Here is a 144,179-nt window from a genome sequence, read left to right as displayed (position 1 = left end):
TTCAAACAATAATGCTATTCATGCATTATTTCATTCAACAATTCTTGTTGATGCTTACTATGTGTCAGACACTATGCAATGGTAATTTATTAGTGAACAAAACAAATAAAATTATGCCTTAGTGAAGCAAGAATCCTAGAGGAAGAAGACAAATGAGTAAGTGAAGTGTATGGTATGTCAGGTAGTGATTAGTGCCCTGGAAAAAATAAATCAGGGATGGGGTGGGAGTGGAGGTGGAGGCAGAGGGATTGCTTCATTTCTCACACAACCAATTGGGATTAGAATTGAGGAGATGGGGGCTGATGTGGGAGCTCCTGGACCTCTCGTGGTGACCAATGTAAACGTAGATTGTGGGAATAATGAAATAATACATAGCACTGATTGCAAAAAATAATGAACAAAAAGCCAATTACACCTGGTGGAAGGAATCAAAGTCACAAACAAGGACTTAAAAGATGCAGAGGTGACGATTCCCTATCTGTTCTCCATTTAACTTGCCTGTGTGGCAGATGCAGGAGGCAATGGGTGTTGGGAAAAGAAGGATTCGTGTTTCTTTATTAGGATTTTAGCTAAACATACAACATACAGAATCCGGTTCATTTCGGGTGGTCAGTAAATACCATGTTTTATCTTTGAGTCCTCATCCTAACTGATAGTGTGAACCTTTGCACTGATAATTCTGGTATTAATTTTAAAGCATTTGGCAGCTCAGCAGGTCTCCATGGGGTGGCGCTAGAGAGTCGAGTGCTATACAGTATTTAAATAGTATGAGCTGTAAACTTGTTTATTGTTACATTGTCTATTTCATGAATGGCTTCCCTTTCTACTCAGTTTTATCATCGCTAATCAGTGGGGTAGTCTGCTGGGTGTTGGTGTCTAAACTGAAATTAAAATCTGTTTGTTCAGGATGGTTTCACGGAAGCTTAGTACAGCAAGAGAAGAGTGATTTATGCAAGGGTTTATCTTTCAGCACATTTGTTTTCAGAACGCACCCAGTTTGATTATACAGAGTGTGTTAGCTTTTGTCCTTGAGTTGGGTAACTCTAGATTTGATCCCAAGTGTTAAAATGCAAAGAGAAGATATCCTCCTGTTTAATGTGTTTGTTAACAACGTGAAGAAAAATGACGTCAGTTCACTTTTCTGCAAAATATGGCTGGGTTGATCCGAATCACCTACATTAATTTACTTTTATTTTGTTACAGAAAGTTTTTCTTCTGTTATAAGATGGACATATTTATTACAGAAAATCTGAAAAATTCAGAGACGTGCAAAGGAAACGTATTAATTTTCTATTGATGCATGACAAATTACCACAGGCTTAGTAGCTTCAAGCAACATACATTTATTATCTCACAGTTCCTGTGAGTCAGGAGTCTGGGCACAGCTAAGCTGGGTTCCCTGCTCAGAGGCTGCATGCATGGTTTCGGTCAGGGCTGTTGTCTCATCTGAGGCTCGGGGTGCATTTCCATGCTCAAGTGGTTGTTGGCAGAATTCATTTCCTGCAGCTATAGATCTCATGGTGGCTTGCTTCTTCAAGTATATATGTTCTGACAAAAGGGAAAAGAGCTGCTTTATTCTGAAGTTTTTCTGTACAGGTCCCTGAGAGGCCCAAAGAAGATTCTCAATGGTATTTTATATGGCGGTTGCTCTCTGGGTACGTATTTATGAATTACTTTCTTTCCTTTTTATATTACTAGTGTTTTTAGTTCATATTTTTAGCATCACGGTTCCTTGGATTCAGTCTATTTAGCATTTCCAGGTTGGATAGAACTGGGATGTTATTTGGGCTTTATCTGCAAATATAGCATGATCAGCTCTTTATTTCAGGGCAAAACCTAATCTGCTTAAATAACTAAAAATTCATATTTTAACTGATCTTTTTTTATTGAGGTATAATTGACATATAACATTATATTAGTTTCAGGTGTACAACATAGTGATTCAATATTTGAATATATTGCAAACTGATGAGCACAATAAATGGATCTCTTAATTGATCTGTTTTGTACTCATGAAAAGTTCATGACACAATGTGAATAGATAGTCTGGTGGGGATGCAGAAAGCAAGGAGATAGGAGCAAAGAATTTTTTGGTTTCATAAGATGTGAGTCTAGGCAATTCATTACAAGAATTTGTATGAGATTTTTAAATTCTATTGATATGATCTCATGTTTGAGTGTGGAGATAACACTAACATTTATTTATTCAGTCCTCATGTATTTATTGAGTGCCTAGAATGTGTCAGCACACAGGACAGTGAGAAAGACACCAGGTGTGGCTGGAAGACACTAAGCAAGGAGGCATTTAACTTAAGGATACTTGATTATTTGATTAAACATAATAAAATAAGAATTTAGTGATGGTTTTATGAACATAAAATTTTATGTTTGTTTTAAGTGCTTTTACTAAAGCATCAGCCAAAAATATGTCAGATTTTTATGAGACCAGAGAAATTCATTACTCTGGTCTGGGCTCTTATACAGTTGTACAATACCTAACTTCATTTAAATTTTCTGCTTTATCTTTTTCTTTCCTCTACATTCCAAAACCACGCACACACGTGTGTGCACACAGATTTTATTATCGAACCCTCCCCATGCATTTTCCTCCTCTCTATTGAGGTAAAAGTATTCTATTCACCCTAGTTCGAGCTGTATATTAAACAAACATTTCCCTACCTTCCTTTGTATCCCTGCTTATGCCTTATGTCTATTCAGGAAGTTTTCATGATGTATTATCAACAGTTTTGAGTTTATTCAGCTTACTTTAACTTCAGTCGACATGATATTCTCATTGTATTCTTGAAATTATAAATATTTATTTTATATTCATATTTTTCTACCTTCTGTACTGAATCATAAATCTTTAAGAGGTCCGATCTTTACCTCAGACAAGAAATACACAGTGATATAACCTTTCATACCTTCGGGTAGTGTATTACAAAGTACCAAAATGAGCTGTATTATTTTATTTAGGGGTCTCTCATTTACAAGGAACAGACTCACTAAGCTGTCCTGTGTGAGCACATAATCAGGGATTTCATGGAAATCTGAGAAGAGGAGCTAAAGTGTAGCTGGGAACTGGTGTGTCTTGTGTGTTGCTCTCTCTCTGCCTGTTTCTCTCTGAGTCTTTCTGTCTTGCAACTTTCTGCTTCTCTTTGCATGCATGTTGTCATTTATTATCTTCTCTGTGTCTGTACACTAAACTGCCTTTATGTGAAATCAAGTTCTGCAGCAAAGCCACATGGCCTGGGTTTCAGTCTTGCTCTCCCTCTTCCTAGCTGTGGGAAAAGTTTCTTCGATCCTTTGTGTCTCAATATTCTCATCAGTAATGTGGTGGGGAGAGTCATTAATAAGAGTCATTACTTCCTAGGGTAAATAAATTAAGAAAGTGAAACACCATAGTAACTACCATATAAATGGTGGCTTTTATTATTTGATTTTCGTTTCCTTATAACTTCACTTGCCTATGGATCAAGATGGTTGTCCTGATACTTTCTACAAATACCTCTGACCCTGCTGCTACCTCATTCTCAAGAGAAGAATCTCTTTGGCTCAGTTCTTCTTTTTGAGCTAGGCCACATTGGTATCGGTTCTCAGCAGACCAATGGATTGGCTGCCTCATAGGCAAGTGCTTTGCTCTAGTCCAATCCCATGGATAGGGGTAGGAGGTGGAATCCTATGTGCACAATATGGCTGCTGTCTCTCACCAGGTAGAGAGCTGGGTATAACGGCCTCCTGGTAGAGGGCTCAGGTATAAGTCAGTCAGTTCCCAGTTTCCAGCAGAAGAGAGGGTAGGCAACAGACACCATAAAACATGCATTGGCCAAAGATGTAAGTGAATATATTTATAGAAACATTGATTGGATTTTTAACAAATTTTTATAAATTGAATCATGATTTTCATTGATTTTATGACCTCCAAGATATAATTCATGAACTTCTTCTTACTGTTACTAACATGGACCCTTTAAATCTGGTAAAGACATGACACCACAGTGTTATGAAAAGAGCACAAAATTTGGAGTCAGGTGATCTGGATGAGTTCTGGGTTCCTGCCCTCAATTAATCCTGGGCAATGCATGATATCTCTCAGAGCCTCACTTTCTTCTTCTGCAGTCAGGACCAAAAAATTCATCTCACAGAATGCAAAATATCACATTATTATAGATATACTACTTAACAAGGAGTAGCTTCCCTAGGTAGTGTCTTCACTGAGAAATTCAGCATTACAACTCAGAAATATAGAGGATGTCATGATCACAATAGATAAAAAGTCTTTTTAATGTCTGTATTTGCCAGATTCAAAAGGCTAGCAGCACAGAGAAAAAACACATCAATGGTAGAGTGAAGATAACAATGAAGTATAAGTGATGTTGAAGAACAGCAGCTCAATACTAAGCTGGAAATAATAAAACTCCAGCAGTTTCCTTAGATCAAGGACTTGAGCCTCATAAAAGAGAAAAGGAAACAATTTTGAAAATGGGAATATGTTGGGCTCAGATATAACAGGGCTCACTCTTAATAATTTCGTTTTAAAAAATTGCAAAGTTAACTTACTTCCTAATGTTCATATTGCATTTTAGTAGCTCAAGCATGGTTACACATAGGATTCTGATGGAAGGCCCGTTTGTACTAACTGGTTGAGTGTCTAAAGAGTGAGATTTGAGGGGTCCATAAAGCCCCCTTCCCAAAATACTCTTCCAATAGACTGCTCAGTTCTGTGTTACTGATTCTCCTTAAGAGGACACATTTTAGCTAGGCTAAGAAGTTGTGCTTTGTGGAAGATGTTATTACCCGATAGATAATGCCAATCGTATTTATTTCACAAATATTCCTGAGGGAATGAGATATATTTCTAGAACAGATTTACTTTGAGCCAGACTGGCTGCATTTGGATGCCAGCTCCACAATTTACTACCTGTGTAACTCATATTCCTCTTTTAAATGGGGATAATAAGGGTACCTCATAGTCATGTACTTCATAGGGTTGAATGAGCTAATATATATAAAAACTGTATAAGTATCAACTCCTCTTACGTTAATGAGATGAGAGGAAAAGTCTAGAGGATGGAATCATATCTTAGTGAGGTGTGTGTGTGTAGGGGGCAGCAAAGGTGCATCATAAGAACAATAGGGCTGAAAACAGTAGGAGTGCTAGAAAATAATATGAAGAGCTCACCCAGAAGGGTAGTGGGTGTAAATTATCGATTTTCTTTTTTTCACTGTTTTGCAGAGAGTCATTCAGCCACTGATTAAAGCACCTTTACCACTGTGGCTGCCAGAGAAAGATTAGTGTAAGCCTTCTCTCTCATCTTACGGTCCACTAACCCTGTTATGTGTCAGTGGGAGAGTTTTCTTGTTCCCTAGTCAGTTATATTTTTTCCCTTCGGTTCCATTAATTTAAAAACACTTTTTGTACTATGCAATAGTAGTATAAAAGTTGTTCAGGGGCGAGCCTGGTGGCACAATGGTTAAGTTCGTACATTGTGCTTCAGCGGCCTGAGGTTTGCCAGTTTAGATCCCGGGTGCAGACCCATGCACCACTTATCAAGCCATGCTGTGGCAGGCACCCCACATATAAAATAGAGGAAGATGGGCATGGATGTTGGCTCAGGGCCAATCTTCTTCAGCAAAAAGAGGAGGATTGGTGGCAGATGTTAGTTCAGGGCTAATCTTTCTCAAAAAAAAAAAAAAGGAAAAGTTGTTCAATGTCTATCTTATGTCTGTGTAAGAAAATTTGGTGACTGTGAAAATTTCTCAGAGAAATAGTGCTAGAAGTAAAGATGCTTTATTCTGGGAATGTTAACATTACTGCTCAACTTGTATGTTGACTTAAGTGGAATGTTAAATGTCTGAAACTGATGACCTGAGAACTGATTTCCCACAGACTTATCCTCATTTCTACTGCTTTGTATATTGATAACCTCTGTGACCACTTAGCAGAAGTACTTTTTTCCTGATGTTACTTTTGCAAAGATGATGGCACAGTGAATTACTTAGAATTGAGTTTGGTTGTGACAGTCGATAAAACTCAAATGACAGCACTTCAATCAAGAAAGTTCATTTCTTTCTCCCGTTGATTCCTGGATGTAGGCATTCCATGGCTCTAATAGCAGAGAACTCTGCTTCCTGTAGTGCTCAAGGACCTAGTTTTCTATCTTGTTGCTCTTCCACCCACGGTCTCCATTTCTCAGTTCAAGCCAGTATGTCCCCATCCAGACATTGGGAATCAAGAAAGGGAGAAGGGTGTGTTCCTACCATTTAAGGACATCGCCTGGTGCTTCACAAAACACTCTGCTGATATCCCGCTGGCCAGAACTCACTCTCAGGGCTACGCCCATCTGTAAGGCTGAGAGCTCTACTCTTTATTCTATACAGCCATGTGCCCTGGAAGAAGGGAGACCAGCTTTCTTGGGACAATGGCAGCCTTTCCATGCTGGGTCTAGAGTAACTATGAGTCACCCTGTAAAAGAAGATACAATGCAAAACACACTTAAACGTTTATCTAAGTATTTCAGAGCCATCTCCAATTGTTCAGTTTTTAAAAATGTACTATTTAATTAATTATCACAAAAGAAGCTCATTTATTTCAATCAGTGAGTTAGAAGTTCAAAACAAGATGATGTAATTTTAGTGATCTGCTTGGCTTCCTAAAGCCACATTTGATAAATTCCCAAAGTGGATTCTTCACAGGGTTAGGTGCATGACTGAGTGGAGGGTTAATTCCATTCTGAGCTGGAAGATATTTGGGGAAGTCTAGGTCTGTGGTTTGGAGGCTCAGTATCAAGTCACAAGCTGTGGATTTCCTTACTTGATTCTAAACATTGACTGCTTTTTTTTAAGCAAATCCTTGCCTTGAACTTCATTAAATGACTCCTATAGGACCAACGTTCTCATCATTCCTCTGGGGGACATGTTTCCTAAGCCCTTCTCCAAGGTCCTGTCAGCATCTGTCCCTGATGTCAACCACATACAGCTTCATGTTAACTGGAGTCTCTGATACTGTGTCCCTGGTGCTGAGAAACCCATTTGCTACCTGCTGCTGAACCATTATGCCACTCTGGGCTTCTGGGCACTGTCTGGAGCTTTCTGGACTGCTTGTCCTACTGGTGTGTCTTTATCCTCTGGGTTTCTACTTCTCTATTCCAGCGCGTTCCAGAAAGCCTATGTCTTCATCTGCCTAACAATCCAGATGAAAAGCAAGAGGTTCCATGACTCATTCTAAGTTGTATTTGCATGGCGTAAAACAAAGAAACACAACCTATGTACTTATATACTTGTCATTGTAGAGACACAGTCCAAGGTGGAATAGTTGGCATTGGGAGAACACTCCTTATGGTAGCTTCAGCTACCAATTAAATTTGGAGCTGTAGATGCACAGTGTAAAAGGATTCCCCACAGGAACAACCATGCATACTGTCAGAATTCATCATCATGTAAATTAAAATCAGGTACACTTGAGATTATTGGTGATCCAGTCCAGGATGGGAAGCATCACTTCCTGCAGCAAGCCAAAAATGCCTTCTTGGCTTGAAAATTGCTTATAGAAAGAATCCTCAAACTTGCTCTTTACAAATATTCAAAAGAAAATGTACTCCTTTCTTTCAGAAAAGAAACTATCAGAGCATAGTGGGTAGGAGCTTGGGCTTTGGGTTCAGGCAGATTGCAGGGAATCCTGACTCACTTATCAACTATGTTACTTTGGGAGAGCTGCATAATCTCCTTAAACCTCCGTTTCCTGATGTAATTTACGTACAGCACTGTATAAGTTTAAGGTATACAGCACAATGATTTGACTGACATATGTCATGAAATGATTACCATAATAAGTTTAGTTAACATCCAACATCTCGTATAGATACAAGGAAAAGAAAAAGAAAAAAATATTTTTTTCGTTGTGATGAGAACTCAGGATCTTTTCTCTTAACAACTTTCAAGTATACCATACAGCAGTGTTAACTATAGTCATCACGTTGTACATGACATCCCCGCTACTTACTTGTCTTATAACTGGATGTTTGTACTTTTCGACCACCTTCCTCCAATTCCCTCATCCTCCTACCCCTCTGGTAACCACAAATCTGTTCTCTTGGAAAAATCATAACTCTTAGCATGTTCTGCCATTATACTATGTTAAACTCCATTACTGTGGTGTTTATATTCTAGTTTTATGAGTGGTGAGAAATTAAGGGAATATGCCAGGTTCAATAAGGAAACCAAAAGGGAGGTGTTCTGGAATTTTTGCATAATTATTACTCCACCTAAATCCCAGTTCTAATCTCCAAAATCACACTTTAAGGCTGTTGTGATTGCTTTGATTTCTGGTGCAACTGGCTATTACTATACCTGTTTCAAGCTGGTGAAACCTGAAAATGTCTTGCTTCATATGACAAAGCAGAGACATGCAGTTCTCACCTGGTATTTCAAACAGGTATCAGGTTTAGCTTTGCCATGCACAGAGCAGTACATGGATCAGTAAATTGGCAACATCCGGGAGTCTGTTGGAAATGCAGAATCTTGGGCCCCACCTCAAACCGGCTGAATCAGAATCTGCTTTATGACAAGATCCCCAGAGAGCCATTGAGGGGAAGAATATTTGACATCATGTATTACGTTTACATTTTAGAAATAGTTATGCCAGAGTGATAGTCCTCACTATCTGTTTCAACTAATTTGTTAAAAATTGTGCGTTCCCTAATTCTGTCTTCTCTTCCATTCATTAGTCATGACCTTTGGTCTTGGCTTTAGTGAGAAAGTAAGATCACTGTTTAAATTACTGTACCCCATATTTTGCTCCTTATCTTGGCTTGAGCTGGTGTAGTGATAAAACCCACAAACTTTGGGTTGACAGACAGAGATTAAGTTCCATCTCTGCCATTTACCACTGTGAAAACCGAAGTAAATCAGTTTTCTCATCTATAAGATGGGCTAATATTAATGATTCTTTTCCCGTTTAATCTTTCAATGACTCCCACAGATTTTAGGGTCAGATACAAGGCTCTGTGTGGTCAGTCCGTTTCCTAGGGAACCCTGAGTGGCTAGCTGAGACTAGCCTGTTAGCCAGAATATTTAGAATTTATGCAGTTTAAACTCTCCTGTTTATTTCTGTTTTCAAGATGAGTACAAATTTTCCATTCCCTGAACCCTACTTAGATTCGTTCAGCCAAGACTGAGTGCCCTCCATGTACTCAGCGCTGTCCAAGTGATAAGGACACAACACTGAACAAGGCAAAGAAAGCTGCTGCCCTCATGGAGCTTACATTCCAGTAATCACTGTACGCTCTGTAAATGTGTTTGCAATATTTTATTACAACATTGTTTCCCTTTCTGTTTTAGACAAATTCTACAGAACATGGCTCGCTGCATTTCTGTAACTTTTATTTGAGCATCACAAACAAAAATATGAAGGTGAAAAGACAAAAAAGTGTTGCCATTATTATTTTAATTCTAATAACTCATAAGATTTATGAGAGTTATTAAGTTTTCAAACTCAGGAATCAATGAAACACAAGTGCAATGTTACTTTTTCAGAGTCATTCTATTACTATACGGAAAAATTTAGAGGCCCCAGACACCATTTCACTTGTAAACTGCCAGATTTTAGGGACCCAGAAAAGACTAAGGACTAAATTTGTACTCATTCAGCCCTGCAAATAAATACCAAATGTACACCAGCACTCAAAATATGGATATTTTGTTTTCACAAAGACAATTCAAATAAATAAAGTTGGCACTTATCACTTTTTTTCTATTCTAATAATGACTGCCTCTTAAAAAACTATAACACTCAAACACGTACACACACATTACATGTACACATTTTAAAATGAGGTATTACCTCCCCAAATACTTTGAGTAAATTTACTGGGACCTAGTAGGGTTTTTTTCCCTCTAAGTAAGAATAATCCCTAGGTTTTGTTTGGTTGGATGAGGCCAGTTACAAGTTCAATTTCAAATGTTATCAATAGCATCTCAATATAAAACTAATTCTAAAATTATTTTATATGTAAAACATGATTAAGAATAATCACTGGGGTATCACTTAGAAGATGAAACTTCCTTCACCTGAAATTTTGCTCCATTTAAAGATGGAAATGGACGGTAGACAGGAGGGTTAAAGACTGAGAACTCCCAAAAGGGCTTAGTGACACTTATCGTCAACAACGAAATCGCAGAGATATTTTCTTTATGGGAAGATGGCGATGAAGTGTGTACACTAAATTGTAATACTTCTTTTTCTTCTATTTCTGAAAGCCATGACCTTCCTATTGGTATACTTAAAAAGGAAGCTGAAGTCAAAAATGGGCTGTTGCCTCCTTTTCTTAATAACAGTGAAAAATGTGCTCCTACATTTAATTGGGAAAGTAATTTCCTAAAAAGAATTTGAATAAGCCTTGAATAATAGGCTTATGTAACCCAAGCCCTTCTCATACCTGATTTACTGCCTCACTATTTTTTTCTGCCTTCATTGGAGATAAATGTTCTGTGTACAGATTTGTTCCTCAAAAGTAGGATTGAAATATTGTGAAATAAAATCCAAACTGGTATATTTTGAAACCAGGCTACCATTTAAAAGCATTTTTCCCCCTAAGGTAACAGAAGAATGCATTCATAAAATGAAAAAAAAAAAAAAAACAGTGTTCTTTTAACAGCTTAATACTTTAGACTTCATCATTTTTCTTACTTTGTTTCCCTCTAGTACCCCAAACTGAAAAGTCCATGGGTATTTTATGTGGAGACATGTCCAACTCAAGTTCATTAGAAAGGAATTGGGAAGATTCATTCTTACGGTCCCTTTTAGAATCTGGGCACTATTGCCCCTTTTAGGACGATGTGTGGGCCAGAGTCCTGAATCCCCTCTCCCTTTCTAACCCACCAGCACCGCTGAACACTGCTTTTCCTGGTAACACTCAGATTTCCAGGGACCAAGCACGTGATCATATTTGCTTCCATATCTTCTACCTGTTCCTGGTATTTTGTCTGAATGTAATAATGCTATAAATTATAATGATATGCAGGTATTAGGCTCAAGTTGGAAGAATTTTAGCCTAAAAATTGTTATAGGCTTAATACAAACACAATCAAATATTCACTGTATTATAACACATAGTAATTTTTTTAAAGGGGGAATTAGAGTAATATTTGAATTTCAGATGTCAGGCACTCCATTTTTGACCCAGGGATACCATCCTTGTCATATTTCTGGTCATCCCTGAGCATCTGAGGCAATAGATGTCTGTCTTTCCCCCAGTCTTAAAATAGAGAACAATGATCCTGGCGTGCTACCATAGTAAGAGTTATTCCTTTGGGGCAGAATTACTACCTTGTTGATATTCTAAATGAGGAAGAATATGCTTGGCGGTAGCTCTGGGCTGGTGCTCTGGAACTGTGATTCAGAGCCATTTAAAATCATTTTGACAGAAGGCAGGGTGCATATGGCCAAATGATATTTTTATAGCTTTTCTCGGATTTGATGATCTCACAACTGAGATTGGACAACTTCCCACAATAACAGGTCTATTAATCAGAAAATCTAGGTGTGACAACCAGTCAGGGACGCTTTTGTCCTCTTCTCAAAGAAGGTGCCAGAAAGGCCAGCAGGGAAACACATAGATGCACTGGGAACTCGTCAAACCCTGACCTTTTGTGTTCTCAAATACATGGCCAGCCATTTCAACTTCACACTCTTGCCTGTTCTCCATCAGATGATAATCAGACGGCACAATAAAACAGCTTCACTCGGATTTCAGCCAATCAGTTCCCTACTATGTTTTTAAAGCTCAAGACAGAACAATTGTGCTGCTGACATCTTGGGTGTTTAGAATTAGAACAGGGAAGGTTGAGATGAAGTAAATCTGGATGAGAAGTTTTCTTTGGCATTAAAGACACTTGGCAATAATCTTCAAAGGAGTTTGTGTGTTTATCTTTTTTGGCACGGCTTTTGTTTTACTCATTCTGGAGCCCCACCTTTAATTTTGGGTAATATTTTTGCCAACATCCCTGGCAACCGTGCTGAGGCTACTCACAGTGCCACTATCTGGTCAGTTTAGGGAAAAAAAATCAGGTAATTTGAATTTTTGGCATCAATTAGAAAAATAATAATCCAGATCATTACTTTGAAGTTCAGAATGTTGGTTGTTATGTTGAGACAACCATAAAGCAATCCAAACACTCCAAAATTTTGGTTACTCATTTATATAGAACTCAGTGAAGTGGGACTTTAAAAATAAAATATCAATGAACATTTTCTTTAACTTAAAAAAAGTGTGTTTCAGTTCACTTACCCCTTACCACCAGCTTCACCTTTAAGAGAAATAATGAGTACTAAAGGCAATAGTTTAGGGTATTCAGCTATCACTTGACTATAGACCCAAGATTTAGGATAGAAGTATTTGAGAAGAGTTAATTTTTCACATAAAAATATAGTGGTCAAGTGTGTGGGTTGTGAAAGTACACAACCTTGAGGCTGAAAACATGCTCCACCACTTGCTAGCTGGGAGCTCTCTGAGGCTAAAGACTCCATGAAATTAAGAGTCTTTTCTTTCCTTTATGCCGTTCTGCCTTTCGTGTCTAGCAAATTGCCTGACGCGTAGTAAAAGCTCAAGTATGTTTGATGACTACATGAGTGTTGTTTATCTTTTTCTGTGCATGAAAATTCCTGTTGAGTTAGTGTTTTCATATGAAAAGATTGCTCTTTTCTCTGCTCTTTTCTGAAGATCTGTTGGGTTCTGCAGAGCACTGCGTGCTTGAAAAGATGAAACATCACTCAGAAATCTGACATCCCTTGCTTCCTGTTTCCTATTATGTTGCTCATTGTTGAGCATGCCAATGAAATTGTTTCTGAGCCTACTTCCTTATTGATTGGGTAAACGAGGTCAGAGATATATCTAATATTAAATGTTTTGTAACATTTAATAAATGAAGGAACTCTCAGCATTCAGAGCCTATATAGGGAAGTCATTGAAGCTAAGGAAAAATGATTGCTATTTTGCTGTTACAACCTTCAGTTGTATACTATCTTCTATATTCTATGACCTGTAATCATCAGTGAATTTTGTCAGCACCAGAATTAAACTTGAGTCTTATAACCAAATAAGATTTTGAGAGTTGGTTCTCAAGGTCTTTCCATAATTGCGAGGTAGTTCTGTGGAAAGTCAAATACACGTATCTGGAACACTTCAAATGGCTGCCTATCAACTCATTTAACTTCACCAGCCTTACATGAGCAATTACTATGGGACAGGCCCTGAGCCAGGAGTTGGAGCACTCCAAAGCCAACACAGATATTTCATATCTAAAAATCGTAGGCTATAGTTTAGAATAGTGACATGAATATAAACAAAATATGATATGATACAGGTAATAACCGAATATGTACAAAATAATGGCCAACTTCACAACAGGAAGGTATTCAGAGACTGATAATTTAATTGCCTACCCGATATTAATTCTTCCCCTCTTTCATATAAAAGAACTTCAATTCTATAACAGGTGGCAAAATGCCTAGATAAAAACTCCATTCTCTATCCTCCCTTGCAGCTGTATGTGGCCATGGGACTAAGTTTTGGCTCACGAGATGCAAGTGGGATGTTTGGGGATTGGACTTCTGGGAAGTCTCTTTAGCATGGGAACAAATGGCTGGGGCTTACTAGATGGAATGTGGACGTGGTGGCTGGAGCTCCAGAGGGAATACTGGAGGATGATGTGACCTTGAGGATGGAAGCCATATATGAAGGATGGCGAGGAAAGAAGACAGGAGGAGGCTGGTCACTGATGACACAGCAGAACCCTAAACTGTCTCTCCATTAATTTTGAGGTAGAAATGCATTTTTGTCTTGTTTAAGCCACTGTTATTTTCACTCTGTTACTAGAATCTGAATGCAATTTCAGTTGATGTAAAGTGTGTAGGGTTTTTTTTGAGAGGAAGGTATTGGAGAAAGTAATGTAGAGAAAGGAATGCCTTGGCAGATTATTCTGAAGGATGTATAGGAGTTTCCCATGTGACGGGAGATAAGGAATCCAGTGGAAGAACATTCATTTTCACCACATACTTCATTAGATCCTGTTTTCTTTGGTTTGGAAATAATTTCAAATTTACAAAAAAGTTTTGAGAACAAGAATACTACAAAGAACACCTCTTATTCCCTCCACTCAGGTTCATCTATTCTGAACATTTTACTCTATTTGTTTGTACAGACATCTCCCCCATCTATGGTTTCACTTTCCAAAGTTTCAGTTACTCGCTCATCAACTGGGATTGGAAAATGATGTCAGGTTATGGATGCCTATGTCATTCACCTCACGGCATCTCATCATGTAAGCGCTGTATCATCTCACATCATCACAAGAAGAAGGGTGAGTACAGTACAACAACATATTTTGAAATAGAGAGAGACCACTTTCACATAACTATTATTACGGTATATTGCTATAATTGTTCTATTTTATTATTAGTTACTGTTGTTAATCTTTTACTGTGCCTAATTTATAAATTAAACTTTATCATTGGTATCTATGTATAGGGAAAAAACATAGTATATATAGGACTCAATACTATCTATGGTTTCAGGCATCCACTGGGGGTCTTGGAACATATCCCCTGCAGAAAAGGGGGCACTACTGTATTTACTGTCTTGCTTTTTTATGTATTTTACATTATATTACCAATATTAAATTATATACATCATGATCCTTTACCCCAGTATCACTTTGCTCCTAAATATTTTGCTGTATATTTCCTAAGATAAAGGATATTCTCTTTCATAACCACAGTTCACTCATCAACTTCAGTAAATTTAGCATTGATACAATAGTTTTATCCAAGCAATTGTCCTTGTTCAGTTGCCCCAACAATGTTCTCTATAGAATTTCCTCTCCCAATTTAGGATCCAATCTAGGGTCAGATATTACATTTAATTGTCTTGTATTTTTAACCTGGAACGTATTAATACAAGTTGTGTTTTTTCCTTTAATCTGGAACATTTCCACAGCCATTCCTTGTCTTTTGTGCCAATGACACTTTTGAAGACTATAATCTTCCTCTTTTTTTTAATATTCTTCATTGATGTGGTGTTTCCTCATGACTAGAGTGAGGTTATATATTCTCAACCAAAGACTTCATAGGTGAAATTGTGTCCTTCTCAAGATGTCCCATCTGGGGGCACACAGCGGGCATCTGCTCTTCACTGGTGACATTAATATTAATCATCCAGGGAAGGTGTTGCCTAGGATCTCCTCTGTATCATTACTTTTCTTCACTTGAAACTAATTAGCAGTTTGCATTGAGGCACTTTAAGTCCATTTCAAGTTTCTGGTTTTCAGCAAACCTTCTCTCTAGATTGATCACCCATTAATGATTCTTGCCTGATCTAGTCTTTCCTATGGTGCTGCAAAATGATGATTCAACTCCAGTGCCCCCTCCACGTTAACCAGTCAGCACTCAGTGTTTGGCCTGAAAAGCACGAGACCTCCTTTCTCTCTCATTTATTTATTTATCTATCTTTTATCAGTAGATAAACTCATTAGCTCATTTTTCAGTGGTTTGTAGTTCATTACTACTTAGTATGTTGGTGCTCAAATTAACCCCAATCTGATTTGGCAATTGAAGGCCTATTCAATTTGCTTCCTTGTCCTTGTTGCAAGCCCCGATCACTTTTTTTTTTAAAACACTTCTTCACTTTCAGACATAACAATACATTCCTGAGTCATCTTGTATTATAAAGAATCTAGCTCCTCGTGGGTGATTAGTGAATATTATAGTGTATCTTTGGATCCTCAGCCTACTTGATGTTGCAAATCTTTGTGCACATAAATTTGATATTAATTTCAAAGTATTTAGCTCAGCATATCTCCATGAAGTAAAGCCTTGGTTCCTTTTAGTTGAAATGGTATTAGAGGCCAAATTTTGGGATTAGGTATGCTTATGGTTACTGAGGTGTCTTTGCTTCTTGGCCCTTTCAGTACACAAAGCTGGGAAGTATATACATATACACTTACACATATGTACACACATATATACAAACATATAGATGTATATGCGTATACAGGTGCACAAGCACACGCACATACACATCCCAACGTATTTAAAAAAATTAAGAGTTGGGGCCAGTCTGGTGGCGTAGTGGTTAAGTTCGCATGTTCTGCTTCGGCGCCCCTGGGGTTCACTGGTTTGGATCCCAAGTGCAGACCTACACACTGCTTGTCAAGCCATGCTGTGGAAGGAGTCCCACATATAAAGTAGAGGAAGATGGGTACGGATGTTAGCTCAGGGCCAGTCTTCCTCAGCAAAAAGAGGAGGATTGGTGGCAGATGTTAGCTCGGGGCTAATCTTCCTCAAAAAAATAAAAAAAAAAATTGAGTCTACATCAACACTTCCAATTCCAATCCATTTTCATGAGGTTCTTTTTTGCCATTCACTGTTGTGTGTTTGTATGTCCCTTCTTTCTTAGTGAGAACTCTGGCTCTGAACAACATAAACACATTTACTCACTGCTCAATCCTATAAAATATCTCAGTTGTTTCAGAGTCACTGCACTCATACCACTATAATAAGCAAATCTACTAAAAAGAATTTAGAACTTGTTTTCAAATTCTCTGCCCCCACTTTCTACCCCATATATATTGTTTTAATGAGAGAACAAATTTCAAAGTCACCAATGTGGGACTTCCATCTACTATTGGCCTAAGGCTACAGATTTAACATGGGAATAGTCTTTACTCCAAACCTCAGTGTTTCCTGTACTTGGCACATTTATAGTGAGTGTAGATCCTCAATGACTGATTTGTGTGTGTGTGTGTGTGTGTGATAATTACTGGTAAAGCACTAAAAGTATTTCTTTTAAAATTAACTGTTTTCTTTATACTTTTCTCTTTTTCACCACTTTCTAAAGTACAATAGCAAGTTGCACCTTAAATGCATACTGCTGAGTGAAAGAAGCCCATTTGAAAGGTTACATACTATGATTCCAACTACATGTAATTCTGGAAGAAGCATAATTATACAGACAGTAAAAAGATCAGGGGTTGCCAGGGTTTGGTGGGGAGAGGGAGGGGGATTAGGTGGAGCACAGGGGATTTTTAGGGCTGTGAAACTCTTCTTTCTGATGCGTAGTGGTGAATACATGACATTACGCATTTGTTAAAATCCATAGAATGGTACAATACAAAGAATGTATGCTAATGTAAACTATGGACTTTAGTTAACAGTAATCTATAAATATCGGCTCATCAGCTGTAACAAATGTACCACACTAACGTAAGAGGTTAATAATAGAGGAAACCAGGGGTGTGGGATGGGCAAGAGGACATACGGGAAGTCTGTACTTTGTCTAATTTTTCTGTAAACCTGAAACTGCTCTAAAAATAAAGTCTACTAATTAAAAAAAATAGCGTTTTCAAATGTAGAAAATCTGAATGAGAGAAACAGAGAGCCTGTATACTATTATGAGCTTTTAAAACACACCCAGCAGGGCTGGCCTGGTGGTATAATGGTTAAGTCCCTGTACTCCGCTTCAGCGGCCCTGGGGTTCATGGGTTTGGATCCCGGGTGCAGACATACATACTGTTCATCAAGCCATGCTGTGGTGGTGTCCCACGTACAAAATAGAGGAAGATTGGCATGGATGTTAGCTCATGAACAATCTACCCCACCCAAACAATGCAAAACAAAAACAAACAAACAAAAGATAAAACACACCCAGCATAGTCATTAATTCATTTATCATCTAAGAAGCTGACCTAAATATTGGCAAAGGTTTTTTGTTGTTGCTTCTGATTGATTGTTTTTCTGTTTTTTAGGAGTTATAGTAAATTTGGAGATTTTTAAAGGTAGAAACAATTATATTTTATTTGGCTTTCAATGAATGATCTTTAAGCTGTCTTTAAAATAAACTCTCATAGATCTGCTAAGGCAGATCCTACAGGAATTATCTAGTTTCCTTCTGCATTGTACACCCCCTGACAGTTACAATGCTGAGATTTTTCTGGACTGTTCTCAGTGGCCAACCCACTGAATCTGAGTTCAGACTAGCAAACTCCTAAACTGTGCTTTCATGGTGGTGTCTGCTGTTCTTCAGCCTCCTGGTTCTTTACCTGTGGAGTAGCAGCGATGCTCCTGGGCCTGACTCCTGGGAAGACACACAGTCTTATTAGTGTTCCACAGCCATGGAAAACACTGCTCAGGGATCAAACTTGTGTCGCTCTGACAGTGATCTCAATCACCTGCATTAAATCAAAGTCCATTTGCTCTAAGATGCTGAGCAAAATTCTTGTGCCAGTTACTTCTTACTTAGGGAGTGTCTTCTCTCATTCTGAGCACAGCTATATAGCTGTGCTCTGGGACTGTACGTCCTTGTTGCTTAGCTGCCTCAGTGTTCTGCTCTGTTAGTTTCTCTTGGCTTTGAAGGGAATTGAGTAGCAGCCTGGAGCGTGCTGGCTTTGACGGGAAGTGTGGGTTTTCAGGTTGGTTCCAACGTCTCGCAGTTAGTCATGTGATTCATGTCATTTCCCTGGTAACCATTTCTAGTGACAGCAGCATAACCTTTTCATGCCGGCCATTTTGTAGATTTCATAAACATATAAGAATATTATTTAGCTATTAATAATGGCAGACATGTGGGCTGTTATTAATATAATTAATGCTAATATGCCTAATATGCAGTCATCACCAAAAAGGAGCAAAACACAGGATTGACGCACACATTCACACATCATGTGAAATTTAATTTTGTAATCATAAGATCAGAAGGGAATTTGGTGGGAGAGTTTAGAATCTAATAATGTTTATCAGTTTCCTTTTTTCTGTAATGATGCAAAGTAGCTACACATAAATCATTCTGCAGAAGGTGCTAGTGTGCTTCAGGCTTTGCTGTACTCATGTAAAGCTGGAAATATGAGGAGGAGTGACCGTTAGAAATTCTGGCTTGGAGACTGTATTGGTTAGCTAGGGCTGCCATAACAAAGTACCATGAATTAGATGGCTTAATACATACAACTCTGTTATATGTCAAAGTTAAATATTTGTGTGGGTTTCCTCCCACAGTGTTGGTCCAATTAATTAACTTATCTCTCCTTATACAGCACTGTACTGATTATTATAGCTTTATTTCAAGTTCTTATACCTGGTGAGATAAGTTCTACACCCCACCACTGCCTTCTTATTCAGAGAGTTCTTAGATATTGTTTCTTGTCTATGTAAGTTTTAGAATCAGCTCATTGACTTCCATGAAGAGCTCTGTTGATGTCTGGATTGGAATTGCATTAAGTCTGTAGAATATTTGGGGAAAATTACTGTCTTTATAATATTAAATCTTCCTATCTAAGAACACAAGATCTGTTTCCATTTTATTTAGGTATTATTTAATGTCCTTCTGGAAAGTTTCATAATTTTCTGCATGTCACAATTTTGTAGGCATAGCTAATGAGTGCATCTTCCATTTTAATCTATAGGTTTTTGTGAGATGCCTTTTTTAAGCTCTTATAGATATTAAAACTAAATACTGAAATAAATGAATTTAGAACCATACATTCAAATTATATGCTAATTAATTGAAAAGAATTAATTATAAACTAATACATTTCAGAAAAAAGTTTGTATGCTATTTATAAAATAAAATAATTAAAGTAGTATTTATGTTATTCTTTTTTATTTCTATGATGTATATTATGCTTTATAAGGAATATGTGTCAAATTTCTGTTAAGGAAACAGAAAATCTGGGAGGATGAAGGTTAAACCATGGTGCTGATGGCTTTCAGGAAGTCAGAACTTGGAGGAATTACAGGAAATGGCTGGCCATGATTCAGATACCTGTTCACTACTGAAATGAAATAAATCATAGGAGAAATATCAGAAGCTTCTTGAAACATCTTAAATCTACTGTCTGCCAAAGCACACAACATGCCTACCAATGGCACAGGAACAATATTATGATTTCTGCTTCTCTCCCACCTTCCAAAGCTCACATGAGTATCTGTCACAGGCAGAAGACAACGTGAAACCCTGCTGGCAGGGATTCTAAGAAATGTAGTTTCTAGTCTTTTAGCCCTTATGAATAAAAGATCTTGGAAGATGAATAGTTCTGGGCTACCTATGGGTAATCTACACAACACAAAATACACAAAAGTACAAAAAAGAAGTCCATATACTATATAGGTGGTATGTGCTCAAAATGTTTTTATGCTGGTAAGGATGTGCAATCAAATGTTTTTGGATAGTACTTCTCTAGTGCCCAGCAACCCTAGGGAGTCTCTCATTCTCTTATCCCGCACTTACTCTCTCTCTAGTTCACAATCCTTCTCCCTACCATCTTTCTTTTTGATCTCCTCCTTCCTCACCATCCAATAGACTTTTAGGACAAATTAATTTCCTTCTCTTCCATCTTGTGCAGGTCCTATGGTGTGTAGTTGTTCTTCAGCTATGGGTACTTTCCTCCTAAAGATTGACCTTGGAAATACAAGCAGTAGAAGATATAGTTGAGTGGGCAATGCTTTAATGCTCTAATAGAGGTTGGGGAGAGGAAAAGGCTATAAACTACTATTCACTAACTATTTTTGCTCCAGCAGACATGAACAGAAATGATTTAGACAGTGCAGGTTCCTGTCCCTGAAGTAACTCAAGTATAGTCCCACAGAGTTGAAACCATCCCACAGACATTTTGTATGAATTCTTTCTCCCAGCATCCTTCTTGTCTTTTAGTTTGCCTTTCTGGGCTCCAGGAACTGGCCTATTATTTCATCCACCCCTACCCATGGACAAGTCAGAGAGTCTTCCTTATTGCAAAAAACAAAATAATGACAACAAAAACCCCTTCAGTGCTCCACCCACTTAATGCTGGCATTCATGAGGGTCATGCCTGGTTCATAAATGAGTCACAGGGCCGTGACAATTGACTCCCATTGAGAATCCACAGGAGGCTCAGCCCTTAGCCCAGGGTGACAGCTTAGCTCACCTCTGCAGTCTCCCTGATTCTCTCACTCAGCATAAGACTCCTCCCCTCCAGTAGAGAAGTAATTTTACCCATTTGCAGGCCACGAGGCACCTTTGTCACCCAATATTGTATTCTGTCCAAACTAAACAGAAGCACACATCAAAAATAAACAGATAATGACCTCAGGTTGGGTCTAGTAGGAATCCTTGAGATAAAAAGATGGGGGCTGGAACCAAATTACTCTTACCCCTTTGACTTTTCCCATGACTGACGTAGCCTGTGGAAAAAAGATTATAGTTCAAAAGACATTGGTATCTCTCTGCATAGTTTTCCAGGATTGAAAAAGGACCCTGGGGAGGGCCTGTTCTATGTCTGAGGGCTATCATCGCTCCTGGGATATAGGAGGTACCAGAGTCATCCTTACTGGGTTCCCAGAATGCACCATGAATCTCAGGAGCTGTTTCATTGGTTTTCTATGGAGGGAAGGACCAGAAGAAAAGAGAGAAGTAGAAATGGTATTTATGCAAAGTATACTATATTGTTTCCATCCTTTACTTGGTTCAGTACAAGTAACATTTGCCAGGGTGTTTTGTTTTCTTATGATTTAAAAAAAATTTTTTTAAAGATATGAGCGGAGGAGGGGCACAGGTATTTTTAAGGTGATAGTAGATTTCTGAATAAAGACAATTTAGTAGTGATTTCTTCTAGAGAGGCTGTAGATAATCCTATGCCGCTGGCTGAGGAACTTGTTCTTTATGCCACACCTCATGAGGAAGACACAGCTGCCAAATTCCTCTGCACAATCCCGAAAGAATGTCTGTGCTTTTGAGAGTGTATTTGCTCAGGCCTTGTCAGATTTGGCTGTGAAGGGTGGGTCAGCCCACAGGGCGGGCTGCATACCTTCCCTGGGAGACCCAGGAAGCTGCCCAGCCACTCACAGGGCAGTGGGAACTTCAGGTGCAACATTACAATTCTTGTCCTGTGGTTAGGCCTTTGCCTGGAGGTATCTGAAGTGCTTCAGTGAGATCCTCTCCATGGAAATTTGTTGTTTTTTTTAAATAACTTTATCTACCTTCAGTAAATGGCATCAATAACATGATTTTTAACATTTCTTAACTTGCCTTGGCTATCTTGGCAAATCACACAGCTAGGTGAAATGTTGGCTTTCTTTCCTTCTAATCATTGCAGTCAGCTCAGGAAGCCCCTGGAAGAGCTCCCCACTCTTTCTGCCATGGGCTCTGCTGAGTGAGTGAAAGGGAAAGTAAGGTGTTTAATGCTGCTGTTTTACAGTGTGACCCATTGCTTCAGTATCCCAGTCTTGTCCTACCTTACTGGGGACTCCTATGGGCTACCTTACCCAATTTGACTCCAGATTTTTTTTTTCTTACTGTTGCAGAAATAAAGATTTGGATGAAAGAGTAATGGACAATAGATCTTATCAAGTAGCTTCATTAGAAATCCACTAGGAATTACTCTTGCTGCAAGACAGAACTTTGCTCTCATTTAACTGTTTCAGTTGAACCTATCTATTTTAACAGAGCAAAATGGGGCTTGGTTGGGAAAGGGAAGACAGAGAGGGAATACATGATTATAGGTTTCAGTAATCTGAGGATAATGCATTTTATATATGCCCTTTTCTAGAATCTGAGATGAAAATAAAAGTATGAAGACCACATAACTTCTCCTTTAGCAAATGGACAAGAAACAGTGGCTTGCATTCATGGATAGGATATGTGAAGAATAATATTTGATTCTGTAACGTGAGCACATCAACTTATAAAACATTTTTTCAGCTCGTAGCTTTCCATTTGATGTGATGTGATGACTTTTTCTTTTAACAGTGGACCTTTAAGCGTGACACTTGCCAAACATTCATGAGGGAGTATATTTGTTCAGAAAAGAAGCGTGCATTGAATGTCTCTTTATTCCTTCCTACATTTTCTACACCTACTTGTTCAACAGGGCTTATGAAAAAACAAAGTAGGTGAAGAGAGTGGATGAGAATATAGTTGAATGTCAGGGGTACTGAAAAGGTCTGATTTTCTAAAAGAATCACATATTTTAGCTGTAAAATGAAAGAGAATTCCAGTCCAGTTTTTCTGGGGAACTTTCTTGGACTCTAGTGGCTGTGACACTGGAATGAACCACAGATCTTCCCCAGGTGTCCTACAGAGTGGGAGGGACACTTATGTGGGTCTTCTCGGGTTGGTGTTGTGCAAGCAAAGATCAAACACTTAAATTTCTCAGCCTTTCTACATGGGGTTGGCCATGGGTGTGTGAAGTCAGGGTCTACTCCCTGTTTCTGTGTTTCAGAATTATAGTTAGACTGGATTGACAAGTCAGGTTACGTGAGTGCTTCGGAGGGGGAAAAAATCCTAACCATGACAGCTTAGGTCAGATGTGACACTGGGAAGTCTAGTGTTGGCTGCCAAGGACAGAAAATACATGCACTAAAGTGAAAAGGCTTCTTTTCAAGAGGATCATGGAATAGTGTGCAGAGGAAAGTGGAATGGTGGGTGTGTTGCAGCAGGAGCAGCAGAAGTTGCAACAGCAAGTAGCAGAGGGTTAAAAACTCTGGCTCTTCCCTGTTCCATGTTCCTGCTGTGAAACTCTAGGCATGTTGCTTAACCTCTCTGAATCTCAGTTTCTTCATCTGTGAAATGAAGATGATAATAGCACTGTACAAAGTTGTTGTGAAGATGAAATCAGATAAGATGTAAGTGCTGTGAAGGTTACCTGACATAGTAAGTGGTCAAGAAATGTTCCATAATTTTGAATGGCCTCTGCTCTCACTTCCATACTAATGAAGTTGTTGAATCTTTGGCTAGTCATCTGATCATTCAGAACCTCAGTATTCTCGTCTTGAAAACGAGATTTTTGACTAAGTGTTTATGATCTTTTTTCTCATTTATCATTCCCCCTCCACAGGGAGAGGAGGAAATGAAAGACATGTTTTTCCAGTAGAGTTGGTTAGCATGAACCAGAAGTTCACCCAGTGCTGCCAGCGCCAGCTGCTGCAGACCGTGCTGCCCATGCTCATTCCTTTATCACATTGTCTACAGCTGCTTTCTGCTACAATGGCCGAGTTGAGTTTTTGGATATGGTTCACAAAGCCTAACATAAAATATTTGCTATCTGGCCCTTTAAGAAAAAGATTGCTGACCTCTGGCCATAGAAAAAGAGCAAAAAAGGGGGTTGATTCTGAGTTGCGTCAGTTATTGTTAACAATGAAAGCTGTCATAACATTTTTATTCTGTTCAATGCTTTCATATCAACCTTTGTCTCTATCTGTGCTCAAAGCCAAGCAGTGTCACATTTTACTTGCTAATGCAGGATTTGTGAACAAGGATCTTGATGGTTTCTTGGAAATTTCTCCTGATTGAGAGGAAATGTTCCATGTGAAGCACTTTTTAAAAATAATTGTCATATTTTGAACAGACGATGACTTTGGAATTATAGGTCGGTATTGTACCTTTTATGTATAAAAATGAATATATATATATAATCAAGTCTTTACATCCTTTTCTCTCTTGCCTTGGGAAGTTGATTGGTCTGTTAGTTTAACGTTTCCTCACCTTCTTTCCATCAGGTATTAGTAGAAGTGATAAAAGTCAAGAGTTGTTTTCATAGAAGGCATCTGAAGGTATAAACATATGTAATTGTTCTTCCTGAAATAACTAAATATTAAGTAGAGAAAATGGAAAATAAAAAGCAAGCCAACAGTAAAAAAATTAAAAACATATAAAAAATTTTAAAAGAGCATGAGTTACATGAAATAAAAAAGCAAATTACCTCAAAGTATTCTCAATGACCTTAAGGCTTCTATCTCTCTCATACACACCCCCACACACCCACCCACACACCCCCACACACACATTCCCAAATTATTGAGGCCAACTGTTTTTAATAACTTTAAAAGACTTAGGAGAGGAATGGGATGTTGGAGGGGGATTTGTTGCAAAATCAAATAATAAAGTGCACCAATTCCAAAATATTTGAGAATCACTGTTTTCTATGAAAGTCATTAAAATTATCGTCAATTTTGTTTCAGTAAATGATAATCCATTAGTTTTACAATAATGTTTGGAAATTAAATTTTTTTTTTTAGAATTCTCTGCTCTCTTCTGCAGGATTTATCCTCTGATAATACAAAGTAAAGGAAATGGGAGATAATTTGAAGATGAATTGTGAGGAGAAACATGAGGAGGAAGAGGGTGGAGGAATGAAGTAGTGGGCAGAGGAAGTGAGTGGGAGAGACTGAAGGTAAGGTAAGTGGGGGCTTTTCAGATACTGTGTGTGAGGAGGGAGCAAGAACACAATTTTGCGAAACCCAGGTGGTTTGAGAGATTCAGTCAATCAGAACGTCTAAGGAGTAAAGGAAAACAGCAACAGAAACATAAGTATGAATGGGGAGGATGGTTTGAACCACATTTCTCTAGTTCAGTCTCTTGAAGGCTGAGATACTGAGAAGGAAGATGCATGAAAAGAAAGGGTGATTTCATTTTCTTGTCAGATAACTTCTGTTCCATTTTTCCATGTGCCACATGGTGATGCAAATGTATTCAGTTAAGAAACAATTACTGAGAATTGGATAGGTCAGGCCCAGTGTAGACACTAAGGACTCAAGGATAAATAAGCTTGGGCTCCAGCCCTCAAGATGCTTACGTTCTGATGGGGAAGAAAAATGCAGGTAAAACTATCGATGTGTGTGTGTGTGTAGATATATATAAATCTAATATATATGTTCTATATATGTATAAATATATGAGATATATACATATAAATACATGTGGAAATATAAATATATGGGGGAATATATGTAGAGGTATGCATGTGTGTGCGTGCTTGCATAGGTAATATATACAGCTTAGGTATGTTTTCCCCAAAATTCAGCTGGGAACAGTTTTCCCATGATCTTTGCAGTCAATACTCAAGCATCCAGTGATCATTTGAAAACATGACGAAGTTAATATTTTTGTATCACTCATGAATGGAACATAGGGAATGACTGTTTATAAAAATTGCATGTTTTTCTAGCATTTTGCAAGATTTTGAAATGTAAAATTTTAGATGTAATCCTGAAGAGGTTACTTATTTTTAATAGGATAGATTTTTTTGTATTTATTTACTAAATCAAATAATTGCATGCATTTTGAATTTTTGTTTACTTAATGAAATGTTTAGTTTTTACATTGTAAAAGCAGATGAATTGCTGAGAAATTGTAAAAATATTCTAGGTGCAATAGACTTAATAATGTTCCCCCAAAGACGTCCACATCCCAATCCCCCGAACCTGTGAATATGTTACCTGGCATGGGAAAAAGGAGCTTGCAGATATTACTAAATTAGGGATCTTGAGATGAGGAGATTACCCTGGATTATCTGAATGGGCCCAACATAATCACAAGTGTCCTTATGAGAGGAAGACAGAAGAATCAGAGTCAGAAATAGGAGATGTAATGCTGGAGCAAGAGGTTAGAAAGATGCAAGGACAGAGTCATGGACCAAGGGATGCAGGCAGCCTCCTGAATCTGAAAAAGGCGGAAATAGATTCTTCCCTCTGAACCTCCAAAAGGAACCAACTCTGCCAACACATTGACTCTAGCCCTATAAAACTGACTTATATTTCTCATCACATGGCTATTGGCTGCTGCATTGGACAGCACAGTGCTATGAATGTAAGGTGTTTGAATTTTATGGGACATGGGGAATTTATAATGAGTTTGAAGCTGGGGAGTGACATGATTGCATCTGTTTTGTAAAAATAATGTTAGGGAGTGATGTGTCTACTAGGGAGAAAGCTATAACTTATGTGTGCTATGCCTGTAGCCCACCTTTGAGCAGTTGCAAGGCTTAGGGGAACCGTGCTTTGAACTAGGCAGTGCTGTTGCCTTGGTCACAGCTGATTTAGATAGGGTAGGTGTCTGGGCAAAACTGTCCTCTAGGGCTTACCAGAAGCCCAGGAGATGGCCTGGTGCAAGACCCCTACCTATAGGAACCCAGAATGGGATGGGAACTGACCAACTCAAACAGATCTCGCTCGGAGAATTTAAACTGTACATGTAGAGTCTGTGATAAATTGGTAACCTAGTCAAAAGAAGAAGCAGGAAGAGAATCAGAGGTTGGGGCACTGAGTCATGGTAGGGAGACTCATAGATTTGCTATTGGGTGCCCAGAGTTTCTCAGGACAACTAGTGTTTATGCAAAGTAACTAGAAGGAAATATTATTTAATTTCTAAGAAAGGCTGCTGACACTGTATCCTGTCTTCCTTATAGCCCCCTGAATTTTTAAACTAAACTTCTGTGCTGTGAAGGTTAATTTCAGGCCTGGAATTAGCCTGAATTATTCTACTAAAATAAGAAATGAGCATGCACGACATTGATGTGAAACATACTGATTCATAGCATATCTTTGTAACCATGCACCCTAAGAGTTTCAGCATGGTTTGTACCAGCTAGTCAGCATTGTTTATTAACAACAGTGAGATTGATGATTTATACCTGGTGACCTGGTCACATAGCAGGAATATGTTTATGTGACCGGCTGGATATAGGAAATTCCAGCTGAGACTCCATTTGGGTGATCCATTCACAAGTCAGGAGTTCTTATCTGGGAGAGAAAGTGGATGCTGCAAAGACCCTTCCAGAGGGAGACAACTGGAGCTCACAGGTGGCTTCTCTGATGCCTTACTGTCAGACAGCTTTTAGCTATGATGCTTATCTTTACTTTCATGTGGTTGCTACATTGCATCTTTTTCCTGTAATAAACTATAGATTTCTAAGTTTCATCATTTTGGGTACTGTGGCTCTTCCCTGTTTAACTGCCACTGTTAGTGCACTCCCCTTGCCTGAAGTTTCCAGAGCTTATCTCTGACCTTTGCAACCTGAAAAAAACCTAACTGACCCTTCAGGCGACAGATTTGGACAGGGAAGAGGAGAGTTAGCAGGTAATTGAAGTAGTGTTCGCTCAGGATTATGAGGTCCCAACCAAAGCAGGAGCGGTGAGAGTCAAGTAGAAGGGGAAGGTTAGACTGAATTAGGAGATAGAATTGGCAGGGATGGGTGAGTGAAAATTTAATTGGATGTGGATATGGAAAGAGTGAGGGAGGAGACAATGACAACAGAGGTTTCACCCTTGGGCAATAAGTTCAGCTGTGATAACTATTATTTGAACGATCTCTATAAAATGTAGAGAAATCTTGTTTTAAGAGAACAGAGTGTTACAGGTGAGTCAAAGAGCTACTAGTATAGTCCTTAGTTTATCCTACTATAGTCTATAGTTCAGCCAAGGATAGAAAAATCTGATAAGAAAATCAGGTTTAAAAAACAGATAGAACAGATTTTTGGCAAACATTGGCTATCCTTTGTGTATGCACATATTGTTTGTGATCATTAGTCCTTCATTCAATCAACAATTACTGAGTGCTACTATGAGTCAAGAACATGCTACATGTTTAGCACATTGTCCTAATTACATCGTCTTAATAAAGGCAAATGTAAAGGCCTGGTCTCTGATCTCAAGGGGTTTATGATATAATACCATGAAATATTTGGCAATGGATAGACTGGTGTAAAGTGGAAGAAATGACTATGAATTGAAGAAATCAGAAATGATGATCATGAAATTATGAAATAATCTGGGTTTAAAAGTAAGACTTATAAAAGTTGATTTGCCATTCTAAGTTTTTCAGTGGAAGAAAGAGCAATTCTTCCTTCCACTCCCTATGGAATTGTTTATTTCAGCCTGGGGCCAGGAGGATGGCACTACATTTGCAGTGCAGCTCGTGTTTGTCTACAGAAGACTATCAGACTAGGAAAATATGGACATATAACACTCTGAGAAACTGGTAATGATGGGCTGCAAAAATGCTTGTTTTAGTAGTTCTGGGAATAAGGAAGAAAGCAGCAAAACTTTCAAGTAGGGTTTCTCAACTTTGGCACCATTGAGGAGAGTTTGGCTGCAAGTCCTGCTTAACCAATTATATCTCTGCTGCTACATCTCTCACTAATTGGATCAGCTATGCCTCAGATTGCCAAACCGTGAACTACATTCATAAGCAGAAATCTGGAAGACATTAAGAAGAAGATCTACGAAGGCAGAGTGGATGGATGACTCTTCTCCTTCTTGATCATCTAATCATTATCCAGTTAAACTTCAAAACTCAGTGTCAACATCATTTCCCAGGTCCAGGTAGAATTCTTCAGTCTCTTCATTAGGTGATGCCCATAATGTTGCTCTGTATTACTTGATCCTGGTGTATTATAGCTTTTTAATTCAATGTCTGTCTCCCAAAACACAGTGAACTCCTAGAGAGCAAGCACTGGGTCTCATTAATTTTCCTGTTCCTTGGAACTGAAACAGTACTAAAAGCATATTAGGTTCTTAATAGTTTTTAAATAAACAAATGATTAAAGAAGACAAATAAGGATAAGAGGAATAAATTGGTAAATTCATTACAGAGGACAATTTGTTAATATTTATCTACCAAAGTTAAAATGTATAAATCCTTGGATCCAGCAATTACATCTCCAAGAATTTATCTTACAGACATATACACACACATGTGCCAAATATTTAGGTACACTGTTATTCACTTCAGCATTGTTTGTTAGGAGAAGCTTAGAAATAAAAAAATGTCTGTTAACAGCGGATTGAAGAAAGAGATTACAGGATATCCATACGATGGAAAGCCAGTCAGCTATGAAAAACACCGTGTGGAAAGATCTTCACAATATAAAGTTAAAACAAAAAAGTGAGATTCAGAACAGTGTAATATGCACACATTTGTGTTAAAAAAAGGAGGAAATATCTATATCTTACATTTGTTTGTGTAAGTATATATATATGAATATATACATATATATGAATGTCTCTGGAAGGACCCAGAAGAAACTAACTGCCATTTTTTGGAGATTGCCATTTGAAGAGAGGGAAAGACTTTTCACTATATTCCTTTGCATACTTTTAATTTCTGAAAAATATAAATATATGACTGGTTCAAAATATTGTGTAAATATTTTTTTTGAAAAAGAAAATTGCATATGGATTGGTTATAGCAAATTTATCCTTAATTGCCAAAACTTATTAGCAACCAAGATGTCCTTCATTAGGTGAATGGACAAATAAACCATGGTACATCCAGAAAATGGAATATTGTTCAGTGCTAAAAAGAAATGAGCTGCCAAGTGATGAAAGACATGGAGGAAACTTAAGTGCACATTCCTAAGTGAAAGGAGCCAATCTGGACAAACTGTAGAGTGTAGTATTCCAACTATATGACATTTTGAAAAAGGCAAAACTGTGGAGACAGTAAAAAGGTCAGTGGTTGCCAGGGATTAACAGGGTGGGAGGGATGACTAGGCAGAGCACAGATTTCTGGGGCAGTGAAACTATTCCATATGATCCTATAATGGTAGATACATGTCATTATTCATTCATCAAAACTCATAGAATGTACAACACCAAGAGTAATGTCCTATTGTAAGTTATGGACTTTGAGTGATAATGATGTATCAATGTAGGTTCACCGATTGTAACAAATGTGCCACTCTGGTGGGAGATGTTGATAATAGGGGAGCTATGTATGTATGGGGAGGGGGTGGGGATTATGGGATTCCTCTATACCTTCTTCTCAATTTTGCTGTGAACCAAAAACTGCTGTAAAAATAGTCTCTTTAGAAGGAAAAAAGAAAAGAAAAGAAAACTAGTGAGTTAGAGTTGCAATATCATTAAAAGATTCTAGATTCTGAAGCCACTCCTGGCCATTCTCTGGTCTGACATTGTGATCTAGCATATGTGGGCTGTGGTATATTGTTTTTGATGCTATGCGTGATGTAATTTCAGGCATACATGCATATAACATACATTTCCTGGTAACAACCATTGCACTTTTCTGTCACTATTAATTGGGGCTCAGGCCTGCCATAAGTTTAACTCACCTTGTAGTCCAGCCACAGGCTCTCAGTTAAAGTGCCCAGGCTTCTTTCTGGCACTTATGAGAGACAGTGGATCTTCATAGCAAGAATGTGGGCTCTACAGTCAGCCTGTCTAGATTGGAATTCTGGACTCATCTAATTCCTAGCTGTTTGTTCTTAGGCTTTTGTTTTCTCCTCTCTATCATGACAGAACAACAGTGCCTGTAGCATAGGGTTTTTGTGAGGATCAGATGAAATAATATATGTAAAGCACTTAGCAGTGATTGGTACGTACTTTATTATTGTAGCTATTATTGTTATTTTTATCATCATCATTATAATCATCATCAACCATGCCTAATCTCTGCTGGCTGCTTTGGGCAAGGGTAGTCGCCTATTTAGAGCATGAAGACATGTCAGAAAGCCGCAGGAACTCAGGGCTGAGTTCTCCTGGTTCCTCCTGATGTTATCTAAAGAGCAAAGGTTTTGAGTCCTGGTTAAAAAAACCTGATATCTTCATTGTGACCTGTCCAGTTGGCAAAGAGATAGATCTCGTTGGTCTCACTGCCCCAGAAAGACATGGGCATAAGGGTTAGTGATTGGCCCATAGTGAATAGCAGGTCTGTACAGAAAATGGAACCCGGGCTCCTGTGGGCTCTGTGTTGTGCTCTCCGTTGGTCTGCATCATGTTGGTGCCATCAAAGTGTACTAAGCAATGCACCAGCTTCTGCTGCATGGGTGGTTATTCCTTAACGCTGACATCTGTCTACTCCCAGCCAAGGAGGAATTGGTTCTGTAATTATCACCCTAATGATATTTCTTTTGTTTTAAAATATACCTAACATTTATTTTCTCCATCTGGAAGAAAAATGGGGAAACTTCTATTTTTCAAAGCCTCTAAATCTTGGTGTAATAGATTAGGGAGCTTTGAGATGCTGGTTTGTCCTTTTTGTGTTTTTTGGCATGTTCAGCATCAAGTTTGGCATCTCTCTGGGGCGAGGAGGTGTCCTAGTCCATTTGTGTTGCTATAACAAAATACCACAGACTGGCCAGCTTATAAACAACCAAATTTTAATTCTCATAGCCCTGGAGGCTGGGAAGTCCAAGATCAGGTGTTAGCATGGTTGGGTGAGGGCCCTCTTCATGTTGCATCTTAGTCTGGGCCCTCTTGCTGTGTCCTCACGTGGTGGAAGAGGCTAGAAAGCTCTGTAGGGTCTCTTTTATAAGAACACTTATATGACCTAGGGTTCCACCCTCATGACCTAATCACTTCCCAGAGGCCCCACCACCCAATACCATCATCTTTGGGGGTTAGGAGTTCAACATATGAATTTTGAGGGGATACATTCAGACCACAGCAGGAGGTAACAATCATTTAATAACAATTATTAAATTAATGTGTGAAAAGTGATTAGAACAAAACCTGGCACATTAAAAGTGTTATATAAGTTTTGCTATTTTCATTATTATGTCATAATAAGTGCTCATTTTGCCTGATTGTTTCACTGGATACAACAGAGAAGAAGCACTGTCTTCTTTTAGGAGACAAGTCAGCAAACACTCCCCCAGCTGAGACCTGTGGCAGACACTGCTAAGTAATCACGGCCCTCCCCTGTGTAAGTCCAAAGTTGCCTTACAAACCTCATCACATCCCTCCAGGCAGCCAGCACCAAGCAACTGGCATGGGCACCTGCGATAAAACATTTGCTGTCCCAGCCTAGGAGCTTGTGTTCTAAAGAGACCTCAAGAACTCCGACACTCCCCTAGAAATAGGTGTGGTGAAGTCAAGTTATTCTAAACATACTCAAGGCTTCCCAGTTCAAGGCCTAAATGAAGTTATTTGGCCACCTCCACACCTGTGCACATTCTTGATCTGACCTCTTCAAATTTTGAGGTTCTTAACTTTTGACAGTCTTTTTGCTGAATGTCTGTTCAGCGATGAGGAGGTCTGAATTTTGCCCAAGCGTTTAGACTTAGCTCTTTTTTGAATCAAAGATTTGGTTCTAAATGAAAGGACACTGGTGTGACTTGGTTTGGGGTCCTCGTATGTGAAATAAGAGAAACTCTCAATTACATGCACAAATAATTGCTTGTAAGCTCAAAAGCCTTGAATCTACCTTGGGTAGTATTTTATTTCATTATAAGGTAAAAATTTATTTTTCTGATTCTGTATTTTATGAAGGACAAAAATGTACATTTAAACATTCTGTAAAGTTACTACTTGTCCCTACAAACTGGCTCTTAAATTGTTAGCCCTTCATTTGGCTAAATGAATACTGAGTGATGCTGAATATAACTTCTATTTTGCTGAATATAAACTGTTTATGATGCTGAACATAACTTCTGATTTACTTTTTGAATTGAGCCAAGTCATATCTTGGTTTTTCACGTTTCTCATCTGTAGTATTAATATCCAGCCTTAATCCAATCAACATTTATGGGCATCAGAGAAATTTAAAATATATTTCTAAGATATTTTGCATATATAAAACGTCATAAAAGGGCTATACAGACATGTCTATATGATTTACTTTTAAAGAACATTTTCCGTTTTAGATTTTCAAATTACTCAGCTCAGATATGGGCGCATTAAGGAAGTGATGTCCTCGTTCATAATGATTGTGTACTGCAATTGCCTATGCCTTCCAAGCTGAACATTTCTATTTCTGGTTATAGTCCCCTCCATAGGCATAGCTCAGCTGGACTGTAGTTTTCAGGAGCTGTCTTGAAACTGGGGGGATTTAGTTAATTGTTGGTGTGGCAGATGAATAAATGCGACCCAGGAAATTCTAATGACCCGGCTTCTCTCAGCAATGTTCCAAATTTGCTAAGCTTTTTTAAAGCCTCCTGGCCATTATGGAAGGTGCATTCCAGAACCTGTAATAGGAGCCCCCAGCTAGGTGGCTCTTCTGCATTATTCCTTCCTCTCACCAGAAGCAGGTGTTGTCTCTGATGTCTACTGCCCTCCTCAGATGTGAGAGAAGTTTCAACCATCCTTCTCACATTTTTATATATGGTGAAATTATATGAGGATCCGAATTCCTACATTTCAGAATGTGGTTTTCCTCTGACAGTTTTACAAAATATTCTGTGTGTAGAATTTGTGTAACAAATTCCTTACATATTTCCTGATCCCAGGATTCCAAAAGATTTTTCTCTCCTAAGGGATCTTGGTTCCTCTGAGCAGTGTACTTCCTCTGTGTGTATCTGTGCCCCAGCCTTCCAGGTACTATGGGCAGATGGAGATTCCTCCTGCCATGAGTTTTTTGTTTTTTAAAGGAGAATCCAAAATAGGCTGGGTACTATGCCAACTTGTCAGTGATATAGTTGTACATATTGTTGATATCAGCTAAAAGGGTGATAAGAGAAGCACATTTTTTTTTTTGGCATAACAAGGCCATAAATTATTTGAAGAATTCACCAAAGACAGTAGGTCCATGAGTGAGCCTGTTTTAATTGAATTGGTATTTACACAAGGTGACACCCTCTTTCACACCACCCACCTCCTCCCTGGGTGACTCAGCCACTGCGGGAGAAACCTCTGAACTGTTCATTAACGCAGTCAGGTAGGGGTGGAAACCACATGCAGTAAACTCCAGGTACACATTTGTTTCAGCTGGATCCACGTCGGATCAGTGCAGGCTGTTTAGACAAAAAGTCCTGGTTTTCTGCTCAAGAGAGGTAAGTTTAATTATATTTGCAAACATAAATACATCTGCTTTACTTGTATAACTTTCCCTGTTTTCTTCGCAAATGATTAAAATTAGAACTGACTGTATTAACTTTGTCTTTTTTCCAGTTAAATTTTCACAGCTTCCAACGGGCTGTTCTGCTTGTCAACAGCTCTGCTTTTCCTTGTTGTGATTTCAGATTGCATGGCTTTTAACTTCTTGGCAATTTTACGAATTTACAGGCATCATAGAAATAAAAGCCTATTTGAGTTCCGTGTGGGAGCTGTCAGCTAGTGAATCCTGTCACATATAACGATAGTCAGTTCTTTAAGTCAAGGGACTGGCACTTGCTGGTCTATTTTTTCAAGTGACTATGAAAACATTTTTTAAAAGGACCTCCCTGTTTTCACAGATGATGCTTTTAGTGAAATGTGAACTCTATTGTTTTATGGATAAGTCTTATTGTTTTTTCTTGACTGCTAAAAACATTACAAGTCACTGAGCTGTGAGAGAGATGCCAAAACCATACCCTCTCCACCCTATCTTCCCCAAATAAGAAAATCACATTTTTTTTTTTTGCATGAATGTACTAAGGAATAAAGCAGGGTGGGCTTAAACGGGGGCGTGTGTTTTCCCACAGGGATCTGTGTGCATTTGGCCAACTTTTCTGTGTTATATTCTGAGTTCTAACCTAAGAATTAATTAAGGGATATGGGGACAATTTTCAACCTCCATTCGTATCCTAGTCCTGAAAAACCAGTTTTGGAAGCCCTTTGATAAGAATGGAAAAGTTATTTTAACCAGGATTTCCTTTATAATTAATAGCTAAGCTGACTTGTCTGACTCCTGCTTTTTTTAACCACCATTTCCATCTATGATACAGAGCTGTGGGAATCCAACGTAGGGGGCGCTCAGTTTGCAGCTAGCAGCTCTGTCTTCCAGAGGGGCGTTCCCCACAGCACACTCGGCTCTGCCTTTAGTTCTAGAGTTTTTGTTGCTTCCCATTGCTGACTAGGTCATGTGCCATCTCAGGGGTTTGGAGTTCGATTCCCAAGGGTTTACTAAAGAATTTTATAACTTGGCTTTCAAACATGTAGAGTAATCAGTAAGCTAAAGTATAGCATTTGTGAATTATAATTTTACTTTTAATGAAATATGATCAAATTTAAAACTGGCTTTCACTTCCACAGTTTATAATGCAGATATGGTCTTTCTGATATTTGCTGTACTCCAGTGTTTCAAGTACTGAAAAAAATCAATCTGAGAAAACTGAGATATGACATCATCAAAAATTTTAGTAAGACATTTAGTTGATTCTAAATGTCAGGATAGACAGAGAATGCAGATAAACAGGCCAGGATTTTAATTAAAATTTTAGCGTCTTGTTAATCGTAGGTCCAATTGACACAGATTTTCACTTGGAATGGAGCATAGGCTTATTTAGTCTAACTTATGAATTCTCTGGATGAGGACAACAGAAGTATAAATTCTACGTAACTTTGCCAGGATCCTAGTAACAGTAATGGAATGAGAAGCCAGATCACCTGAATTTTCTCAATGATTTTTCAAATTTTTCCACGTAAAATATGGAATAGTAATAAATGAGCTTCCTTCTGGCTTTATAAAAGGACTACAGTGGTATGTAAATGAGAATTTCCTTATCCAGTAGTACCTGAAACTGTTGTTATAGTGTGTATGGTATGACTATAACATAATGGGATACGTTTTTAATTTGTGGTTTGTGGAGTCAGTCTTGTTTTTTATTATATTCATGGGGGTTTAATCTCAGGAGCCGTCAGCCTCTCTGTGGGAAGGTGGTGTGGTATGTGTGTGTAGGTTGTGGTACACCCAATCCCCCAGTGAGGCACACCCCTCACCTCACTATCATTCCACAGGTGCTGCTTATCTGGCTGTCTTCTCTAACCACTGGAATTTTGACTGAAATACCTGAGAGATTCATTTTCCTGAGGACTTTGTAAACAAAACAAAGAGGATATGTTTTGAATGACTGAACTCAAACTGTGGAATGAACCGCATATAATTCACTAAGCAGTCAACTTATGCAAACATGATTTAACTGATAGTTTCCCGTATGATTTGGGCATTAACTCGAAGCATTCTTCAAGAGGGAAGTGATAAAGTCCTTGGCCAGCAGCTGCCCAGGGGAAATCTTTGCTGGTCCCACACAGCTTGTCTACTGACATAATTCTGCTTCTAGGCCATTTATTGAAACTTTTCCCCTTTCTCTTGCTGAGAACTTTGAGATAAGGGTTTTATGTATTAATTGATGTGAACCTGTCTGCAGTTGCTCAAAGTTCACTTTTTAATCAAAAGTTTTTATGAAATATCTTTAATTATGTCCAGTTTACTGTTGTGAAAACCCATTTAATTTTAGAATTTTGGAAAGTCCCTTCCTCAAATGGATGCTTTGTCACATGACAGCTACAGTTATTAGATTTGCATTTTATGTTAGTTGCTAAACTTTTTTACTGATGTGAAACATGCTTTTATTGTGATTATTAATTGAAAGAACGAATTTTATAGATATCCATTAATGACAGCCATTTCACTTCTAGACATGAGAGCCACTAGTCCTGAATACTCATTGTAATTGTATACTTGAGAGCGCTAAGCATCTAAATAATTTATTCTTTATCTCTAAATCTAAGTTTCCCTGCCCTAAAATGTGACTGAGTTTCCATTGAACTTCCTGGGAGAAAATAGTGAACTATAGACCATACTTTTCAAACTAGGATACATCCATCTCGGGGAACTGTGGCAGTATTGCAAAGAATGCACAGAAACCACAGGATAAGCATGGGCCATAGGCATCGGGAGCCAACTTTAGTTAAGGGGTTTTGGAGAAAACTGCTCCTACAAGCCTTCTCTCTCCTCACTCCTTTCCAGTGTCTTCTCTTCTGTCATTAGGTAAAAGTTTGAAAGGAATTCATATTGAAAAAAGTGCAGGGCGGGAATCCAGATAAACTTGGATTTAATCATGACTCCACTATGACCAAGGGTAACATATGATCATGCTTATCTCACAGCACCAATGGATAAAGGGAAAATTTAGGATTCTTACTGAATTTTATCTATTTTACGTATTCTATATAATGTATATATATTATATATAGTGTATATAATATATAAAGTATTATATAATATACATATCATATGACATAATGTGACGTATATTATATGACTATTTCACCATAACACAAAGGGATATAAAATATCAAGAAAAAACTCTCTGCAAGAAAAATGTAGGACCTGGATAAAAAAAATCACAAAAGTTTACTGTAAGGCATAAAGACTTTCTTGAGTAAAAGCTTCTTTGAGTATTTTTCCTGGATGGACAATTGAGTATCATAAATGTCAGCTCTTCCCAAACCTTTTTATAGGATTCATGTAATTCCAATAAAAATTTCCAATAGAACATTTATTTTGGAACCTGAGAAAATAATTTTTAAAGTTTATCTGAAAGAAGTGAATGAGTGAGAATAGCTGGTAGAATTCTACAAAGCAAATTAATGAGGCATGCTTGCACTAGATATAAAATATATTATAAAAAGACAATAATCAAAATAGTTTGTTTCTACTGTAAGAAACTAAACACAGATTTCTGGAATAAAACAAACAGCCATGAGGCATGTTCTAAAATATGGAAGAATTTAATATGTGACAAAGGAAGAATCATATATCAATGGGAGAGGTATTCATTTCACCATTAGCAAAATAAATCCATATGGATTTGAGTTTCCTTGTAACAAGAAAATATTTTTTAAAAATTAGAAAGATAAGCTTAAATATTTAATCTCATTGTTCAACAAATATTTCTCTAGAACTAATTATGCATTAGATACTGTAATAAGCTCTGGAAATACAGGTCTGGAGAAGACAGTCTTAGTTACAGCCCCCAAGATTTATAATGCATGTGTGTGTGTGTCTGTGTGTGTGTGTTGGGGATGGGGGAAGAATACTCAGCCACACAAATGGGCAATCCGTATAGTAAGTGTTGTTATGGAGAGGTACTTTTTGCTATTTGAGCACTCAGTAGGACCCTAAACTTAGCCTGGGTAGGTAGGGATGCGGGCAGGTTAGGATAGTGTCACTGAATGCTTCTGAGAGGATATATAATGTGTGACATGAAGGATGAATAGAAGTTTTTCCTGAAAAGAGAACAAAGGGTAAGGAGAGCTCAAAAAGGAGAATGTTTTAGGCACAGGGCGTAGAGTGAGCAACAAGCTAAAGGTGATAAAAAGGATGAAACGCTCGAGGAACTGGAGTGACTCATTGTAACTGCAGCTAGAGTTGAATGAGGAATGGAGAGTGGGGATAAATGAGGCTGGAGAGTATAGACTTGTCAGCCTTGTTAAAATCTGGATTTCATCCTGACAGAAATGGAGCATCATTGAAGAGTGTTACGCGAGGAGTGTCTTCTTTGGCACCAGTAAGAATGGATTAGAAGAGAGTAAATCTAGAGACTGGGACTATAGCTAGGAAACCATTAAGATGCTAAGGAGATTATGATAACTTGAATAGGTAGCTTGAGTACAGAAAGAAATACAATCAAGAGATATGTAGGAGTAGAATCGTAGGACTTGGCAATTGCTTGGATTTTAAGTCAGAAAGAAGTTTCATGGATGGTCTACAGAGATTTTTAAAGAGTGGAAGGATTCATAACAAGAAAGGAGAATACAAAATTAAAAGCCGCCAATCAAAAAAAAAATCGGAATTGGGAGCTAAATGAAAAACTCAGAAAGTAAAGATGAATGTTTCTGATATGTAAAGAAAGTAAGAAAGCAATAATAAATCTATAATAATAGTCAATGGAGAAGTCACAAAGTAAATAAAATGACCAGTAAAATGATGAAAATATGCAGTTGAAGCAAAATGACTCTGCTTTCTCGTATTAAATTATTAAAGAGATTAAGAAATGATCATTTTAAGTGCTGGCAGATGTATAGACACTCATATGCTGCTGGTAGATTTAAACTGGTATAAACTGGTATAAAGTTTATGAAAAGAAATTTGACAATAGGGATCAATAACATTTTAGAAGTTATACCCCTTGGTAAGTAATTTCACTTCTAGGGATCCATCCAAAGGAAATAATTGGAGATGTGGTCAAAGATTTTGTGTATGGTTCTGTTGGAAACATCAGAGGAATTACATTATATTGATAAATAGACCCATAAGATGATATATTTTGTATCTGCAGCAGAAAGAATTATTTAATTATTTTTCAAATGCCAGTAAAAAAATATGTATCAGTAGGTCTATTGGCAAAGAATAATCCTGGAGGAAAATAACAATGATTGATGAAAGTTATCTGATTATTTTCTTCTTTATGCTTTCTTCTATTTTCTATAATGAGCACGTATTACCAATATAACGAGAAAGATTATACTATGTAAAATTGGAATCAAGAATGACTACGTGACAGAAGTGTTGTGAATATGAAATATGATAAAGTATTTAAGGTAACTAATAGCGTTTTGCCTCATAGTCTGTAGTCAAGATTTGAGTTTTCACTCATTTAACAAATATTTTCAGCTTGAACTGGAAATACCCTATGAGGGGCTCAGGTGATACATAATTTTTATTAAATAACATTTTTATTAATGAACATTAGACCATTGTCTTTTTAAAATGAAATAGATAATTGTCCCAGAGAGTAAGACTCTTCATGCTGAAACTTGATGTTATCATTCTGCAGAAAAGATAGGTTGTGGAAATGAGTGGGTGAAGGTCTTATATTAAAAACAAGAACCAACAGTGAGAAAATTTTATGGTTGGTGGTTCCTCAGACTCAGAAAATTGGTAGCATATAGACCTCTGGCTAGCTAAAAGATTTCATTTGTGCTACATTCTGAACTGTTTCGCCATCAGTAAGCAAGTTTCCCAATGCTAAGCACAGACTGTGAGGCCATGAGACTAAAGAACTAGCCAATTTCTAAGCATTGCAGCAGGCTAAATGAGTCTTTACCAGTTTGATAGTTACTGGATTTCCTTCTACATTGCATATTCAGGCTAAACACAGTCCATTAATTTAAATGGACTTGTTAATATTTAAACTTCATGAAGCCCTATTTGTTTTCTCCTTATGTAATATTTCATGTTCTCTTAGGTGATAATTAGTTGTTTGATGGGTTGTTTTATTTATCTCCCAGGAGGTAATACTTCTGTTCATTGGTTTGTAATTATTGGGCTCCTCTTCTTCTACTGAAAATGGTTTTACAGCATTTGTTCTTTTCCACTTCTTAGGTGGTTTTCCCTGTTACCAGTCATTTCTGTTAACAAATACTGGTGAATCTGGCATTATTAGTGGGCCGTGAAACTCTCAGGAATTTTTCATACACCAAGGTAATACCACCAGAGTTTGTGCATATGCCATTTTCTAGGTAATTTTGCTGTATTTCTTTCCTTATTCTATGTTGGCTTTTTAATACTTTCCATCACTATAGAGATTTCCTCTAGGCAGCTACTTACATTTGGTCTTTTCCATAAAGATATCAATTTACATAAGTATATTAGAAGCTTCATAAATTAATTGGAAGATCTGGGAGCAGGTAAAATATCCAATTATCACTCTGTGCTGGTCTCATGATCCTTTGGTAAAATGATCAAAGAAAGTCTGCTCCAAGTCTTGCTCTTGGTTGAGGTCCATTTTGAATCTCTACGCGAAGGGAATATCATTCTTCTCACCCTTTCTTTTCGGTCTAGTAACTTTCCACCTGTTGGCCTTTTTTCGTTTCCTGGGTTTCTGGGACAGGAACTGTGGTGTCAGGATAATTTGGGTTGGAATCCCAACTGTGTGCTAGCTATGTAACCACAGGCAAACTACTCATCCTAATGCCTCTGTCTGTCCAGAAAGAACTAGTTTCACCCACTGTCCGCATTTCCAACTCCTGCCCTTCCTGCAAAACGACTCTGACTTCATTGAAATCATTCACCATAAAGTTTCACTTAGGTGTAGAATGAGGATGATAATAGTGTCAACCTTAAAGCATTATGCGGGTTTTAAATGAGATACAACATATAAAATCTAAGCCCAATATAGCTATAACTATCACGAGATCCAAGATATCAGCAGTCAGAACTGAATTCTTTGTTGTTTTTTCTCTTTTCGTGTCTCATCCTCTATTTTGTTAATCTATTTTCTGCTCCTCCTCTTTTTCTTTTATGTTTTATTTCTCCTGTTCTCTTTCCTGTATGCACCACCCCATTCCAGTTTCTTTGCTCACACTATCTTTCTTAAGAGAAAATTAGCAGAGAGTGGTAAAGATATTATTAGGTAAGTCAAGAGGCATTTTGTCCTGGGGTGGGAAGGGATGAGTGAGATCTGCAAAGTCTTTTTGTCAAGAGGACCCATAAGATGAAGAAGAAGATTGTGGTTTAGTTGGGAGGCGGCCCAGGGAATTCCTGGAGTTGGGAGAGGACAGCTGGGGCTGGCACTGGGCAAGGGGAGCAGTGGATCGATTACCTAATGGACCCTAACGCTCCCATGGAAGTGCTATTATTTAAAAATAGAGGACACTGAAGGATATTGAGAAAAACCATGTGAAGATGGAGAGAAGCTGAAAAGACAAATTTAAAAAATAGAGGATGCTTGATAGTTTCAAATGTATCCAAAGAGAACTAATAAAGTTGATTGGTTTTGTGATTCAGAATTTAAGTAGAGTGGTTTTATCTAAAATCTAAAGACAGACAGATATCTTTGGGTGGAAGCTATAGGTAGTGAGTAAAAACCAGCTCCTTCTGGTGTTTGGCTGCAAAGAGGAAATGAAAGATGGACCAGAAGTTGAAAAGTCTTTTTTCCACTACCCTTACTGACTTTGATATCATGATTTCACATCAGAGTTTTTCACCTATGCATTCAATGTTTTAAAGGGAAACATTTTTCTAGTTCCAAGCACAATAAAGACAGGCAACTTTTACATATAATGTTCCACACTTAAAATACAATTGCTGGTGTCGGCTATTGTTAGGCATGTGTACAGGTAATAGCTTTTTATAGGGGCCAAGATTAGAGTTTCATCTTTCTTGTGAGAATTTAAAAAGTTAATTAGAATGAAACTGAAAGATGGCACTTAGAAAGTTCAGTTGGCTAAATTGAGGCTACTAAGGTGTCACTATTTGGGTGTTGAGTAGATCTGAAACTCAGGATAACCTCAGTCTCTGAAATAAGTAATTTCTTTGAAGAATGACATAAATAAAAGATTTTGCTGCATATATTTTTTGACACTACAAATTTGAGAGGTTGATAATCTCTAATCCACTCTAAAAAAGGATATTTTTAAAAAGGGTATTATTCACAGAGACATATGTTATTGATCTATTTTTAATAACAGTACAAGAAATATCCACGTATAAAAAGTTTTCTTTACATTCTGGGCAAGATGGAAAGAGGTCCATTGCAGTGAAATTTCTGTGGCATTAGAGGTTGATGAGATAGGGGCTTCACCTTAGAGATTTTAAATTGGAGCTTCTAGAAATGCTTCCGGGGCCACCAAATGGGCCGACAAGATGGTTAGGGTGACACGGCCAATGGGTCCTAAGGGAAAAAACATGTGCAGACAGAGCTGAGAGAGTTTGTGTTGGAGAGTAAGGAAAAACATGTAGATTTGATGAGAAAAAATTTATTTTCCCACAATATTAGCCATTTTAATTAAAAACAAACTCCTACATACTTATTAAACCATTATCACTTGACAGTAGAGTACATTATCTTTTCCCTTCTCATTTACCTTGTGTCAATGGACCACAAGGGGCTAGGAAAGAGTATAAAACATTATCAAACTATCTAGTAGGGAGATAGAAACAGGGAAGTAGTCTGGTCAGGATTAGTGCCAGGCCACTCGTGACTTCAGTGTAGCCCCAGGAGGGGCGAGGCTCAAGGCTGAGCCATCCAGGGATGTTGGAGTAGCCATTCATTACTGCTGCTCCTCCCAGCTACTCTGCTATTATTTTCCATCTTTTGGGACTCCAGGGCATTTCCCTGAGTGTTGGTGTTGGCTATATCACATGGTACTTTGAGTGAAATATAGCGTCATGTAGTGGAAAGAGCCCTGGCATTGTGGTGATATAGACCTAATTACAGTTCCTGGTTCTGACACTTACTGAGTGATGTTGGGGAGGTTATTTAACTCCTCTGAGTTATGTGTTCCTGTAATTAGGGATAATAGTTCTCACCTGAAAAGATTAAATAAGATAATGTGCATAAATCACGTGGCTCATAGTGGGGACTCAACAAGTAATCCTTTTTGCTAGGAACATTGAACACATATATCACTGGAAATAATATTTTATTTTTATTCATTCACTTATTTATTTTTGAGGAAGATTGGCCCTGAGCTAACATCCATGCTCATCTTCCTCTACTTTATATATGAGATGCCTACTACAGTGTGGCTTGATAAGCAGTGCGTAGGTCCATGCCCGGGATTCAAACTGGTGAACCCTGGGCCACCGAAGCAGAGCACGCGAACTTAACTGCTATGCCACTGGGCCAGCCCCAGAAATAATGTTTTATTTAAACATTACGATAATGTTTTATTAATAGAAGAGTCACTAATATCTTATATTTTCTAGACCACCATGGGATTTTAGACCTTCTATTTGTTCCACAATGGCCTTGTAACAGGTGGGAAAAGCATTAAACTTGAGAAACAAAAATATGGTAAAGCAATCTCCTGAACAAACTAGGAGGTTTATTTTTCTCTTGCAAAGAGAAGTCCAGAGATAGATAATCCAGGACTATTGTGGCAGCTGTACGATACTGTCCAGGAACTAGGCTCCTTCTTACTTCCTGCTCTGCCATTCTCAGTGTGTGCCTTTAGTCCTTGTGGTTTGTCCGTGGTTCCAAGACAGCTGCTCCTACCTTCTGCATGGCATCTTAGTTTCAGAGAAGGGGAAGGGTGAAGTGTAGAAGGCCAAGTTCTTCCAGCTGACTTTCACATAAGAGCCAACAAGGTAAAACTGGGATGTCCAAGAGAAAGCGAGTGGGTTCCTTGGAAGCTATTCCTAGAAAGTATCCCAGAGGCTCTGGGGTGGAGTCACTGAGGTGTTTATAGGATACCAGAGGCTAGTCATTGGCAGGGAGAAAGAGTTAAGGGCTGTGAGCTTGTTTAGATGTCTTATCTCATTTGACTCCATTTAACTAGGCCTTCTGGAGAATGCCTTGCTACCAAAGGCATGAAAATATCAGACCTCTAGCAGGAGATTGGATCTGGTTAGAGCCAGTCCTGAATATAAGGTAAAGAAGAGATACCTGCTTTTCTCTATCCAACTCTCTGCAGGAAGTGCTGACCATCTGGCAGTCCCTGACACAGAGGAAAAAGTGACGAGCCTCAAGCTAGAAAGCTTCAGGGTCAGTCCCAGCTTTGCCACTCATTAGCTACTGGAGCCGAGTCTCTGCAAAGAAGGGGTTATATATATAACTCTTAAAACGTTGTTGTGGAAACCAAATGAGATAAATTATAAATTACTATAAAATCAGCTAAAGTGTTATTATTAAACTTTTCTCCTTGCCCAGCAGAACCTAGAGGGGCAGCAGAAGCCTGGCTTGGGAGGAGAATTGAGGTGGGATATGTGTAGCAGACCAAGGAGAATCTAAAAGACAACAGCCATATGGAATCGTACATACGTTGTCTTTTTGTCTGGCTTTTTTCATTTAGCATGTTTCAAACTTCATCCATATTGTAGCACTTATCAGTACTTTATTCCTTTTTATTGCTGAGTCATATTTCACTGTATGAATGTACCACACGTTATGTATCCATTCATTTGTTGATGGACATTTGAGTTTTTTCTATTTTTTGGCTGTTATGAATAATGTTGCTATAACTCTTGTTTGTGGACATATATTTATAACTAAGGGAATATAAGGGACGACCGAGAGAAGTCTGCTCTGTGAGGGTTTGTCTGCTGCAATGATTCCTTGAGAGGCTGCCATGCTTCTCTTGCTGTCAGGCACTGGAAGCAGAACTCAGGCGACTTCCAAAGAGTGAGATATCAAGAGTCAGGTAACCCCTGCTGTCTCCCTCCCCTCTCTCACTCTAGTGCCAGGGCTCTGGTCTAGTCTTGCAAATCACCCATGGTGAGCATTATCGTTGGCTGCTAAGGAAGGAGTTGGCTTGGTTTAGAAGCCAAATTCTGCCTCTACACCTTGGGCATAGTCTCCCTGAGCTTCCGTTGTCTTATCTGGGAGATGGAGGTAACAATAGCTACCTTGCAGATTTTATTTAAGGATGAGAGACAGTGCTTGTGAGGTACCCTCTTCAGAACAGGTGCTCAACTAACAGATATTAATGCTATTGGCAATTGCCCCATGCAGTAGGATAACTGAAAACATAATGGGCGGAGGTCAGAGATAGTGTGGCACGAAGCTCTTTGAATGACTTAGCTATTTTGGGAATGATTAAATCACTTTTTCCATAAGTTCTCTGTTAGTTTGCTAGGGCTGCCATAATAAAATACTACAGACTGGTTGACTTAAACAATAAAATTTATTGTCTCACAGTTCTGGAGGCTAGAAGTCCAAGATCAAGGTGTCAGTAAGCTTGATTTTTTCCGAGACCTCGCTCCTTGACTTGCAGATGGCTGCCTTCTCTCTGTGTCCTCACATGGACTTTTCTCTGTGCACCCACATCCCTAGTGTCTCTTTGTGTGTGCAAATTTTTCCTCTTATAAAGTCACCAGCAGATGGGATTAGGGCCCACCCTAACAGACTTGTTTCAACTTGCCCTCTTTAAAGGCTCTGTCTGCAAATATAGTCACATCCTGAGGTATCGGGGGTTAGGGCTTCAACATATGAATTTTGGAGGGACACAATTCAGCCCATAACAAGCACCTAGGGAGTGCCTGCTCTGCCCCAGATGCTGAAAATATATAAGGGAAAGACTCAGGCCTAGCCCACAGGACACTCTCAGCCTTTTAGGAGAGAGAGACAAATATACAAGATAATTGTAAAATGCCTTCTCTCTGTTTACCCTGCCCCTTGTCTCACGATCAAATGTGCAATGTCTACAAACGCATCATCAGATATACTCAGCATTTTGATCACCTCAGAATCCCAGCTCAATCAGCTGCGAACTCTCCAGGTCTTTACTAGCTCAGGGAAAGAATTTATCAGAGCCCATTTAGAAACAGGAAATAGATTAGCCAAGAACCCAGAGAAGAGGGGCCAGACTGAGAAGAAGTGTACAAGTAGTTGAGATTGACGATTGTCTTTACATGTCTCTTTTCCTCCCCTTTCAGCCAAAGTTTAAGCAATCCCCCAGCATAGCCAGCCAGGGGCTGCCCCACACTCCCTGTGTGCCCAGTGGCCCAAATTCAAGGCTGTTCCATCCCCTCCCCACCCCCAACCATACCTCCCCTATGTCTTTGCTCTGCTTTCCAAGGCATGAAGTTAAGAATTATTGAGCACCTACTGTGTGTTGGGCAATAATTAGACACTTTATATATGTCATCTAATTTGATCCTCAAAACAGCCATATTTCATCTCATTTTACAGATGAGGGAGATGGCCTATAACACACTCAAGGTGACACGTCAGTAAATAGCACCCTTTAGATGCAGATCTTTCTAACTTCACTAACCCTTCAGACTCTCAGCTATCAGTGGAGTGCACAGCTGCTGGTCTCTGTGAAGGTAATGCTGCGACTGATTACAGCGGTCGGCAGTCTTAGGTTGCGTTCCCTTGAAGCAGTGTCTGAGAGGAATTGGGGCATCTGTGACTTACTGAGGGTGTGCTCTCTGGGGAAAGGAGAAAAGGAAGCAGGAAGGGGTGGCAAGGGAAGGAGCTGAGCAGGATCTGCTTTCTGCTGGTCTAGCTTCAGTCTGATCCCACAGTGAGCTCTGAAGCACAAATCACCTGCAGAATTGCTCTACTTTGAGGCAAGAGACTCATCTGTCTATTCCAGATCAGGCAGTCACTGGATGCAGGTTGTAGTGCGTGGGGAGCATGTGTAGAGAGGCAGCCCCACCAGCTGAGGGCCAATCTCCGGGGGAGGTCCAGCTTGAGCCTGCAGCCCTGAAGCATGAGCACGAGTCTGGAAAACGGTCTGGGCACCAACAGCTTCCCCTTCTCACCAACTTTAGGGGAATTGACATGCTAAAAGGTGCCCCCAGGGAAAACAATGCCTTCATCCAAAGGAATGGATCTTCACCACTTCAGGTCCTATGGTGGGTGAGTTATTGTAGGAGATAGTTTTGCATGAGAGGGCTGGAGATGAGGGCTTTCAGAACCCCCAAGTTATACGTATAAACAGCTGTCTGATAATACTGCTGTAAGTCCGAATAGCATTGATAGCTTACAGTGATTTTTTGCATACATTATTTATTTGATCATCACAACAACCTTATAAAATAGATGGCAGGTTTCATTAGCCCATTTTACAGGGAGATTAAGTGGTTCAATTGTAGAACGTGGATGCGATAGAGCTGAGCCTAGCACTTGCTTCTGACTTGAGATCTAATTTCCATCTAACATTCCATACACTGTCTGGTTGTGTATGGGCTCTGCAAAAAAACGTGATACCCCACCTAGCGTGACCAGCCATCCTGTTTGCCCGGGACTTCCCTGGTTTTAAAACTGGAAGGCTCACATTCAGGGAAACCCAGGGCCAACTGATTTATTTGTTAAGCAGAAAAGACAGTGCCTGGGGTCCACAATACCTTTAGGGGTCTACAAAAGGGTTCCAATTTCAATTCCTTCTAACAGCAGAAGAAAAAATGAATATTATAATAATAATGAATATATAGTAATAGAGCCAGGCTGGATTATTATTCATCTTTATACTAACACAGTCATAAAATATAATTTTTAAGTGTGTGTATGTGTGTGTGAGAAAGAAGGCCATGAAAGCAAAGGTACCTAGGATTCACAGTCAAAATGCAGCTCTGGAAACCCAGTCAGTCCCGGGCAAACTGGGACTGTGGCTCCCCTCAACTCCCTAACAGTCTAATCGTAGCAGTTGGTCATAGCGAAGAAACTTTGGGCTTTCCCATGCAGTGGTTGCCTAAAATCACCCGTGTTTCCCCAGATCTGTGATTTCCTTGCCTCTGGCTACTTCCCTTCTGATCACACATCAGTTGCCTGGGTTCACTCTGGCTTCCCTAGGGAAGGGCTGACGAGATTCCCAGGGCACCCTGCATACTGTGCAGTCAGCTCCATGTCTCTGTCTCCCTACTGACCTGACCAGACACTTGCCTTACTCATCTTTTCCCCCCCAGTTCCTGGATCAGTGCCAGACACTCAATACTTATTTATTTTAAACTTTGTTTTTTAAAGATTGGCATTTAAGCTAACATCTGTTGCCATTCTTTTCTTCTTCTTCTTCTTCTTCTTCTTCTTCTTCTCCTCCTCCTCCTCCCCCACCCCTTTCTCCTCCTCCTCCCCCTCCTCCTCCTCTTCCTCCTCCCCCCTCAGTATGGCTTGATGAGCCGTGATAGGTCAGTGCCCAGGATCCAAACGAGTGGAACCCTGAGCCGCCAAAGTGGAGCATGTGAACTTAACTACTTGGCCACGGGGCTGGCCCCTGCTTACTTATTGATTGAATAAATGAATTAATTGATGACCTGATTCAGCTAATTGCTTGTTATATAACATTAGGGACACTAAACACTCTTGGTGTTCTTCATCTATAACATAAATTCTTTGGGATAGATGGACTCTAAGATTCCTAGGGGACACTTTATGTCGTGTATTCATTATACCAGATCATGTGACTTTGTCAATGTCATTGAAGAATGTGTCTTGTCAGCAAAGAAAGAGTCACTTGTAGATTCTTAGAGTCATTGTTGTGTTTTCCCCACCCCTATTTTTTTTTTAGATCCTTACCGGAAGGCAGCATGTCCAATTTTACCTTGAGAAAAACATCTCCTACAGGAAATGGTAATGTAGATGATGTTTCTCTTACTCAGAAAACTTAAAAATCCAGGAAAAACAACTCAAAGGTCCTAGTTCTTTTGTCTTGGGTTTTTTTTTTTTTTTTTTGCTGAGGAAGATTTGTCCTGAGCTAGCACCTGTGCCAATCTTCCTCTACTTTTTAGTATGTCAGCATGGCCGCTAACAGAGTGGTGTAAGTTGGCTCCCAGGAACCCAATCCAGGAAGCCAAAGCAAAGCATGCTGAACTTAATCACTAGGCAACCGGGGCTGGCCCCCTAATTCTTTTATATAGATATTGAAAGCTTAGAAGCAACAGTCTAATTTAATTAGCATTGCTTAAGTTAGGCTTAAGAAAAAAAAAAAGTGCCACAGTTTTAACTCATGTAATTGCAATTTAAATATATTATTTTAATCAATAAAAATGCCCTTTCTTACCTGTGACCTTCTATGCTGCTTGCTCTCATGAGATCAAAGAATTAGTTATTTGTAGTGAAATGCACCAGGACTTATTGACTGTTATTTACCAGGTACAACAAACAGTCCTGTGTGTACTTCTGAGGTGTGTTTCTTTTTGAGTAAAATGACCAACCCTAGTACTCAGCCATAAAAAAAGACAAAATCATCCCATTTGCAACAACATGGAAGGACCTAGAGGGAATTATGCTAAGCGAAATAAGCCAGACTGAGAAAGACAAACACCAGATGATTTCACTCATATGTGGAATATGAACAAACACATGGACAAAGAAAACAGTTCAGTGGTTACCAGGGGAAGGGGGTGGGCACAGGGGAGTGAAGTGAGGGGGAGCACTTATGTGGTGACAGTCAAGAAATAATGTACAACTGAAATCTCACATCGGTGTAAACTATTAGGAACTCAATAAAAAAAAAATCAAGTTTGTAAAAAAAAGAAGAAAAATGACCAACCCACTAAACCCTGGCTTGGTTTATCCCAGGCCTGTGGGTCTACATTCCCAGGTGCCAGATGGGACCTCATGAGCTGCACTGGCAGTTTCAGTTGGCACCTGAGCAGTTTTATATGTTATCTTTGATGATGGGGTGTGGGATTTCTTCTTTCTTGCTGGTATGTCCTACTTTGAAACAGTACTGGACTTGCCAGCCTAGAAGATTGATGCTGGCCCATCAGATGTGCGTCTCGAGATTTCCAGGTTAACAAACCCACACTCAACTCCAGGCAATTACATCTCCCAGGTTTTCATTTTTCTGTTGATAGATATGAAGAGTACCACTCAGGGGACCACACTGAGGCAGCAGGGCTTTCTTGAGATGAACAAAAGAAGGACTTTCTTACAGGATAACAGCTGGATAAAGAAACGTCCTGAAGAAGAAAGGTAAGAGGGTATGGAGAGGGGGGAAGGTGGATGAGCAGAGAGAGCCATTCTCTGTTTTGGAAGCTAATGGCCATCTGAAAAGCACATACTCTCCTTCTAAAACACTTTGTTGCATGGCCTAATTTTTGGGAAAATTTAGCAAGCATAAATTTGTTATATCATATTTTCAAGAATAGCTACCAGTTTTAATATTCACATAGCTAAGAGAATGTGAGTCATTAGTGAGAGAAAGCAGGGTTTCATTGTTATAACTGGAATAGACATTTGTGCCTACTTGAGAAACTGAAAAGAAAACATGGCTTTCCAGTTTCCGAAAAGCTAATATTTAATCCATGGTAGGGAGAGTCCTGGGGCATGTTGATGATGTCAGTTGAAACAAACGCATAGTAGTATTACTCCAAATTTACAAATTTAATAATCATTTATCTAAAATTTCTTTCTTTTTTTTTAAAGATTGGCACCTGAGTTAACATCTGTTGCCAATCTTCTTTTTTTTTTCCTTCTTCTCCCCAAGGTCCCCCAGTACATAGTTGTAGATTCTAGTTTTGTGAGTGCCTCTGGTTGTGCTGTGTGGGACACTGCCTCAGCATGGTCTGATGAGTGGTGCCATGTCCACACCCAGGATCCAAACTGGTGAAACCCTGGGCCGCTGAAGTGGAGCATGCAAACGTAACCATTCAGCCACAGGGCGGCCCCAATCTAAAGTTTCTTTATGCTCAAGTGAAGTAGATAAATTCTCAGCTCATTTAAGTCCTGACTGGGCCATATACCTCTAGGTATTGGAAAGGTGGTGGTAGATTTGTAAGGGAAAATATTAACCACCAAGAAGGTTTTGTCTGCTTTGAGCTGTGCTTCTGTTAGGTATATGTTTAAAGATCTGAAAACTATGACCATAGGCACATTGCCTCATTGCCAACATAGATTTACAATTGACACTTGTCCAGCCTAGATATATTTATCATAAATTATATATATATATATATACAAATATGTATACTTTTTTGATTCCTCTTATGTGTCAGGCTTGATACTGGGTACTTTACATATAAAGCATTATTAAATCTCACAACAATCACACAAGGTAGGTATTATATCACAATTTTACAGAAGAGGAATCTGAGGCTCAGAGAAGTTAGTAACTTGTCCAGTGGCACGCAGCTATTAAGTGGTGGAGTTGAGATTTTTAACATGACCCATTGCCTTTCCGTTATACCGCTAGTTCTCAATCAGGGGCAGTTTTATCCCCAGGGGACATTTGACAAGGTCGGGAGACATTTTTACTTGTCAAAATTGGGGATTACTCCTGATATCTAATGGGTGGAGGTCTGGGATGCTGCTAAGCAGCCTACAATGCACAGGACACTCCTCAAAACAAAAATTTATCAAACCCATGTCAACAGTGCTGAGGTTGAAAAGCCCTGCATTACAGAATACTTACTGTAAACCTTTTGCTAAACTGTCCATATGTGCTTATTTGAGGAGCCATACTTGTAACTGTTAAATAAAAATGTCTATTAACTTCTGGTATTAAATATTATTATTTTGAGGAACTATAGGGGCTTTTGGAGACTCATACTAAGTTTTAGAGTTAACATTCTTGGACAGCAATCATTTCCTTCGATGAAGCAAATTTACTTCTTCAACTGTTGAAGCCTAATGAAGCATTTCTATTTTCCCATAGTGGTAGAGTGATGCCAAATGTAGATCATAAATTTTGGGTTGCAAACATTTGCACAGATGGGTAAAGATAGAGATGTCTAAGACAAATTACAGTTGGTAGGAATGATGGTTTTATGCCAGGCATGCCTCCTTAAAAAGGCCCAGGGAAGCCAGCTTGGCTGGCATGGCAGCTGCTGAATGAAAGGGAAATTGGCTCTGATGCTTCTCTCACTCCCACTGGCCCAGTTCTGGGCTATGTGTTATACTTCTCCTTCAGGTAAAAACACGTCTGGTGTTTGCTACTCTCTGACAAGCTCAGGGAGGGGATAACAAGAGGGATGAAAAGGTTCTCTTGGGGTCCTTGAGGGTGTATATTTGCTGGAATTGTTTCAGTTTCACTGTTCAACTTTCTTTTTAATTATCTACTATAGTTCTTTTATAGCTTTATTATAAATGGTTCCAGAGTGTTGAGTAATGTTAGTGGAGCAGAACCAGGAGAAATGTGGTATATCAGGTTTGGTTAGGTTGATATGAAAAAGGTTCAGATACTGCATTGGCTCAAGGCCAAAGGCTCTACTACAAGCTTTGACATTTCCTAAAATTGCCTGTACTTTCAGGTCTGCTATAGGTCTGCTTATATATAAGTAAGAAAGACATAGCTTTGGGACTTTATGTAGGAAGGTCTGTTGCAGGGTGGACCAAGAGGAAAAGCAGAGGTTTGGAATAAAAAGATTGAGTCCTAGATCCACCTCTGTCACTTGCTAACCTTTTGGCCTTGGGAAAGCCACAAAATCCATGATCAATGTCCTCATCTGTGAACTGGATATGAGGGTGTCTTCCCTGCTTAATTTACAGGATTATTTTAAAGACCAAACAGAGCAAACTATGTGTTCTCACGGTTCAAAAATGGCTAAATTTCCCTTCAAATGATAAACATCCTTAACCACAAATATTGGTGCTTATTTTCCTACTTTTAGTCAAGGACACTATCAAGTCTATCAAAAGAAAATTTCCAGACATAATAGGCATAATTAAATTTAAAACTTCTTGGTAGAAAGCTTTTGCCTTCCTATAGAAAAGGACTCCTCTAGTACATATAAAGTAGATGACCACATGTTCTCATATTTTGGTAAAAACAAAGAAACAAACAAAACAAGAAACACTCATTCCATTGTTGAATCACATGGAAATCTCGTGGGATAAGTTAGAATAATGGTCATTTGTACTGACAAACTTATTTCTTTTCACCATGATGTTTCATGTGCTGACTGGTTAAAATAAATACGTAGTTGTGTTTTCATGCCTGAAGTAAAATGAATTAACCTTGCCAAAACTTGTGAGCTCTTTCCTGTCTCCTTTATTTAGTGCCTACTAAATACTGTGGTAACTTTTCACATGACTTAATTTTGTTCTTTCTCTGTAGAGATGAAAATCATGGCAGGGTGGTGCTCACCCGACATAATTCCCATGATGCCTTGGACAGGTGAGTGTTTCAGACAAGTTACATCATTAGCAGAAACACAAAGACGGTAGTTTTGAGAGAAGACTTGTTTAAGACACGCTGAATATTTGTGGCTAGCCTCAGGCTTTCCCTGATGTTCTGAGCACGTGAAGGAGAATCTGTGATATCATCAGGGGTTTCTACAGGGTAAACTCTGCTTCTCCAGCTCCGTGCTTCCAGAACTACAGCCTGGAGGTGTCGAAGAACCAATCCTCCGCCTGCCCCACTGCGGGGGCCCTCCTGATGGGAAAGGGAAAGGGCTCCCACAGAAACATCACCAGATGAAAGATCTCTGAACCTTAGGGAAAGGAGACCTAAAATACAGACAGAGCTCCAAGTTCACTTGCTGTATTGGACAGTACACTTCTTTTAGAAACTCTTAGGCTTGTGGAAAAACACTAAATGATACTCAGTGGCAATTAGACTGGCAAATACAAATTAGTAGGAAAAATCAGACAAAACTAGTAATCACAATGATGTAAATAATCTAAGATTGATCAAGTAAATAAATAATATTCTTATTAAAACACATTTACACACAAACACAAACAAACAACCACACCCATCAGAAGAAACTAATTCTTTATCAGATACAATTTTATCTGCTCTAGTAGGCTCTGTGTCACCAAAAGGTACTTGGTAAAGGAGTGTGATTGTCTTTCTTTGTGTGGACTTTAAAAAGTTAAGTAGACACCTTGAATATGACTACTTTAGAAACTTTTATGTATGAATTTCTCTAAGCCCTCTTTTACCCTTGTGCATAATTTTGACTTGTTCTAAGGGTCCTGAGCTTATAGCCCTCTGCACAAAGAATCTGATTGGTTTTCTGGTTTCCAGCCTTACTCCATTTGATTGACTGTTCTGTGATTCAACAGATTCTACCTGTGTCCTCTCCATGATTTTCATGATTTTGAAGATTACAGCCTTGTTCTCAGTTGGGCTTCATCTCACCAAACAAAGGGAGCCTGATCTTTGAGTTCAGCCACCAGTGGACATGGCCCCCTCCATTTTATTTGCATTTCTCTGGAACTATTAATGAAAGGAACATACTGGTTTTGAAGTGTAACTGGGAAAACTAAGCTTTATGTTCTTAGTATGTTTTAGGACAACAGAAGCTTAATGCCTTGTGTGCTTATTTGGTATTTTAAGCTGTATCGGTTTTCTGAACCCTTCCTGTTGGTGGATAGCATTTTAGCTAAAGTAGCACATTGAGGTTTTACCTTCAGTAACAAAAATCTGTAAGCCTGAGACATTTTCACCTTGACCTATAACTAGTGTCTCAAACTACATCTTCCTAAAAAGGTAGTGTAGATTATTTTTCTCCTTGCATGTGTTCAAATGGATGCCCACTTGGCACTTTCCTGCCCTTGTGCAGAAGCTGTTTGGTGCTTCACTCAACACTGCTTTAGAGCACCTACTTCATGCTGACATTGTGCCAGGTGCTGGGAGTACAAAGATGCATGACACTACCATGACTTTAAGGAGCTCTCACATTCGTGGAAAGAGATGGGTCCATAAACTAAAACACTAACATTTGCTATGGAAAGTGCTACTGTAGAAGTGTGTGACAGTGCTGTTGGAATAGAGAGACTAACTCTGCCTGAATAAATCAGACCTCACCAAGGAAGTGGTCTTTGGGGTTGCTGCTGCTGCTTGAAGGGTGAGGAGGAAAAGTTTACAAGTAAGAAAGGGTGGCTGGTGGGCATGGAGCAGGGAAAAAAATGCTTCCTGTAGAAGTGACAATGTGTGCAAAGAGCTCTGCATAGGCAGAGACTGAAAATAAAGGAAAAGGAAGATAAACAATATATTCTCATCACCTTAGATAACAGCTTCGTATTATGCACAAACTAAGAAATTTTGCTGTGTACTTCCTCTGCCAGATCATTAAAACATGTCAAATAAGGCTGATAGCACAAATGCCTGCAGGGATGCCTACTGTGAGCCAGACACTGGCCTAAGGACTGGGAACAAAACAAAGTCCCTGCTTTCATAGAACTTGCATCCTAGTTGAAGGTGGGTGGTGAGGACGACTGAAAATAAATAAACACAATGTACTATGTCGTGTTGCCACAAGTGCTAGGAAGACGAAAGCCAACTAATGAGACATAAAGTGATGGTGTCTGTGAAGGGGCTGTTTTATGGAAGGGGGTCAGATGGCCCCACCTATTTGCATTCACCCATTACACACGATGCTGAACCATACCATGATTTCACTCCGGGTTTCCTTAAAAAATTGGGTAATTGCATTAGGCATTTTTCTTTACTTTTTTTCTTGCCTTTATGGACATTATTCCCTCTACTTCTATTTGAAAATGTTCACATCTGTTTATCCTCTAAGACGCAGCTCAAACTGTACCTCATCCATAAAGCCTTCTGATTCCTACCTCTGGAAATAAAGTTTCTCAACTTGGAACTTCCTTGCACTTCACCTGAGCCTCTTTTACAACACTGACCATTTTCTACCTTTGGATGTACGTATCCAATTTGTCCCTCTAGCTCTGTGTGTGTAGTGTCCACAGTTATTTCATTCTTGACTTCCTCATAGTCATCGCACAGTGCGTTATATATTGTTTACCTCCAAATATTTACTTAATAAAAATTTACTACATCAAGTTAAAAATTAAATCTTATATATACTGTTTTAGTAGTTTTACTGATTCAATACCTTTGATCTGTCAGCTTCAAATGAAGCTTTGAAATGCAAACACAATAAACCATGGTATAATTTCTCAAAGAGCTTGTTTTCCCTCTACCATGGGCTCATATAAGGCATTAAACAGGATTTTGTTTTTTGCTGATTTATGTCTGATCAAGATATTTCCACTGCTTTGATGAACATGATTCCTATTATTGAAGCTTCTTTCCTCTCTTTCCTTGTTTTCTTGTCTTCTTCCTGTCCCCTTTTTTCTGTGTATCTGTTTTCCTCTACTCTCTCTGCCTCTGTCTCTCCTCTTCCTCCTTCTCTCTATCTCCTCTCTCTTCTCCTTTTCTTCCCACATCTATCCTTTCTCTCTCCTCCCACTTTCTTCTTTTCATTTCTTTCCAGCGTTTCCTGTTTCTCTCTTTTCCTCTTTCTTCCCTCTCCTTCCCTTCCTATTGCCAGCAAATTCGCTTCTTTCAACCCTGTCCACGGTGCTGAAGTTTAAATATAGCAATTTGTTTTTTAGCCTGTTATACTGGCTTATGGTGCTGCTGAAACTCTGCAAACAAGACATAGCTGATTATAAGGGATTGAGTACCTATTATGTAAAAATCAACAACATTGACAAGAGTACATATTAGTTATTAACCATTTTGCATGTTGTGTTATATTGTTTTATATGTCCTTATCCCCAGTTTGAATGTGTTACATTGTAGTTAGAAATAATCAGACCTAGAGAAGAACTCCTTTATTAGCATGGGGAATTGGGTTTGCCATAATTTATTCTATTCAAGTCAAAACGTTGGAAGTTTGGATACCCAAAATCTGTCTTTTCTTGATAATATGTACATTTCCTACCTGAATAGGTCAAAATTTTACTAAATACATGATAGGCATTATAAACTATTTTTTTTTTTGAAATTTATTTGATCTTTTCGTAATTTTTTTTTTTTTTTTTTTTGCTACAGGAAAACAAATGAGAGAGATGAGCCAAAAGCCACAATTAGTCGGTACAGATCTGATGACACTTTGGACAGGTAAGGTGTTTTTGAACCTTGTAAGCGGAATGTGAAACATGTTAAATCCTATTTCTTATAAAGCATGAAGTATTTAAACGTTTACCAAAGTAAGCTTTGAACCATTGATATCCCCAGAGACAGAAGGGCTATAAGGACTGAATTATCTTTTTCTTCACAACTCATAAAATCTTTTTTTCTAAAAGATTTTTCTAAAATCCTGCTAATAGTCAATTGATATAAAAATTCCAAAGAAATTGCATTGAGTATAGGTAGAGTGGGCACTACGTGGCATCTGTTCAATTCAAAATAGAGAAAATATTTATTTTTGTGAATATGAGTAGTCAGTCCTTGTTCTAACTTTTGGTCCTTCTATCCTGATGGTGGAGAAACAGCAGTTCCTGTACAACTACTTTCTGGAGAGACTGTAAATTTTAACAATACAATAGGTTTGATCTATTCTAGGATAAAGACATTACCTCTTTACCTTGGAAAGTGAAACTGCTCTTTTGGCACTGGAGTCACCATATGGCTCATAGAATGAATCTATTAAGTGTGCCTGCTGTTAGTTCTCTCTTGCTCAAAGGGAAAGGGCTCATCTGTATAGAGAAAAGTAGCAATGTCTATTCAGGTTGATGTGTACATGCCACAAATCACATTTTTATTTTATATTTGGTAGAGATGCTTAGTAAGCATAAGAAAAGAGCAAAGTTAACATTTTTAATTGGAGTCTCTACATAATAGACACCCGAGGCCATTGAGACTTGAGGTCACTCCCTGTAGCCAAAGACGTGCTGCTAGTGTAGACAAAAATGTCCTCTGCCGCATTTTAAGCAGATACGCTGAAACTTATGGTATCTAACAGATTCTATATTCAGACTATGCCAGTGTTAATTAATATAGCAAATGTGTATCCTTCTGTACTCTTCATAGGTTTTTTTAAGTCAGTCTCCCTAATAGAGGACTGGTATCCCTAAGGGGCTGGCCTCACTCTTGTAGTTAAAGCCTTGACAAAAATGAGTTTGTAGAAGTATGTGTGCAAGATCTTGTCTCCACAGCAGCGTGTGGAGAGATGAGTCAGAGGACCTCTGTTCATTCACCCTGGCCTTGCAGACTGTCCTATTGCATCGTTAACTGAATAAGAAAACGCTATTTCTAAGAATGAATTTGATATTGAGATAATTAGGCCTCAAGAAACGATATAATATTTGGGAGACTTAAGCTTTTGTGGGCTGAGTGCCTGAAAGTTTCTCTCAGGTCGGTCAAGACAGAACCTTGGAACATTAGCAGTGGACCAGACCAGACCAGACGGTACAGGCAAACTAGTTGAGTCGTTCTCAGCCTGGTCTGCAAATTAGAACCACAGACTGAACTTTAAAATTCTACTGGCAATTTGACCCTACCACCTCTCACCCTGCTCACGGATTCTGATTTAATTAGTCTGAGGTGAGACTCAGGCATGTTTAAACCTTAGGAAGTGATTCTAATGTGAAGCCAAAATTCAGAACCACAAATCTAGCCCGACCCCTTCATTTTTATACACTAGGAAATGAGGACAGAGATTACATGCTTTAATTACATGGAGGTTTAAGGCATGTTTGGAAGAAGTATCCTGGTCAGCTCATTCCCCTGGCAGTCCTGTCTCCCAACAGTAAGCTACATCTCTGTAAGAGTGGAAATAGATGTGAGGGAGAGAACACAGGGGTCAGTGAAGAAAGGCAAGTTCTGTTAGCAGGAGTCAGACTTCTATAACGTAGGCCACTCCAAATGCGAGATGTGAAATAATTTTAGGAGGAAGATGATTAAATACATCTGTTGTGTGCATTTCAGTAATACTGTGTTTATTTTAAATGAATATGAGAAAAGTACTGAGTTTACATTTAAAGAGTTCCCTTTTAAAATATACACATGTAGGTAAAAATATGAGATGTTTTACAGGGACGTCAGTAAATAATAGTGTGTGCAGTATGCATTATGTCCTGAATCCTGAGGGTAGTTTAATTACTAAGTTGGAAAACCGAGGTTAGGGAGACCTCTAGTGTTCTGTGGTGGAAGTGTAACTTTTCCTTGGGGGCTTTCGATCATATTGCTGCTTATATTGTTGGAGTATTTCCTGTCTCCAAGACTGACTCATAGTAAAACAATCTATTTTATATCAGAAGTTGGCAGAAACTTAATTTCCAAGAGAAGTACAAACTTAATTTCCCTAATAAGAAATTGCAATATACTTTGGAATGGTGATTTAGAATTTTCTCCGTTGTTGTTCATAGACTGATACCCCTAGTGGCATGGGAGAGAAAGAATAATAACTGAAGGAAGACACATTGACCTAACATATGAGTCTTGGAACAATCACCCCACAGAATCAGGCGTATGACATTGGGCCCTACTGAAAAGATTTTAGAGAGAGGCTACTTCCTAGCTGTGTGGCCAAGAGAAAGTCACCCACCTTCTCTGAGACTTCATTTTTTCATCTATAAAATGAAATAATTACACCTACTCTGTAGGTGTGATTCCTCTGAAGAGTAGAGGAAAATGTATAAAATGAGTGGCAAAGAGTAGTGGGTATCTATTTTTATTATTACGTGCAGTCAGTATTGCCCATAAAGATTTACACTGTAGAATTTAACTTCATTCGATTTTAACATCTGACTCACCTTTATTTATACTTTGAGAAGGTTTGATATTAAAGTTCTGTTTGCTTTAGCCACATTGTTGTTTTCACTGTACCAGAGCAGCAATTTCCCAAGATTATTTTTATCTTGAATGAGGGTCTCACAGAGAGCTATAGAGTCTAAGTAGAGTTCCCAAGGAACATGTAAGATTTAAGACTTAGGGTTTCCTGACATCCTACTGATGGTATTCACGGTGTTTTGCTGCAAAGCCCTTTGAATGTAAACATCTCAGAGGCTCAGTAGCAGGGGAGATGTTCATAGTCTTTGGCCTGATGACCACCTTAGATGTGAGTTTTTATACGTGGATTCTAGGATTCTGTACAAGTCACTTCCTGTACTGTGAACAGTCTCTTGAGGTTATGGGGCTTGTAGGATTCCAGCCTTCCTTCCTTTTTGCATTCAAGAGTTATCAGTTTGTGGCAGTATGTACCATAAACAGAAAGTGTGTTTGGGGTTGACTCATAGAATTTTAATATATTAGAGTTTAAATATTTACCCAATATTTAATTTTGGAGTTAAATATTTATGCAGTATTTTATTTTATTTTACTTTACTTTATTAATTTTTTTTTAAGATTGGCACCTGAGCTAACATCTATTGCCAATCTTCTTTTTTTTCTTCTTCTTCTTCTTCTTCTCCCCAAAGCCCCCCAATACATAGTTGTATATTCTAGTTGTGAGTGCCTCTGTTGTGCTATGTGGGACGCTGCCTCAGCATGGCCTGATGAGTGGTGCCATGTCTACGCCCCGGATCCAAACTGGTGAAAACCTGGACCAGCCAAAAGGAAAACACGAACTTAACCACAGCCACGGCTCTGGCCCTTGAGCCAGTATTTTAGTTACACATGTCAAAATAACATCTAGGGATTGAAATTATTTTAAAGCTAAGAAAATTAAGTCATATTTTTCCCTACATGATTTTTTTTTTTTTAGTAAGGAAGATTGGCCCCAAGCTAACATCTGTTGCCAATCTTCCTCTTTTGGCTTGAGGAAGATTGTTGCTGAGCTAACATCCATGCCAGTCTTCCTCTATTTTGTATGTGGGATGCTGCCACAGCATGGCCTAATGAACGGTATGTAGGTCCACACCTGGGATCTGAACCCTCGAACCCCAGGCTGCTGAAGTGGAGTGTGTGATCTTAACCGCTAAACCACTGGGCCAGCCCCCGACTTTTATTTTGTAGAGTGAAGCAAAGTTAGTGTCCATCTTCCCAGGAATAGTTTATATAAAGCCCTGTACTAAAGTTGATGGTGAAAGTGAATATTTAGAGAAAGTTATAGTAGACCCATAGTATGGGATCAAGAGAAGATTCTTTCTGACTCTTTTTTTTCCTGAGCCTAATTTTGCTGCATCCTAGTTTTGTGCAAGCCTGCTGAATGCTCCAGAAGACAGTTCCACATTACAAGAAAAACCTTCCTATCTGGTGAGAGGGAGAAAAGGGAAGGAGTAGGGGCTATAGTCATGAGATCCCACCATTAGCATGCAGACTAGAGGATTCCTGAGTTTCTTTCCTGACCCAAAGAACAGACAAGTATACCTTTTCCAGACCTACCCTCCTTGAGGAGACTCCAGATTAGCGAGATTAAAACTTCTGATGGCCAGTAGGGCCTATTAACTAAATGTGTTAGTCAAAGTAAACTAATTTGCCATGGTAGAATAGCTCTTTTAACAAGTTCTCTCTCTTGCCCCTAAATCTCTGTGGTTTAGCACAACAGAAGATTACTGCTTGCTCTCATCAGAGTCCATTGTGATTGGCTGGAAGAGGTGGAGGGATCTCTCTCCATGAAGTGACTCAGGGACCTAAGTTCTTTCCATGTTTTAATGCTTCCATCGTCAACCCATGGGTACCAAAGCCATGGTGGAAGGGGAAGAAAGAGCATGGAGGATCATGCAAAAGGTTTTATGATGGGTCTGGAAGTGGCAAACAATATTTCTGGCCACATTCTTCAGTCTAGAACTCAATCACGTGGTCCCAACTTAATTTCAATGAAGATTGGGAAATGTGGTCTTCCTGTGTGCTCAGAAGGAAAATAAAATGAGTGTGGCAAACATAAACATTAAAAAAAATCCTTATGTCTTCCATTGATGCCTTTTACTGACATAGGAGTTACTGTCATTGAGTAGATATTAAACAATATATTCATTATTAAACAATAATGAATATAAAATAGTTAATGAGTTAAATGCTCGATGAGTCAGAAAGGCAAGTGAGGCAAGTAGAAAAGCATAAACTTTAAAAATTCCAAACTGTATCAAAATAGCCTCATAAATAGATTTTGTCATAAGCAGCTTTTTTTTTTAAAGATTTTATTTTTTTCCTTTTTCTCCCCAAAGCACCCTGGTACATAGTTGTATATTCTTAGTTGTGGGTCCTTCTAGTTGTGGCATGTGGGACACCGCCTCAGCATGGCTCGATGAGCAGTGCCATGTCCGCGCCCAGGATTTGAACTGACAAAACACTGGGCCGCCTGCAGTGGAGCGTGCGAACTTAACCACTCGGCCATGGGGTTGGCCCCATAAGCAGCTTTTTTTAAGTGTAAAATTAGAAAATTTTAAATCTAACACCTGAAAAAGTTCCCTTGATTAGAGAGAGATTGTGTTGTGAAGTTGTTCTAGCATAAAAGAGGTCTGAAAGGAGTTTAATAATCCAAATGTTCATCCAGACTTTTGTCTTGTTTCTTTATAAAGGATCTCAGACAGAAATGATGCCGCTAAAACCTGTAAGGCCAATACCTTGGATAACCGACTAACCGATAGGTACCAGTATCTACTGACTTTGGGAAAGGCTCAAGTATAATATTTCTCTAAGCATTACTTATTTACTTACAGTTCTTCAGTCCTACTTAATATCTTTCTGTAAATTCTTATCCTCTATTTTTTAATACAAGAGTTCTGGAGTAAAAAAGTACTCCTGCTGGTGGTTAGAGAAAAATAAAATCTTGTTGCCTGGGTTAAAAACCAAGAGAGCTCATTGCCTCAGGCCGTCATTGCTACCAGATTTATGCTTCTGTTTAAGTTATCCTGGTGGCAAGATTATGAAATACATAGAATTGCCAATTTTATACTCTCATTGCTAAAGAAAATTACTGAACCCAACAAATAAAAACTTTGGGCTTAAATGATATTGAATTTTCTGAAGGAAAAAAGTTTCCTTTGGAATCTAGTATAAGAGATATAAAGATTATGAAATTACCTTATCAAATTTATTCAAATACTGAGACTTTCTTACTCTCAAATAATGTTTAAATTTTAATAATAATAACTCTAAATCCAGGAACAATTACAAATCAATGCAAGTATAAATTCTTTCTTGCTGCTCAAACTGTTGCATTTTTTTTTTCCTTACCAGAAACATGTCCACGTTTAGATCACCAGAAGCAACAAAGACGTAAGTACTTTTCTAACTGAAGCTACGTTTTAAGAATAAAGTGTAACTCTTGCATGTGTTTAAGAAAAACTAAGGTACGCTGCCCTCAGGCCAAAGTTTCATTATAGTATAGCCACTCCCTTTCACTTAGGCAGATTTGAGAGGTAGAAATACCAAAACGGTCCTCACAGCTTCAGATATTTACCATCTGGACTTGAAAACAAAGAGTTTGTCGACCTTTCCTCTAACCAAACACCAAAGCTTAACTCTTCTTTTTGCTTTTCTTCCTTTTTTTAAAATCTAGATTCTTTATTTTTTCCCCCACAGGACCTTTTTAATTTTCCCTATTCCTATGGCAGCTAACTCTTTCTTCCCCCGTTGCACTTGCCTCTCAAAACACCCATCACGTCTACAACTCAATTGAGCCGTGAAATCATGGGTTTGCTAACAACCTAGTTCAATAAAACAGATTTCTCCTGGAATGTACTCCTGGCGCTTATAAACAGCCCAAACTTGGTAGATTTTTGAAAACTTAATTAGTTTTAAAATTTGTATTACAAATAAAGTAATTTTCACCATGGACCACACTTCTCAGCAGTTGAAACAGGCCTGGGCCACTTCCATTTTTTTGAGGGTCTGTGTATATCAATACATGCTAAATAGAGATTTTAAATGGTATATTTTTAAGTGTTTTCTTAAACAAGTTAATTCTTTTAATGCAAAAAAAATTGCTATATAATTCTGTTGGTCACAATATAATTACAGGATTAAAATACATATATATATAAGTATATACATATGTATACAAATCCATAGCACACCTGAATTGATTGGTCTGGATTTCAGACACACAATTAACATCATATGATGAATGCTTTCTTCATTCAATTCCTTCTGTTTTAGTTACTTAGATGAGAGCCTGACACTGTATAAAATGGGTCAAGTAGGGAGGAAATTTTTCTTTTTGTTCTTCGTTCTGCAAGTGAAACATTGTGTGGTGGATAGAGCACAGGTGGGATATAAGTAGATGATAAGACCTTTCAAAGGTAAGGTAGAATAAAAAAGTTTCAGGAATGTGATGATTTGCTGTTCTTGTCATTAAACAGGCAACCTGGAGGTTTGTTCAGTGCAAACGCCACCAGCACCCCCGCTTCCACCTCTGCTGCTGCTCCTGTAAAGAAAAAGAGGTACCACAGGCTCCTTGTGTCTGCCTCTTGCTAATATTCTGTAAGGGGCTGTTCTTTAATTTCTGAACCAAATCATCCTCCAAGGCCCCCGGGCAGCATTCGAAAGTTGCTCTGCCCTTCCTCCTTGCTCCTTCCTCCACTTCCCAGGGGTTCAGTCCTACTAGATTTTGTTGTCCTCAAACTTCAGTCCTTCTTTCTGCTGATCTCATTTTCAAATATGTGATCTTTTCTTCATTTCCTTCAGAGTGTTGAATATCTAGATAATGCTTTTGGTGGTAGAGCTCAAATACTGAAGGGTGAGCTACTTCAGGTAACACCTTTTAATAGAGTCCTACCAAAGGGGATGTGTTACCCTGAAATATTGACTGCAGTGTGACTATATGTTGCCATGCCCATGAATCCAGCCCACATCGTGGCCGCGTCCTCTGCTCGGTAGACTGGGCCGACCCTCCTTCCAAGTAGAGTTAAAGGCCCTATCTGGAGACATGGATCTGTGTTTGCGTGATTATTGCCACCTCCTTGGACTTCCCTGTGTGGCCTCCAACATTTTTCCTGTGCTGAGTTCCATTTATCTAGTAGGAGGAGAAGCTAGTCCTGTGGTGGCAGGATATTCTTCATGACACAGAATGTGATGGTGGAGGTGATTTCTGCCTGTTGAAGAGAACACAGTGCTAGCGATTCATGATGCTAATGGAAAACAAGCATTCATGAACCTCAGTGCTTTTTAAGTTTTCTTCTTTTCTTTTCTTTTTTCTTAAAGATTGGCACCTGGGCTAACAATTGTTGCCAATCTTCCCCTTTTTTCCCCCAAAGATTGGCACCTGGGCTAACAACTGTTGCCAATCTTTTTTTTTTTTCTGCCTTATCTCCCCAAACCCCCTGTACATGATTGTACACGATTGTATATCTTAGTTGCACGTCCTTCTAGTTGTGGGATGTGGGACGCCACCTCAACGTGGCCTGACGAGCGATGCCATGTCTGCGCCCAGGATCCGAACCCTGGGCTGCCGCAGCGGAGCGCGCGAACTTAACCACTCGGCCACGGAGCCAGCCCCAGTTTTCTTATTTTCTTTGCTTTCACCTAGGATTATGCCTGGTATAGGGTAGGTGCTCAATGTTTGTAGATGGACTGGCTGACTGCCATGACGCTTCCATAGCCATCCTGGAGAGAAGCAACCGATTCTATTTTTCCTGTAGTTGGAATTCTGTTTGTATCTGCAGAGTCTCAGAAATGTGGTCACCTTTCTCTTAGACTCAAATTTCACATCCCCCTGACACTTTGCCTGTTAGAAACAGATTCCTAAGGTTGGAAGGGAAATTTAAGGTCAGTTAGTTCAACCTTCTACCCACTGCAAGAATCTTTCTTTTGACCAGTTAGGCATAATTGAGGACCACTTTAGCCAGCAATGAGACTCTCCCTTTTGTGACATAACTTTGACTAGCTCTCGTGGAGAGCACCTACTACTTATACTGAGTTGAAGTCTGCTGTGATCTACTCTCATCTCATCTTGGTTCAGTCCTGTGGTGCCTCAGAGAATACCTGCTTCAAGAATTTACAGCGAGCTCTCCTATCCTGCTTATCCCAGCTTTTCCTTCTCTCAGCTACGTCACTCTCCTCTGAACACCTTCATTTTTGGTCCATATCTTAGTCTTTTTGAAAGAGCCCTTAGTTATCTCTACCAATTAAAATTATGCTCTAGTAATAAGAAAACATCTTTCTAATCGGATGTATATATATTTGTGTATATACATATACATATATACATAATTGAAGTTAGAATTACTGTTTCCAATTTTCTTACTTGTCAGAGTTGTCTATCACAGTTTTGTTTGTTTGTTTGTTGTTTTATTGTGTGTGAGGAAGATTGGCCCTGAGTTAACGTCTGTTGCCAATCTTCCTCTTTTTGCTTGAAGAAGATTGTTGCTGAGCTAACATCTATTACAGTTTTTTTTAAAGCTGTATTTTGAACAGAGCATAAGACTATTGTTATTTTTATCATGAAATATTTCAGATATGTAGAAAAATAGAGAGAAAAAGAGGTATGTTGATGATAAACACCCATGAACCTAGTATTTACATTTCACAGATGTTATTATTTTCCAGATTTCCCTCAGATTTCTTTTAAAAGAAAAGTCTACATTGTTTAGTGTCAAAAGAAATGGGAAAAGGAATTTACTCAGAGGAGCGGATAGCTGGGATTGTAGGGCAGTTACTTCCTATAGCATTTGTGAAATAGTTTTCATTTTACTTCCAGGGCCTTGTAGAAAAGTCGTCTCATTGCTTTTTTAACTGTCAAATTATTTTCAGCTTTTCCTGCCTGGCATGTGGGTGGGACCAGGCCTTTCAACCACCATGTTTATAACTAATGTCATTTCTTAACAGACAGTCCTGGTTTCCACCGCCCCCTCCGGGTTATAATGCCACCCCAAGCACAGGAGCAAGCAGAAGGTAAGGGAAAGGTGTCAGATGTAATTGCTATGTAACTTGATGGAGGAATGTGTAGGATATTGACACGTATAATTGTGGATGCTTTGCAATAAATTGGAGGCAATTTTGTGAACTCTGAGCACTGAATAAGACAGTGCCCAGTGGGAGCGAGGTCAGGGTATGAGTGCCCCTGGCAGGAACCCTGATAAGCTGCGAGGAGTAAGTACGTAGCTGTTTTAGTTTGCCAGGGTTGCCGTAACAAAGTACCAAACACTGGGTGGCTTGACGGAAATGTATTGTCTCACAGATGCAGAGGCTAGAAGTCCAAGGTCAAGGTGTTGGCAGAGTTGGTTCCTTCTGAGGGCTGTGAGAGGGAATCTGTTCCACGCTCCCTTCTAACTTATGGTGGTTTCCTGGCAATCTTTGGCATTCGCTAGTTTGCATAAGCACCATCCCGATCTCTGCCTTCATCTTTAGATGACGTTCTCCCTGCGTGCATGTCTGTGTCCAAATTTCCCCTTCTTGTAAGGGCACCAGTCATACTGGATTGGGGCCTATCCTGCTCCAGTAGGACCTCATCCTAACTTCACTAATTACATCTGCAATGATCCTGTTTCCGAAGAGGCTCACATTCTGAAGCACTGTGAGTTAGGACTTCAACATATGAATTTGAGGGGAACATAATTCAATGCTTGAGTGGCAGAGAAGAGAACGGAGTCCACCAGCAGGTGGGGCTCCAACATGAGCTCCTGGTGCACAGCTGCTTCCGGGCTGTGATGAGCCCAGAGGAGTGCATGGGGTTGCTGTGGCAAGTTTCTTGAAAACGTTGAGTGATAGATGGGTGGTTTTTACTTTTAGTTTTTTGTTTAGAGCAATAATTATAACTAAAATTATAGACCATATGGGGAGGACACCTTGTTCTACCATTTCCATGCTAGGAATGTCAACAACAATTTAATATAATAAATGTTTAATAAGTGATTACTGTGTGCCAGATATTTTTCTAGGATCTTGAGATATGTCAGTAAACAAAACGTGGAGCCTTACTCCAGCCTTCAAGGAAGCAGACACAAGTGTCGAACTCCTATAATCTATGTCGAAGAAAAATAGGTCTCTGATTGCGTTTTGCTTTAGGGTATCCAAAATTGTTTTCAGGTCACCAATCTCTAGAGTATCTTCACCAAATATTTCCAGGTTTCAATGGTACTTATTTTCCAAATTCAACAATTGGAAAAAAGAGTTTTTAAATGTTGTGCTTGTTTAATACTATATTGTTTTAATTTCCTAAAATTTTCACCTGCTATGCAGGCTTTTATATCTCTGTGATTTCCAACTAATGGAAATATTTGAAACTAAATATCTTCTATTATAACTTAGGTTTGGTCTATAAGGATGTAAATAAACTTTAGTTGACCAATAGACACAAAGAGCTCAAGTTGCTTTTTTCTGTTGTTGTATCTGTATATATATATATATATTATTTATATGTTATACATTATTTTATATAGATACACAATTATTGAACATGTTGAACAATCACTACTTGAAATTACATACACCTTCTGTTAAAATGATTTTTTCTTTTAAACCTGCTCATTTATAGGTGACTTCCAATCATATGAACTGCCAAGTATGGATTATATTTCTAGTTTAAAACCTTATTTCCCCTCAGACTGTGTTTAGATATTTCTCTATGAGTGATAACTTTCATAGAGCTACCTAAATGGGAGAATATTAACTAGGAGTTTTGCTAGATACTATTGTTTCCTGAGTATTGTAAGATCCATCCAATTCTGTCTTGACAGACAATAACTGGTACTTAGAAATATTTATTACTTATTTCTAAAATAACTTCTTATTTTTGTCTTCTATTCATTATTCCAATATTGATATAAATTATCATTATAATAAGCAACTGGTTATATCACTGTGTAAAAATATGGAAGGATTATTCATGAGTTACCAGCTCATGCTTTCAATGCCTACTGAGCTTGTGGCTCTCTGTTTGCATAGAACTGACAGTGCTTGGCTAGATGCCCTTACAATTTATGCATTGCTGGATGTGATTTACATGGAGGATAAAATGAGTTCCAATGCTCCTATTTCTGATTCCTGGATCAGATCCACAGCACTGGAACTAAGGAAAAGAGAAGATTATTGGACTAGGTTGATCAATTTAGATATCCATTCCTTTCTCAGAGTCACAGATTATTAATATAATGGCTACACTGAAAGACTTCTCTTTGAGGATCAGAGCTAATGTCATGCCAAGTTTTCAGGGGAAGGAGAGAATAATAACGATGTAGCAATGCCTTTGATTTCTGAAGTGCTTTTCTTCAGCAGAACTCAAAGTACAACTTCTGTTTCTCACCTTTAATGCCAGTGCATTCCTAGGGCTGAGAAATAGTCTTTTTAGTAAAAACTGGAAAATAGAAGCAATTATTAAATGATGAAAGGAAGCAAAGCCTTCAAAAAGAGATCTTTGTCCCCAGAAGACCACAAAGAAAATGAAAATAGGTCAAAAATAGATAAAAATGAGGGACTGTGATTTTAATACTAGCTAATGGCTCCATGTTAGCCTTATTTCCCTTCATCCTACACTCATACACTGTGTCCTTGCCCCTCTTCTCTCCCCTCCTATCCTGCAAAAGAATTTCCCCTTAATATGGACTCTCTCATTCTCTTTTCTGTTCTTAATTTTGTGAACTTTCATTTTTTCCATCACCTAGTCTTTCCTGGAGATGTCATTTCTCCCACATACCCGCGTCTGTGCAGCACATTTGAAAAGACCATCAGGCTTCCCAGTCATTACAGGAATGAGTCCTTTTCCTGAACCTTTCTTCCCTTTTCCCCCCTCTGTAGCCTTTGACACTATGGATCACCCTGACCCTCAGTTGTTCCTTTCTTGACTTATACAGTGTGGAAGAATCAAACTTAGTTGTGTTTGGATTGAAAATTTGTGTTTGCGTTAAAGTCTATTAGAGACATGAGGTAAACTGCACCGAAAGGGTCTCAAGCTTTTTTATCAACAGAAGAACCCATGACGTCACATCTTTATCTATATTTATGTGTATAACTATGACTATATGTCTGTCTATGTCTGTATTTATTTCTATATCTATAACTATAGATGGAATTCTCTGCATGTAGTTCTCTCTATATAATTAACATAAGCCTGGTGAATTTAATTAGAGCGTAAATGAGAAAATTTACTTTTCTAAAATAGCCATATTTTATAGCTAAAGAAAAAAGCATTTTCTTAAAACAAGTATCATTTTATGTACGATACAAATTAGTCTTGCATGAGAGGGTTAAGACCTGGGTAATCAAACAAAATTTTGGGATTAAGAGTTGAATATCTTTGAAAGTCTCTTACTCCCTTTTTGATAAAACCAGATTAAAGAGAAAAGCTGTAATTCATGATAGCAAGACAACATGTAAAGTTTTGAACTTAAATAAAACCTTTTCTAGCTGATTTCTAAGGTTGCTTTTTAGTCATTGGGATGTAACCTTTCTCTGACCTCCTCTTCCTTCTCTTCCTGAGCAGGGAAACAACCACATAGTGTTTTGAATGACCAACCTGTTGCAGCAAAATTATTTCCTCTGAAATATTCTTGTCAAATGCTATCAGGACCTATAATTTCTTTCCATTTTAATCAAGATTGAATCAAAATTTTAGCTTTATAATTGCTGTTGCTCGTTGCATTCATCTGACTCTCCTCCTACCTCTCTGATCAAACCCGCACCTCACGGGTTTTACCCCTTCTCCATGATCAAATGCCTTTCATCTGAAAAAATAGCCTCCTAAAAATGAACAGCCTAATATTAAAAATCCATTCAACCGGCACCCTATCTCTCCACCACAGCCAAAGTTCTCAGAAGACTTGATACTTTCCATCTCCATTTTTTCTGGCTCCTACCACCATTAGTTCATGGAAACAGCTCTCCCCAGATCATTAACGTTGCTGATAAATTCTTGTTGACACATCAGTCCCAGTAATCACTTGACCTTTCAAAAGGCACCACTGGCTATTCACATCTGTATGAAATCTTCTCTCTTGTTGCCTTTTGAGAACCCCTTGCCCCCATCAACACACTCTCCTGGATTTTCTTTTGTTTCTTCAGCCGTTCTTTCTCAGTCTCTTTTGCTACCTTATCGACTTCTACCAATCCGTTAAATGTGGCTGTGCCTAAAAACTCAAAGTCCCTCTTCTCTTCTTATTTTGTTCTCTGTCCTTTGACAGCATTATCCATGTGTAGGGCTTCAGTGGCCATTTGCATACTCGCGACTCCTTCATTTTTTGTCTACTCTAGACTCTTCTCTGAATTACCTTTGGAGAGCCAACTGCCTATTTGATACCTCCACTTAAATGTCTCAAAAACACTGCAAACTCAGCATGTTCAAAATGAGATTCATAGTTCTCCACGCTAACCTGGGCTTCTATCTCAGTTAATAATACTATTCTCTAGCCAGTCAACACCCCCAAAAACTTGAAGTTATATTTTACACCTTTTTCTCCGTAACCACTATTATCCAATCCATTTGTCAATGCTGTCAATTTACTTCCTAAATAACTCTTGATCCATAAACCTCTCTCTATTTCTGTCATCATAAATCCCCTGGGCTACCATGGTAGCTGCCTAAGTATTCTCTCTTCATTCACCCTGATTACCTCCCCCATCTCATTTCTTTACAGTTGCCAGAGTGATATTTATAAAAGGATGATTGGAACTTATTGCCCTCCTGAATAAAGATTACCACTTTTAGTTGTTCTTAAAGACCCAAATCCTTAGCGTTGACTGCCTGTCCTTACCTTCTTTCCATCCCTCATAACTCTGCTTTGCACTCTGTTCCAGTCACTTAATTTGTTTTAAATGCACTATACTCCCACCTTCCCCAGACCCTCGTATAAGCTTCCCTCTGCCTGCAATGCTGTCTTCTTCCCCACCTAAGACACTTATGTTCTTGTGGTCATGTTTTGACCTGATTTCTTTTCAAAATATCACTTCTGACTTATCTCTGTCTGTTTTCTTTGCTCTACACTAAGCCAGGCATAGAAGAGGACAGCTTCTTTTCCTTGACTTGTCCAAATGGCATTTGCATAAAGTTTTAATAAAGAGGTGGGATGGTCAAGTGGTAGCAATGCATCACAGAAGCCCAGACCAAACTACGTAAGCTGTAATACTAGCAATTTCTGTTTGTGAATTCTTTGGCCACCCCTGTTATTGGTCCTTTCTCGTTGGCTGACATTTCTCTACAGGCCTGACCCTGTTGCTATTTTGCTCAGCAGCCCCTCACTCCTTCTTTCTTCCATCTCTATTTTTCTCTTTTCCCTCTCTCTCTCTGTCCTTCCTCCCCCTCCACACACAATTCCTATTAATTACTTATGTTGGGTAGTTAAGTTCTCTCCTTGCTGTGCCAAGATATCCTCAGAGAATCTCATCCTTACAACCAAACCTGATGATATATTCACTCTTTGGGAGGCACTCTATGCTACCTTTTAAAATAGAATTATTTTCTGATGTCACAATAATATAAACATCTAGTAATCCACGCTTGAAAAACCAAAACTGTCATCAACCTCTCTGCCTACCTTATCCTCTTATTCAATCGGTCCTTGTAGCAAGTTTGAGGGATTGGGTGCTGATCAAGGAAAGAGGTCTGACCATGGAGTGCCAGTAGCACACTACAAGCTTTATGTGGATGGTGCCTTGATAGGTTTGCCCAGAGAGGGGGTCACTCACAGCATGAGACCTTCCAAAGGCAACCATACAGGGGCTACCCCCCAGAAGGAGCGGAGGGCAAGGGAACTCCTGAGGGAGGGAGGGAATAGAGAGGGGGCTTACATGTCTAGGTGAGGCCCCTCAGCAGCATGGTGGGCAATTCCTGGGTCAGAGAACTCCAAAGAGCAGCAGCAGCTTCAGGTCTTTCATAGCTCCAAAAGTTGGATAACATGGATGCACAAGTAACCAGAACACAAGATCTACTGTGGGATCATGAGATAAGCATCAGAATTTTGGGGGATCTCTGATGCAGTAGGGAGAACACCTAATGGGAGATTCAGGGAAAAGGTCCTGAAAGACATGTTGGGGGTGTAGAGTAGAGGAATTACACAATGCTAGGTTTTCAAGCCCAGGGTGATTTGAAGCATAGTGATGTCACCAATCAAAGTAGGAAGAAATAGGCGCAGAATGGGGAGTATACAGTTGAGCTTATGAACCTGAGTATGCATTGATTTGAGCAGGTAGAGTCTGGGATACTGAAAGGATATATTTGTGGAGGTAATTGCCAAGCAATGAGAAATGGGGAAGGTGCTCGGATAAGAGAACCAGATTTGAGAATAAGCCCAGAGATTTTAAATGTGGTATCTTCAGAGTGAAGTTACCTATGGAGAAAATATTAAACGAGAAGAGAATCAAAGTTGAACATCAGGGGATGTGTGTCTACACATCAGGTGGTAAAAGAGGAACTAGAAAATGAGACCCTAATTAGTGTAATTACATGATAAAGATGAGGTGTAATGGGAGGTAGGTGGGGTGGAGACAGAGAGGGTAGATGCATCCTACCATCCCAAACCAACCCATCCTTCAGTCTTATATGTATTTTACTTCCTCCAAACAGCTTTCTCAGCCCAAGGGATTGTTTTTGTCACCTGAACTCAGAAAGCTTATTGTCTGCAATCCTCACTTGACAATTAATTCTGCATTATCTTGAAACATTCTTACTTTTGGGGTATACTCATCAACTAGATGGCATCATTTCACAATGAATCTTTGAATCATCAATAAATTTATCCATACTAATTTGTCAATAAGTACATATTGATTGATTAATTTTAATATTTCTTAGTATCTACAAGATACGGAATTTTCCTCAATCCATTATTGTATTTGTCACTTGTAGTTAGGCATTATTCTATGTGCTTATGTTTTGATGACTGTTTAAACATCTCCTGCTCTGTTTTCTTCCCCTCTGTCTGTCTCTGTCTTTCTCTCTTTCCAAAGCAATTGTTGAGCTCAGACTGTGTGCTAGGAAAGCACTTTGCTGGAAGCCAGGAATACAGACATGTGTTAGACTCAGCCCCTATTCCAAGAAATGCAAAGTCTGTCAAGGAGTCAGTTTGAGCCAGGAATGCTAAACGTGAAGGCTGGCCCCAACTGGGAGCAGGTCTTTGGGGATATGATAAACACAAAGGTGGAGATGGCCACAAAATGAATGGAAGCATGGAGAGGGAAGCAATAGTAGTACAGAAGTACTGAGAAGTACAGTAGGGTCAAAAGATGCTTGAGGTGAACTTTAAAGAATGAGCACGAGTAAGCCAGGTGCAGAGGTGAGGTGGGGATGGAGCCATTCCAAGTAGAAAGGAGAAGAGGAGTAAAGGTTTTAATGCCAGAGAGCATGCTGTATGGATGTGTGTGTTTGCACACAAACATGTGCATGCATGTGTCTGTATGTGTACAGCTATGGGGTTTCTATCCAAGAGGCACTCTCTGCATTCATCCTTTATTACTTATGTTCAGTGGTAGCAGAAAATCCAGTAATTACAAATTAGATGTCATATGGAAAAAATGTCTTTCAGTGTAAGACATTATGGGTATATATCCATTCACAATTTATGATAAGCTTAGATAATTTTTCAGAATATGATGTTTCTGTTTTAAGAGTAAATACTTTGCTGTTATGTAATTTGAGCTCTGACTATGTGCTAGAGATTATAAAATATTTTTTAAAAATACAAGTGTCATCAATATAGAAAATTTTAGGTCAGAGCCAGTGAGAGTTTTTCCTTTCCTACTTCTTTCATTTTAAGATTTATCAGAAAGCATGACGCAAAGCAATCTGTCAGCAATCACTGGTGTATGTCTTCATTCGTCAAGTTATTAAACTTTTTCTCATCTTTGAGTCCTTCAAAAGAGTAATAACACTTACTAGTCTTGGGCCAATGGAATGGATGTTAGGTGCCATTCATGAGAAATGTTCAGTTGCATCATAGTGAAGTTTGAACAGCATTTCTAGGAAGTTGATAATGAAATTGCTTCTGATTTCAGAACCCACCATTAAACCTTGGTCTTCTGTTTATGGTAAATTCAAGTGCTTCTGACTATGTATTTAGGTGACTTAGAGATTCAGTAGTCCAGTGGCATGTAAAGCTCATTTAAGAAACCCACTGAAGCTGAATTAAGGTGGCTGCTTAACAGGCAATATTATGTTACCCATTATAGTGATTCAGGATCAACAATGAAGACACCACCAGTACCACAAACAACAAAGAAACAATGTCTTTTTTTCTGGAGTCGTTTCCAAAGACAGAGAAGAAAATAATGTCTGATAAAATTAAAATAATGGGAACACACCTGGGGAATTACCATATACTTAAATGCTTGCTACGTACTTTCATAATTTCTCATCCATATTTGTTTCAACCTCTTCTCCTTCAGTGGTTTCCACTTCCAGTTAGCTGATTGGTAGAGTTGAAGGAGGAAAAAGAAATCCTGATTGAGAAGTCAGTTGCCATGGCAACCGTGCACTACTGTTATATTTTTCTTTCTGTGACTATAAATGGTAAAATGTAACCTTTCTAATTATGCTGCAACATTTTTAACTCTATTTGTACCAAACCTTCTAGAAAGTTTGCTGTCATGCTAAATTAAATCAATGTGTTTCATTTTTATCTCAACAAAAATCTTCTTTATATTAACTAGAATCTGTTTTGTAAAAATTAAAATTCTAAGACTCTCAGTAAAATGTCAAAGTACAATGATTTTCAAATCTTATCTGAATGCTTAGAATATCCATTCTAAACATTTAAAATAATTAAAATATTAACCTGAGTTAAGCTTTATTATTTTGAAACAGTCTTGTTTGAATAGATTGAGGAGAAAGCTATCTCAGCATATGGAAATGAAGCGCTTAACGTTTAGCAATGAGTTGCTTTTCCTCAGTCCTGTGAGGACGAACATAGACAGTCTCTGATCTCCCAACACTAGTTTTAAGTAACTCATACATTCAAACAACAACCCCCCCCCAAAAAAAGTCCATGCTTCCCCCAATCCAGATTCCACGCCCCTCCCTCCTTTGAGCCCCTGTTGCTTCTGCCCCTGCCAGGGGAGCCCCTTGAGCAAGTACGACAATGCAGCAGAGCATCTCCAGGTCCAGAAGCAGGGGCGAGGAAGAAGCTGTGAGAATCAGGATGCCTGGGGGCAGGGGCTCTGCCAAAACATCACCCTCCAAGCTACAGCTCCCTGTGCCCCAACCATAAAGAGCAAACAATTTGATTTTTAAAAACATTTATTACACCCTTTAGTAGCATTGCCTAAAGGTCTATCAACTAGAGATTGTAAATCTCACCTCAATTAAAAGCATGAAAACTCCGAGAGATTAAAGGGGCTGTCTCTGGCTACTCAAATCATAGTGTCAATTATGTAAATCAGGTTTCTTTCCTGCTAAAACTAGGTAGAATTGGAGCACACTCAGGGAATGGTGGTTTGGATTTTGTAGAGAAGAGATGGCTTTATAGCAAGAAGACTCTGGCAGGCAGGGAGGCCTGAGTGTGGTGTAGTGTGAGTGACAGGAGCATACTCTGACATAGGGACTGTGCTTGTAAGAGTCTGGGGGAAGGCAGTGAAAAACAGGAGGTGGGGGGTGCACAGACCACCATTTTACTTAGGACTGTTTTCATACTTGGGGACACTTCTTTGTCCTCTGATCTCCCTCTCTTAGATGTATACAGCATGTTATATAAGTGGAATCACAAAGTATATATAGCCTTTTGAATCTGGCTTCTTCCACTCAGCATAATGCATGTGAGATTCATCCACCGTGTTACAAGTATCAGTGGTTCATCCCTTTTCATTGCTGAGTACTATTCCATTGCATGGAGGTACACCCTTCATTTATCCATTCACCAGTTGAAGGGCATTTGGCTTGCTTCCAAAGGTGCTTTAAATGGTCACACACAAGTTTTTGTGTGAACATTTCATGTGAACATTTTTCTTCATGTTATCCTTTCTTTGAATAAATGCCTACAAGTGGGATTGCTAAGACATATGATAAGCAGATGTTTAACTTTATAAGAAACTGCCAAACAGTTTTTAAAGTGGCTGTACCATTTTGCATTCCCACCAGCAATGTGTGAGAAGTAAAAAAGTTGCTTTGTTTCCTTAACATCAGTTAGTGTTGTCAGTTTTTTAAAAAAGCATTTTAGACATTCTAATAAGTATGTAGTGTGTCTCATAGTGGTTTTAATTTGCATTTCCCCAAAGACTGATGATGTTGAGCATTTTTTCATATGCTTATTTGTTATCTGTACATCTTCTTTGGTAAAATATCTGTTCAAATCATTTGCCTACTTTTTCAATTGGCGGTTTACTTATTGTTCAGTTTTGAGAGTGTTAAAAAGTACATTCTGCTTACAAGTCCTTTGTCAGGTATGTAATTTGCAAATACTTTTTTCTTAGTGTGTGACTTGTATTTTCATTTTCTTAACAATGTAGTTTTCAGAGCAAAAGTTTTTTTAATTTAATGAAGTCCAATTTATCAAGTTTTTAAAAAATGAATTGTGCTCCACGTGTGATATCTAAGAACTCTTTGCCTAACCTATGGTCACAAAGATTTTTCTTCTATGTGTTCTTCTAAAAGTTTTATAGCTGTATCTTTTACATATAGGTCTATGATCCATCTTGAGTGGACTCCTTTTTAATGCTGAAAATTTCCAGTTTCACTTGATAATAATTGGACTATTCTTACTACATCTTTGTAAAAACATCTGAAAACCAAAAACTGCCACGAATTCAGCAATACTTAAAAATTTGCGTCTATTTGTGGCTATCGACCAGCTAAAGTTTATATATGTTCGCGTGACCCAGGGCAAATTGCTCAACTTTTTTGAAACACAGTGAAAAAAATAATATACTTCCACAGGATAGATATATGGGGGAATAAAATAACGTATGTGAGAACTTGGCAAAGTTGGCATGTTACTGGAACTCAAAAATATAAGTTGCATCTCCTTTGCCATTGTTAGAATGAAAGTTCTATTTGTGGGATACAAAAGCTAGGCACAAGGGAAAGGAAAAACAAAACTCACAAATGTTAAGAGTCAATATTCTTGTTTCAACCTAGACCTGTGCTGCAGTAATAGAATGTTCTTCACAAAGTCAGTCTTGAGCAGAAGTCACAGAGCCAAGCATGTTACCCAAAAGAGTCATAATGGAAAGAAGTGATCTTTGCAGCAGCACATGAAAATGAAGTAATATATATAGCTTTACAGTGCCATTTCTGTTAGCTCTGGCCTTTGGGCTACTATCTACAAGTTTTCACATATTTCTTGTGAAAGCTGCCTTTTTATCTTGCAAGTTATTCTTTTCAATTATAGCCATTAATGTGGTGGCATCAATCTTGCAGAGGTCTTACGGGTTTGAAGGAAAGACAGGGTAGAGCCAGGGTCAACTTGTCCAAGCTTAAACATTACATCTTATCATAGTATTCAAACAGGTTCATTGCACATGAATGTCTCTTGTTCCCTTCTCTTCAAAACATTCCAGACCACAGCTTCCTGCTTTGCTCTTGCATTTTAATCCCCCCGCTTGGCATCATATCAAGCTCCTGGCATGGCATGAATGACTTCTCTCATTGCCCTTGAGGGCTCGGATTCTGTCATCTGTGGCTGTCATTGCAGAGATGCAAATGAAAGCTCCTTTGAGGTGAATTGAAGTCAGTGTGGCCTCTCCTGGCCCCACCCAGCAGGGAGATAAATGCATCACCCTCAGAAAGAACTGTGCTCCTCTGCTTTTCTTGACCTTCACAACTGCACACCCACTTTCCTTTCCTGGCTGCTCCCCCCAAACTGTCTCCCCATTGTGTACCCAGATCTACCTCTCTACCTGGCTCTGCCTCCCAGACACACCCAATCAATATCTACCCGCCTCTTTGAGGCCTTAGCCATTCTAAACTGGAAGAAATTTAGCTTTTCATCACGGTGATTCTGGCATAAGCAGAGTTGGGTACCATCTTATTTCTTCTTTTTGTAATCCTCCTTTCCATCTTGTTACATCTCTCCCGCCTGTTCTCAGATATCCAGTACCCTGTGCAGACTCATTATTACCTAGGACCAACTACCTTCTTACCCTTTTCCTCTACCCCTGAAAAAAAAGCATATCATCAGCTAATCCACACAGACATGCTCGAGATACATTATCACTTGAGTGTTATCACATTATCCTCCACACAGGGATATTTTTTGAAAAGAGAAGATGACGGTAATACAAATAAAATAACATCTAATTGTAAAACCTAACACTGAGCCAGAAGAAGGAGACTTTTTTCATGTAAATTGTTTTTTTCAGGCATATCATGTAACACAATAATTCATCTGTGCACCCGGTACTTATTAGGTGTTTAGTAGTGGAATCAACAATGGACTTCTCCTATGGGACAGCTGAAGTTGAACAAATGTTAAAAGTTTCAGGCCCCTCTTCAGTATCCATTTCCCTCCTCACCAAATAGAAATTCAGTCAATCACTCCCTCTTTCAACACTTCCTTATTGGGCACCAACATCATACACAATCCTAGCACTTAGGGTATAACTATCCTTTTATGAGCTTTCAGTCCAGTGTGGAGACAGAAAATTATGGGTAATCTAAAACAATGTGATACTTGCTGTATAGATGGTTTCCTACAGGGAGATATAGGGATGTATCCAGCATAGCTTTGGATACCACTAGAGACAGTAATGCCTAATCCAAAGTCTAAAGGGTGAAGAGGAGGTATCCAGGTGTAAGGGAGTAAGAGGCATGCCAGAGAGGGCAGAGAATATGGTGGTGGGGGCCGGTTAGGAAGTGTAACTTTGTTAGCTTCAGTACAGCTGCGGTATTGTGTTCGTGTCGGGTAAAAACAACAACAACCACAGCACTAGATATTTATTGAGCACTTACAAGGAGCCAGTCAGGGCTCTAATGCTTTGCATGCCCTTCTGCTGGCTGCACTGCCACCATCAACACAAGACCCAGGAGACCCACCATGCTCTGTGCTCTACTGCTCTACTGCCCATCATGCGGAGATTTCCTACTGCACTCTGCCGAGAAAGCTTCAGGACTAATTCCATCATGTCCTCCATCCCTGTTGCCATGGATCCCCAATGGAACCCCAGTCAGGTCATTTCCTATTACCTGGAGCATCTCCGTAGAGTTCTGTGCATCACTGAACCTGACCCAACCTGATGGCATCCTAACCTCTCAAACCCTTGCACAGTGCCTCCCTGGATGTGTCATCCATTACCATCAAAACTTGCTACCCTTCAGCCTTGCCTCTACATGATCTCTCACTTCTTTGTTGAGTTCTCCCAGAGGACACTGCTGCCACAGACTCCCTCTCAGTGAGGGCTGTTTTTCTCCTAACTCCACATATCACGGGGTCTGGAGGAAGTGGGGGAGGGCCCTGTTTGTTCTTCCTTGCCACTTCCTCTCAATTTTAATTCCTTCCCCCATTAAACTCCCCATCTTCTCTGAACCCATCCCATCATGAACATCTCTTCCTCACTGGAGTCATCTGAAGGTCTCTGAGTCACTCACTCTCACTCTTTGAAGACTGGCACCGGGCGCATTGTCTCTCACAAAGCCTCCTCCTGTCATAGAGCTTGGTGATTTCCAAATCTGTGTAGAGCATCCTTCCCTGCACTGGCCTCTCACTTCCTTGACATCCTCTCCAATGATCTTGTCCTTCACCCAACCTCAGCCATCCATAGATCTTGCCGTTGTAAGTAACCACGCATGCTACAAAGTTTCAGTTGTGAAGCTTTCTTTCCCTGGCTTCCACTTTCAATCTGTCCAGCTCACTCCCTCCAGTCATCTGATTCCAGAAATTCTTCAGTCCAACACAACTACCAATACATTGATTCTACCACAGTCCCTCTCCCCTCGTATCTCACTTCCCTCCAAGTCCATCTCAGATTCCACAGTCCCTCATTGTAATCACTACCTTGCGTACCTCTTCCCCTCCCTTGCCATCTTTCTTTTTGTTGCACTCACTTGGCAGAATTATAAACTTAGTTAAATCCAACTCTGTCTATTCTGTTCCTGCCCATGAAGGAGCTGAATATGGTAAGAGAAAACAGTGCCAACTAGCCTGATTTTGATTCCGTGACCACTAACCTTAACTAGTCATTGGTGTTGCCCAAGAATCCCTTGAAAGGCATCATAGCATGAGGAGGACTTATGGAAACAGATTTCGTAGTTCCGATTCCTCACTCTGCTCTTATCAGCTGTATCATCATGGCATATTTATTTTTACTTGCTGTGCCTCGGTCTTTTCATCTGTAAAAAAAATAAGAAGCATAATACTTATTTCTGGGATTGCAATGAAGATTAAATGACTTAATATATGTAAAGTGCTTAGAGAAGTTTCTGGCACATAATAATTCCATATAACGGTGTGTTATTTTTATTAGCATCATATTATATTTCCTGAATCCATTTACTCCTCTCCTAGAAACCATTTCACACATTCTCTCTCTCGCTTCTCTTCTCCTTCAACTCCTGTTCCCCGTCCTCACTTTGAATTAGTGATCTTGATTCCTATTTTACTGAGAAAATAGAAACAAACAAAAGAGAACTTTTTCCATTCCAAATCAACTAACGTACCTCAGCTGTACCCATTTAGTCTCCTTCTCTCCTGCTACTATGGATGCGCTGTTTGTGTCTCCATCTAGGACCAACCACCCCACATGTGCCCTAGTTCCCATCAGTTCTCAAGGACATCTGTCTAACAATTTTCTACTCACTCTCCTGCACCATCAAATTTTGCCTCTTCACTGGATCATTCCTGTCATAATAACTATATTGTGTAGTAACCTTTCTTGACCCACCAGCCTTCAGATGGCTACTCATTTCTCTCCTCCCTCTTCACTGCAAAATTCTTCAAAAGAAGTATCGACATGAATGCCTCTACTTCCTGTTTTCTCTTGAATCTCCTCCTACAATGTTTTTCACCACTGCTCCATCAAAGCTGCTCTTACCAGGGTTACCAATGACCACTATATTGCCCAAATCATGCTAACTTCCCAATCCTTGTTTTATTGATCTGTCAGTAGCATTTGGCATGGCCAATTACTCCTTTCTTGAAAGACTTTCCTCATTTGGCTTCCAGGATACCACACCCTCATATTTCTCTTCTTTTCTCTTTGGCCACTTCTCCTCAGACTCTTCTGCTGTTTTCTAATCCTATTCTTAACATCAAAATATCTCAGGACCCAGGGTTCAACCACTGGCCCTCTTTTCATCTTTACTTACACTTACTCCCTTGGTGATCTCGTCCAGTTTCAGCTATTAAACACCATGTCTAAGTTGACAATATTTATGTTTGTATGCTCTTCCTCCAGTATCCTCACGGCTCATTTTATCACTTCCTTCAGGTCTTGGCTCAAATTTCACCTCACAGAGAGGCCTTCCCAGGCCATTTTATATAAAATAGTGTCCTTACCCTCATCACTCTATATCCTTTTACTCTGTTTTCTTAGCACTTTTCTCCATTTGTCATATGTTAATTTGTGTACTGAAAGCCTTTTGAGAACAGGGAAATTATCCACATTGTAAAATGCCTTGTACATAGAAAGCTACCCAAAAACATTTGCTAAATAAAAGCATGACCTATTCAATTATACACCAATAAAAACAAATAAAAAAATAAAAATAAAGTACACAACGCTGGTCAAAGTAAATAAATAAATAAAAGCATGATCTCATTTAGTCCTGACAACACCCTGACAATCTTATTAGAAGGGTTATTACAGATGACAAAATGGAATCAGGTTAACCCAGTGCCACACAGCTGGCAATTCAGGCAGCCTGACTCCAGAGCCCATGTGCTCACCTTCCATGCTGCAGAAGCCACAGGGGTACACAGAGTCTAGGTCACATGGGTACTTTTACTAGGTATGGAATTTATCTTGAGGATAAAAGGGAGCACCTGGGGTGGTAATGGTGGTGGTGGGGGGGGGGGGTGGGCGGGCAGTGACATGCCCTGGGTGACTCCATCCAAAATATGCACATAATTGTCTGTCTTCAGTTCCTTGGTCATCCAGTCATGCCAGCTCAGAGGCTACCTTGGCGCTTCATTGGAAAGTTTAGGCTGGCAGTATATATATGCTTTGCTAGCCTCAAACTGGCCTGTGCTGACAATATTGAAGTCAGATTTAGTTAAGAACTTCAAATCAACTTTACCTGGAGGTCTGTGGAATTGAAACTCTTTCTTGCTGTTTCCGTAGCAGCCTGATAGTTGACATAATTCCTAAAGAAGCTTATATGTTAATGCCCAAGAACCACTTACTGTGTGCATGTGCTGCTGACCCAAAATGCCACTACTGGAGTGAGATAGTCTAGCAAAATATTAAGCTGTTTAAAGAACACGTTATGTTTCAAACTACAGTTAAAGGGAATAGGGTTTACGAAAATCTGATTAAATGAACTTTTAAAATATCTGCAAACTAAATATTTGACTTATTAAAGTTCAGTGCTCCATAGATTCTGACCTTTCATGTACTCCATGCATGGAGATTGTAAGATGGAGGAGATATTTCCACGTAGGCAATAAATGCATCAGGTTAATAGTTGCTAAAATTTACCATGCTCCCATGGTGAAATGAACTTCTGTTTTCTGCTTTAAAGGGAATCAGCTATTCACCCTCCAATACCTCCAAAGCCCAGTTCTCCAGTTTCATCTCCTAACCAGCTGAAAGGAGGTAATAGGTAAGACCTAGCACTCCAGAACTTTGTGTCAAAATGAAGAAGTTCAAGGGAAATGAAAGCAAATGATTTGTGAGCTGTTTTGTGCAAAGAATGGTATGTTTTGTGTGCACATTCACTGAAGAGGCACTTGTAAACCTTTTCTAACTCTATTTGCCAATGCAAACGCGTATTTATGTTTGCCTTTGAACACTTATGGCCATTACACCTTCAAGATAGAAACTGAGCAACATTCATGTCCAGGAAGTGTTCATACTCGGGTTCCTCTAATTTATGTATTAGGAACCAATACGTAAGGAAACTCCCTCTCTGTATGTAAATATGCCAATATATATGTATATATGTATTCGACATATATTGTATATAATATAAACCCTGTGTGTGTGTGTATAGTTTGCCATTAAGAGATACATTTTCTGATAAAATATGTTCTTGAAACTTTAGGTTACTGCTTGAACCGTCCCTCATGTTAGAAATACCTTTGGGTAGTTCTTGAGTCTTGTTTTAGCTAAGGAGTTTGTAATTTATTTCAAAACTACCACAAATTTTGAAAAATGTTCTAATTAACTTGTATCTGGATCAAGAAAAAATGACAGACTTGCTTTTCCACTTTGAATCTCTGACACTCCATAATTAATCCTCAGAAACAAACTCAGAGACGTGAAAATCTTCCCATGCATTCCTGTTAAACTGTTTAATAATCTTGAACCATTTTTCAAGACATGCATTGTACATTTCCATTATGATTGCGAGATTTAAAAAATGGTATCTCAATGAAGACTGAATACATTAGATCCACTTTATGGCCTAGCTTTGATTCTTTTGTATTTTCGTTTTTCATGTTGATTTTTTGACAAAATGTGAGGCAATTCTAGAATTATTCTTCAGTAAGAGGATAACTTCAGCTAGAATATGCCAGTTGGGTGGCAAGCCCGTGTAGCATTAGGTGTTCAGCCCATTGAGTTAAAAACTCAGGTCTGAATTCCTATTCAGTGAAACTTCACAGGATCTTGGAAATTTTGTCCTTAGGATGAGAGGTTAAATTTTTCTTAATGAGTCAAGAAAATACTTTTTCATTGAATTAATAAAAAATATGGACCAGATTTATAACTTTTTATTTGTACGATGGTTATAATTATAGTCTTAAGAATAACTTCTCAAGCTTTGTATTTTATTTTGCCTTTTACTCTTGTTGCATTACACAATTAAATCTTAATTTGAATAGGATTTTTTTTTTAGGGAGCTAAGATAAATTGGCTTTAGTACCACCTGAATTCTAACCTAAAATCAGCAGCTCTAAAGCAATGAGCTTGTGCAGTTTCGAAAGAGGCTAAATTTCATGGGAAATGGTCTAATCCATCTTTACTACTCTGATTTCTTTCTTCCACCAATGATCTTAAAAATAAAATTAGGACAACTTGCATGTTTTAAACCCTGATTACTTTAATCACAGCAAGATGATTTTAATGAAAGAATATGAAAGGGAAGTGTTTCCTATGTAATTAACACATGTCCTCAGGAGTACAAAAAAATAGTTGAATACAGCTTCTTGAGAAAAAGCAAGAATGTATAAAGTAGGTCAATAAGATACTTAGAAAAAGAGAAGAGAAAAGCCTTATATCATAAATTGTGACAGAAGCTAACATTGTAAAATTTAATACTGTCAACTCAATGTTTTCCTTCTCAAAGTGATGGGTGTACTAGAAATATGAAAATATTTCCCATCTTATCTGAGCAAATATACTTCTTGATAGTATTCAAATGGAATGGTTTTAAGAAAAAAATCATTCCCCTGACATCTAATAATAAAAAATGATTCTTAGTATTTTAAAATACTATATCATGATCTAATAGAGATAAGTATGAATATGCTTTATTGATGATTGGAAACTAAAATAGAATAAACACGAACATATTTGGAATAGATATATCTAGATATATCCAGCACTTAAAAATATATTAAAATATGGGCCAGCCCAGTGGAATAGTGTTTAAGTTTACGTGCTCCTCTTTGGTGGCCCGGGGTTCACAGGTTCGGATCCCGAGCATGGACCTCGCACTGCTCATCAGCCATGCTGTGGTGGCATCCCATATAAAGCAGAGGACGATGGGCACAGATGTTAGTTCAGTAACCATCTTCCTCAAGCAAAAAGAGGAGGATTGGCGGCAGATGTTAGCTCAGGACCAATCTTCCTTACTCACATACTATATGTATATAATATACATAAAATATATGTATATATATAAAAAGAGGCTAAATTGCAAAGTTGGTATATTGAACTCTAGAATTTCAAATAGAAGATAGTTGAGTTCTAGTGAGCCGAAAGACCTAAGGTAAGTTTATCTCAAGTAGTGCTTATGAACTGATCTTTTTTGAACATGAATGTTTTCCTATAAATTTAAATTTAACAGAGAAGTGTTTTCTTTCCTAACAGATGTTATCTTTAACTTTAAAAATATAGGCAGATATGTCCACCTAAACCAGGTGTTTATATGGAAACCAACAGATCTGCTGAAAGCAATATAAGGTACAATGATCCATATCTATATAACTGTAGAAATGATAAAGCATCCTTTATTAGAACACTTAAAAATACCAAACAATAAGAAAATAGAAAAAATCAGTTTTCCAACTGACTTAAATATAGTGAATAATGAATATTTTTATATGTAGCTAAGAATTTTATTCCTTTTATTTCTGTTCTAAGCTTTACATTAAGAAGACTACCAAAATTGTCTGAACACGACAGCAGAATAAGATCAAACTCCTTAAGACAGGAAAATACCTCTTTATCCCCAGCACTTGTCCCAAGGTCTATGATCTAGTTGGTGTTGATGTATGCATAAATGAATAGGTGGAAATATAGTCATTTGATTGAACTTGTTCGAGAAAAGCTTTGCCTGGAATCGGCTATATGATAAGGTCACATCCAGCCCCAACAGCATTATCAGGAAGAGGCTTATAAGTTGTACTGATGCCTCTGGGTAAGGTTTCCCCATGACAGTCCTGATTTATGCCTGTTGTCTTGCACATCCCATCTAGTTTAGTATTTGCTTTAGATATATCTTGTTTTTATTTTGGGGGGAAAACGCTATTTTTGAAATTAGTTTTTGAACAATGATATTTTATAGGTGTACCAATATGATAAACCAATTTTTTATTATGATAAAAAACACGTAACATTAAATTTACCATCTTAACCATTATTATAAGCCAATTTTTCAGTCAAAACCATTTTTGACTGAAAACGTTTTTCAAAATTCAAAACTTACGTATTTTTCATTCTTTTCTTCTCTCGTTTCCCTTGACTCTCTGAAGAGTCCCAGTTTGAAACAGATGTCACATGGATACCTTACCTTTGGGGAGAATCATGGTTCTCTTGTACCTGGTAACTTAAAGTGTGGCTCTATGTCAGCTTTCCCAAACTGTGTCCCATGTGGCACAAGATGTCAATGCATGTTCTGTGAAAGAAGGGCTAATGGCTCAACACATTAGGAAACACAATTAATGGAGTCCTCTGCCACAGAACTTCTCAGAACTTTCAGTGTGCTCATATATATTCTGAATCTCCAAAAGTCAGTTACATTTTCTAAATTTTCTTGACTACAAAATTCTTCATGGAACCCTATTAACCTTCTATGAGACATTGTTTGTGAAACATAGGTCTTCATTACAGGGGCACCTATAAGGATTTTCACAATTACTCCTTTTCATGATCTAGGGAGACCAGGATGGAGTCAAGCCCTCTATGTGTCAGATGTTTCCACCTTTCCTATAGTTTAAAACTTACTGTCTTTCCCTTTGGAAGCCTAAGACAACAGATATTTTCACTTCAGGCGAGGGACTAATTAATCGTCTGGATATGTTGCTTAGTGCTCCTTGGCTCTGGTAGAAAAACTTCTGAACATACTTCCATGTGTACTTGTGCAGTTAACTATTTTCTTTTCTGTATCCTATTTTAAGTACAGAACCTGGGAGCAGCCAACACAAATCTTTAGAAGAAACTGTAGTTATTTCAGTGAACACTAGATGGCAGAGCCAACGTCCAGGTGGAATAACTGTGTGTGTGTGTGTGTGTGTCTGTGCGTGTTCTGGTATGATAGAACTATTTTGTTATTCAGTTAAACTTAGTAATTCCTGAACAACACATGGACTTTCACTTTCTTCACTGAAGACAGATGAGAAGTTTTAGCTACTTCAAAGATAGCTCTACTGTCACTGACTTGGATTTATTTTTCATTGAAGGAGTCAGGATCTTGAGAACACTGTCAAAGTGGCCACTTCACTTCAGAAAACTGACAAGGGGTAAGATCCAAAGCTTTTGAGCTTGTTTTTTTCTTCTCTGTATATTTCAAAAATGCTTACCTAGTACTTTTGAAAGTTCCAGGTATGAGCTGTATATTATACATAATTTAAGAGAAGAAAGAATCGGTGTCTCTAGATATGTGTCCCTGAAACTTGAGTGATCCTGACATTTATGGATACTCTGTTTCCTCTGCTTCCCCTTCTGGTGATTGTACTCATCCCAGTTGCCTCAGCTCTCTGTGGTTTTGATCTTGTTCCAAATCCCCAGTCCTGTATTTATGTTGCTGGCTCAGATCTGTACCTCTCAGTCTCCCCAGCACCTCAATTTAGAATGTCCTAAGCCATATTCAACTTCATTCTCAAATATGCTGTTTCTTGACTTCTCTTTGTTCTTTCATTCAGGTAAGCTCATCTTTCTAGACTCAGTCTTGATTCTTCCATGTCTTATCTCCTCTATGTAGATCAGGAATGTATAGATTAAATGTCTAAAATACCCCTTATGCCCACATGGCCTCACCCTGGTTCAAAGTCTCGTTGACTCCACCATCAGTTATTAGAGTAGCCGTGGCTGTCCACATCTACTTACAGTTCTTCAGTCTCTCCTCCCACTAAACCCATCACTGCCAGAGTTTTCTTCCTAAGACTCTGCTTGAGCAATCACTCCACTGGCTCCCCTTTGCCCATTCAATTACTTATAACTTCATTCAAGGCTACCTGGCTCCAAATTAACCTTCCAGAGTTATCTCTGACTTCACCCTTACATTTACCCTACATGCAATACCAAATTAAACCACTTCCTTTCTACAGTTTCCAGATACTCTGCCTTTGTTTATGCCACTGAACGCACATGGCAGACTTTTCCATCCTCAAAGCTACCATATCAATCCATCCAAGTCTGACCCACTTTTCAAGATCCAGATCAAATACCACCTCCTCTGTGAAGTCTTCCCTGAATGATCCAGTGAGATGTGACTTCTGCTTCTCTTAGTTATTAGAGTCCCACTATTCATGTTTTATAACAACTGATTATATTTGGTGTTTTTTCATGGTTTTTATGTAAATGTCTCATCTTCTCTATCATCTGTTTAATCTCTTAGAGTAGATATTTTGTCTTATTCACTGTATATCATTTGCAGAATCTGACATGATGCTTTGTGCAAAGTAGATGTTTATATAATGGCTAATGGTAAAATAGTGATGAGCAGTGAGAAACCATTGAGTAGAAAAATTCCATAGTTTAAATCGCATACCTACAAAAATGTCCTTGCCTAATGAAATTTAGCAATGCTAACAGTGTTGTTAGGGGTCGTGGTCTCAGTCAAAAGAACTGAAGAGAAGAAACAGAAATAACACTTAGCTTTTCTGTGCAAATTCATAAACAAAATAGGAGCTCTGAATCTAGACAAGGACTCTAGAAAGTATCCTGAGTGTGTCTTTTCCATTTCTCCTCTTGCCTAAGTGCCTAGATCTCTAATTTTATTTCTTTATTTTCGTCTCAGGTGATAGTTTGTTTTTAATAGAGATTGGATAGTTTTTTGGTGAGTGATCAGCGTGTTTGAGGGAGAGATAGCTGAGTGATGCTGAAGGGAAATTACGGTTTGGCATTAATCGAACAAAAACATTGAGAACCGTAGTTAGTTTAACTGTCCTGTCCTCTCTCCCTAGTCACATGCACGAATTCCACAGCCAGATACTTTCTTCACAGGGAGAAGTTGCCGCTTTGACAGGGGCCAGGGGGAAAGTCTGTTACATCAACGCAGCCAAGTATTGTTACTGTGGGCCGTCCGTAGGGACTAGAAATAGCTTTATTTATCTGAGCTGCTTTTTGTGATATTCCTTTGTGCGATAGACTTATTCCTATCTGATTAACAGCATTTAATTTATTGCAAGTGCAGTGGTGAAACTTAATATCCAAAGCTTTCATCAGTGTAAGGTCATTTTAAAAGCTCAGCTGCTTGGTTCAGAATGCAATCTCCATTTTATTTAATTTACTGCAGAGTGTCTTCCCATGATTTGGGCTAATTTTCTTGTGATAAACATGAGCAACCCCAACTCCTGATAATTTCATCATTGTGACTCACACCAGTCAGGAAGATCCGGGGCTAAAATTTACAGGAGTCTTAGGTTTGCTTTTTCCCCTGGGGACAGGGACAAATTGGAAGCCTCAGTGTTGGAAGGTAGAGTTTCAAGCAAGAAACAACAGTGGGACATTGTGTCAGGGGACCAGGCCGCATTTGTCCCATACAAGGATAGAATGTTGATCATTTTCTTTCTCAGGGTCAACAGCTTGTGTATTTCAGAATTTATTCTCAACCTTCAATCCTACCATTGAATGTGTAATATCACTTGAAAGAGTTCATCTGTGTGATGGCTGTTAATTTAAGGTGTCTTTAGGATCTGTAAGAAGACTGCCCCAGCAGCTATTCTGGCAATATTTTGTGCCAGGCATCTTCAAAGCACATAAGTAACTCAGCAACTATACATCTTTAAAGCTGAGCCAAAGTCTCAGTCTCTCTAAGTGCAGTTTAACAAATTAGATATTGCAAGCATTTATTAAATGAAAAATTTTGTATTGACTGAAAACTGTTTATGATAATGGGCAAAACTAATTGAGAGCTTATGAATTGCCAAGCATTATGCTAAGTGCTTTATATTCATTAGATTATTGATTCTTTTCCTAGGAGGGTACAATTAGTATTCTTATTTTACGGATGAAAATATTGAGGCAGCAAGAGGTTAGGTAACTCACCTAGAGTCACCAACTAATAAGTGGTGAATCTGGATTGGAATCCAGGTATCCCTCACTTGGGGTCCTGAATGTGTAGCTACTGAGTTTAACACCAGCGATGAATCAAGAAGAAAGAGAAACACTGAGAAAGTGTGGGAAACGTGATTCTAGAGCAAGAAGGGAGAACCAAGATTTGTGAACTGAAAAACTGGATGAGGGAGGCTAGAGAAATGGGAGACAAATGGGTGGACAGAAGAGGAGAGGACGTGCTATGAGGAGTGAACAGGAACAAGAAACCCACAGAGGCTGCCTTCATAGGGCAGGGAGCAGAGCTCATTGGTTCTAAGGGATATTCTGGAACGAGGGGTTTAGCTTAAACAGGTTGCTCCTGAAGAAGCAGCCAGAAAGTTGCGGTTCTCAAATATGGAAACAAGATAGCAAATTTAGCTGATTTGGAATGAGGTAGGAGGAAAATTCAAGAAAGAAGCCAGACTTCCTGATGAACAAGTGTTTTCCAATAGCTACTTTATGCAAGTACATTATGCAAAGATAGAATCTATAATTAGTCAATGTACCCATATTTGTTGATTCCATTAAAAACGTGTATTAAGCATCTACTGTGTGAAAGACACTGTACTGAAGACTGAAGAGGATACAATGTAAAATACGGCTCTAAATTTTAAGTGGTGGGGGGACGGCGGGCAAGGGCATTGACATGAGACAATTGTACAATTGTTGGATTGCAGAGTATAGTAATGTAAGTGCCATAAAGGAGAGGAAAAAACCCCCAAAATGCTGCAAGGGTTCCAAAAATATAAGGGACTCTATTCAGTCTGAGGACTGGGAAAGATTTCTTGGACAGGGAGGTGTGTGAGGAGAACCTTGAGAGAGAGACAGGGTTATTGAAATGAAAAGGTGGGACACGGGTTGTATTTCACAGAACATGGAAATAGTTGTTTTAAGGTGAATCTTTCCTTTGAGCCTGAGCAGATTTTTACTGATGTAGGATTTTTTTTCTCTTCCCAAAGTGAAGAACTGGATAATCTCATCCAAATGAGCAAAAGTTTGAATAGGTAAGATTTTAAAACATCTGTTTTTGCTTCAGTACTCACTTGCGTATTGTGTCTTCTTATGTCTCTTCAGCATTATGTGAAGACCCACATACTGGGCTCGTTAAAGGTAGCCTACAAATCTTGAATAAAAAGCTTGTAGAAATCATCATCATTTCATCGTGATTATGAATGGTTATTACAATCTAAAGATACTAATATTAAAATGTTTTTAATTTTCATACTCCATTTGTTTAGTAAGGCGGTTATATAAGTAAACACATTTCTCTTCCTGAAATATTAATATATTAGTATGTAAATAGAGTTTGGTTTGGTCACTGAATGCTTTTAGTTTTAACATTACAAAAACCACTTTTTATCTTAGTTAACATTCTCTGCTAATTTTGAATCGTTTATAATTACATATTTTAAAAGTTATGATAATTGAGGTTTGTGTTAGAGGTGTGTGCAATTTTCATCATCTCTCTGTCAGCTTGCACACTAACATACTCAATGGGCAGGGAACAAAGAGGAGAAACAAAGCAAATGCCAAACTAGTTAATTAGTTTGAGGGTGAAAAGTTGTGGTTTTCCTACCTCATTCTGACAATAATGATCTGTATGACTGACTATCAACGATTCGCGTAAATGGGCTGCTTTTTAGTTTCCTCATTTATAAACAGAGGAGGCATTACATCAGGAACCAGAGACTTCATGGCCTCTTGTGGCTAGGCAGGTGTAAATGAGCAAATGGGGCTGACTGTGTGAAGCACAGGGCGAATCCCCTGTCCACAGTGCCCAGCTGTTTCTCAGCTCCCACTGATGGTTGACGTGTGAGAATTTGAACCCAACGTTGCGGGACATTTTCAGCAGATCCTAAAAATTCCAGTTTCTATGTGTCGTGGCCAGCTTTGTAAATATTGGCTCACAATAAAAACAAAAACACTCCATGAACCCAAACAACACATCTGTGGACCTCTTACAGATTATGGATCCCCAGTTTGTATCTTTCCTTTATTTTCTCTAAGGTCCACTGCAATTTAAATTTTGAGTCTATGAAAATACCTGTTTAGAATAAAGCAATTTCAAGAATTGTGGCTCATCTTTCCCAACCAGCTTCTATTTCGTGTCTTAGATGTAAACTGCTCTATGCTTCCATAGAGTTAAGTATCTGTTGTTACCGCTGACAAGGCTTTTTGTTCAATATATTTAAAGAAACCAAGGTCTTGATGGTCTCTTCAGAACAAATCTTAAGGCAGAGCAAACAGAGAAAAGGTAAGTGCATCTGTCTCTAACCTGAAAATATTAGCTCCCAGATTGCTTGTTTGATTCTTTCAGACATTAGCTGGAACGGAGTTGTATCCTCTGGCATGAGAATGTACTGGCAGATGGGGTAGCACTCTCAGTATTGTACCTTTAGTTCAGATATAATTGCCCAGAAAGATTTCTGCTCTTCTATTCGATAAGTAAATGAGCAATTCATGAGGAATGTTTACTGTATCTGACCTTTTAAGATACCACACAATTTAATTTCAACATTCAGTCTTTTATTTGAATTTCCTTGTGTTTTACAGGGCCAAAAGCCTTGAAAATCTCATCTTTGTGAATACCCGGACAGACGAAAATGGCAAAGGGTAAGATTTGATTAAAACTCTTACAGGCCTCTTTTGAGTCCTACACTGTATACCATTTCCTGTGGGAGACCTCCTGCTCAGGACAAAGGTCAGATAGACTGGTGGAAAGGGCCCCCCCGTCAAGGACTGGAGATGAGTCGCTGTCTTGGTGCTGGCTCTGCCACCAACATCAATCTGGGTGACCCTGGACAAGTTGCTTAACCTCTGGAGACCTTTGTTTCCTCATTTCATAAAATGGAGGCCATGAACTAGATGATCTCCAAGTTCCCTTTTATATCTAAAAATGAAAGAAATCAAACTTGGTATTATGAGTAGTGGACAACAGGCTGCTTTATGAACTAAATATATTTACTATAAGACATTTTGATGCTGGGAGCATAGCCCCTCACCACTGAAGTCTTTATAATGTACTAAGATACTTTGCCGTTGGAATCTTGATTGAATCACTTCATATGTGTATTTCAGATATATCTGTAAATATCTCAAGGTCAAGAGCCATGCTTTTATTTATTTTGTATCACAAAAAGAGTTAATGAGTGATCAGTAACTAAATTGAAAGCATCTAAGAGTTTAACTTATAGTTCTGGACTGATACTGATATACTAGAAAATGAGTTGCATTACTCATATTATTTTTTGTCTTGAAAGAAACCAAAGCCTTGACAGTTTCATTAAAGAAAATCCCAGAACAGTCGAGAATGACAAAGGGTAAGCATTTATAAGATCTCTATTGTGTTTTCTCTAGATTCACTGTCTACCTTGTATTTCTTAGTCATTAAATTTGCTTTCCTAATGCAATAATTATTTCTATAGTCTTGGTTATCTTTAAAAACCATTTTTCTGTGCTGGTCTGTGCACAGAATGGTATTCTGGTTTTTCAAGTCTGTCTTGGCAGATACATTCTCAACCCTCTCTGAGGTAGAACATTTAACAAAGTCTATATAATGAAAAGTGTTGGCAATAACAATCCCACAGACGTTGAATGCTTATTAACAACACATTACTATAATGAAAATGTGCAAGCATTATTATGGGTGAATTTTTTTCAAATGGAGAACAGATGAAGTGGGAAAGCAGTCAATTCTCTGTAAGTGGTTATATGAGTTTTACAGGAAAAGATGAGATTTCAGATATTTAGGAAATGAAGTTTGGAAAGTTCCACAAAAGTGGTGGAAAATAGGAAAAGTAGGACGAGCATCACAAGTAAATCGAGAAGTGATTTGTGACCTGGGATAACTTGATAGCTACCAGGCTTTGATGCAGGAATGACTGATCTCATTGGTGTAGTAGGGAGAGTCCATAGTTCCTTTTCCTTCTTTCCTCCCTTCCTCCCTTCCTTCTTTCTTATACTGAAAGAAACTAAAATATCAATAGTCTTATCACAGTGAAATTGGAGACAGATAAAAACGGCAAAGGGGAACCCTTGGACAGTGGGGAATTTAGAGGAATTAGCTTCCATGTTCCCTAAAACTTTTAAGCTATTCCTGTGTGAAAGTTTTATTGGTTGTGGCCAATTTATATAAAGTCCTGGAGCCATCAGAGTTATTTCCACTTTTCCAAGGTTACTTCAGAACCTTGAACCTTTTGTTAAAAATGACTTGTCTAAATCTTCAAAGTGTTTAGAAAATGTTGATCATCTGATTTTTACCCCTGATGTGAATGATTTTCATGTTTAAAGAAGACAATATCTCAACAAATGGATTAAAGTTAATTTCCTACCCACCCACCCTCAAAGGACAAAGAAAGCAAAAGCTGAGACTAGGAGGAACTTTTACTTTTAAATTGATTGCATCATTACTGAGTAATAGTTGGTAGCTTACTGTTAGGATAGTTAGCATTTCTCTTCAGCATTTTGCGCAAGAAGAGCCACTTGACTTAAATATTTCTAAGGACTTCTGATGTTTTAGATACTGACAACATCTTACTCCTGTTGTGAGAAATCTGCTGTTGTCATAGAAATTGAATCGTTCTCTCTCTTTTTCTCTCTGTTGCTCTGCCCTCCCTCACTTTCCCCCAACGTTATAAAGAAATCAAGGCCTTGGAAGTCTTATTAAAGTTAATCAAAGGACTGACAAAAGTGAGAAAGGGTAAGTAAAGCTCCTACCTTGATGGGGCTCTTTTTTTCAGGTTAGCTTTTTACATCTCATTAGAAATAGGAGTGTTGTGCTTTCCTCTGTCACAGATGAACTGTTGCACTTTTGGCCTATCAGAGATAATAGGCAAAGGGACACAATGAATCCTGGTCCCATAGGACCACATGTCTGAGTTGCATTGAAGTAAGTGCAGGAAAACCTGCTAGATAATCTCTTATTCTATGTTTTCTTAAGTAATTTTAAAAATGAGCCAAATCTTATATTTAAGTTCAGAAATAAAAAGGACAAAATTGCAAAGTGAGAGATACATTGGGAAGATTTCCTAAACTGATTTAAAATAAGTACTACTGTAGAAATTAATAAAGATAAGCTAAGGATAATTACATCAAAGGTTTTTCTGGTCATTTGGGCTTGGGAACATCTGACACCCTTTCAAGGACATTCTTGTTTATACAGATGTCAGAGAAAATTGAAAGTAACCTAACTGACATAAGGTTCTCATGTTTTTTCCAAAGAACCCAAGGTCTCAAAACGATTATCAAAGCAAACGCCAGGACAGATAAAACTAGCAGAGGGTGAGAACTGCTTTGATGTTTCTGAAACTCGGTTATTTTCTCCCAGATTAATTGTGTGAGCTTCTCAGTGATATTGAGGGGGTTACATCTTTGAGTTTGCCTTCTCTCTTCTGTGTCTGATCCCTATTGCCCTGATTTTCACTTTGCAGAGTCTACAGTACATTCTATCTAAATTTACATTTATTTATTAGCCCAATAAAATCCTAGAGATTAAACTATGTTATTAATAGGCAATTTTTATAACAAAATGAATTTAATATAAGCATAGTAATTTTCTTCAAAAGCTTGAATTAATCATCAATAATATGGAATGTGTATATATGTATAATATGATGGGAATACTTTGAAACTGATCTAAACTTTTTTTTAAACCAGTGAAGACCTTGATAATATTATCAAAGTGAATCCCAAAGGAAATGAAAATATGCCTGGGTAAGACTCAGTGTCTTTAAATCTGATTTCTGTACGTGACAAATAAGAAGATAAAATGATTTGGCATTTTAACTTCATAACCATATTTTATTAGCATGGAATTGGACAATAATGATGGGCCACATGACCTTCCCTTCTTGCTTCCAGTAAAATCATTTGTTTTAAGAATTATCCCAAGATTTAATAGTGAGTTGTCTTTTCTCCCAGATTTTGGGCTTTGGTTTGTTTTTAGAGATGAGTTACTGAATTGAATTTCTTTGTGTCTAAAGAAAGCATAATCTTGACAACATTTTCAAAGTGGATCTCCAAAATGACAAAGATAGCCAGGTGGGGCTTGACTAAAACTCTGGTAAACCAATTCTCTAAAGATGGTGGTCTCAGAAGGTAGCCCAGAGGAGGGGCTGTGCAGGTACACACACTGGGAGTGAGGACATTCCACCACTTTCTGTCCTCTTGAGAGCTCTGTTGACATGGCAGCATGTTGACATGACATCATACCCAATCATGATACTTCTGTCATCCTCTACTGCCCCTTCCGGATTCAGGTGCTGCCCCTTTTGTATTAGTCAATGCATTTTAATGGGGGTGAAATGTGTCTCCCTGAGAAGTGAGTCATTAATTTTCCTATTATTAACATTATTATTACTATTATTTAAAAACAAAATAGGCAATTATATCTGATTTTTTGAGTAGAAATTTATGTTCTCTTTGAAGCCAGTATGGAATTTTAACTAACTTATATAACTTTACTGCCACCCATTTTGGGGTATTCTAGCAAGACGTATTTGAGGGCAAAGTAGATTTGGTTAAGTAACAAGTTTCACATATACTTACACATTTTGAGAACAAAACAAAAAATTATATGTTTCTTATTAACAAATAAAAACTTAAATGGTCTTCAGCTCAAGGTGTAAGAGAAAAATTTTCATTTAGATCTCTAAAAGTTACATTGACAGAGATCGTGAACTTGAATATTTACCACTTAATTTTTCCAACCATTGTTCACCTGATTAGTATTTTACTTTAATGACATTCATTAAAACTCATTTTTATATTCAAAGAAAACAAGACCTCAATGGACTTATTAAAGTGAATTCCGAAACAAATAAAAATATCAAGAGGTGAGACATTTAAAGTTTTTTCTTTTCCTTTGGCATTGTATGAGCACTTTGGAATTCTGACTGCTTATATACAGAAGAATAAATTGAAATTCAAACCAAAACTGAGCTTTCTTTTCCCCAAACACATGTTATTAAGCAATTTTATGCAAATGATACACAGAAGTGATCTGTTGCATTTTATTCTTGGATGAAGTTTGCCATCAGGTAGATTTGAGAAATTAAATGGGAATTTGACCCACCTTCTCTACTGAGCTACGTAATTTCTTTCTTTGTATGTATGTATGTGTGTATGGTATAAACTCTAGTCCAGGGGCGGAAGACCAGTGTCTCAGGTCAAGTGGTCAGGCAGGCGAAGTCCCTTCTTACTTAGCCTTTTTGTTCTATCTAGGCCTTCCACTAATTGGATGGGGCCCACCCATGTTAGGGAGGGCTATCTGCTTTGCTCAGCCTACCAATTCCAATGTTAATCTCATCCAGAAACACTGTCATAGATACACGCAGAATGTTTGGCCAAATATCTGGGCACTCAGTTAAGTTGACACAAGAAATTAACCATCATAATGTGTGTATATATGTGTATGTGTGTATGTATAAGTAGCATGTGTGTATAAGTGTATGTGTGTGTATAAACAGTGTATAAGTGTATGTATGTGGATGTGTAAATAGTATTGTGGATGTGTGTGGGTGTGTGGATGTGTGAACTGTGTGTGCACATGTATAGTGTATTTGTATGTAGTGTGGTGTGTGTTTAAAGATGAAGAGCTTAACAAAGTGCACTTTGTTAAAAGAGTTCTTCTATGAATTAGCAAGTAAATCTGGAAAGCTTATGTCCTCTTGCTTTTAATTTTTAAAAAAACAGATGGAATATATTTGAAACTGAGCTTGTTGGCATGTTGCTGAAAACAGTGTATCAAATAATTCCATGTGGTTTCCTTTGAACTCCTTTCCATTCAGTTACCTCAGTACATGATATTATTAGTTGATTCTAAAGTGTGTCACCGATGCCTGCAGGCCACTCAGCAGAGCAAGGGCTCGGCTAGATGAAAAGCTGGTGTTCACACTGTCAGGATGCCCTGTTCCCAGCAGTGTGGCATGGTTGAAGGCACAGCGACCCAATAAGTTAGAGACTTGTACAGTTTTGCAACCAACAGACTGAGAAGAAAGCATTAATTTCCTGGCTACCTGGGTGGTTTGAGGAGGTAACCTGAGGTAGTGAATATGAGCAACAAAGGAGTCTAGAACACCTGGGTTCACATTCCGGCTGTGTCACCAGCTGGCTGTGCCTGCATGTCTCAGTTTACTCGTCTACAAAATAGGGGTCAGAAGACTATCATGGCTGGCACGGAATAGATACAAGTAGTTCTTAGCAATAATAAAGATTCACATGAATTATGTTTTCTTAGTGATTTAGATACTGTTCAAATACTTAATTTTCTTTGACTCTCCAAGAAAAATCCATGTTTTTCTTTCCAATTTTTATTAAAGAGAATATTTCAAATCATAACCTATTGTTTTTCATATGTTGGTGTGTGTGTGTGCATGCCTATGTATGTACAAGTGTTTGTATGCATTTATGTGTGTATGCTTGTGTGTGCATGAGTGTATATGTGTGCCTATGCGTGTATGTGAGTGCATATGTATATGGGTGTGTGCATGTCTGTGCAAATGTATGTGTGTGATCGCATACATATGCATATTTGCTTGTGTGTGCATAAATATATGTGTTAGTGGATCTGTGTGCTTTTGTATGTATATGAGTATATATATGCGTGGGTGTGTATGTGTGTGCACCTGTGTGTAGGTGTGTAGGAGCATTGCAGTGCATGTGTGTTTGTTTGTGTGTCTATTCATATGTGTGTGCTTCCTGGGAGGTTTTAGGGACAGTAGTTGTCATTTTCTTTTACTACACCTAATTAAATTCTGTAGATATTTTAAAAGTAAAATAAAATTGGGCCAGCCCCAGTGGCCTAGTGGTTAAGTTCAGCAGGCTCCACTTTGGTGGCCTGAGTTCAGTTCCTGGGTGCAGACCTGCACCACTAGTCTCTTCCCAGGCGCTGACCTACATTGCTTGTCTCTCGGTGGCCATGCTGTGGTGACAGCTCACATACAAAAAGAGGAAGATTAGCAATAGATGTTAGCTCAGGGTAAATCTTTCTCAGCAAAAAAAAAAAAAGAAAAAAGAAAAAAAGTAAAATAAGATCATGCTCCCTCCCTTACTAAAAACTTTCAATATTCTCCCATTTCAGGTAGAATAAAAATCTAACCCTTAGCGATGGCCTTTTACTTGTTCAATATAGTCTAGCCAAATTACTCTTTTTTCTATCCCAGGTTCATTCTTGCCTCAAGACTTCTGTATATACTGTTCCCACTTTGGGAATGCTCTGCCCGCATATTGTCACCTTCTTAAAGAGACCGCTTCTGATCACTGAATATAATTAAGTTGCCACCTCCTCCTCCAACCCCAGCACCGCGGGCACCAGGCACCCTTTTTTATTTTCTTTATAACATATATTGTTATCTGGAATTGTGGCACTCATTTGTATGTTTGATTGTATGTTGCCTGGCTCTCCCCAAGTTAGAATGGAAGCATCATGAGGGCTAAGCCTGTGTCTATATTGTTCACAGCCATCCCAGCACTTGGGGACAATAGTAGACGTTGTATAGCTATTTGTGGGTTGAGAGAACGCATAACTATTGAAGATGTATGCACTATGAGGCATTGCCTCACACAGTTTAACTCAAAATATTATTTTACATTACTACATTAATTAGCATCCTCTTCTTCATTGACTTTATGAACTTTGACATTTAAGTAACCTTAGACTGATATGTGTTTTATTTAATATGTTTAAAGAGATCAAGGTCTCTATAATATAATCAAAGCAAACTCCACAACCAACACAAATATTACAAGGGGGGGAGTTACAAGGCATACTCCTGTGTTATTTATTTATTTTTTTTTTTGAGTACTCAAATCTGGAAATAGAATCCTGGAAGGTTTTTTTCCCAGTCACTGGCGTTCAAATCTCACATACTTCATTGAGGCAAAAATCAACAAAGGGCAAAAAAAAAAAATCAACAAGGAATATTCTGGAGTAGAGTGGTTGTTTCTGTTGGGTTGTTTCATTATTTGCATAAAAAAGATCCAAATTTTTTATTGCTGCTTTTAGCTTAGGTATACAATTCTTAGACATCTGGATACAAGTAAAAACTTGAGTCAACATCTGGTTGCTTCCAAATATCTGTATCTTTGATGTTGTATAGATGCAACCTCAGAGATTTTGTGATACACTCTTACTCGGGCCAGAAGGCATGGAGAAATAGGGTACATAAGTACCTTCTGTGGATGTTCTTTATCCACATGGGATCCTTTGTAGATCAGAGGAGCATTGCCTGGCACTGCATTTGTGGAAAGTACATGTAGATGCGATAAGAAAAGCAAATTTTCATTAAGATCAGAAGCAGATATACTCTAGGGTAACAATAAAATACTGATGTGTTTTCAGTTACTACTTGGAGTTTTATATTACAGTAAATACATCTTACATTTCAGAACTCTTGTAGGTTTTAATCTTCCTATTGTTTGTTGTCAACACAACTAGTCAGGATTTGTAGTTTTAACACACAGTTATAAGTAATAGAAGCAGATCATGGACTTTAACAAAATGGTGTATTTATCTTATTCCAGTGTTGTGAATAGAAAAGCTGCTAACGAATGGCAATTTTACAAAATACAGATTCTCCAAAGTCCAAAAGTCCCACCATGTGTTGGAAGTTGATATGTAGAGGGCATGCCTTCTGGAATGTTCCATGAGATGCGACTATAGACTACTAAAAAATGTTTAGTGTACCTGGCAAAGGCTAAGAGCGTAGCATTAAATGAATCAAAATAAAGATAGAATGCTAGTGCAGTATTTGCTAGAGGCCTAATGGCTGCAAGATTAAAATATTGTCTCACTGAGTCTCAGTGAGTGTCAGAGATGTATAAATCCCTACATACTTCTGCATAGTCACTTTTAACATCTTCAAGTCTTTGGCATGATCTGTGAGTGTTTTATACTGTTTTCGAATTTCAGTGAATAGTTTTATCCACTTGGTCCTAATCTGTCATTAACCTCTTCATTTCTTCTCTGTTTTAAAGGGGCCAGAGCCTTGACAATCTCATCCAAGTGACCCCTGAAGTAAACAGAAGCACCCCAGGGTAAGGATTATGTCTTATCTTTCTTCCTTCCCTGTCTGCATCAATTTGTGGAACTCATCAGAGAAGCTGTGTTGAAAAATCTTTGGATTGGAATCAGAAAGTCTGACCTCCATTAATTACCAGCTGGATGCCTTTGAGCAAGTCCCTTGAACGCTCTGAGCTCAGACATCTTTAGTTCTCAAACGAGATCATAATGTCTGTTCCATCTTTGTCACTTGATTGTTGTAAGAATCAAGTGAAATAATAGACATAAAACCCCTTTAAAGCAAAAAGGCACTACAAACAGAAATTATTAACAAAATATAGTTTAGTTACAGTGGCAGCATTAGATGGAATATTTAGAGAGGCCAGGTGAGAGTTTTTGGCAAGTCATTATGTAGTCCCTGAATTGATTTTTTTTTTAACTCAATCTTGCCCTAACTTCGTTTTGAGGGTAAAATGGGAAACTGAGCCAGAATATCAATGATTTGTATGTAGGTCAAAATTTTTACTTTTTCAAATGAAGGGCATAGACTGGTGTTTATTTTTCTCAAAACTTAATAGTAAAATTCATCTTGAGCACATATATCCTTTCAATTAAAATACTTAATTGATTTAATTCCATTTTTACTTATCATTTTTTTTTTTGTTTAAAGTTCCAAAGACCTTGATAACCTCATCAAAGTGGATCCAAGAATGGGAAAAAGTGTGCAAGGGTAAGATTTAATACGCTCCTTTTATTTTTTTCACACTAACCAATGCTTACAAACATAATTAAATTATCATTTCAGCAGACTGACACTGAAGTCAATAATAGTTCAAGAAAAGCCATGCAACCCTCATGACCTCACATCTGGAATGTTAAAGATTTTGGTCAACTGATTTCTAATGTAAGGGAGGTACCCTTTGATTCATTAGATGCACAGTTGTTTTCCCAGGATGGACAGGACACTTTTATTTGTTGATTTGTTTATTTTTCTTAAGTAGAAGGTGGCACAGGCAAGGGGAAAGAACGGAGCTCATAGCCTGGCTCTGCCCCTCACTGACTGTGCGAAATGGGACTGGTCACTTCCCCTGTTTGGACTTCAGTTTTCTCATCCTCAACGTGAGGAAACCGGACCAAGTACGCTCTAGTCACTTCCAACGCTAATTCAGTTACTAAGTTCCAGTAAGATGGGTTGGTGTCATGGAAAAGCACATGCGGTTTATCTAACATGAAGTTAGATTATTTACCTTTAAATTCCAGCCCTGCCGCTACTACCTACGTGTGAAAAACTTAATCTTTATGTGTCTCAACTTTTCCCTTTGTGAAATTGGAATGATAATGCTTCCTATGGCAAAGGATTGATGGGAGGACTGACTTATATAAATCATGTAAATCACTTAGGACAATGCCCAGCATGTCATGAATTGTCTAAAACCATTAGTTATTGTTTATTATTTCTATGCAGTTATAGTTAGGTCCAAAAGTATATATTCATAGTCAGCACTGAAAAACTGTTGAGGTGATCTCTGTTTTAATAAATATTTTATAATAAAGTATTTTATAAGAAAAAATGTTTCTCAGCTTTAACAAATATTTGCAATCACATGATGTAAATTGACCACGGATCTGATCATTTGTTCCATGTTTTATAGGGCCCAAAGTCTTGACAGCCTCATCAAAGTGGCTCCTGAAACAAACAGAACTAACCAAGGGTGAGGTTTATGGAACTCTTCTCGCTCTCCTTTTTTTTCTATTCAACTTGAAAATATGATAGAATTTGTTGTCACACCATAGAGACAGCCAGTAATGGACCCAAAATCAACAGCTTTCTGTCAGAAACCTGGTGTTCAAGTCCTTGCTCCAGGCTCCCTAGCTGTGAGCTTTAGTGGAGGGGAGAGAATTCCTTAAAATATCTCATATCAATGTAAGATTTATGTCCCACACTTGGGATTTCCTCAAAATGAATTGGGATTCCCCATGAGATGAAACAACATCCCAAAACAATTTCTTAGAGCTAAGCAGTCTAAAGGAAGATCTTCATGTGAACAAAAATTCTCCCTTCTTCCTCCATCATTCATTCCCTCTCCTCTTTCTGTCTGCCACCCAAACACTTCCTAAAGTTGGGAGATCGTTTTCAAAAATTATACTCAGTTCATTGAAATAAAGAAGAATACAAAGAAGGACGTTTTTCTTTTATATAGAGAGAATTTTCTCTAAGGTACATCATGTTGTGTAATCTAAGAGACATGACAAAACTGTGGAGCTATAAACATACATTGTTACACTAGTTGGAACATAAGTTAAATATAAAAGATACCAAAGTATGTATCTTCTTTCTGACAGATTTCCTATCTTACTTTGCATATAGGAATACTCTCTATTTTTACTATCATTTAAAGTTTAATAGACTACATAAGGGGTCAGCATAGATAGTAGATATTTGAGGTTTGGGGGGCCAAAACAGTCTCCGTTTTAACTAGTCAACTAACAGCCACAGACGATACATTGTAAATGAATAGGCATGGCTGTGTGCCAATAAAACTTTATTTACAAATCCAGACTGCAGGCTGGATTTAGCTTGAGAACCGCAGATTGCTCACCCCTGGACTAGATAGTATTTCATGTGGGTAGGGCAGGAGGATCAACTCTGAATGTATTTGGGGCAGCTGCCAGAACACAGCCTGCTGCCCATCCTCCTCTCCCTTACTTATATCGTTTTATTTATTTTATGGTTAGATAAAAAATTCCATCATTCTTTTACCTGAATATTTAGTGCTAAATTGTCCTTAGATTTTGATCACTAAATGAGAATATAATGTTATTATTATTTTCTGAGGGTCAGGTACTGAATCCAGAGACCGTATAATACCTTATATTACAGATTAAGATTCAGAGAAAGATAGATGTCCCTTGTTCGTCTTCCAAGATAACTTAGTATCTAAAGGTGAAGATGGCCTTAATCATATGACCTTTACTGCACAGTCTTTGGGCCTCTATTTTAGTACCCGCATGCTACCATGTATTGCATTTGGTCATGTATCATTTCTTCCACTTGGTAGTAAAATTTCTGAGTTCAGAGATCACTTACTAACTGTAATTTTAGACGAATCACTTAATCCCCTTTAAGCCTCAGCTTCTTTATCTGTAAAGTGGGGATTGTAAGAGTTAATTTCTTCATGAGTTCCTAGAAAAATTAGATGAGATCAAGCTTGTAAAGCACTGAATGCTCAAGTACTTATTAGACATTGTCTATTGGTATTATTATTAGTTACTATTTTTTCTTCATTGTTGGGTCCCATAGCACCACTCAATGCTTAATTCAGAGAAGATAGCAAAGAAATTATCCTATTAGGTTGAACCTTACAAAATTATTGACTGTCAACCATGTTTGACTCTATAAAATGACAATTTCATGTAGTTCAACATAGTAGAATGCAGTAATTTACATGCAAGGATATGTGCATGGTAAAATTAGTTTATAGGTTAATCCTAAAGATTAGTTAAGTGATATAAGCCTTTCTGGTCCTTTTTTCTTTGGGATATATAACATATCATCCAATAATAAGGTATATCAGATTAAGCCTCTTGTTCAGGCCTTTTGGTGTTACAGTTGGTATAAGAGTCCAGTGTGATAATAGAAAGGCCTTTTTAGAGCTATGACTGCCTATTTGAGCATTTGGAGTAAAAACAAGGTGTGTAATCTGAAGTCTTACTTGTTCTGATTTAGCATTGCATGAAGTACGATTCTAAAGTGATTTGATTAATATCTTGGAATAGCCTCAATATTACATATTCACATTATGTCTATTACCTGCATACCTTAGAATCAGGACGTAACTCTTTTTTTTGTTACGTCCTAGGTTTTGTTTTGAAGGGAAGCAAGGAGCACATGGAAATGATGAACAGTTTTACATTTTTCTGTTATTCATTACAACCTTCAAAAGTATTCCAAATATTAATCCTACTGCAAAATATAATATGGAAAATTAGGAGTTTAAGAGTAATTTAAATTTGAGGTTGTCTTGAAAGGAATATGACTAAAACTAAATTAAATTCTCATATATACATAGTTGTGTAAGAAATGGATTGATAGTAGCCAACTGCTTTTACATAGAGCTAAAAAGGGAATTCAAGTAATGATGAAGTTTTAAATTAGCAACAGTCACTAAATTCAATATTAAAGTTGAAAAAATGTGTAAATTATTATTTATTTTAGTTGATTTTACCAGCTATTGAAACTTACAATATATTTTTAGGAACAAAGACCTGGACAATCTTATCAAAGTGATTCCCTCAGCAAACAAAAGGTAAGCTTATCAAGACTGTTGAAGACTCCTGAGCAAGTCTCCAAATTATGCCAAAAAATAAGATTAATTGTATATTTTAGGACATTTTGAAAGGAGACATAAAAAAATGAGAACATATTAATTTGTTGATGTTTAATAATCTCGGATAGATTCTTCTTTTATTATAGCTTCAATTTATTTCATTATAATATTGTTTAAAATTATAATATTGAAACTAATTTTGTTTAATTACTACTTGAAAAATTCATTTTGATGCAATCACATAACTAGATTATTACTGTAAATGTATAGTTAACAAATTGTAAGTTCATAAAACTGAATAAACCAAAGAATATTGGCTTTCTACTCTTTCACAAACCCAAGGATTAATTTTTAAATGACTCTTGAGAAGGTGACACAGCATTCATATACTTGATTAGAATATTTTTTCATGACATTAAATATACTTCTGTTTTCTTGAGAAGTTAAGACCCATTATACCCTGGAACAAAATTTAGGAAAGCATGACAATGGGGCTAGCCCTGTGGCACAGTGGTTAAATTGCACACTCTGCCTCAGCGGCCTGGAGTTCATGGGTTCAGATCCCAGGTGCAGACCTATGCACCGCTTATCAAGCCATGCTGTGGCAGTGACCCACCTACAAAATAGAGGAAGATTGGCACAGGTGTTAGCTCAGGGACAATCTTCCTCAAGAAAAAGAAGAAGATTGGCAACAGAGATGTTAGCTTAGGACCAATCATCCTCACCAAAAAAAAAAAAGAAAGCATGACAGAGTAACTCTACGCTACCTCTCAGAATTATTGTGATGATAACATTGGTGAAAGCATTATCCAGATGGAAGGAATTATTGTGAACATATTGGAAGGAAGGATGTCAGCAGGAGGAAGCATGAGGTTTGGGGTCCAGCTGCTATGGTTTCAATCCTGGTTCACCCTCAGCCACTTCTTAGGTACTTGGGCCCAAGGAGTACCTTAACTTATATGAAGCTCAATTTCTTTATTTATAAAGGCAGGACGATCATATCTACCTCAGTAGATTGTTTTGAGAATTTTTAAAAACTTCATAAAGTAGAAACTCAGTTAACATTAGTTTTTAGCTGGGATCGCATTGAATGATTCACAACTGTCAAAAGAAAACATACTGATCATAAAATTTGCTGATTTCCAACTGAATGTGACCTTTTATTTTATTTTGTTTTAGTAGTGAACAAGGTCTTGATGAACGTATTAATGTAAGCTCCAAAGCTGCCAAAAACATGACTGGGTAAGAGAAGGATGTTGTTTATTTGTTTTGTTTTGTTTCTCCTTAACTAAACACAATATGAATATAAATCACTTATAATCATTCTGTGGGCAAATTGAATATAAGTCTTGAAAAGCATCACAATTTTTGTATGTCCCTGGAAACAGATATTTAACCATTTGTTGCTAGCAAGAAAGAGGGGCAGCTGGAAAATATGTGATGGTGGCTTCACTTCTTTCAGCCTCAAGGAAAGCAGTTAGAAGGAGGGACTAGGGCACAGCACAGCTAGTCTATGCGCTGTTTGTTTTATAGGACTGATGTTAATGCCTTTGTCTGAAACTGATTAAAATTTATTAATGATAGTTAATTAGAAAAAAAGACCAGACGCTTCATTAGATTCATCACCAGCAATATCATTCACCTCGTTTTCAAAGAGTGTTTTCTGTTAGTCAGTGGAAATGTCATGAAGGTCATTGCTTCTTAGATGGTTTGCTGCTCCCAGCAAAGTTATGGACCTAAAATTTGATAATACTTTAAGTAGTGTCTGTAAGATGATGAAATTCACTTTTTGTCTCTGGTTATATGAATATTTTTATATCATTATACACTACTAATAAATATATCTTAAAAATGTTTTCATGATTTTCCTTTTTGAATTTAGTTGGTACATATAAAAATTGCAAAATTTTAGAGCTAGAGGGAGGGAACCTCAGAGAACTCATAGCCCCATTAGTTTGAACAATTTTGAAAACCACTGTTTCAGCCAAACCTATTCAATTTACAGAAGAGGAAATGAAGAATCAGAAAAGTTAAGTGATTTGACCAGGGTCACAGAGAAAACTAGTGGAAGACTGATAGTAGTTCTGTGATCTGTTAGGCAGTGAATAATTACTGAGCACCTACTGGGTTTGAAGCTTACAACTAGGTATCATTAGTTGCACATTAGGTATAATTACAGGCTGTGAACGCCAAAAAGAGAATTCAGTAGACATAGTCAATCTTATTAACAGCAGGCAATTATCATAGATTAAAGCTAATTACGTACCAGGGGCACAGAGATGTTACTCCAGGACAATAATAGGTTGTCAATTTAATATATTACATTTTTGGAATATTCATGTACTACTTGCTGAATATAAAATGCATTGTCGGTGCATTGCATTTAAAAAGAAAAAGAAACATTGAATAGATAACTTAATAAACATGACAGGCAGTCAAATTCACATTCATCCTTTCCCAGGAGTAGAAGATGTTAGAGAGGACAGAGCCTTGGAGATGATCCAATCCAATCTCTTCATTTCACAGATGAGAATACTGAGGCCAGGGGCAAAAATCTCAGAGTCTTATGTGAGTTCTTCTAACTCCCAGCCCACCTCTTGGTCTTTAAACCACAGTACACAGACTTTGATCTTAAAATAAATGAGTTAATTAAGCACCTCAGGAAATAGCAGAGGCTATAAAGCTAGGATTGTTGCTCCTGTCATGGGACAGCCAGGAGGTGTCCTTTGAAAGATTACTTCATAGATGACAACGGCACAAATGTGCAAATGACTACAAAGCTCTTTACAGCTTTTAAAGTACATGGAAGTAATCACAGCTAAATATTCTGTTGTATCCCTTTACTACATCCTTAAAGCAAAATAAGTAAAAGCAGTAACTAGAGTAGGAAAAATGTTACGTTTTTCCAGGTTAAATTTAGACATAAGATTCTTGTGTTTGCAGGGATCTAGGCCCTGAAAAAAATATCTATAAATTTGTTGCTTTCACTTCATTGAGATAAATTGCATGATGCTATCAATCAAGGCAATTCAGGACTGTTACTGAGATCCTTGTTTTATTGACACACGATATTGTCTTTTAGGTGTAGGGTAGAACACAGCATACATTCCTATGTTTTCTAGTCAGTGTTTCTCAAACTGTGGGTTGCAACTCATTCAAGGGTCTTGTGACTAATTTAGTGAGTGGCAATCAGCATTTTTTCCCAATTAAATTGAACTAAATCGAGTAGAAAATATGAGAGTTCTTATGTAGTAAGAGTGTTAGTTCACAAAATGTATATTGTATTGTGTGTGTGTATGTCTGAAAAGAGAGTATTGGACTGTGATGTAAAATGTATTTCTTAATGGACTTTATGAAACAGTAGTTTGAATGTCACTGTTCCAGGTTGTTGAATGAATCAAATTCTCTGTGCTCAGCAGAACAGTGAAAATGGAAGTTCTCACGTTTGCGTTTGCACTTTCTGTGCAGCTTACTCTTAATTATGCTGGTACATGAATATTAAACATAGTTACACTAAAAAATATTGTGATTAATTTTACGTGAAAAGGTTGTGGCCTTTGAACATATTATCTCCTCTACAAAGTTTTATTCTTGTATTTTTTTTGCGATATGTGAAATTAACCTCATTTTAAAGATTGTTGTGTTCCAGGCACAGTTCAGTTTTATAACAGGTTTTGCAATCAATTTATGAAAGGAAATTATATTTTAAATAGTTCTCATTTGTTAATCATTCCTTTAATAGTATTTGTAGACATCAGTTGATTATCTTTAGTTGAGAATATTATTTTGAAGGTAATTCAAAACAGTGAAAATTCAGTTAGGGGTTGTCTGTCTACCATGGAAACCTGAGAACAATGAGGACCAGACCAAACTGAGTGGAACCATGAGCTGGGAAGCGCATTCTACAGAAAGATTTAAGACTGGGGAAGGGAAATGCAGACCTTTCTCAGACCTATTTGACGGTTAACCTGTAAGTGGTTCCCCTTCAGTTCTTAACCTTGCATCAGTCTTTTTGATGAGTGAAATGTATTTCATTTTTGTGTAAGGAAAAAGGACTCTTACTTAGGGGGAAAGGAGTGCAGGGATATTGCTGTCCAAGATGGTACTGGAAGCGGATGTCATCAGTCCTGTGATTTCTTGCCATGGCAGGCTATTGTATTTCTTTGAATAACTATTAAAAAGGGATTTAGAGGAACACTTTGAAAAATCACTACTTTCCAACCCTCAAAACAAGGTATTATGCTGAGACAGTGAATGACAACAAACCACGTGGGAGGAAATACTGTTCTGTGACTGAGAAAAGAAACTGGTAGGACTTCAAATAGAAAGTGGATAGTTTTCAGAGTATGTAATTTGACCATGAACAACTGATTTTAATTTGTCTTTTTAGTCATTGTAGAGAAAAGAAAGGTTACAATTTTGATGGATTGCTGGAACTCTCTTTGCCAAGCCTTATGTTAAGTACAATCCCAATTTTAGAGCTTATTAGTGTTTCAAAAAATATCTTTAGTTCGTGAATGTGATTTTAAAAATAACAAGGACATTAAAATCAGTTTATATATTTGTAATGTGAAAACATTCGAGAGTGAAAAGTGGTTAATCACCGGATGTTTGCCATGAACACTTAGGGAGCATGCTCTCGTGGGTGTGCTCTGGCAATAAAGTATGTAAAGTAAGAGTAGTTTATTTTCTGACCCAGCAAAATTCATCCTACCCTAGATTGGTTAAAAAATTTATTTCAAGGCTGTCCTATGCTAAACCAGTATGTCTCATTCTAAATGATAAGATGGCTAATCCTTTCTTCCTATTTCCAACCAATTTACCCTCATATTATCTCTAACCCAAGCTGCTTTAATGTTTTTCCACTTAAAGAAATCAAGATCTTGATAAACTCATCAAAGTGAATCCTGAAACTCTCACCAACAATCGAAGGTAATAGAACTATATTCATTTTTGTACTTTGGTCAGGAAGAATATTTTGTTTTATTATTATTTCAAGAAGATTTATGACCTTAATGATCTTACCAAAAGAACTTTATAATTATCAGGCTTTCTTTTTTTTTTTCTATTTAAAGAAACGAGGATTTTGATAACCTCATCAAAGTGAATCCTGCAGTAATCAGAAGCAATCAGAGGTAATCAAATAAAAGCAATCATTTCACACTTTCATCTGTCTGTTGCCCCTGCATGGAGTGGATTTAAAGTGTTGTTTTATTTGCACAGATACAGAGAATAGATTGGTTACCAGAGGGGAACCAGGGAGGGAGGAGGGTAAAAGGGGTGATAAGGCACCGTGTATGGTGATGGATAGTAATTAGTCTTTGGGTGGTGAACATGATGTAGTCTACACAGAAATCGACACATAATGATGTACACCTGAAATTTATATAATGTTATAAACCAATGTTACCTCAGTAAAATAAAATAAAATGTTGTTTTATTGACCTAGCACAACCAAAAAACCTATCACTAATCTGAACATCTTTTTTTCTGTTTTGAATAGCCAAGACTTGGACAATCTTATTAAAGTGAAACCTTCAGCTCTCAGAAACATGGAGCGGTAAGTGACTTTGTCTAACTATCTTGACAGGTTCTCAACATTCTAGGTTAAGAATTTTCTCTTTTTCTCTCTCTCTCTTCTAAAGAAGGCTTCTCTTTTTCTTTAGTGTTCCAATAAGGACACATTGATAACCCATGTGTCTCCTGTCAGCAAGGAAACCTTGCATTCTTTTGGAATCAATTGCACTATTTTGCACTCAATTCTGTGCTTTTTATTTGCACTAAGACAACTTAGTATTTGTTGTTTATAGGAAATGAAGTGTCAGGACTGAAATGGAAAATGAATGAAATTAAATAAGAAGAAAAAGTATTTTGGAGAAGCTGAACCTAACTGGTGGTTTATATGGATGCCTACAGAGCATCGGAAAGGGTATTCAGGGTCTTCAGAATTACGGAACCACAGCTAGTGCGAGCTCGCAAAATATTACAGCAGATTTTAACCTTGAACTTCCATTTTGAGTTCTGCAAATATCTTATAATTCACTGTCTTTATGTCATATCTTTCACCAAAAGGGCTTTATTAATAGATAATAGATAACACACTAGAGTGTATTGTATTAAATGTCCAAATACTTCTGCTGGCTTGAAATGTTATCATAATAATCATATAGCTGGGAATCACAGTCTCAATGTTCTGGATGAAGAAAGCAAATTAACATATGGAAAAGTGTTTTGAACTCGCTGGGAGAAAGAGGACAGTGTAATGTACTCATTGACCAAGCTCTTATGTCTCCTAGTTTGTTTTCTACATTAGTGCTTTATTTTGCTTTTTCTTTTTTGTACGTTTTTATCACTGGGGTGTTGGCGTCTCTGAAGCGAGAAGGTACAAAGGTAACTGAAGAGCAATTGCTACTTAGAGAGTAGCATTTATTGAGCACTGATGGTGTGACTGGCAATTTATATACATTTAATCCTCACAGCAATCCCATGACAAACATGTCATACACCCTATTTTACAGAAGAGAAAACTATAGCTCAAAGACATGAAATAACCTTCTCAAGAAAGAAAATACATCCTGGATCTAAACTCAAGTCCTTCTGATGTCATTACCTCGAGTAAAAACAAAAGTTCTGTGAAAAACAAAAGCTCAGACTCTCCTCTTCTTTCCATCCTTCATACTCCCTGCAGTCGCTTCCCTTCCAATGCCCCTCCCGCCCGGGAGTGAAAGGACTACAATTAGATACATTTATTCTAGAAAAGTATTGTTAAAATGGCAGGGAGGAGACAAAGTACTTGTCTCACAGAGGTTTTCCCATAGCTGAAATAACAGCAGATTTTGGGTGTCAACCCTGCCGCTGATAATTGTATGGAAATATCTTTGCTAAGTAGAACCACTTCTTCACAGTGGTATTGGTTGGGGTAGATTTTTCTTTTTGTTAGTAACAGTTTCAGGAGGTTCCCAACCATGCTGGAAGAGGTTAGGTTTAATAACCACATGTGGAATAACTCACGGTATCTTCTACTGTAGCCAGTTCGTCGCTCGGTGGCCGAGTCCACAAAATGCACTTCCCTCCCTCTCTCACTTTGCCCTTCTTACTTTCTCCTCCGTCCCTCCCTCCCTCCCTCTGGGAAACGTGTTATGTTGACAGACAATGGTAACTTTCTCATAAGAGTTTTGCCTCATTAGAAGAGGTTAATTTTATAAAAAGGTAGTTTGTATTTCAGCAACCCCTAATAAAATATCTATAAAAAGGAGAGATTTCCTTTATATAGATGGATTACTATAAAAAGGAAATTTAAAAATATTGACCAAGATGTTGCTTTCGGATGGCAGCTTGATCCACAGATCTAACCTAAGCAACGTCTGACTATTCTTTAGTAGTTACACCAGATTTGATCATAATCAGCCAGAATGTTCAAGAATTATCACAGAACAGACAAACAGGAAAGCTGCCTATTTGAAAAAAAGTGACTTCATTCAATTGGTTCAGTCACATGTATCTATAGTGTGTCTATGCTGCCCACTTGATTCTAACGGGTAGAGAGAGGGGGCATTTTAAAGTGCCTCCACCTAGGAATGCCAGCCACAATACACTTTTATATCCAATTCAGTGTGACATGAGCACTGATTATTTAATAGTGTAACAGCAGTGAATCAGAGTTCTTTTTATCTGACTTTGCTGACATTTCCAGCAGCTGTCTATTTAATTCACAGTTAGGGGCAGAATAAACTCCAGTCATTGATCAGAATGTAAGCAGGTGTCCCTGAGCTCCTTCTAGGAACACAATAACCTGAATGAATGCAGATGTGCACAGAATTTTCATTTATTCAGGGAGAAACTGCATGACTTCTGGTGATGACAGTTTCACATTTTGGTGAACAGACATTAAAGAGAGATATTCACTTATCTGCAGCCTATAAACTGCTGCCCCCAAATGAAGATTGAAAAGCATCTAGTGACACTTGGGCTTTTACAGTTAGAAAAAGCATCCTTCATCTGAAGTAGAAAAAAAAAATTCTAAACTATTTGTAGTATTATCCTTCCATCTTTTTAAGGGCTTCCTATTTGCTAACACACATACCTTCAAGTTTTTAGTGTTCCAATAAGAGAAGAGTTCCTTTCCATCTTCCTATTGCATATTTCTCATATTTTTCCTTGAGACAGAAATCTGGGAAGGGGTAACCTTGACTCTTTCCATTGCTTCAATTCTGGTGATCAATAGGTCACTTTGGATGCTTCTAATTATCTCAGGAACTGAGACACTTCAACATCCCCGCCACTACTGTCTAGATTATTGTGCAGTCCCCTAATTTGTCCCTCTGCTGCCAGTCTTTCTTTTGCCCTTCTATTTGCCATATTGTAGAGTGATCTTCCTAAAACACAAATCTGATCACCTCATTCTTCTGATGAAATCCTTCAGTAGCTTCCCACTGCCATTGGATAGGTGCTGTACTCCTTAACCTGGTTTCCAAAGCCCACCAATCCTGCCTCCAGAGACCTTTCTACTCCCCTCCCCTATTACCCTCCACCTCCAAGCAATCCCTACTCTCACACACACCCTGACTCTCACACTCCTCATTCCTCCTTCATCGCTGTTGCATAGATAACTTCTACTTATCCTTTAGATGTCAGCTTAAATGTCTCTCTCTCAGGCTCTGGGAAGCCCCATTGGCCCATTACATCTGCATCAGATGCTTCTTCTAGATGTGATCAAGCTCTCTGTCTTCCCCATCCCATGGCATTCGTCTCTTAGAGAGAATTATTATTTAATCATCTCTCTCTGACTATAGGATTTTTAATGGCAAGGATTGGGTTTGTCTTGTTCATTTCTATCTACAGGGCATAGCACAATGCCTGGCATACACTAGGTGCCTAACAAATATTCTGTGAATTAAAGGTTAAATCTCAAACTAATTGAGGCCCTGTGATCATCCACTAGGTAAAGCCTATTTCTTTTCAACTCTAATATTCCGAGCCCCCATGAGTGAAACCAGACTAAAGGAATCTGATATAAGACTGATCTCCTTGCTTAAGCAAATGGCTATCTCTTGCCCATGACATAATCTCAATGAACCCTGGTGAATTAGAGCCACTGAAATTCTTGGTCGCATCTTAAAATACCTAACGTGTCCAGTTTCTCTATAGACCTGTTAATTTCTTTAATTTAAAATCTATAAGACTCCCTCATTGAAATGAATTATGAAAATATATAAAGCTGGGCCCATTTTGCCATGTCAATGGCATTGTTGGAGAATTATACTGGTTATCTCACTGTATTCTACACTCCTTTCAGAGAGACAAATATTCCTTTTGAACTAAAGTTTAGTGCCTAGGATTTAGTTCTTGGCATAAAAGAAGTACCATAGTAAATTTTTTATATGGAGGCTCTTAATTTTGCAAATGTGTTTGATACTCTACAAAAGCAATTTAAGTAAGCTATATAGCGAGAAACATATTGCAGCTCTTAATAAATACCTCTCACACTCTCATAAGAGAGGAAGAGCAGTTGGGAGTGAGCTGATAAGCTCATGAAGAGCTTATCCTAGGAAAAGTTGTATAAGAAACATGATAATAACTTGGTCCCCAGAATCTGTATTTTTTTCTTAATCTGCCCTGTAAGGGACTGTCGTATTCCTTAGTGGGGCAGTGAAAAACAAATTACATTATTATAGCATGGATAAATGCCTATATTCAAAATTTGTGCTATGACCTTCCAAATAGATAACATATTTTCTCCTAAACGTTTTGAAATCTACATTTAAAAAAGCATTTTTAGTTGCAATAACTAACAACAATTTCTTTTTAGCATTTTTCACTGTATCACAGAGAATTGGTGACTTTTCTTGGAGTTAATTCCAACTACTCATAAATTATACAAGTCAGGATTATAAGGTCTTCCTTCCACTACAACTGCCGTGAAAAGGGTTTGGAATCAAGCCTTTGCTCGACCCTGCAGCATTTGCTGGGCTTCTATAAAAGTCGGTTTTTCACACTTGGACTCACAGCTCTTCATCTTCTACCGTGGTGTAAAAGACATGATGCAATAGACGTGGTCTTAATTAAAGAATGAAATTTATTTTTAAATCTTTCAACTTGAGGAGTTTATGGGCAATCTGAACTTCTTTTATTGGATCTTCAAATCTAGCTGATGACATCAACCAGGGTGAACAAGCAAATACACATTTTGTACTTTTCATAATCTGGAACTTTCTATTTTGCTTTAAGTATTAGTATAGATTATTCAGATTAAAATTTTATAATCCACTCTACCAAACCTGATAGGTGATACTGTTTAATAAAAATAACAAAAATTCTATGAAACCACTAATAAAATGGTTTATTCGATGGTTTGCAATTATACCAGTTTGGGAGTGTACTTCTTTGAAGGCATGCATAGGTCCAGTTTTGAGTTATCTACCTGTAGTTGTTGGATTTGTAAGATTCTGATTTCTTCTCCTTCCTCACATCCAAACCCATTCCTGCTCTCCCTCACAAGAGCTGGTGTCCAAAAAGGCTTGGGTACTAGGTGGGGAAAGGGGGAAAAGTGTAAGCAGAGCAAAGATGCAGTGTCTGAAGCAGCTAAGACAGGAAAGTGCCAGAGGAAGTGAGGATGTCCAGCATCAGGCAGAGAAACTACAGGTAATCGTGTTGTGAGGGCAGAAGCAGATCTGTATTAATTTGTGAGGGCTTCCAGAGCAAAGTGCCACAGACTGGATGGCTTAAAACAAAAATTTATTTTCTCACAGTTCTGGAGCCTAGAACTCCAAGATCAAGATGTCAGTAGCGCTGGTTTCTTCTGAGGGCTGAGAGGGTGGGGTCTACTCTAGGCCTCTCTCCTTGGCTTGTCTTCACCCTGTGTCTTCATGTTGTCTTCATCTATGTGTGTCTGAGTCCAAATTTCTTCTTCTCATAAGGATACCCATCATATTGGATTAGGGACCACCCTAATGACCTCATTTATACTTGATTACCTCTGTAAAGAACCCATCTCCAAATAAAGTCACATTCTGACATACTGGCATTAGAACTTCAACATGTGAATTTGGAGTGGGGGGCACCATTGGACCCCTAACAACATCCCCAAATAAGGAAACAAAGCCAGGATTGAGAGCTATGAATAAAAGGAAAGAAATATCTACAATTCAAGGATGAAGTAAGGCAGGTTCTGGGTGATTGACACAAATAGAGGTGAAATGTCCACCACTGGCTTTACTAATCTTTTTCTACATGATCATCATGTACACTATGTACCTGGATGTGGGTGGAGCTGACTGATTGCCTTAAAGGTTCAGGGTCTAATATCTTTCCCTTGGGAAATGTCTTTTCCCAGAGCTAGGTAAGGCAGTAATAGATTTCCCCCAGAGAAGGAGGAAAAGAGAACTGAATTTAACTCTACAAGTATTTTTGGAGCAGCTACTACATGCAAGGCCATGTTAGGCCATGGTAATGTGACTCTACTCCCAAGTCATAATGAAAATCACCAGCTTCCTTATAGAATGGTACTGGGTTTATCCAAGGTTAGCAGGACAAGGAGAATCATTTCCTGGGGCAAAATTCTAATTCCGCAATATTCACATTTCCTGGTGATCTTTCACTATTTACCACTGCCAACCATCCCAGTTTGGCATTCCTAGGAAACTAGATTATGGAATACCATGATACTTCACTTAGTTTTATTCTATTGTCCCTAAGTATTTAGTAGTAAAGCATTACTTTAAAGTGTGAAGGGGAGGATGACAATGTCTGGGCTATTAAGAAAGTATGGTGGCCCCTGAGGCCAAGAAGGTGGCTCTAGTACTTAATGAAGGACCATCAGGAGTTAGGCCAATGCAAAGCCCTCAGTTTCCATTTCTAAATTTGAAGGATGCAAGCTGGGAGGTATCCTTACTCAGTTGTAGCAGTTATCTTGAGGAAGTCAATTTTGAGTTCTATATCATTCAGACTGCCGAATCAAATGATTTTGATACTTCTGAACTACTACTGAAATCCTGTGCTTTTTTAATATACTAATTGGAATATTTTCTGCTGTAACTCACATTAAAAAATAATTTAACGATTTTTATATTTTTAAAAATATGCAGCTAGTATTTTAAATGTGAAGTTTAAGTGTAGCTATGGAATGCTGCTTAGTTTGCAAATTTATCAATTATTGATGGTTTGGATGTTATATAAAAAGAGTATTAAATCTCATTCCATATAAATATGAGAACTTTTATCTTATTTTTCATCCTTATCAATATTAATTTTGTGAGTGAGTGTCCATATACTGATTCCAAGTATGATAACCTTCTTTAAATCCACTGCTCGGGACCAAGAGAAGGGAGAATTATAAAAACTGGTGTTAATTCCAAACATGTAAAAGGCCAGAGCAGAAATAAAAATGAAAAGGTAGTCTCTCAAAATTTTGGACTCAATAGTGCCTACTGCTGTGTCACTGCACTTCTACTAGCGCTCATTTACACTTCTTCAGTTCACCCACAACGGGAGTCATTGTGACACAAATTTTATTTACATTAACTCATTCGTTCCCACCACAACTTTATGAGATTAGGTATTGTTATCTTGGTTTACAAAATGAAGCTTGGAAAGGTTGATTAGCTTGCCCAAGGAAGTAGGGGAAGAGACCGCCTCATTGTTCTGACTCCTGAACGATGCTGCTAACCCATACGGTTCATGACAAAGGCTTTTCCAAACTCACGAAAAAAAAATCAAGATCTACCAGTGTTATAGCAAATATATAAAGAACATACCAGAGAACATTGTCTCTCATGAGAGAGTGTCAAATCGTTACTGCAGCCCAAGATTTAAGAATCTAATCATTCCATTTATCCTCCACATTGTGAATTATTTATTCAAATTTTGGGTTGACTTCTCAGGTGTCTGTGATCCAAAAAGCTGGAATGCAGTTTCTAATTGAATATCCAAGAATTGATTTCAGATGGGCAGGTGGCTCGGTCTCAAATCTTGACTCTTTTACAGATTTGTTAATTGACCTTGGAACATTCATTTAGCCCCTCTGAGCCCCAGGTGCTGTCCTGCAGGATTTTGTGAGATCTGAATGAGATAATCCATGAGGAAATATAGTTAGTACTTTGTGACACAAAGTTAGCACTCATTCAGTGTTACCTGAATATGAATATCAGTAACTTGTTTCTTTTCAGACCAGATTTCTCAAACCTTCCAAAAAACTAGTTTTTTATTTCTCTCTCATGATGTAATCCATGCTCTCATACTTGAGTTGTATAGATCAAATAGTTTGATGTCAGATTTTTCAATATCCCATATCCTTCTACCCTACAAATGACTGTTTCTAAGATTATGTACTGATTTTTAAAAATTTTATTCTAATATTTATTTCCTAAAATTATATTGTAACTAAATTATGTATGTGTGCATGTGTGTGTATATATATATATATATATATATATATTTTTTTTTTTTTTCTATAGAGACCAAGACCTGGAAAAGTTAATTGAAGTAAATTCCAATGTGTCTAAAAATAAGAATGGAAGGTAAGACATTATAATTTACTTTTTTCTTATGAATTCCATATGAGCCTGCATAAATTATATAACCTTGGAAGAGTTTTCTGAGGAGTTGAACTGTATTATGGTATTTAAATATAAATACTATCTAAATACCAAAAACAATGTACAGGGTGTGTAATAGCTGATACAGAAAAAATTAACTGAGTTGGAATTCTGTTCACATTTCTGACTAAGGGCCTGCTGTTCCACTGCTTAGTGTGAAAGGCGTCATGGAAATTCAGAGCTCTGCACTGGGGCTGTGAAGATTTATTTTTACTTACTGTTGCTTGGTCGGTTTTCAGCGGTGCAGAAAGCACTCAGGGAATCTCGTCCTTGGATGCATAGTGCTAAAAGAATGTGCAAATTCATCACAGCCACAAAAAAAGGAACTAACTTTGAAATTTCTTTACACCACGGAGTATAATGGCTTTAAAACTGTGGTACCTTGGTTGGTTTTACAAGGAAGATTAGGATACAAGCCACACTTCACTGTCACAGACTGCTTAAGAAAGAATTAAAAAACTCTTCCATGTTTAGCAATTCTTCCCCCCACATTTGGGGGGGACCCTAAAAACAATAGGTTCCTGTTTTTTACCTTCCTAAAATGCTGCTGCTTTTTCTGTTTAAAAATTTTTTTTGATTGTAAAAAAATGATGTTGTTGATATTGTGTGCAGAGAGTAGAAAAGCATGAAAAGAGTTGGCTCAATTTTTTTTTCATAATATCTATAAAAGTCTCTTGCATTTAACAGGTGGATAGTTTCCTTTTATTCCCTTAATTTCCCAAATCATCTTCTGCCTTCTTGTTTTGTGATCCCAAGCAAGGCTTTGATAGAAAGAGGAAGGATAAATTTTCAATAGGATCTATTTATCCTGGAAATACATCCACTGTTTTGGGAATAGGACTGGGCTTACAATTAACCAATCTCATTCAAATATTATCTGGAAGTGATCAAGGTAAAAAAAACTACAAATAAATTATTAAATCTAATTAAGGAACTTCCCATTTAATATTACTTGAGAGGAGCTCCAGTTTCAGTTGGACTTGCTCATGAAATGGGATTTTATTGGAAAGATTAATGAGGAGATGGAATTTCATCAAAATTCAAAGGCAAGAATGATCGGGTGGCCACGCTTCATAGAGGCCTGAACTGGAAGATTGTTCATTCTTGACCAGAGGACATTCCATCAGGAATCCCTGAACGATAACCCTAGTTCCTTGTCGTTAATCTAACTCAGCTACTTCCTGAGTGTTGGCTTCTGCCTGTCTTTCTCCTGCTCCTCCCTCTACCTATTGGCTTCCTTATTCTCGACTCTTTATCTCTTTGATAGCCAAGAACTTTTGCTACCTCCTAGTTTCTGCTTCCTCATAACTTCAGCTTACTCTGTCTTTCCATGGTCTGTCTGGCCTCCTTTAGCAGGCATCGTGGGTGTGGCCATCTGCATAGAAGGCGTGTAGATGGAAAACACCATGGCTGAGTATAAATTGCACACACTCTCCTTTCCGTTCCTGCAATTTCATCTGTGCCTCCTGCCTGACATAATCCAACTATCACATACACATTCACAAATGCACCCACCCTCTCCCCAGTGGGATGGTGATCGTCACATTCAGTTACTACATTCAGAGGCTTTAACTACCACCATGACAGAACCACTTGTTGATCTCTGAGTTCTGTTTCCAGGTGGGATTCATTCTCCTTCAGTCCTATCATAATCCCTACAGTATGATTTCTCATGTTTCTGCTATTTACGAATTAAATGGAAAATGTAACCACTATCCAAACACCGACAGAACAATTGTAATAAAAATTTTGACTTGAAAAAGAGTAAGAAAAGAAGAAATCTCTAGCCTCAATTTTTGTACTTATGTATTCTGGCTACAGAAAGGAAAGTTTGCTTGACTCTCAAAATGGGTAAATAATTAACAGAAAGAAAATTGAGGATCAGAGAGTGAGACTCGATTAGGTTAGTAAATTAGAGAGGCAGAATGAAGCCAAGTGTTCTGGCATTAAGTCCTCGCCTTATTTTTCTACAGTAGAGTATTTCTTTTTATAGTTTTAAAGTTTGTAATTTCTGCAAGAGCTCAAGACCTTGACAGTTTTATAGATGTAAACTCTAACACATATGGTACAAAATGGCAAGTTCTTAATAAGCTTTTATTCTTTATGCAAAAGAAATTTGTAAAGTTTGTAGCAATATGGATGTTTATCAGTTGAAATTGTTTTATGCTGTTTAATCTCAAGTTGCTAAGGTTAATAAAACAATGGAAATCTAAATAAGAATCCTGGGCCAATCTGCTAAATTGAGACTTGATTCACTTTATGAATGTATTCACTTTGTATAGTAATTGGATACCCAAGTAAATATATGTTTTCTAATTAGTATATTCACAGAGTTGTGCAACCATCACCCCCAATCAATTTTAAAACATTGTCATCAACTCGAAAAGAAACCCCATAGCCATTAGCAGTCCACATCATTTTCCCCCAACCCCTCAGCTCTGGGCAACTACTAATCTACTTTCTGTCTATGAATTACCTATCCTGGACATTTAATATAAATGGAATCATAGAATATGTGATCCTTTGTGACTGACTTCTTTCACTTAGTATAATGTTTTCAAGATTCATCCATATTATAGTGTGTATCAGTACTTCATTTCTTTTTATTGTCAAATAATGTTCCATTGTATGGATATACAGCATTTTGTTTATGTATTCATCAACTGATAGACATTTGGGTTGTTTCCACTATTGGATTGTAATTCACTATTGTGAATAATACTGCCATGAACATTCATATATAAGTTTCTGTGTGGAGTATGTTTTCATTTCTCTTGGGTATATACCTAGGAGTGGAATTGCTGGATTGTGTAGTAACTCTGTTTAACCATTTGAGGAACTCCAGACTGTGTTTCAAATCAGCTGTGCCATTTGATATTCTCGCTAGCAGCGCTTGAGGGTTCCAGATAGGTAAATTTTCAAGGTGAATTTCCAGTGCAGGAAACATTTTCTCAAGTGTAATTCCATTTGGAATTTTTTAAGACCAAATACAATGTTTGGGTATTTTATAGAGTTATTATTTAATTAAGGAACAAAATTATGACCATTGATTGGAAGTTACAACTAAGCAATTTGTTTCAATGAAGGATAACTTCTCAACAGTAATGCTGTCAAGCAACAAACATTGTGAGTCATGAGTTCTCCTTTATGAATATTATTGAAAGCATCTGAGGGGAATACTTTGGCAGAGAGTCTTCTATTGCACTGGTTCCCAAACGTTAGTGTATATCAGAATCACCTGCTGATCTAGGGACCACACTTTGAGAAACAGTGCTCATTTGGGTAAGACGTTGAACTGCCCAACCTCTAAGGCAGTGGTTCTCGACCTTGACTTGCCTGTGAGAATCACTAGAGAGATTTTAAAAAGTCCCAGTGCCCAAGTTGTACCTCAAATCAATTAAATCAGAATATCTGGATGTGGTATCCATTAGCATTTTAAAAAGCACTACAGGTTATTTCATTGGTTGCCAAAGTATTGTCTAACTATTTCTATGGTTCTAAATTATAATAAAAAAAAATAGTGTTACTGCTAACTGGCATCAAGATAGAATTTACTTTATGCAATCTATTGCCATCTCATGAAAAACAAAGAAAGACCTAGCAACTGTCACAGACCCTAGGTGACTAAAGAGACAGGATGATTATGTGGAAGTGATATTTTGATTTAGATTCTGGAACTGAGAAAGGGCATCAGTGGAAAAACTAATGAAATATAAATAATGTCTGTAATTTAGTTAATACTATTATACCAATGTTAATTCTTTAGTTTTGCCAAAAGTACCATGGTTTTGTAAGATATTGGCATTAAGAGAGGCTGGGTGAGGGGAACAGAGATTCTCTGCACTATCTTTGCAATTTTTCTATACATTTAAAATTATTCCAAAATAAAAGGTCTATTTTTTAAAAGAACCTATCGTTCTCCAAACCTACTGAAGGAGCAAAATCTATCAAAAAGTTTGTTGTTTCACATTCCGAATTTATTTAATAACATTTGGTTTTTATTCATAATTATAAAAATTAAATCTTTCAGGAAGGCATCATCATTAATCTCATTATAAACACCGCTAGGAAATGCTACTTGTATTAGTCCATTTGGGCTGCCATAACAAACTACTACAGACTGGGTGGGTTAAACAACAGAAATTTATTTTCTCCCAGTTCTGGAGGCTGAAGTCCAAGGTCAAGGTACTGTCAGGGTTGGTTTCTCGTGAGCCTCTCTTCTTGGCTTACAGATGGCCGCCTTCTCATTGTGTCCTCATGAGGTCTTTCCTCTGTGTGTGTGCACACATATAGAGAAATCTCTGGTGTCTCTTCCTCTTTTTATAAGGACACCAGTCCTCTGGGATTAACACTCTACCCTTAGGACCTCACTTAACTTTTATCACCTCCTTATAGGCCCTGTCTCCAAATCACACTGGGGTTAGAGCTTCAAGATATGAATTCTGGGAGGACAAAATTCAGTCCATAACAGTACTGTTTGCAAATTATTTCCCTCTCCCATTTGCTTATTTTGCAAACTGGTGATATTTGATTTTACATTGCTGAGGACAATGCAAACACATTTCAAACTCATTGACAACCTTTGTCCTTTGAAGCTATTTGTTAAATTGGATTTTGTATTGTATATTATATGATTTGAATATCTCCAAACTATTCCTAATTAGGTTTCATTATTCCTGGAATGAAATATTTTCATAATCACTTTAGGAAGTCTTCTAATAATATTAATTCCACATTTTCATTACTTAGTGTTATTTTAACTCAGCTGTATGTTTTGTGAAACATCTGTCTTAAAACTAGAAGATGATTTTCTGAGGTCAGAGATGATAGTATGTGAATAAATGTTTTCCTCTTCTTTAAGAGCTTTCTGGAAATGGAAGGAACAGCCTGTTTGAGAATGACATCATGATTGAGATTTAAACTCTGCTCTTGGTTTTTGTGTCTTTCCTGTGTCAGAGTTTACTAATATGGTGGAGGAAAAGGAGTTAAACTTTCACTATAACTGCATTAAAATGTTCCTCTGTTTCAAAAGAAAAAGCAAACATGCCTACGCTTTGTTAAGCATAGTGACATTTTTAGATTAGCAGAAATCTAGGTCAAAGTTCTGTAATCTTCAAAGCGTTGCTTTCCATTAAAAATAAAGTGGAAACTGGAATTTCTCAAAGTAACCCCTGGATAATTTTCAGTAAATTGTTAAACTCTCAGATATATTGTACACATGGTGCCCTAGTGGTTAACACTCAGCTCTCTCACTGAGGCAGTCTGGGTTGGTTTCCTGGTCAGGGAACCACACCACCCGTCTATCGGCTGTCAGACTGTGGCAGCTGCATGTTGCTGTGATGCTGAAAGCTGTGCCACCAATATGTCAAATACCAGCAGGGTCACCCATGGTGAAGAGCTTTCAGCGGAGCTTCCAAACTAAGACAGACAAGGAAGAAGGACCTGGCCACCCACTTCCAAAAAAACTGGCCATGAAAACCCCATGAATAGCAGTGGAGCATTGTCTGATACAGCACCAGAAGGTGAGAGGACGGCACAAAAAGACGGGGCAGGATTCCGCTCTGCTGTACACAGGGTTGCTAGGAGTTGGAATTGACTTGTCCAGGGACTAACAACAAATATTGTACATGAGAAGCTTTCTAAAATGGCACTGCTGTTGTGAAAATGTTACTGGAACCAATTTCAGATGGCTCCTGCCCTTGATAAAAATGTATTCTATCCTATCCTTAGGTAAGGTGACACATACCTGTAGACTATTTTTAAAGGTAACACAGTGGTCTCTGGGAGAAGTAAAACAGTATATGTATTCTATTTGTGTATCTGTGCAGAAAGCAGGCAAACATAAAGAGATTCACTGTATGTAAAAAGATGTTAACTGAACAGAATTTTAATGAAACAAAAAATGTTTAAGTAGCCTAATTTCTTTTTTAAAGACTGGCACCTGAGATAACAACTCTTGCCATTTTTCTTTTTTTTCCTCCCCAAATCCCCCCAGTACATAGTTGTATATATATTTTCTTAGTTGTGGGTCCTTCTAGTTGTGGCATGTGGGACACCGCCTCAACGTGGCCTGATGAGTGGTGCCATGTCCGCTCCCAGAATCCAAACCAGCGAAACCCTGAGCCGATGAAGCAGAGCACGCGAACTTAACCACTCAGCCATGGGGCCGGCCCCAGTGGCCTAATTTTTAAGTGCCAAATATTTGCATTTGCTTTCTCAGGCTAGATGGCCAAGTCAATGGATCTACTGATGCTTTAAACCCCCAGTCCACTGGAACCCCTGCCTATTCTTATGAAGCCAGGAAGACGCTCAGGTACTGTGATCAGTTATGAAACAAATGACAGGGACTATTCTCCTTCTGTTTTTAAAAAACATCCCTTATACAACCTGACTCTTCCTTTGAAATAAAGAAATTTCTAATTTTATCAGTGGCTAAACAGGCTTACACAAAGGTGTTGAGTTAGCATCTTGGTCCTTGGTAAGTTGTGACATCTGGATAGGAAAGTGTAAGACGTGATTTTTCCCTACAAAGTCTACAATTTTCTTTTTTTAAAAAGGCATGATTGTGACATTGGTGTTGACATTCTTTAGGTAGATTTAAAAGTTTCATTAAATAAGATGTTATCATGTTAGTTGATTAAGGTTTTTGTTAGAGGTTTGTGGGGGAAGTTCTAGTTTGGAAATACGAATGGGACATGAGGGAAACAGACACTAAAACATATTACACAAATATTCAAAATAAACTTCATACTCTACAGCAGATTTACTGAGAGACCAGTTTTTATAACAGTATTCTAAAAGTAGGCCAACACCATGAAAGTTAAGAATGCTATAGAAGACATAAAGAAATTTTGCAAAAGTGGATTAATACCACTTTAACATTTATATTTCAAAGGTTAGAGTTTAGAAAGAATAGATGAGGATTATTTTTTGCATTAGATTGCATAATAGCCTTTTTATTTTGATTATCCTTATAAATTAACTTTAAAAATAAAGTAAAATTTTTGTATTGCAGCTCCAATGCTGAAACCAGGCATGCAGGACCAAAGGACACGGTTGTGTACACAAGGACATATGTGGAGAATAGGTACTGGAAATTTATTTTCACTATTTTGCTATATTTATTTTATAATTTTGAAATGATCTATGTTTAAGGAGAAACGCTATTATTTTAGAGTATGTTGGCTTTTTTCAAATCAAAGTCCATTTAAGTGTACGTTGAGTTCTAGGTATATAATTCTTTATAATGTTTCCAATATTAAGCAGTTGTCAAATAATCATAAAAAGTCATCAGATGGACTAAATAATATTTTAATATAGCATGTGTATACATAATAGATAGCCATTTGAAAGTTCTCACATAAACATATATGAATATATGTTTATAACAAGCTTTGTAAAAGTCACAAATATTATGTTAATTTTGGGTCACACTTTAATTAAATGGTTCTATCTATTATTGTTTTCCTCTAATCTGAAATAAAAGGTCTAACTTTTAGTAATATACTCTGGCCCAAATTTCAAGGAATTGATGTCCTACAAAATCTGCTCATCAATGTGGTAGATGTTGAGGAAAATGTCAACCAAGGTCAGAGATCCATGGTCCATTCACTTTTAAAAGAATATAAAAACAAGAGTTAGCCTAGTGTGGGGTAATGTAATGGTGGGCATGCAAATGCAGATATTCATGACACACATGTTAATCAGAGCCCACTTCAAAGAGACCAAATAACAGAGTATCTGGAAAGTGCTTCTGCGGGGAGGAGGCTCCTGGAAATACAGTTTGTGCCAGGAGTGCCATGCAAGAAAAGGTTTCTCAAACCCACACATAATTTACCTTGTGAAACGCAACCTCAGATTTGATTTTTCTGCTTAACCCAATTCTTCCTAAAATCTACACTGGCAGTGCCATTCAGTATAGAGGCCCTAGAATCAGTCTTGAGATTGAATCTTTGTTTGTCATTTATGTCCATGTGGCCTTGGCAAAGCTACTTAACCTCTTCATGTCTCAGTTTCCTCATCAATAAAGTGGAGTGATGAAATATGTACCATGCATAAATACGTACACATTCTTATTTAGCATTGTGAGTTATGTGTTCTATGAAGTAGATTCTATTTCTGACAGCAGTCTGCCCGTGGGCAGTTAGGAGGGAGGGAGAGATGGCTCATTAACAAACCTCAAATGAGGGCTGTGGAGTTATCACTCCCTGTATGAAATAATAGGAACATATTGCTTGCAGACCTGATACACTCACAGGTAGCGTAAGTACGTGGGAAGCAATTATGAGCAGCCAGCTGGTTACCGCGTTGCAGATTTCATTTGTCTCCAGGAAAGAGAGACATTTACAAACTGGAACAATCTAAGAAATAGAACAAAGACGACTTTTAAAAATTACAGTTTTTTTGCTTTCATTCTAAACTATTCTTTCTTGGATGTTTTCAAGTAAAGATAAAAATTTCTATAGCTTTCTCTGAAAGTTCAAGAGTATTTCTCTATGTGAACAGAATATGTCTATATGTGCTTGCACCAGCTCCAGCTCATGCTTGGTACATGTATTTCCTTTATCTATGTTGGACTCCATATAGCTTTCTTTTGGTAAATAGATGAGGGAGGTAGAAGTATAAGTTTCATTAAAAACGATAACTTCTTTTCCTGCTCACCCTTGTTCCTGCACTCCATGCCCAGTTCTCTGTTTACTTTGGTAGATACATCAATTTGTGTTAACTTGGGGGTGGTTTGCATATCAGTACTCCTCTGGATTAAAAAAAAAAGTGTCAGGACATTTCCCTGGCTTGTAACATCACAAAGAAGCAGAATAAGGCTCCATGAGGAGAAGTGTGTGCTTCCTCACCTGCCTGGAGGTATATATATCAATACTAGGGAAATAGCCCGGTTCTCACATGTCCATATGTGTTTGTTTCTAGTAAACCACCAAAGGGTGGATATCAGGAGAATTTCTCTGGAAAATACATACAAACTGTTTATTCAACTTCAGATAGGTGAGTATTTTTCCGTATATAGAAGTATATATACACATGCTTATATACATTACTGTCCTCCCTCTGTATCCACAGGGGGATTGGTTCCAGGACCCCACAGATACCAAAATCCACAGATGCTCAAGTCCCATATATAAAATGGCATAGTATTTGCATATAACCTACGCACATTCTCCTATATACTTTAAATCATTTCTAGTTTGCTTAGAATACCTATTACAATGTAAATGCTGTGTAGATAGTTGTTGCGGTGTATTGTTCAGGGAATAATAACAAGAAAAAGAAGTCTGTACGTGTTCAGTACAGTCACAAGCATTGTATGCCTTTTCATGTGAGGTTGGTTGAATGGGTAGATCTCGAACCTGCGAATCCAGAAAGCTGACTCTGTATATGTATATTCTTGTTGTCCGTTGTGCTTGGAGATGGCCCTCCTGATGGTGATTGTTATACATGTGTATGAATGGAACAAAGCACAACACCCTCTGCTGCCAGGAATTTGTTCTCTGGCTTCCTGACTGTTGCCGCTCTTTGGTTTTGATGCACTTTATGCCAGTAGAGCTTTCTGTGCCTTACAGCTGCCTCCCAGGCCAGCCCCTCTGCTGTGGATGACTCCCAGGAGTCTCCGGTACCGCCACATTATTACTCGCTAGGCTTCTTGCATCACTAGGCTGTGCCCTCGGCCCTCCCTCCTTGCAGTTTTCCAAGGCCAGCTCACCTTACAAACAGCTGCATGGCTGTGCTGCTATGACCCACTCTGGGCCCACGGTTCAGTTCCCACGAGGGGGATTGCAATGAGTTCAATTTAGCGCTGGTAAACTGACCCCAGGCTTTTGCTGTTGATGATCATCTTTTACCATTTAATGTTCAGTGGAGCAGATAGGTGACGCTCAGGAGAATGTGGCCTGCAGATTTCCAGTGGAGGAAATGAAAATAAATAATTAGCATTTCAACCCAACCACTGGAAACCAGCTATAATGCGAATGTCCAACCTTCTACTGATGATGTTTCTCTGTAGCAGGGCTGGAAATATGACTTATTGAGAGTAAGGACAAATCTTATTTTTATCCACAGCCTCAGCCTGTAACACAGTACTCAGTAACAAGTACTCAATAAATGTTTTCTAAAAAAATGAACCTATGTCACATTTGCTAACCTTGATGGACCAGGCATCAAAATTATATCCTCTTTCTGTCACTTTTATAAGACATTGCCCATTACCAATCCCCTTCTGAGCGTCTCGCCTTTAAGTCACCCCTCTTTGAGGAGTGAAGTCACCTACACAAGCATTAGAACCACAAACACTGTCTAGATAACAACAACAAAAAACCCAGAGCTAGATTTTTCATAATGCTTTGAAAAGATCTTTGACTAGTGACATGGTCTTAATAAGGGCAATGCCAACATCAGAGCTTTCTCTGGGCTCATATTTTTATTGTCAACTTAAGGAAAGAAAGCATTGTTCATAAAGGTACTGCTCTCAATATGAAAAATTTCAGTTCTGTTCCTCAAGTGGTCTTTGAAATTTTTCTTAGTCATCAGAGCAAAAGTCCATTCTCTATAAGACCAGTCAATCAAGTAACTTTTTCTGTTGATTATTGCTTGAAATTAGCTATGTCCCCACAGTTCTTATCTAAGCATGTTAATCCCATTTAAAGTGGCTTCCCACTTTACAGGATAAAGACTAAATTCCTTCGCACATTATTTATGAGCCTTCAGAACCTGCTCCTGCTGATTACTGACTGATGGTCAGTCACTACAGACACCCTCATTGTGCAGCACCTTGGTAGGTCCTGTTCACTCCCCTTGTGACCCCTCCATAATGCCCCTCCCAACCTCACTGAGCTCACCTTGAGAGCTCCTTTGTCTTCAAGATTTAACTCACATGGCACTTTTCCTTGCTTCACTCCAGGGACTAGTTACTTCCTTGATTGTGCTCTCCTAACTCTGTCCACATATCCATAATGTGCTGCCATCATCGAATCCAATAAGAACCCTAGTGGAAAGAAAGCTTCTTATTGGAGGAGGCTGTCTCACTCTTCTTCATATTCCCAGCTCCTATCTCAGTGCCTCTGGAATGGAATAATGATAGAGTGCTTGTTTTCTACTCTGAAGTGCTTATGGTCTTACATGGGAAATTTGAGTGTGTGTGTGTGCACATATATATATATATATATATATATATATGTATGTATATATATATATATATATATATATGTATGTATATATATATGAATTATCCATAGGCAAATATTTTCTAGGAATATATAAGCAAGTAACTAAAGAGGAAAATACTTATTTATATACATAAGGGTTAGGAAGATGTTACTAGAATGACCGAAAGTATGGAACGAGACAGGGTTTATCTACTCTAATCCTTTTCCTCTCCCACCTCCTCCTCCCTTCCGTTTTTCCTCCTCTCTGTTTCTAGTCCTGGGCTTGATGTTAGGATCATGGTTCCTGGGCATGACTAGTTCATTTCAACACAGTGAGCCCGACAGACCTCATGGGGAGGCCCAGAGTTAGCACAGGAACTCTGGGACCTTCATTCAAATCCTGTCTCTGCCACTCATTGGCTTCATGACAGGAGCAAATTACTTACCCTTCTGTGCCTCAGTTTCCTCTTCTGTAAAATGATGATATAAATAATAATACCCACTTCTCAGAGATGTGAAGAACAAATGAGTTTATATAAGTGCATGGAAAAATGCACTGCACACATTAAACATATTAGCATTATATAAATATTAGCTATTTTTATTTCACCACCCCATTATGTATCCTACTCTGGAAATTTCAGACCTGCACGCTAACACCCTGAAACTAGTCAGTTCTGCAAGGTGCTATTTAAGACACCTTGCAAAAGACTTTCCAAAAGGAAGAGTCACACGTTTATTAGCCTTTTTTAACGTTTTGTTGTGATCCAAGGTATTTTGGACTCTGCTGATCACATCTACAGTTCATTTATTATTGAATATTATTTTTCAAAAATAAATAACAAAACTCTTTTTTCCCCATCAAATTGGTGGTAGGGTTATGTCTCGTTGGAGAATATAAATTTTATCGTGAAAAGTAGTACAGTATTCTGAGTCTTACAACGACACCAAGAAAAGCGTCATAGGGGAGCATTTTGGCGACTCTAGACCCTAGAGTCTAGGGTACTACAGACCCATCATTTGTAAATTTACCAACACACTTTAAATGGATTTCTATTTTTGCCTTGTTGAATGTTTTGAAAGTTAAAATTTTACATTAATCTGTAGCATAATTTTTCCATGATAGATGTAAATTAATAATTCAAAACCCTCTTCTAGCTTCAAGGGGTACTTATGACCTAGTTCAATTAGGATACTGTGAACATCTTTGCCCTGCCCAGATGCACTCTTGATTGCTAATGAATTAATAATTTGAGCCTTTCTTCATGTTAATTCTTTGATATCATTTTGAGGTAACCAGAAGAATCAATTCTATCACTAGAATAAGTAAACTCTGAACTTTCCTTGATTTTTATGCAATTTCCTAAAGTATGAACAAAATGAACATATCATTTCCACATGAATTTATGGGGAATACATCTGTCTTTTGCATGAAGACAAATTTATTTTTAATTGCTTACGTCTCTATAGGTCTGTCATTGAAAGAGATATGTGCACTTACTGCCGAAAACCCTTGGGCGTGGAAACTAAAATGATTTTAGATGAATTACAAATTTGCTGCCATTCCACTTGCTTCAAGGTAAGGATATGTTTATTGCATTTAAGTAAATATAAAATTGCAAAACGACTGGACTGGAATAAAAATAATTATTTAATGAAATACCTGGGATGAATTTAGCTTTCAGAAACACTATCATCTACATTAATAATACACGACTCGAATGTTTCTCAGAGTCTGCAGCCGAAACCTCAAAGTTTATAATTACTATCTTGGCTTTAGGTTTAGAATTGACGACGGACACATTTATTACTCTTACTTTAGAGATTTAAATTTGTAAGAAGATAAACACTTGTTCTCTTTATAAAAGTTTTGCAACATTTTAGTAAATTATGCATTACATAAAATATATAATGAAATCCAAAAAGGAAAAGAAATTGTTGAGAAGAAAGCTAACAGCTCCTTACGTCATGAAATTAGAACTGATGGGCTTAACAGCAGTTGAAACTCAATCTGCTTTTGAGAGTATGGTGAATTATAATGAATTGGGGCTTGGTATAATAATAATAAAGCTTACATACTAGCATGCTTCACAGTTTGCATTTTCCTATGCCATTCTTTTACTTCTCACAGTGACATTGGGTAGGTCAGCATGATAGTTTTTGGTGTAACTGGATGAGCACTGAAGTGGGAATCAGGAGACCTGAGTTTGAGTTCTAACTATGCCACTAACGGACTGTGTGACTTTGGATAATCACCTACATTAGCTTGGCTTCAGTTTCCTCATCTGTAAAATGAGGTAGCTGACTAGACCACTGGTTCTAAATTCTGGCTGCACATTGTGGTCATCTAGGGAGATTAGGAGAAAAATAGAATGCTTGGGACCAGCCCCAATGCATTAAGTATCCAGAGATGATTCCTGGGCATTGGTGTTTTTAAAAGCTCCTTAGATACATCTAATGGGAGCCAGTTGGAGAACCATTAGCCTAAATCTATGGGTTCTTTCTGGTCCTGACATTCTATGGTCCGTGCAAATTATCTAATTCAGTCAAATAGAGATAATACTTTGACAACTGATTGCTTCTCCTCCAATTAGCTTCAGGCAGTGACACATAGCAATCAGAAATATGATACCTCATTTTGAGCAAAAAAAGAAAATCCAATTTTAGTATATAACATATAGGGGCCAGCCCAGTGGCGCAGCGATTAAGTTCACATGTTCTGCTTTGGCGGCCCAGGGTTTGCCAGTTCGGATCCTGGTGCGGATCTATGCACCGCTTATCAAGCCATGCTGTGGCAGGCATCCCACATGTAAAGTAGAGGAAGATGGGCATGAATGCTAGTTCAGGGCCAATCTTCCTCAGCAAAAAGTGGAGGATTGGTGGCAGATGTTAGCTCAGGGCTAATCGTCCTTAAAAAACAAACAAACAAACAAAAAAACCCAAACAGTATATAACATATAGAGTTCTATATAAAATATAATCTGAAGATTGCATAATTATTTAATTATGAGAAAATGAACATTTCTTTTAGTTAATAAAATTTACTCAGTGAAACAAAGGTTAGTCTGTAGCTCTTTATTTTAAATTATTATGCATAAATCTTTTTAAAATGAAGACTTTCCTGATTATTGCCTTTGTAAATAGGAATAATTTCCATTTATTATATTTGGATGACTTATTTCTATTTTCTTTAATTATAAGTTAATTATAAAGTACTACTAACTGAGAATAAAAATGTCCCCATACTCCTGGGAAAAGATGGATTATTCTATAGCATGATAATACAGAACCACCTGGACTGGTTTAAACGTGTCAAATTGATCAATGACAATTTGCTTCAGTAAACTCGCTTCTGAAAGCCAACCAATCAGTGAAGCCTCATGCTTGAAAGTCAGCCAATGGGCAGTGGATCGGCTCCAGTGCACACAGTTCTGAAGCAGAGCTCAACCCTTCCCTGCCTCCGTAACCAACACAACTCAGAACAAACTTTCCCCTAAACCCTGTGTAAGAGCAGAAGTTTGTCTTGCTTAAGGAGTCTATAGCTGGACAGCATGGCTCTTCTTTAGTAAGCAAACAATAAATACAGTTTGTGTTTTTGTTTGAGATGTTGAGTGGTGATCTTGTCCTTGGCATAACCAATTTTTGATAATTTACATCTACGCTATTGTGAGTTAAGTAGAAACTTCAGTGGTAGATATGCCTGAAATGCACACCTCCATAGAGAGATGCTGTGAGAATTTATTTGGAAAGTTTGGCATATGACAAGGACCCTCTCACTTTCCCTTGTGGCTTTTCTTGAGGCTTCATCTGAGTGTTACCATGGAGGATGGTCCCGAATGAATTGAAAGGGCTTTTCTATGCTGTTACACTAAGAATCTAGACTTCATATATAATGCAGAATTACATATTGATTTTTTCTTTAGTGTGAAATATGCAAACGGCCTTTGGAAAACCTACAAGCAGGTGACAGCATTTGGATTTATAGACAGACGATACACTGTGAACCTTGCTACTCTAAAGTTGTGGGTGAGTATTAAGCTCTGTAAGGAACTATCATTAACATTAATGAGCATTTAAGATTGTTGAAAATAAAGAATTTGAAAAGTAAAAAATATTTTATTAATTATATTTAGTTTAGAATTCAGGTGCAGATAATTATACTATGGTAGTATTATGGTGTAAAATCAATCAATGTTTATATTTTCTTCTGATATCAGACCAGACATAGATATAACTAAACAAAGAGGTCATTTATTTTAGAAAATTTTCCATTTTTTTCAAACAAAAGTAGATCTTCTCTGCTCAAATAATGGTTGGAATGGAAGTCCATTTCTGTGAATGACCTTACATTTGTGCTAGAATATACTTTTTTATCTAATTTGGTTATTATGCTAAATACCCGTTAATGTTATTTTTAAATGGAAAATTTAGGGTTAATTCTAAAAATTCCGTATGAAATGTCGCATCTAAGTACTTTTGATCAGTTTAAGGCAAACATTACTATAATTTGGGCTCTTCATTAGCATAAATAATGTTAGAAGAAAGCATTAAAAACTGCATTTTTAACTCATATTTTCTACAAACTTAGCATGAAAGCTTTAAAAGTTGATTTAAAAGATGTGCAGAATGCACAGTAAGTTAGCAATATAAAGTCCTATGAAACTTGATTAGTTTCTAAAGCTAGTATCAATATTTTATTTTTAAATTCAATAGTCAGTAGATAGAATAACCAGGATGATATTGGGGAGGTGGCCAGCAGCACCGTGTGAAGGGCAAATCTTGTTGTGGTGAATGACAGAGGAACATTTGTGACTTTTACATGGAATCCAAAATATGGGATTTAATGACAAATGTGTGATATTAATGAGGTACTGGGAGGCTACATCTGGAAAGTGCTCTGAGAAATATTCAGAAACCCACGTTTCATCAGGCTGCAGAATCAGTTACAAGAACAAACCTCACTATATTCATCCTTTGCCTTCTATCTTCTGCTTTCCCCAGCCAGTTCTCATATTCCGTTTCCTTCCTAACTTAGCAGCCTTATCATGATCCAGTATTATATCGAGGGCCTTGATGTACATAGTGGCAGCTCTAAAACTTTCAGTCTCCCAGGTCTGAGACATGGCTTGGGAAACGTGGTTACCAAAAGACTCAGAATCTTTGTGTCTTCCTCCCTGTCTACATGCACTCCATAGACATCACATTTTTTATAGTACATATAAATTGTCAAGACATCACTCTGAGGCATCTCATAAATATGAGTACCAGGCATCGGTACTTCATATTATGGTATGACCAAAAGCGATGGTGATGAATGTAGTAGAAGGACAAAATGAAATGCTTAATCTGCCACTACACCTTGAAGAATGATTATTTTTTAAATTTTAGTTATAGGCTTATTTTTGTACTGAATTCATATATCTAACTGTTATTTTCTTTAAAATTTTCAGCAAAGTGGATTCAATAATTCTGACACACGGACATCAAGATGAAAGCGCTCATTAAGGAATTTAAATTTTTATTTTAAGAATATGTAATCTAGAAAAGTTTTTACCCCAAAGATTGACTCTTGTGTAGAATTAACAATTCTGCTATTGCATAAATAATCTAATTGCCTTCAATAAGGTCATCCACATAAAGGGAACCATCTGGTATCTGGCTAGATTTAGCTATCAAAAATTCAAGTGGTTCCAGTTACCAATGTCAAAAGAATGATGCTTCTGATGGCAGTGAACATTGTCAACCTTAACCAGGTCCATCTCTGCTTCATATTTAGCCTGTGCCTTATGGTTTCCATTATAGACAAGTTTCTCATTTTCTCACCTTTGTTTCCCTAAGAATTTGGATTTACAGATGTTCTTGACATCCTGACAAACTGTCGAGGAAGCAAGATATGTTTCCTTTATGTGCAAAAGAAATACTGATAGAAATTTTCTTAGGAAGTTTGGCAAAAAGATGTTAACATATCAAGTTGTATGGACCTCAAAAAATCACTTAAACTTTTCAGGTCTCTGTGCCATTATCTGTAACATGAGGGGTATTGGCCAAAATGTTTCCAAAGGTTCCTTTCTGCTCTCAAAATCATCTGATTCTAAAAGAAGTTTTTGTTTTTTCTTTAGAAACATATCCGAATATGTGTTTGTTAAGCATATTGAACTAAATAGGACATCTAAACAATTTAACCCTAGTGCCATCCTTCGGTTTATCACATATAATTTTTATAGAATGTGTTTTAAAAACAGAAAGACATGGATTTATGGGTAACAGGTAAAATCATATGACGTGTAGTTTACATATTGTAATTTGCTAAGTTTTCTTTGCATGCATTTCAAAATCTAGACATATAAATAATCTATAAGAAATAACAGTTATGGACTACAAAGACATGTCCTTTAGCGTGTAACATCTGTTCATATTCCATAGCACTTTATATTTCCAGATGGCTTATAAAAATAAAGTGAACTGTCAGTTACACAGAATCTTTTGTGGAATGTCTATAAATATCATTCACTGACATTGATTTGGTCAATTATGGTGATCACAATTTATTATATTCTTTGCCATGCTGCTTAACTTAATTATTTAACTGCTCAAGCTATAGCTTTTATTTTTTAAAGATCTTTTTCTTAAGGAATTGAAAATTCAATAATCTTATGTGAGGAACTAGAATTGTTATTAAAATTGAGAAATTAAACATAAACTATTTTCTATGCACATAGCAACTGCTTCTCGAAGGAAGGCATATGAAGCGTTGAGAGAGGGTGGAGTTCTAGGGAAATTTAAGGCAGTTGTAAAAAACTGGCATAAACTAGAGAGATTAAAAGATAATCATGTATTTTCTAAATGTTGATAAATTTATAGAATTATTCTTCTATATAATGATTTCAAGCATCTGTTCCTCTTAGAGACTGGTCCACCAAGTGTTAAACACAAAATGCTTATCAAAATACAGCAATGTATAATCGTTGTCCTATGGAGAGGGAGCCAGAAAAAACAATTAATAATAATTTGATATTCATTAATTCATGCTTGATGAGAAGCAGTGGTAATTGGGCCATATGTTTTATTGTTCTTTTATTACATGCTATCAGAGTGGATCAAAAGAAATAATTTTCTTAGAGTTGGAATTCATGGCAGAAAAGGACGGATGGAATAGTATCCTTCCCTTTTATATAAAGTGTATTAACATCTCAATGCCTTTGTGGTAATTAAAAGTCATTTGAATATCATTTTAAAAGTATTCTACTTTTAATGCTTTATTTTAAAAAACCTAAAAGGAACATATTTCTCACTTTTCTGTAGCCATTTTGTGGATCCTTTCTTCTAGAATAATGTATTAAATTAGAACGAAAGCTGTTATAAAAATTGAGTAAATATGGAGCATGGAGAGAAGGGCTTCTGATTCACCAAGTCCACTTCATTATGTCTGGGTTTATTCACACCATAGGAATGACAAATTCCTCAAACAATTTGGAAGCTCTCATTTTTTTTGCAACCATCTAATTATGTTATGACTGGCATGCTTTTTCTGGACACAACTGCCTAAATCTTGGAATACCAGGTCCTGAATTCTATTAATAATTAAGACATGTCTCTAAATACTAACAATTTTTCCAATATGACAATATCCTAAAAAAGAAAAATGCAAAAATATAATTTCAGAAATAGAATTGGTTAAAATCATGTTCTTTTTTTAAATAAGGCCAAGAAGTAAAAATGTATTCAAGAAGTAATCTGTACATCCTTAATTGTATGATTGCAGTCACTCCTATAATTTAGATATGAGTGATGAGATGGTCCGGCTCTCACTATCATGCATACCCTGACTTGTTTACTATGATAGAAAATCATGAATGTTTGGAACATTTTCCTACTCAGCTTGATTCAGAGCTCTACCAAAACAAATGACTGTTTGGTCTACATCATGGCAAACTAACAATGATGGTGGTGATTTTTTTGCACTACTGAATTTGCTGGTTATTTTGGTACAATGTAAGTAAATTGCTTTTAGAGTTCCACCTGTTCTATAGTACTCAACAGTTTCCAGAGGCACCCATAAATATCTGTATTAACCTGGGCAGGCCATTTCCCTCAGGGGCCTAGTCCCTGCTATTTAAAATGTGAGATTTAGAACATTGGCTCGCTAATGTACCCACCAGCTCAGACGTTGCATGGATCTATGAATCTATTCCTGCTGCTTGCCACATTCTTAGATTCTCTCTTTTATTAGATGCCTACGAGTCATTGAATGTTTTTGTATGTACTTTAGAATTGCATTTTGACTTTATCACAACACAAATGTTGGGTACCATTCTGAATCTTATTTACTAGATCTTTGTTCTGCTATTTGAAAACTATGGCTTCTGAGATATTACTGAATTGTTCAACACTTGAGTTAGGTAATAGTCTCAGTTTTTTCACTAGAAGAAAGGAAACTGAACATGATCGTTGCCTTATAGTACAGTAGTCCCCCCCTTATCCATGGTTTTGTTTTCAGTGGTTTCAGTTACCTGGGGTCAACAGCAATCTGAAATATTAAATGGAAAATTCCAGAAATAAACAATTCATAAGTTTTAAATTGCCTGCCACCATTCTGAGTAGTTGATGAAATCTTGTGTGCTCCTGCTCTGTCCTGCCAGGGATGTGAATCATCCCTTTGTCCAGTGTCTCCAAGCTGTATACGCTACCCTCCCATTAGTGCCTTAGCAGCCGTCTTGATTATCAGATCGACTGCGGCAGTATCGTAGTTCTTGTGTTCAAGTAACCCTTATTTTATTTAACAATGGTCCCAAAGCACAAGAGTAGTGATGCTGGCTATTTGATATGCCAAAGAGAAGCTGTAAGGTGCTTCCTTTAAGTGAAAAGGTGAAAGTTCTCAACTTAATAAGGAAAGGTAAAAAATCGTATGCTGAGGTTGCTAAGATCTACGGTAAGAACAAAACTATCCATGAAATTGTGAAGAAGGAAAAAGAAATTTGTGATGGTTTTGTTGTCACACCTCAAATACATATGTAGAGGAAAAAACTTAGCATTTATAGGGTTCAGCACTATCTGCAGTTCAGCATCCACTGGTGGTCTTGGAGCATACCCCCTGTGGGTAAGGGGGGACTGCTGTAAATGCTGTCTGACAAATATCTTTTAACTTCATTGCCTCTGTATATTCTTTGATACATTCTTCTCATTAATACATTCAAATGCCCAACCATTCCAGACTCTGTAGGAAAAAAATGCATGGTTTATAATCTACCATCATTCAGTAATTCATGAATTCAGTAATTCATTTGTTCTACTATTCAATCACTTAAAAATTTTCATTTAGAACCTATGTTCCAGATCTTAATGATGACCAAAATAGCTAAGATTTTTGCCTTCATGGAACCTACATTCTTAAGGGAGGGTGGACGAGCAGTTTGAAGGACAGAAAACAAACACAGTAATTTCTGAAAGTAGTAAGAAAGACCCATGAAAAAAATAAAATTCACAGTGACTAGGTGAAAAGATAGTTTTAAAAATAATGTTCTCAGATGATATTTCAAACAAGAACTGAGTGATGAGAAGCAACCAGCTTGGGGAAAAGCACTCCTGGAGGAGATGTCTTAATATTGGCCAAAATCAGACCATTTTCTGGGCTAAACTTGTCCTTGCTTTTTTTTTTTTTTTTGAGGAAGATTAGCCCTGAGCTAACTACTGCCAATCTTCCTCTTTTTGCTGAGGAAGACTGGCCCTGAGCTAATATCCATGCCCATCTTCCTCTATTTTATACGTGGGACGCCTACCACAGCATGGCTTTTGTCAAGCGGTGCTATGTCTGCACCCGGGATCCGAACCTGTGAACCCCGGGCCGTCGAGAAGTGGAACATGCCAACTTAACCACCGGGCCATCGGGCCGGCCCTGTCCTTGCTTCTTTTAAACATACTGAGATAGAAGTTCAAAGATGCCATGAGACAGAGACCAATCAAAGGATATTTAAGCTTCCTCTATTCCTCATGCAAGAAAATATCCCGATATTACTCAGATAGTTTTCGACTTACTGCCGAGGGGTAGGTTACTCCAAATGGCTCCTTTGTCCTGGACCTCAGGCTGTAGTTGGTCACTTGGATAAAGGATACAGGCAGGCATGCTCTGGGACTGTGTCGAAGGTGGGTCTGAACCAGCCCTCACCTGGAATGGAAACAATAGGCCAGATATGACATTTCCTCACCTCATTTGAGGCACTCAGAATCAGGTCCCTTTCTGTTTTCCAAATAGAAACATTAAACAGGCAGCATCATTTCTAATTTAGGAGAGACTTCTCACAGGAATTTCATAAACATTACATGTTCTCTTCCCTTATTGCAATATGAATAATGTATCTGGTGGAAAGGAACATTCAGATCTTGGTATAACTTTCTTGACAGTCACAATTTGTTAATTTTACCTCCCTTCCCAAGAGAAAAGGAAGGATCATGAGCTTCAAGGGCCCTTCAGGACCATAAAGACAAATTGGATTGAAAGTCTCCCACAAGGAAGTGTTTGGGCCCTAAGGCAACTGTGACTTTGGTGTGATTTAGGAACAGAAAGACTGCCAGGAGGCTGGAATTAGTGAACATGAAGAGATGAGGTTAAAGAAACAGGCAAGAGACAGGTCGTTTCACAATGGATTATTAAACATATAAATCATGAAATGAATGTTGACGTTTGGTAGAATTCATTTTACGCCTTTTAGATTTGTGTCATTAAAATATTACTGATTTCATGAACAGATTAAAATTATATTGAGACAAATATAGTCTATTGATATTTTCTTTTGTTGTTTTCTTTTTTGTTTTTGAGGAAGATTAGCCTTGAGCTAACTGCAGCCAATCCTCCTCTTTTTGCTGAGGAAGACTGGCCCTGAGCTAACATCTGTGCCCATCTTCCTCTACTGTATATATGGGACGCCTACCACAGCACGATGTGCCAAGTGGTGCCATGTCCGCACCCAGGATCCAAACTGGCAAACCCTGGGCCACCAAAGCAGAATGTGTGCACTTAACTGCTGTGCCACTGGGCCAGCCCCTAGTCTACTGATTTTTGATAAAAGCACGAAGGGGCAATTCAAAAGCACAAAGGGGCAATTCAATGGAGAAAGAATCATCTTTTTGATAAATGGTGCTGAAACAATTGGACACCCATATGCAAAGAAAAAACAAAAACAAAAACACCCTAGACATAGACCTTACATCTTTCACAAAAATTAACTCAAAATGGATCATAGACTTAAACGTAAAGTACAAAACTATCAAACTTCTATGAGAAAACACAGGAGGACAAAATGACCTCGAGCTTGGTGAAGAGTTTTTAGATACGACACCAAAAGCTCCATCTAAAAAAGAAAAAAATCAATTAAGTTGAACTTTATTAAAATTAAATGTGCTTGGGGCCAGCCCTGTGGCTGAGTGGTAAAGTTTGTACACTCTGCTTCGGTGGCCCAGGGTTTCGCTGGTTTGGATCCTTGGCATGGACGTGGCACTGCTCATCAAGCCATGCTGAAGCAGCGTCCCACACAACACAACCAGAAGGACCTACAACTAGAATATACAGCTATATACTGGGAGGCTTTGGGGAGAAGAAGAAAAAAAGACTGGCAACAGATGTTAGCTCAGGTACACATCTTTAAAAAAAAAAAAAATTAAAACATGCTCTGTGAAAGGCTCTGTTAAGAAAATGAGAAGATAAGGCACAGACTGGGAGGAAATATTTGCAAAACACACATCTGATAAAGAATTTGTTCCCCATATACAAATAACTCTTAAAACTAAACAATAAGAAAACAAAAAACTTAATTAAAAAATTGGCAAAAGATCTAAACAGACACTTAACCAAAGAAGATAAACAGATGGCAAATAAGCATAGGAAAGCTATCCAATGTCATTTGTCATTAGGAAAATACAAATTAAAACAACAATGAGATACTACTTCATGCCTATCAGAATGGCTAAAAACTAAAAATTGACAATGACAATTACTGGCGAGGATGCAGAGCAACAGGAACTCTCATTCATTGGTGATGGGGATACAAAATGGTGCAGCCACTTTGGAAGACAGTTTGGAGTTTCTTACAAAGCTAAATATAGTCTTATCATATAATCCAACAATTGTGTCCTGGATTTTTAACCCAACTGATTTGAAAACTTATGTCCATAAAAAAAGCTGCACATGAATATTTATAGCAGTTTTATTTATAGTCATCAAAAACTGGAAGAAACCAAGATGTCCTTCAATAAATAAAAGTCTCAACAAAGTGTGGTACTTCCACACAATGGAGTAATATTCAGCATTAAAAAGGAATGAGCTATCAAATCTGCAGAAACATAGGTACTTCTTAAATGCGTATTGCTAAATGAATAAAGCCAGCCTGAAAAAGGCTCCATTCTGTATGATTCCACTTATATGACATTCTGGAAAAGGCAAAACCATAGAGACAGTAAGCAGACCAGTGATTGCTGGGGGTTCAAGGGGAGTGGGGCTGGGGAGATGGAGAGTTGAATAGGTGAAGTACAGGGAATTTTTTAGTGCAATGAACCTATTCTATATAATACTGCAGTGGTGAATACATGATACTATGCATTTGTCAAAACCCGTAGGACTTTACAGTAGAAATGAACCTTAACGTACACAAATTTAAAATCTTATTTAGGGGGCTGGCCCCGTGGCTGAGTGGTTAAGTTCCTGTGCTCCACTTTGGCGTCCCAGGATTTCACCAGTTCTGATCCTGGCCTGGGACCTAGCATGGCTCATCAAGCCATGCTGAGGTGGTGTCCCACATAGCAGAGCTGGAAGGAACTAAACTAGAATCTACAACTAGGTACTGGGGGGCTTTGGGGAGAAAGAAAAAAAATCTCATTTAGGTGGTCGGGGCAGGGCATCCCTGGATGGAATGCAGAATGTGACAGATGCATCTAACCGCACTGCAAATGTATGTGACAGTTTCGCTAAAGGAGGGGAGGGGAAAAGGTGCTGACCTGAGTAACTTTGGAAATGAGTGGATTGTGTGTTGATTCTCAGCCTCC

At 37.9% G+C, this 144,179-nt stretch overlaps 1 protein-coding gene across 14 annotated transcripts; it reads left to right on the top strand.

Moving 5' to 3' along the window:
• The first annotated feature begins 34,397 nt into the window (after positions 1 to 34,397).
• SCEL (sciellin) lies at positions 34,398 to 138,376 on the top strand. Of its 14 annotated transcripts, none has more exons than XM_046664222.1 (36): positions 34,398 to 34,524; positions 40,782 to 40,880; positions 49,352 to 49,413; positions 50,643 to 50,760; positions 53,843 to 53,902; positions 57,530 to 57,598; positions 62,941 to 63,009; positions 63,602 to 63,640; positions 64,726 to 64,806; positions 67,190 to 67,255; positions 83,895 to 83,975; positions 86,435 to 86,500; positions 88,219 to 88,278; positions 92,035 to 92,079; positions 93,270 to 93,329; positions 93,629 to 93,688; positions 94,336 to 94,395; positions 95,715 to 95,774; positions 96,296 to 96,355; positions 96,731 to 96,787; positions 97,849 to 97,908; positions 102,050 to 102,109; positions 102,745 to 102,804; positions 103,727 to 103,786; positions 106,331 to 106,381; positions 107,582 to 107,644; positions 111,275 to 111,334; positions 111,478 to 111,537; positions 111,906 to 111,962; positions 119,854 to 119,916; positions 126,215 to 126,307; positions 127,010 to 127,081; positions 128,920 to 128,994; positions 132,618 to 132,726; positions 135,071 to 135,173; positions 136,598 to 138,376. In XM_046664222.1, exons 3-36 carry the CDS (start codon positions 49,371 to 49,373, stop codon positions 136,612 to 136,614), a joined length of 2,217 nt encoding a protein of 738 aa, XP_046520178.1. In that variant the 5' UTR covers positions 34,398 to 34,524; positions 40,782 to 40,880; positions 49,352 to 49,370; the 3' UTR covers positions 136,615 to 138,376. The 14 variants fall into 14 exon arrangements, with proteins under 14 accessions (XP_046520178.1, XP_046520166.1, XP_046520165.1 ...); XM_046664210.1 differs by lacking the exon at positions 62,941 to 63,009 and adding an exon at positions 47,032 to 47,168; XM_046664209.1 differs by lacking the exon at positions 62,941 to 63,009 and adding an exon at positions 39,892 to 39,997.
• Positions 138,377 to 144,179: the final 5,803 nt, after the last annotated feature.

This window comes from Equus quagga, chromosome 6, assembly GCF_021613505.1.
Source record: "Equus quagga isolate Etosha38 chromosome 6, UCLA_HA_Equagga_1.0, whole genome shotgun sequence".
In the NCBI taxonomy this organism is placed as follows: domain Eukaryota; kingdom Metazoa; phylum Chordata; class Mammalia; order Perissodactyla; family Equidae; genus Equus; species Equus quagga.
Note: the sequence above shows the minus strand (reverse complement) of the source record. Positions and strands in the feature narration are given on the sequence as shown.

Excerpts from the sequence above, each read along its gene's own strand:
- SCEL (XM_046664222.1), top strand. The coding sequence starts at position 49,371 with ATGTCCAATTTTACCTTGAGAAAAACATCTCCTACAGGAAATG. Across the intron at positions 83,976-86,434 it reads CAGCTGAAAGGAGGTAATAG|GCAGATATGTCCACCTAAAC; the intron begins GTAAGACCTAGC and ends TTAAAAATATAG. Across the intron at positions 103,787-106,330 it reads ACAAACAGAACTAACCAAGG|GAACAAAGACCTGGACAATC; the intron begins GTGAGGTTTATG and ends ATATATTTTTAG.